The following is a 140527-nucleotide window of genomic DNA, read 5'->3' on the forward strand; positions in this document are numbered from 1 at the left end:
TGTCCAGATTTTTATACAATGTTCACAGATTTAAGTTTTTTTTTTTTTTTTTTTTTTGCTATTTAGCATTATTTTTCTCTATTCTTCACTTACTTTTTGTGCTTTATTTGCTTGTTGGTGCTTTTTGCTTCTACATCTTTCAAGACATTCAGCTCGTTTTAACAGTTTTGCTTTGTTTCAGCTTCAGTTAACCCCGGGTTTCCACGGGAGCCGTCAGCAGCACGTTACTGCAGCAGCACGTCTTGCTCGCGTAAACTGCTGCTTGGCCCTTCCCACGAGACGCGAAGCAGCAGGAGAGCAGCTGTCACCGACCGAGCACGAAGTCACACGAGTGACTTCGTCAGTAAACACAACAACAAGCAGGAGAAAATTACAACATGGTTTGTGTTTTATGTTCTGTCCGTTTTATAATCGCCAATACGGACCTGAAAAACAACGGAGACCGCTAGCTAGGTGATAACTTCTCACGGGGACGCGCAGTTAGTAACCTTTTTTAAAAGTAAAGCAACCAGAAAGCAGTACGTTCTTTATTCTGAAAATCTCAGTAGCTTCTCTCCTTTTCCGCGTCCGATTTCCTGTCTTTCCTTCCCCAAAAATGTCGAACTTGACCCGTTTCAGAGGCGTCGCGCGTAGAAAATAGAACCGGCGCGTAAAGGCCGCGACATGCTGCTTCTGAGACGCGGCCGACTCGCGCTGCTGACGGCTGCTGACGGCTCCAATGGAAAAGGTTCTGTTGACCACAGCGGTTCCTATCAGCAGCTATGACGTGCTGCTGCAGTAACGTGCTGCTGACGGCTCCCGTGGAAAGCCGGGGTAAGCTGTTCAGCAGCTTCAGCAGCTTCAGCTTACAGTTTCAGCTATCCAGCATTCAAACAGCATTTGTGCAATAAATGCAATTTTTCTAGTTATTATTCTGCTTCCGTACACTTTTTGAACCTCTTCTTCTCCTTCAAATTTTTAGCTATTTCAACAATTTTATATCAAGACGTTCAGCTCGTTAAGCTCTTTCCGGCTATTGCTTTTGGCATTGATATCTTTAAAATTTTTCGAGTTATTAAGCTTTTTCTGTGAAAAAATTCCCATTGAAATGAATGGGATTGGTCAATTTTCAGCAAATTCCTATCACCTTTTTGACCTCAAACTCTATAGGGTTCCTTTTAACTTAGAGACTTCATTCAAAGTTTAACAAACTCACAAGACTTTCCATTTACGATATTAAAGAGGCTTTTTGATATCTTTTATGGTTTTTCTAAAACCGCAGGTAGAAGTTGAGGTACGACTTGAAAATTTCAGAAAAAAATCACAAAAGTTATAATGGGGAAAGATAGGAGCAGTGACCCTCCCTTGCTCCATTTCCGGCGTTGTCCCGAGAGAACCGTAGGTCCGATTGAAATGAGACACACGCTGGCTTACAGCTAACAATTATACCTTCGTTTTGAGCTATAATTCATGACTGTACTCCAAACATTGTGGCCGTACGGTTCATTTGTTTGAGAAAATTCAAATTTAAAAAAATGTCTCTCACCACTCTACCCGCACTCTGTTTTGAACTTCACATCTTCTGTGAACAGCTCTTTACTAACCCCAGACCGTTTGGACCACCAAAACAAATTATAACTCAAAAAGTAGAAATTTTTGTCAGCTTTTCAGAATGGGTTTCATTTTCTCTGTAAGTGTTACCGTTCTTTCGCTACAAGCCTCAGAAGGACGAGAGACCCAGATTCTCGCTCATTGAAACCCATGTTAAAGGAACAGAGATTTTCTCCTCAGTTCGGCTTCAGACAGTTCATGGTAGGCACATAAAAATCGGCACAGATGATCATCAAAGTCTTATGCCACTCATGCTTTTTGAAATTTTCAAATCAGTGCAGTACTTTTCGAATGGTGATGAGAGGTCTGACAGGTCCAATTTCACTTCTGAGGGACAGATTTAAAGGCTTCTCTCGTTAACAGGAGCATAGGCGGAGATCCCGGGGGGACGGGGGGGAAGCGCCCCCCCCCTCACACAAAGTTGTCCCCCCCCCACAAAAGTTATTATAAATGTATAAATGCTATCAGTAAACCTGTATTGTCTTCTAAAACCACAACATAAAAGTTAGTCTGCAAAACAATGTGTTTTTAATTGTTGAGAAATTATAGTCCACCCCTACCCCCCCCAATTCCTCAAGTTGGTACGGTCGTTCCACACGCGCCGTTTCCAACGGGCGGGGCTGCCGGCTTTGCCTCGCTCACAGCTTCACAGCACCCCTCAGGCTCACAGGAAGCGGGAATCAAAAAGCCAGCGGTTTCCAGCAGTAAGTCAATTATCTCAAGCTTGTTCTACAAACTTAAATATGTATGTCAAATGTGTTCATAAATGATGCAGGAAGATGGTTTTTAAGTGTCTTAATGGTCTTGGGCCTTCTTATCTATCAGAACTGCTTTTACAATATGAACCCTCGAGGACTCTGCGCTCCTCTGGCAGGCGTCTCCTGGTCATCCCTAAAGTCAGGACACAAACTCACGGCGAGGCGTCCTTCCAGTGTTATGGCCCTCGCCTCTGGAACGAGCTGCCAGAGGACCTCAGGGCCGCAGAGAACGTTCATGTTTTTAAGTCAAGACTCAAGACCCATCTTTTTAGGTTAGCTTTTATCTAAATATTTACTACAGTTTTATTTCTCGTTTTACATGATTATATTTTATTACTTGCTTTGCATGTTCTATATGATTATATTTTAGCACAGTTGTATTATTTAAATTATTATTTTACTGTCTATGATTTTATTTATTACTTATTTTCTAATTGTTGTCATTTATATTAGCTCTTTTATTACATTTTTACTCATTTTAATCCAGTGTTTCCTCTGTGGGGGCCCTCTGCCCCGGGAGCGGTGGTCGACTGTAGCTTCCTGGGTGCTCTATAGGTGGGGGTCTATGCTACCCCTCCACTGAGCGCCCTGACTTAGTGTGGAAGACCTGATGCTGCCGGGACAGACGGCTCCTCTGATGGCGTTTCCTTGCGTTACCATACTTGGCTCATCTGGACTCAGCCTAATATAATTTTTACCCGTGTGTGTGTGTGTGTGAGTCTGTGTGTGTGTGCATGTGATTGCATGTTTGTTAATGTTTTTAACCTGTTATGGGAATCTGGGGTCATTTTGTAAAGCACTTTGAATAACACTTTGTTTGTGTCATGGTGTGGTCGAGTCTTTTGACCCACGACATGCAGAATCACGAAAGAGACAAGGTGAGTAAAAATAATATATAATTTATTGAGGTTGATGAGGCTGGGGAGACGTCGGAGGGGGACGGTTCTGGCAGCGTTCTGAGATAGAGAACAAGAATGAGAAATGTAATGCAAACGGGGAAGGTGCGATCGAATAGAGGCTTACAGATTCCAGGAAGGTAGTGGAGCGCGGAGAGGAGGGCGTGTCAGGTCTGAGTGGTAGCTGGTGGAGGAGGCTGGGAGCTGAGCACCGGTTCCAAGAGCGGGCAGGTGAGCGCAGGAGAGCAGGCGGCCAAGAGAAGCGGTGTGGCTGGTGGACAGGAGATCCAGAGGCTCCGTGTAGTAACTGGTGAGAGTGCAGGTTGAAGAGCTGGTAACAGGCAGATGATGAGAGTACCTGGGCGGGAGAATGGAGGAACGGGACAGATGATGACGAGGCTTAAAACAGGCAGAACAGGATGCAGAATAATCCGAAACAGGTCTAGAGCTGTAGTAAACTACCCAATGTGAGTACCCAATGTGAGTAATCATCCAGCACTGGTGAATTGTCACACCGCTCCTTAAATCCCCTGCGAGCTGATGAGGGAATTTGCAGCAGCTGCTCTCCGGGCGCACCCACCTGCAAACAGGAAAACTCAGAGCGTTTAGCTACACCCATTGTGACAGTACCCCCCCCTCAAAGGCCGCCACCCGGCGGCCAGGCAGAGGAGGAGGAGGAGGAGGACCGCGCTGCATCAAAGTCCCGGATGAGGGACGGGTCGTTGATCCAAGATGCTGGAATCCATTGCCGATGTTCCGGACCATAGCCCACCCAATCGACCAAGAACTGGCGGCCCTGACCGCGGGGTCTGGCCTCAAGGAGGCGCCGGACACGATAACCGAGATCGCCGTTAGACAGACGAACAGGAGGAGGAGCAGGGGCTGGGGAAGGACACAATGGACTCGATGAGACGGGCTTAAGGAGGGAGACGTGAAAAACAGGGTGGACCTTCAGGGAGGAGGGCAGCGAGAGACGAACTGACCAAGGGTTGATGACTTTGCTGATGGAGTAGGGACCGATAAACCAGGGAGAGAGCTTCTTGCTTGTGTCCTTCAATTTAATGTCTCTGGTTGACAGCCAGACCTGTTGCCCAACAGTGTAAGGAGGAGCGGGACGACGGTGGCGGTCTGCCAACCGTCGGTTGCGATCAGCAGTTCGCTGGAGGGCCGCACGGGTCTGGGTCCACGTCCTTTTTGCTCTGCGAATGAACTGGGGTACTGTGATAGTGGGGGGAAGATCTGAAGGGAAAAGTGGAGGTTGGTAGCCCAGAGATGATTCGAAAGGTGACTGACCTGCCGCTGAGGAAACGTGGGTGTTGTGAGCATACTCAATCCAGGGCAGTTGGGTACTCCAGCTGGAAGGGCTGGCGGAGCACACACAACGGAGCATGGCTTCGAGCTCCTGGTTGAGCTGCTCACACTGGCCGTTAGTTTGGGGGTGGTAACCGGAGCTCAGAGAAACCGTGGCTCCCAGGGAGGCAGCAAACTCCTTCCAGACTCTCGAGAGGAACTGGGGGCCACGGTCGGACAAGATCTCGTCCGGGATGCCGTGAAGTCGGAAGACGTGCTTGACCAGAAGTTCAGCGGTTACTGAGGAGGAAGGCAGAGATTTTAGTGGGACGAAATGACAAGCCTTAGAGAATCTGTCAATGATGGTAAGTATGACTGAGAATCCCTTTGAGGGGGGTAGACCGGTGACAAAATCGAGGGCGATGTGAGACCAGGGACGAGAGGGAATGGAAAGGGGACGGAGTAGTCCGGCGGGAGGCTGGTTCTCTGATTTATTGCGGGCACAGACCTGACAAGCCTTGACGTACTCCTTGATGTCCTTGAACATGGATGGCCACCAGAAGGACCGGCGGATCAGAGCGAGGGTGCGGGCCACTCCCGGGTGGACAGAGAATCTAGCTGTGTGGGCCCAGTGGATTACAGCGCTTCGGACCTGCTGGGGCACGTATAGCTTGTGGGGCGGTCCTTTACCTGGGCCGGGGTCCGTTCCTTGGGCATCCAGGACCTTCTGTGTGATCTCCCAGGTGATTGCCCCGAGCACACAGGATGAAGGAAGGATGGTTGCAGGTTCTTGATCCTTGTCGGATGCATATTGTCGGGACAGGGCGTCGGGTTTGACGTTCTTTGTGCCTGGACGAAAGGAGATGACAAAATTGAACCGGGTGAAGAACAGAGACCAGCGAGATTGCCTGGGGTTTAGTCTTTTAGCCTCCTTGAGATAGGCAAGGTTCTTATGGTCAGTCCAGATCACTATGGGGTGCTCAGCTCCCTCCAGCCAATGGCGCCACTCCTCAAGGGCCAATTTCACCGCTAGCAGTTCCCGGTCCCCCACATCATAGTTTTTCTCCGCCGGGGTCAGTTTTCCAGAGAAAAAGGCACAGGGATGAAGTTGGTTATCAGAGGGGGAGATTTGAGAGAGAACGGCACCTACACCCGAATCGGAAGCGTCCACTTCAAGGGTAAACTGGCGAGCAGGGTCGGGGCGAGAGAGGACGGGGGCTTGAGTGAAACGGTCCTTCAACTCAAGAAAGGCGTTGTTTGCAGCCTCGGACCAGACAAAAGGGTGTTTAGTGGAGGTCAACTGGGTGAGTGGTGAGGCCACTTGACTGTAGCCACGAATAAAACGTCGGTAGAAATTGGCGAAGCCGAGGAAACGCTGCAATTGCTTGCGGGTGGTAGGGGTCGGCCATTCTCGGACCGCTTCCACCTTCTCGGGATCTGTCCGTAAGCGCCCACTCTCCAGAATGAAACCCAGGAACTTGACTGAAGGGGCATGGAACACACATTTCTCCGCTTTAACAAAAAGGCGGTTTTCAAGGAGGCGTTGCAGGACTGCTCGGACATGTTGGTAGTGTTCAGATGGGGTGTTGGAGAAGATCAATATGTCATCCAGGTATACGGTAACAAATTTATTTATGTAGTCACTTAAAACGGAGTTTACCAGGGATTGAAAAACGGTGGGTGCGTTGGTAACGCCGAAGGGCATGACGAGATACTCGAAATGACCCAGGGGAGACTTGAAGGCCGTCTTCCACTCGTCTCCCTCCCGGATCCTGACGAGGTGGTAGGCATTTCGTAGGTCCAGTTTAGTGAAAATGGTTGCATTCTGGACTGGGTCAAAAGTTGAAGACAGCAGGGGTAATGGATATTTGTTTTTTACCGTGATTTGGTTGAGCCCTCTGTAATCAATGCAGGGGCGCAGGGATCCATCCTTCTTAGACACAAAGAAGAAGCCGGCTCCAAGTGGAGAAGTGGATGGGCGAATGATGCCTGCAGCCAAGGACTCAGAGATATACAGGTGCTGGCCAGTAAATTAGAATATCATCAAAAGGTTGAAAATATTTCAGTAATTCCATTCAAAACGTGAAACTTGTACATTATATTCATGCAATGCACACAGACCAATGTATTTCCAATGTTCATTACATTTAAATTTGATATTCATAAGTGACAACTAATGAAAACTCCAAATTTGGTATCTCAAAAAATTAGAATATTCTGAAAAGGCTGAATATAGAAGACACCTGCTGCCACTCTAATCAGCTGATTTACTCAAAACACCTGCAAAGGCCTTTAAAAGGTCCCTCAGTCTTGTTTTGAAGGCACCACAATCATGGGGAAGACTTCTGACTTAACAGCTGTCCAAAAGACAATCATTGACACCTTGCACAAGGAGGGCAAGACACAAAAGGTGATTGCTAAAGAAGCTGGCTGTTCGCAGAGCTCTGTGTCCAAGCACATTAACAGACAGGCGAAGGGACGGAAAAAATGTGGTAGAAAAAAGTGTACAAGCTCTAGGGATAACCGCACCCTGCAGAGAATTGTGACGACAAACCCATTCAAAAATGTGGGGGAGATCCACAAAGAGTGGACTGCAGCTGGAGTCAGCGCTTCAAGAACCACCACGAGGAGACTCATGAAAGACATGGGATTCAGGTGTCGCATTCTGTGTGTCAAGCCACTCTTGAACAAGAAACAGCGCAAGAAGCGTCTCGCCTGGGCCAAGGACAAAAAGGACTGGACTGATGCTGAGTGGTCCAAAGTTATGTTTTCTGATGAAAGCAAGTTCTGCATTTCCTTTGGAAATCAAGGACCCAGAGTCTGGAGGAAGAGCAGAGAAGCACAGAATCCACGTTGCATGAGGTCCAGTGTAAAGTTTCCACCGTCAGTGATGGTGTGGGGTGCCATGTCATCTGCCGGTGTTGGCCCACTCTGTTTCCTGAGGTCCAGGGTCAATGCAGCCGTCTACCAGGAAGTTTTAGAGCACTTCATGCTTCCTGCTGCTGACCAACTTTATGGGGATGCAGACTTCACCTTTCAACAGGACTTGGCACCTGCACACAGTGCCAAAACCACCAGCACCTGGTTCAAGGACCATGGTATCCCTGTCCTTGATTGGCCAGCAAACTCGCCTGACCTTAACCCCATAGAAAATCTATGGGGTATTGTGAAGCGGAGGATGCAATACGCTAGACCCAACAATGCAGAGGAGCTGAAGACGACTATCAGAGCAACCTGGGCTCTCATAACACCTGAGCAGTGCCACAGACTGATCGAGTCCATGCCACGCCGCATTACTGCAGTTATTGAGGCAAAAGGAGCCCCGACTAAGTATTGAGTGCTATACATGCACATTATTTTCATGTTCATTCTTTTCAGTTGGCCAACATTAGAGAAACAAACATTTTTTCATTGGCCTTTAGAATATTCTAATTTTCTGAGATACCAGATTTGATGTTTTCATTGGTTGTCACCTATAAATATCAAAATTAAACGTAATAAACATCGGAAATACATTGGTCTGTGTGCATTGCATGAATATAATGTACAAGTTTCACGTTTTGAATGGAATTACTGAAATATTTTCAACCTTTTGATGATATTCTAATTTACTGGCCAGCACCTGTAGGTGGCCATACACTCTCGTTCAGGCTTGGACAGGTTGTACAGTCTGCTGGAAGGTAGAGTGGCTCCTTGGAGGAGATCGATGCAGCAGTCGTACGGTCGATGAGGAGGTAGTGAGGCTGCTCGGTCCTTACAGAAAACTGCTTGCAGGTCGTGGTATTCAGGGGGTATTAGAGACAGGTCAGGAGGAGTGGGGGGTACGGGTGCCGGAGCCTGGGAGGACAGATTAGCAGATAAGAGACAGTGAGAGAGACAAAACGGACTCCAAGAAAGTATCTGGCTGGTCCTCCAATCAATGTGAGGGTTGTGGGTAGTGAGCCAGTCATGTCCCAGGACAATAGGTGACTGGGGTGAGGGAAAAACAAAAAATGACAATGTTTCATGGTGGTTACCCGAAACCTGCAGCTTGATGGGTACTGTTTGGTGAGTAATAGTGGTTAGGGAGCTGCCCTCCAGTGATGAGACTCTGATGGGGTTGGACAGGGGCGTCGTGGGTATTTTAAGTTGATCCACGATGTTCAGGTCAAGCAGGTTCCTCTCGCACCCGGAGTCCACTAGGGCTTTAGCGGGAATACTCTGCTGGTTAAAAAGGATGGAACAGGTTAACAGGCACCGAGATATCTTAGAATCAAGATTTCCACCCACCAATAATCTCGGTCCTACTGGTGGGCTCTCCCTTTTGGACGAACGGGGCAGTTGATCAGGAAATGTCCGGACAGCCCACAATAAAGACACAGCCGAGAGGTGATCCGACGCTGCTTCTCCTCCGGAGTCAGACCGGCCCGGCCTATCTGCATGGGCTCCTCGTGGTTGGTTGGGGCCGAGGCTGGGCTGACTGGTGGCGATGAGTGGGTCGGCCGGTTGGGATGAAGTGGCTGGAAACACTGTTGGGAACGTGGTTGATGAGTCTTAAGCCTCTTCTCTATCCGTACTGCAAGACTGATTAGGTCCTCCAGGTTCTCTGGTTCAGGACAGTACGCGAGCTGATCCTGAATTCTCTCACTGAGAGCCTGGGTGAATGCTCCCTTCAATGAGTCGGCATCCATACTGGAAGTAGTGGCCAGCGTCCTGAAACTTATGGCAAAATCCTGAACTGTTTGTTTACCTTGTTTAAGGTTCCAGATGGTCCTCGATATTTCTGCTGGGGTTTCTGTGTGGTCAAAATTTAGTTTAAATTCTGACAGGAATTCGCGCAGTGTACCTTTAATGAATGACGGGTCTCTGCGTCTAGCCTCCGCCCATTGTAATGCACGGCCCCGAAGCAGACCAATTATGTGCGAAATTTTTATCTGATCAGTGCAAAACACTTCAGGGTAGGTTTCAAAATGTAACGTGCACTGAAACAGAAAACCCCGTACCTGCTCAGGCTCACCGCTGTAGGTGACAGATGGGGAGGATTCTGGGACCCGGAAGTGCAGACGAGACGTTGGAAGCGTTTGAACGGGGGTTTCTTGGGCAGCCGATGAAGGCGCAGGAGGAGAGATCTTTTCGTGGAGTTGCCGGATAAGACTCTCCAGTTGGAACAAATGCTGATTGGTGTTAGCTTGCTCATCATGGAGGGACCGAATGGAGCTCTCGTGTTGGGACAGAGTTGTGGCGAGATCAGGCGGATGTGATTCAGCGAGTGGGTCTGTGTTTTGGCTGGATGATTCTGTCATGGTGTGGTCGAGTCTTTTGACCCACGACATGCAGAATCACGAAAGAGACAAGGTGAGTAAAAATAATATATAATTTATTGAGGTTGATGAGGCTGGGGAGACGTCGGAGGGGGACGGTTCTGGCAGCGTTCTGAGATAGAGAACAAGAATGAGAAATGTAATGCAAACGGGGAAGGTGCGATCGAATAGAGGCTTACGGATTCCAGGAAGGTAGTGGAGCGCGGAGAGGAGGGCGTGTCAGGTCTGAGTGGTAGCTGGTGGAGGAGGCTGGGAGCTGAGCACCGGTTCCAAGAGCGGGCAGGTGAGCGCAGGAGAGCAGGCGGCCAAGAGAAGCGGTGTGGCTGGTGGACAGGAGATCCAGAGGCTCCGTGTAGTAACTGGTGAGAGTGCAGGTTGAAGAGCTGGTAACAGGCAGATGATGAGAGTACCTGGGCGGGAGAATGGAGGAACGGGACAGATGATGACGAGGCTTAAAACAGGCAGAACAGGATGCAGAATAATCCGAAACAGGTCTAGAGCTGTAGTAAACTACCCAATGTGAGTACCCAATGTGAGTAATCATCCAGCACTGGTGAATTGTCACACCGCTCCTTAAATCCCCTGCGAGCTGATGAGGGAATTTGCAGCAGCTGCTCTCCGGGCACACCCACCTGCAAACAGGAAAACTCAGAGCGGTTAGCTACACCCATTGTGACAGTTTGAAAAGCGCTTTAGAAATAAAATTTCATTGATTGATTGATTGAGAGACACAGGACAGGAAAATAGTTCAATAAAAACAAGAAAACAAAACATAGTGTTGAAAAGTAAAATGTAGGTAGATTTATCTCCACTACACACATGTAATATTTATACATTTGATACAATTCAGATCACCTTCAAAACTCAGTCACACACCCAGGGCCGTTTCAAGACATTTTGGAGGCCAAGGCAAAATGACCCCCCCCCCCCACACACACACACACACACACACACTAAATATCATACAAGAGAATTAAAGAGAATTTAAGGTGAAGCGCTTGCACATACTGTGTTGTGTGGTTTGTTCTGTGTGTAGAAACACGTTCAATTTGATTGACCGTCAGAAGGTGGGAAAGTGCCCCGCTCCCACCCAGCCCCCTGATTGGTTGAGAGAGGTCAATCATCTTCTGGCTAAATGGAATTACACACCCACACATGTGAGACATCAAATCGATCGGCTAGGCCTAAGGAAACCATCCATCCGTCCAACCAACCAACACACCAAACAACCATCCATCCATCCATCCATCCAACCAACCAACCAACCAACCAACCAACACACCAACCAACCAACCAACCAACCAGCCAACACACCAACCAACCAACCAACCAACCAACCAACCAGCTCTATACACTTAAAACTCTATACACTTACAACTAGCAGCATTGCTGACATTTTAACACTAATCAGAAGGCAGGAACCGCCCCCTCCTCCTTCATTGCTCTCTCATTGGCTGAGAGTTTTCAATCGTCTTCTGCCTAAAAGGAAATGTGCACCCACACGTATGGTTCATCAATTCAACCTGCTTGGTCCCAGGAGTCTTGTATTAACTTGATATTGTGCTCTGCATTTCCATGGCAACGTGCTTAGCAACAACATTTAACAACATTTTAGACACAACTGTATCAACATACTTTAATATAGAAATGTTATTCAAAGTTTAAATGACTCATGTGTTATTGTACATAGCTTTATTAATGCAGACTTCTGTCATCTGTTACCATGGCAACACAAGGAACTACAAATCACTTTAACCAAGTCTCATAGGAATGAATATAAAAAGAAGAATATTGAGCCATTAACAGACTCCTGTTTTTGAATTGTTTGTACTTAAAACTAGAAATAAGTTCAATTTCATTGACCGTCAGAAGGTGGGAAAGTGCCCCGCTCCCTCCCAGCTCCCTTATTGGTTGAGAGAGGTCAATCATCTTCTGGCTAGATGGAATTACACACCCACGCATGTGAGGCATCAAATTGATCGGCTTGGCCTAAGGAATCCATCCATCTACATATAAATCCATGCATGCTTCTATCTATCCATCCATCCATCCAATAAACCATCTAACATCCATCCAACAATCCATCCGTTATTTCATTCATCCAACTCTTCATCCATCCCATATCAAATCTGAACTTATGTTCATCTATCAGTTTCAGATATCAGCAAATATTTCTAAATTCACAGTCCAGCCAATTGTAAAAATGTACCCGTTAAACTATTCTCATTCAAATGCCAGCTGTTTAATGTTTCAAATTTCGAGTTTTTGATAAATGTTCAAAGGTTACATTTGTCTGCTGTTTAGCATTTTGATCCATTCTTCGCCTATATTCTGAGCTACATTACGCTTGTTGGTGATTTTTGCTTCTACATCTTTAAATACATTCAGCTCATTTTGACAGTTCTGCTTTGTTTCAGCTTCGGCTCAGCTGTTCGGCGGCTTCAGCTTACAGTTTCAGCTATCCAGCATTCAAACAGCATTTGTGCAACAAATGCAATTTTTCTAGTTAGAAAATAGGTTTGTCTAGTTTTTCATATTAAATGTCAGTTACATAGCCTATAAGCCACATAGGCTATTTAATAATGATATAAATCATGTCCATAGTTAACTCATGATTAATCACAAACAGCCGCTTATTAAAAAAAAATTCTTACTTTACATTGACGGTGTTTTTGTCCTTCCTGTTTTTGTGATATTTAAAGGAGCATGGGGCAGGAATTGTCCAAAAACAAGAAGTAAATAGGATACATGTTCATTCTTGTGAAGCTTATGGGTGATGACGCATTTTAAACTAAAAAGAATGATGAAACCAGTTCATCATTCCATTTTGTTAAACAGGCTGTGTGCTGCAAAATGCAAAACATTCCTGATCCGAATTTCCCGCGCTGTTTTACGGATGTGACGTTAATTGACACTTCAAGTGCGTTCTCGACAAGGTTCAAACCCGGAAAAACATTTAGAAGCTTGCTAGGTGGCGGTAATGCATCTTTCACTACTAGCCACGTTAAAACCCCAAACAGAAGAGGAAGAACCCTGGAAATGGATTCTACAACTAGCAAAAGACCAAGCGCAACTCAAAGCCCACTAAAGAGTGGCACTAGCGGCATCTTGAGAGTCAAAAAGAAAATATAAAAGTCGGTCAGGGACCCGAATATGTATTGGGTACGCTCTGGAAGAATGAGGCTGGTTCAACTCAATTTGGGCCTGAAAAGGATGCTAGTCACTAGAAGTGTTAGCTGGTCTCCTTATGTCTGCTGTAGGTTTCAGTAACGAGTAGGTAAACATATCAGAGCTGTATCTGCACAATTTAAGAAAAGAAAATAAAACCTATGGATTTAGATAATGCTGATTTAGGTAATCTAACAAATCTTTGTGCAGATGAACAAGAAACTTATCTAAGCTAACGGTGTTTAGCATATGGCGTCCTGATCAGTTTGAAAAAGCTAAAAGCAACTAATGGGCTCGACACACGGGAGGCGACATCGCCTCTCCTCCATTCATTTTCAATGAGACATGCGCGACAAAGCGATAATCGCGGGGCTCTCTCCTACCAAGCGAAACGCGAAAAACGTGCGTGTGAAAGTTTGCACTCATGCACGTGTCGTGCACGTACGACCCAGCAACGCGATCCCAGAAAGTTGAAACATTTTCAACTTTTCATCGCTGTCGCTCGGACGAGGACCAATCAACGGAGGTTTCATTCACTGACCAATGAGCGGACAGGATGCTCCGCACATCTCCGAGCAAACATGAAGGAGAAGTTGATTATTATTATGTTTTATATAGTAAAATCAGAAGTAAGATTTCACATAATTCTAGCAGCACCTTGTGAAACATCATATCTACCACTTTTTTAACTCTGAACCGCTTAAACAACCTTAATTCCCTCCAACCTGACACAGCCAAACAAAACTACGGAAGTTTCCATTTCGCCATGGAACAGAACGCGTAGACGGCTTTGCCGCTGGCCGCTGCCGCGGATCGCCTCCCGTGTGACAGGTAATAAAAGCGACGGCGACAAACTTCGCTGATCGCGGTCGTTTGTCGCCTCCCGTGTGTCGAGCCCATAAGGAGTAATCGGATCACTTCTACGTTTTGTGGACGACACACCGCATGTGTTTGGAGATAAATCATACCCGCATTACACAGTATGCCTGTCTGACAGACTTAGTCAGTCAGACAGTAGTGCTGGGTATCAATTCAAATTTCCAGAATCTATTCGATTCCGATTCTTGAGATTTAGAATCGATTATCACTATCTAATACGATCGATTCCGATCCGATATCGATTCAATTCAGGTCATCAATTTAAAAACATTTTTGCAGTTACCTTAATTCCATGACTGCATAGTTGTGCAGTATATTGATAATATTGACATTCAATGATAAATTAATGTAATATTGGCCATTAAAAACAGTTGTAAGCACCAGTTCCTCTCCAAGAATGTCAAGTGTTTCCAGTGTTTTCTAGGACATCATTAAATTCAGATGTTAGGAATTCAGCCAAATGCTATTGCTGTTGAAAGCAAATGCCATTTTTATTCAAATAAGTTTAACCATATGAAAAAAGATATTATTTGCCAGTGCAAATGTAAACAGAAACAGAAAGCTTAAAATTAACTGCTTTCATTTTACTTTGTGCAAATAGAAATTAAAAGGTACAGAACCTTAAACAACTGTTTCACAGTCTTGTGCAAAAACTTAAATACTTCAAGTATCCAGAAACATTCAAATGCCGTTAAAAGTACAAAAATGTAAACTTGTGAAAAGTGAAAACTGAAAGGCATTCCATATTAATGTACAAACAAAATTGAACAGGAAATTAAACTTGACTAAAGACAGACTGTGTAAACTGTCCTCTTATGAACATCACTTGGGAATGGTAAGATTCTTCTGCAGGAAAAGTAGCTGATTCACATGACCAGGGGTGACAGCTTCTTTTTGCAGTGATTATATCACCTGCAGTTGAAAAAACCCTCTCAGATGCGACACTGGTCCCAACGCGCTGTGCCGCTCCCTGTGCTCTCTGCTCAAAAGAGTCCATAAATGATGTCATATAGGTAGAAAACTTTTTTCCGGCTCCCCTGCGCCTCTCGATGGGGGCGGGGGGCCTTTCTGGTTGCAGACCCCTTGGGGTTCCTGTGTTCTGGGGCAGCGCCTGGATCTCTGGGACTTGGAGCTCCCCCCGTCTCCTGCGCATCTTAGAGGGGCGGATCTGTGGTCCCTCACACTCTCTGTTGGATGCTCCTATAGAGAAACCTTACATAAACAAGCGCGTGTACACACACAGGTGCTCACATGGTGCTCTCAAAAGTATGGGCTTGGGAACGTTAAACACAGGTCTTAAGACTATGGTGAGCACTTAATGCACTGTGATTTATTATCGTGATTCTTCAGTTAAGCAATGTTGATTATTTATTTCTTCATCAAGTTGACGCAGTGATAGCTAGATCTTGTTGTATTGTTGTTGTGTCCCTTTTTTCTTTTTTTTTTGTCTTTTTCTGCAGGTCTAGAAGCAGACTCTTGTTCATTGTTTATTTTTGTGGAACCCCCCCCCCTCCCCACCTTTTCTTTTCCTTTCTCTTTCACCTCTGTCTCCGTGTCTGGTCGGAATTACAATGCATTCAACAACAATAACAATAAAGTTTTAAGTATCAGGCGTGACATTAAAAGCAAACACTTTGATGCTCCACCTGAGAGTAAATCTGTAAGGCTTGTCACCAGCATTCAGATATCAATTCTGCTTGCTTCACAGCCAGACAGGACACGGTAAAAAAAAAAAAAAAAAAAAAAAAAAAAAAAAAGGCTTTACTGAGTGTCCCGTTATTTCTAAAACTCTGATTTTTCTCTGATAGAGTGATTGGAACAGATACTTCTTTGTCACAAAAAACATTCATGAAGTTTGGTTCTTTAATGTCTTTATTATGGGTTAACAGAGAAAAGTGATCACATTTGCTGGGTCACAAATATACATACAGCAAAATGATCTAGCAATTTTGGTGACTTAGAAACGTGTCAGTGAACTGAGCTTCATAGCATGGCCTCTTAACTTCTTGTGAGTGATTATGAGTGACTACAGCTGGTGACTTCTCTTAGGCCAGGTAAATAGGGCTCATTGGATACAAACGCCCACAAACGCTAAAATGGGAAAGTCAAAGGAGCTCAGCATGGATCTGAAAAAGCGAATTATTGACTTGAATAAGTCAGGAAAGTCACTTGGGGCCATTTCAAAGCAGCTGCAGGTCCCAAGAGCAACAGTGCAAACAATTGTTTTTAAGTATAAGGTGCATGGCACTGTTTCATCACTGCCAAGATCAAGAAGAAAACGCAAGCTATCACCTGCTGCTGAGAGAAAATTGGTCAGGAGGGTAAAGAGTGAACCAAGAATCACCAAAAAGCAGATCTGCCAAGAATTAGTAGCTGCTGGAACACAGGTGTCATTGTCCACAGTCAAACTTGTTTTGCATCTCCATGGACTGAGAGGCTGCCGTGCAAGAAGGAAGCTCTTGCTCCAAAAGCGGCACCTTGAGGCTCGACTGAAGTTTGCTGCTGATCACAAGGACAAAGATAAGACCTTCTGGAGGAAAGTTCTGTGGTCAGACGAAACGAAAATCGAGCTTTTTGGCCACAATGCCCAGCAATATGTTTGGAGGAGAAAAGGTGAGGCCTTTAACCCCAAGAACACCATGCCTACAGTCAAGCATGGTGGTGGGAATATTATGCTGTGGGGCTTTTTTGCTGCCAATGGAACTGGTGCTTTACAGAGAGTAAATGGGATAATGAAGAAGGAGGATTACCTTCACATTCTTCAACATAACCTAAAATCATCAGCACGAAGGTTGGGTCTTGGGCGCAGTTGGGTGTTCCAACAGGACAATGACCCCAAACACACATCAAAAGTGGTAAAGGAATGGCTAAATCAGGCTAGAATAAGGGTTTTAGAATGGCCTTCCCAAAGTCCTGACTTAAACCCCATTGAAAACATGTGGACAGTGCTGAAGAAACAAGTCCATGTCAGAAAGCCATCAAATTTAACTGAACTTCACCAATTCTGTCAAGAGGAGTGGTCAAAGATTCAACCAGAAGCTTGTGGATGGCTACCAAAAGCGCCTAATTGAAGTGAAAATGGCTAAGGGGCATGTAACCAAATATTAGCACTGCTGTACGTATATTTGTGACCCAGCAAATGTGATCACTTTTCTCTGTTAACCCATAATAAAGACATTAAAGAACCAAACTTCATGAATGTTTTTGTGACAAAGAAGTATCTGTTCCAATCACTCTATCAGAGAAAAATTAGAGTTTTAGAAATAACGGGACACTCAGTAGAGCCATTATATTATATTTTTTACAAGTGTATGTAAACTTCTGACCACAACTGTAGCTAAATCACCCAAGAAAAGATTCCCATCTGAACATCTGAGCTGGACACTGCTCAGCACAGCTCGCTCTCAGCGCATATGTGCACAGCGAGCTGAAGTTGTGGAGAGGAGCTTGGAGCGCGTCTCAGAACCAGAGCGCATGCGGGAAGGTTCCTCCCACTGAAGCGAGTGTTTTCCAAACCCGGTCTCTCAGAGAGACTTGTCACTTAGAAAATGTTCCCTGATTATGAAACTTTGGCTGAATAGTGCTTGTTCCTGTCTCCAATGTGGCAACGCATCCAGGAGCCATCTGAGGAGAAGCCCAGAATCTCTTATCCTCTCTAGCTCAGAAAGTGCATATGATTACGCACAAGCGTGACCCGTCAACGCGGTCTCACAGTAACGGGTTGGGCCTGTTCAGGTTTACGCAGACAATCTTTACATAGAATTGACTTACAGATATAAAATTAATTCAGTAAAATATAAAGCATTTTATTTAAATATCCATTCATTATTTTACAAGCACAGAGAGCCGCGTCAGATCCAGATCAGCGGGAAGATTCCTCTGAATGAATTCAGTCGGAGGAATCTTCCCGCATGCGCTCTGGTTCTGCGACGCGCTCCAAGCCCCTCTGCACATCTTCAGCTCGCTGTGTACCTTATGTAGTACACGCTGACAGTGAGCTGCGCTGAGCAGTGTCCAGCTCAGATGTTCAGATGGGAATCTTTTCTTGGGTGATTTAGCTACATCTGCGATGTGCGTAGAATAAAATGTCAGTTCGTCTGCATGCGTCGGGGCAATTCTTTCTATTCTTTCTCCTTCAAAATAAACGGTCAAATACGGGAACTGTCCGGTCAACACAACACAAGCCCTGCTTTTAACTGTTCTGTTTTCTTGTGAAAATTGTTGCAAAGAGATATAATTTAACTTGATTAACACCAGAGCCAGGCGCACTGCGCCGTTATCTCCGTCACTGTAAATGAGGGAAAAACAAATTGGTCGGATCCTTTTCTGAACTTCCCCACTTACAAAGTTTAATTACAACAATCAAACATGACAGAGCCTGGATTTTTATTCTGAACAGTCTAAACGTGTTTTAAAAAGAAACATATGACAAAAGTGGCACCTGCTCAGTAAAACCACCAACAGGGTGAAAAATATCAAAATGCTGTAGGCAGAGACGGGCTACAACTTCTGGATCCATTTTATATAAATCGTTTTATTGATTATCGTCTTATGAAAGATAACTTTGACGTACACGAGCGACCGGTACTGGCTGCTGTCACCTGTTGTGAGCAGCTCTCTGCTGTCTGAGGGTAGGCCCCGCCCACAAAGCCCGGCTGCTGTGGCTCCCAGTGTTTTCTTTACTGTGGGAAACAGGTAATAATGGCTCTTTGATGGGAACAGGTTGCTGACCTCTGGTTTAGGTGTTTCAATTTTTTTTAATGAATTCGATTAAAAATAAAGGAGCCCGGCCCGTGTCCGAGGTAATTACACAGTCATTGGCCCGAGGGCCGTCGGGCCGGGCCGACCTGAGGGCCTAGGGCTTCAGTGCAAGGCTCTACTACAAGTTATGGCATGTGTCAATTCAGATACCATAAAATATTCAACAAAAAATCAAGATGCTGGAGGCTGTATTCTGAGAAGGTGGCAAAAGTCTACTACATCCCAGAGATCCAAACCATGATCGTCAACCAACGTTTGACAAGCAAGAAAGGTCTTCCTCGACGCTACAAGCTAAGGCCTGAGGATCCAAGGCGTTACGGTTTGCTGTCCGGAGTCCCTGCACCATCAACAGAGGAACTTCTACAACACCTAAGGACTCGTGGTGATGGTAAAATAAAACATTATCTGCCTTACATCTTCCACACAATAGTCTATTGCTGATTGAGTTTATTTTTTATTTACAGGTAAAACTTTGCCACAGACATAGGTGATGGGGGAGGCAAGAGAAAACCCAAAACCTTCTTTATTTGTGTTTCCTGTTTTTTTTTTTTGTTTGAAAATAAAGATATATTTTGGGGAAATAAGGACTAATAATTTAAAAATGTATGTAAAAGGCTGGAGGTAGACTTAAGTTTTTGTTGTTGTGCAGGAGTTTTAACATTTATGGTATTTTTACAAATGCAACAGAGAGTTATGCTTTAGAACACTTTATTAGAGCATCAAACAAAAATATATAAAAAACAAACTTATGTAAAATATCAAATATATACATTTATTTACAATCGTCTTGGAATAAAACCAGTGTAGTTACCATTGGGGTCAGGGAATTTTTCCCTTATCCTCCAGACCACAGCTTGGGAATACTACTCTGCACCCTCCACCAAGTTTTCCATGCTGCCATGCTACAAACTGTCTGTAAGCTGCATGGCGGAACTGTCTGTTGTCCTCACTAGGGTCCGGGTCATCATAAACTGCTCGAAACTCATTCCACAATGTTCTGGCCAGGCGAAGAACACCATTTTGCAGAATAAACTCCTCCATGTGTGGTACAGTTGAAATACATGTCTGGGGAGGCTGTTGGCAGCATTTCTTTTCCAAATCAGTTGGCATATCTCTGCAGTGGGAGCATACACACTATGAAGGTTGATTGGATGTTGGAGGTGTTGTGGCAGGTGGACCAGAGAGGGCAAGTACATCAAAGAGAACACCAGGGTCTCTGTCCAGCACCATGGTAAGGATGTCAATAGCCTGCTGAGGGTTCAGGTTCTGTATGTGTTGCTACAAAAGTGGAAAGAGATGCTACAGCAACAGTTTTTAGGATAATTTAGTGTAATTTTGTTATGCTTACACGTTCAAAGTCTTCGCTCGGAACAAAGATTCCGAACTCGAGAGAGATCTTCATCTCCAGGGTCCACAGCTGAGTGTCTCACACTTCTTCGGCCTCTGGATGCACCGCGGCCTCTAGACACACCACGGCCTCTGGATGCACCGCGGCTTTGAGATGATGGTGGGCATCTCCTTTTTGCACCACGTCTTGAGGATGCAATAGAAGGTTCAAACTCTTCCTCAGAGGATTCCTCTATCACTGAACTCTAAAGTGTATTAGAATAAAAAAAATTATACTAATATAAAAAGTACTCTTGCATATTAATCAATTTTGACACAGATCAGGTTTACATCAAGTCAAAATTTGGGCTAAACCAACAATAAACAGAAATTATGAAAACAACCATGATTATAGGAGGACTACACAGAATGCAGTGTTTATTCATGATTTCCACATAAATTATTTATATGCTTTGATATATTCATCCCATCTTGAATGGCAAAGCAATTAAAAATAAGCTAGTTACTTGTAATAAAATGCTAACAATTTGATAGGATTAATTTTATTTACAATATAGATTGCCAACTGTTACTGGTATTTTAAAATATATTTATAGATATTCTTTATAAAATGCCTTTTGTAAACAGTAAGTGTTTAATGTGCTGGTTAAATACAACTTTCTTACCTCAGATAACTCCATTGCTAACACTAGCTCAGCTCTATTACAAGAAGCAATGCTCCGATGTTGACTCTGCTTTTCCTGCACGTGCACATTGGGAGGCGTGGCTTTCGGCTCTTTCAGGAAGGGCGGGGGAGTGAGCAACAGCCGTTCGAATTTAAAAATCTCCTCCTCCTCACCCTGACGGCGTCATCCTGCGGACTGTGCCTTTGAGGTAACTGTCGTTTTGTAAGACGCCTGGCTGAGAAGACTCGTCCCTCTTTTCGAACTTAAACAAAGAAAAAATGGTGAGAATTTATAAATAGCTTTGCTTATAGAGTGGCATATTTAAAGAGCAAGTCACCCCTTACAAGAAGCATATCACTCCCAATTCATGTTTGAAAAATGCAACAAATGCTGTTGCCTAGCAGACCGAGAGGGTGGAGCCACTAACAAATACACACACTCACGACATTGTGACATCATAATGTACCAGTTTACATCACAGCATACCTCTTAGCCAATAGCGGTGGCAGATTTAAATTCAAATGCAGTGAAGAGTTTTTACCTGACAACGGCACAACTCTGACAGTTTCAGGCAGAAAATTAAAATTTTAACTAACATGCACTAAAGTGCAAAACTATTGACTACACGTGTCTGTAGCATGATTAGACACACATTTATATAGTTTATCAGAAAAAAATTATTGATTTGGGGGTGACTTGCTCTTTAAGGTTTGACCTCCACTTAGAGCTAATGAAGCATCGTTATCGTGAATGTTAAAATAAAAAGGTAACTGCTTTAGCCCAACTAAACTTACATCTAATATAAAGTCAAATGTTGGTTCTCGTGGAAGGGGTTTTGGTTCATTTAGGTGGTGGCGCACTAGCTAAACAAAAGAGCATTTCAAAAGTGACAATGTGCGTCACTTTTCGGCGCTTCTGCCCATCCATCACCCGCGGACTGCAGTACTTTTTCTGCTCGGCATGGCTAACTTACATAGCAACTGTTGACTCTTGTAGAAAACAATGGCTGTTATAGATCAAAACGACCCACATCCTTAAAGAAACCTTATCCGCTGGGGAAATGGTTGAAACGGGCTACCAGAAAGGCACTGCTCATTAACCCTTACCCAACATTTAAATTTTCTAACGTTAGTCATTCGAGCACAAAAAAATGCTCTTATGTGAGGTAAGGGTGAAAAATGCACACGAGTAATGGCTGACTCCGTAACAGTCAGGACTGGGTTGTTTCTGGTTTTTCTTCATGGGTCACTTGAATAGAGTTTTCAATCAGTTTTTCTGGGTTCAAACTGACGTTAGCACTCTCCTGCGTGGAGGGAGCGTTGCCTAGCAATGAGTCTCTAAAGCGCGCCATAGAAGGCTTTTTTGCCCTCAGACGGTTTTGATGCTGCTGCTGATATTTATTCGTTTTTATCAATACTTAAACATGCTCAAATACATTTGTTAAACATAATATGTATATTTTGACATCATTAGAATTTAATGCGTGAAACTGAAGTTATTGTATTTTTTCCAGATCCAGCGTGAGTGCATCGCCATCCATGTAGGTCAGGCTGGTGTCCAGATTGGCAACGCCTGCTGGGAGCTCTTCTGTCTGGAGCATGGAATCCAGCCGGACGGGCAGATGCTCAGTGACAAGAGCATTGGAGGTGTAGATGATTCCTTCAACACATTCTTCAGTGAGATTGGAGCTGGGAAGCACATCCCCAGAGCAGTTTTCGTAGACTTGGAGCCTACTGTCATTGGTAAGGGTTAGGGTTGGGGTTAGCGCTAATCCTTGTAACCTTAAGTGGCTTAACATGAGATTTTGTCAATTATACGCAAGTATTTTAAAATGAAAACTAAAAGTTTCCCTTTGTCTCCAGATGAGGTGCGTACTGGAACCTACCGCCAGCTGTTCCACCCTGAGCAGCTGATCACGGGTAAGGAGGATGCTGCCAATAACTGCGCTCGTGGATACTACACCATTGGCAAAGAGATCATCGACCTGGTCTTGGACAGGATCCGCAAACTGGTGAGTAAAGACATATTTTTACCTTTAGTCTGTAATAAATCTGATAAATGACTCATTTGTTTTCTGTGTCCTCAGGCGGACCAGTGCACCGGTCTTCAGGGCTTCCTGCTCTTCCACAGCTTTGGTGGAGGTACCGGCTCTGGTTTCACCTCCCTGCTGATGGAGCATCTGTCTGTGGACTATGGCAAGAAGTCCAATCTGGAGTTCTCCATCTACCCAGGTCCCCAGATGTCCACTGCTGTGGTGGAGCCCTACAACTCCATCCTGACCACCCATGCCACTTTGGAGCACACTGACTGTGCCTTCATGTTGGACAATGAGGCCCTCTACGACATCTGCTGTAGAAACCTAGACATTGAGCATCCCACCTACACCAACCTGAACAGGTTGATCGGTCAGATTGTGTCCTCCATCACTGCGTCTCTCCGCTTTGACGGAGCTCTGAATGTTGACCTGAAAGATTTCCAGACCAACTTGGAGCCTTATCCTCGTATCCACTTCCCTCTGACCACCTATGCTCCAGTCATCTCAGCTGAGAAGGCCTACCACTCGCAGCTGTCTGTGGCTGAGATCACCAACGCTTGCTTTGAACCAGGTAATCAGATGGTCAAGTGTGATCCTCGCCATGGTAAATACATGGCCTGCTGTATCGTGGTGATGTCGTTCCCAAAGATGTCAACTCTGCTATTTCTGCCATCAAGACCAAACGCAGCATCCAGTTTGTGGACTGGTGTCCCACAGGCTTCAAGGTGGGCATCAACTATCAGCCTCCAACTGTGGTTCCTGGTGGAGATCTGGCCAAAGTACAGAGAGCTGTGTGCATGTTGAGCAACACAACAGCCATTGCTGAGGCCTGGGCCCGCCTCAACCATAAGTTTGATCTGATGTATGCTAAGAGGGCCTTTGTCCACAGGTATGTTGGAGAGGGAATGGAAGAAGGAGAGTTCTCAGAGGCCAGAGAAGATATGGCTGCCCTTGAGAAAGATTATGAGGAAGTTGGCACTGACAGCATTGGAGGGGAGGATGAAGAGGGAGAAGAATTTTAAGCAGTTAAGCAATGCCACAATTCCAAAGCTCTACTTAACATGTTCTCAACTGTTCGTGAAGTCAGTTTTATGTAGCATTAAGTTCAGTTCCGTAACTTCACTTGTTCAGATCCTTGTTCAGATCATCAGAAAGTTGCTTTGCTTCATAATTCTCATGTGTGTTTTAGACTCTTATTGTGAAAATCTAAAGGAATCCTTCTGCAAATGCTGCATCAGAAGGAGTCTGAAAAAGATGCCTGATTATTATTTTGTTGTGACTTTGTTCTCAACATTTTGATTTTATTCTCACAGCATCATTATTTTGTTGTTGTTGTTGTTGTTGTTGAAAAGGTTAAAAACAATATTTACACCACAGAAGCAGCTAACAACCCTAACCTTTCTGTCCAGCTGCTGGTTCTGATCTGGTTTCATCTGATGATGAATGAATGAATAAATAAATAATAAACATCACATTATTTAAATTATTTAGTTGTGACTTTGTTCTCAACATTTTGATTTTATTCTCACAGCATCATTATTTTGTTGTTGTTGTTTTTGCTGAAAAGGTTAAAAACATTTACACCACAGAAGCAGCTAACAACCCTAACCTTTCTGTCCAGCTGCTGGTTCTGATCTGGTTTCATCTGATGATGAATGAATGAATAAATAAATAATAAACATCACATTATTTAAAAGACATAAACTTGAAAAGGTCAAACCTGGTTTAGTTGAGGGTCTGGCGGGTTTTTCTTTCTCCTGCTGAGACGTGGCGTTCGCTGTTCTGTGGCTCTGCAGTCGTGTTCTCAGTCTAATGGGATGCAGATGTGGTCCTGATGCTGTGGAAAGGGCATCTTAAACAGAAAATCACCTAACAATAAAACGAGAGCAGAATCCTACCTTTCTTATTGGCTTTGCTCCTGAAGGCTGAAGCTGCAGAGAGATGAAAACAATTATTCTCCAATCAGCTGTGAGCAGTTCTCATTTACTTTTCTATGGCGATGCCTCGGTAACGAAGCATAGTGCTCAAATGTTCATCGCTGTTTAGCAATGTCATGTTCTGAGGGCAGAATAAAGTTCTTAAGGTGCTTTGTTTGATCTTTAATGCTCACGTGCATTTACACCAGGGAAATATTTGGTTTTATGCTACACTGTAGATGGTCAACCTCTAAGCACGTCTTTGAGCTTCCCTCTGTCCTGCAACTTCTTGAATTTCGTATGGCACCCCCAAGTCTGTTCCTCTTTCCTTCTGACCAGCTCCACCGTCTGTGAGCTTCTGATTGTCCTTTATACTGGCCCCTCCTTTTATAGGCTCAATTCACCGTATACCGGTTTTTCTCTTTTTTAGCTTAGTTTTAGCTCTAATTGGCTTTTAAAATTTAGTTTGGGCTCAGGAAAATTTAGAATTAGTTTTAGGGTGTCCGAATGATTGTTAGGATCAGGTAGGGTTCAAAGGTCAGGGTAGGGTAGGGCATGGTTAGGGTTAGGATGGGTTAGTGGGTAGGGACTATTTGTTTTAGGTAGGGCTGTAGAAACCAACAATGAGGCGGTTCAGAACAAACCGCCAGCTGGTCGACCCCAAGGGCACGGGCTAGTTAGCAGGGCAACTGCAGGTTTAAGGGAGCCAAATTTAAGACTTTTTAAGACCTCTTTTGCTGCCATCTTCCGTGGCCGCATGTCCATGAAGGAGGTAGATGAGCAGATGCTGAACATGCAGGACAAGAACAGCAGCCATTTTGTTGAATGGATCCCAAACAACGTCAAGACCGCCATCTGCGACATCCCTCCCAGAGGTCTCAAGATGGCCGCCACATTCATCTGCAACAGCACCGCCATTCAAGAGCTGTTCAAGCGCATCTCTGAGCAGTTCACTGCCATGTTCAGGCGCAAGGCTTTCCTCTACTGGTACACAGGAGAAGGTATGGATGAGATGGAGTTCACAGAGGCTGAGAGCAACATGAATGATCTCGTGTCTGAGTACCAGCAGTACCAGGATGCTACTGCTGAAGAGGAGGGAGAGTTTGAAGAGGAGGGAGAGGAGGACCTGGCCTAAATTTGCTGTTATGAAGTTTAAATGTTTGTCGTACATTTCTGTTTTTCCAAGTTCTGATGTACGTGTTCCAGTTCTCATTTACTTTTCTATGGCGATGCCTCGGTAACGAAGCATAGTGCTCAAATGTTCATCGCTGTTTAGCAATGTCATGTTCTGAGGGCAGAATAAAGTTCTTAAGGTGCTTTGTTTGATCTTTAATGCTCACGTGCATTTACACCAGGGAAATATTTGGTTTTATGCTACACTGTAGATGGTCAACCTCTAAGCACGTCTTTGAGCTTCCCTCTTTCCTGCAACTTCTTGAATTTCGTATGGCACCCCCAAGTCTGTTCCTCTTTCCTTCTGACCAGCTCCACCGTCTGTGAGCTTCTGATTGTCCTTTATACTGGCCCCTCCTTTTATAGGCTCAATTCACCGTATACCGGTTTTTCTCTTTTTTAGCTTAGTTTTAGCTCTAATTGGCTTTTAAAATTTAGTTTGGGCTCAGGAAAATTTAGAATTAGTTTTAGGGTGTCCGAATGATTGTTAGGTTCAGGTAGGGTTCAAAGGTCAGGGTAGGGTAGGGCATGGTTAGGGTTAGGATGGGTTAGTGGGTAGGGACTATTTGTTTTAGGTAGGGCTGTAGAAACCAACAATGAGGCGGTTCAGAACAAACCGCCAGCTGGTCGACCCCAAGGGCACGGGCTAGTTAGCAGGGCAACTGCAGGTTTAAGGGAGCCAAATTTAAGACTTTTTAAGACCTCTTTTGCTGCCATCTTCCGTGGCCGCATGTCCATGAAGGAGGTAGATGAACAGATGCTGAACATGCAGGACAAGAACAGCAGCCATTTTGTTGAATGGATCCCAAACAACGTCAAGACCGCCATCTGCGACATCCCTCCCAGAGGTCTCAAGATGGCCGCCACATTCATCTGCAACAGCACCGCCATTCAAGAGCTGTTCAAGCGCATCTCTGAGCAGTTCACTGCCATGTTCAGGCGCAAGGCTTTCCTCTACTGGTACACAGGAGAAGGTATGGATGAGATGGAGTTCACAGAGGCTGAGAGCAACATGAATGATCTCGTGTCTGAGTACCAGCAGTACCAGGATGCTACTGCTGAAGAGGAGGGAGAGTTTGAAGAGGAGGGAGAGGAGGACCTGGCCTAAATTTGCTGTTATGAAGTTTAAATGTTTGTCGTACATTTCTGTTTTTCCAAGTTCTGATGTACGTGTTCCAGTTCTCATTTACTTTTCTATGGCGATGCCTCGGTAACGAAGCATAGTGCTCAAATGTTCATCGCTGTTTAGCAATGTCATGTTCTGAGGGCAGAATAAAGTTCTTAAGGTGCTTTGTTTGATCTTTAATGCTCACGTGCATTTACACCAGGGAAATATTTGGTTTTATGCTACACTGTAGATGGTCAACCTCTAAGCACGTCTTTGAGCTTCCCTCTGTCCTGCAACTTCTTGAATTTCGTATGGCACCCCCAAGTCTGTTCCTCTTTCCTTCTGACCAGCTCCACCGTCTGTGAGCTTCTGATTGTCCTTTATACTGGCCCCTCCTTTTATAGGCTCAATTCACCGTATACCGGTTTTTCTCTTTTTTAGCTTAGTTTTAGCTCTAATTGGCTTTTAAAATTTAGTTTGGGCTCAGGAAAATTTAGAATTAGTTTTAGGGTGTCCGAATGATTGTTAGGATCAGGTAGGGTTCAAAGGTCAGGGTAGGGTAGGGCATGGTTAGGGTTAGGATGGGTTAGTGGGTAGGGACTATTTGTTTTAGGTAGGGCTGTAGAAACCAACAATGAGGCGGTTCAGAACAAACCGCCAGCTGGTCGACCCCAAGGGCACGGGCTAGTTAGCAGGGCAACTGCAGGTTTAAGGGAGCCAAATTTAAGACTTTTTAAGACCTCTTTTGCTGCCATCTTCCGTGGCCGCATGTCCATGAAGGAGGTAGATGAGCAGATGCTGAACATGCAGGACAAGAACAGCAGCCATTTTGTTGAATGGATCCCAAACAACGTCAAGACCGCCATCTGCGACATCCCTCCCAGAGGTCTCAAGATGGCCGCCACATTCATCTGCAACAGCACCGCCATTCAAGAGCTGTTCAAGCGCATCTCTGAGCAGTTCACTGCCATGTTCAGGCGCAAGGCTTTCCTCTACTGGTACACAGGAGAAGGTATGGATGAGATGGAGTTCACAGAGGCTGAGAGCAACATGAATGATCTCGTGTCTGAGTACCAGCAGTACCAGGATGCTACTGCTGAAGAGGAGGGAGAGTTTGAAGAGGAGGGAGAGGAGGACCTGGCCTAAATTTGCTGTTATGAAGTTTAAATGTTTGTCGTACATTTCTGTTTTTCCAAGTTCTGATGTACGTGTTCCAGTTCTCATTTACTTTTCTATGGCGATGCCTCGGTAACGAAGCATAGTGCTCAAATGTTCATCGCTGTTTAGCAATGTCATGTTCTGAGGGCAGAATAAAGTTCTTAAGGTGCTTTGTTTGATCTTTAATGCTCACGTGCATTTACACCAGGGAAATATTTGGTTTTATGCTACACTGTAGATGGTCAACCTCTAAGCACGTCTTTGAGCTTCCCTCTTTCCTGCAACTTCTTGAATTTCGTATGGCACCCCCAAGTCTGTTCCTCTTTCCTTCTGACCAGCTCCACCGTCTGTGAGCTTCTGATTGTCCTTTATACTGGCCCCTCCTTTTATAGGCTCAATTCACCGTATACCGGTTTTTCTCTTTTTTAGCTTAGTTTTAGCTCTAATTGGCTTTTAAAATTTAGTTTGGGCTCAGGAAAATTTAGAATTAGTTTTAGGGTGTCCGAATGATTGTTAGGTTCAGGTAGGGTTCAAAGGTCAGGGTAGGGTAGGGCATGGTTAGGGTTAGGATGGGTTAGTGGGTAGGGACTATTTGTTTTAGGTAGGGCTGTAGAAACCAACAATGAGGCGGTTCAGAACAAACCGCCAGCTGGTCGACCCCAAGGGCACGGGCTAGTTAGCAGGGCAACTGCAGGTTTAAGGGAGCCAAATTTAAGACTTTTTAAGACCTCTTTTGCTGCCATCTTCCGTGGCCGCATGTCCATGAAGGAGGTAGATGAACAGATGCTGAACATGCAGGACAAGAACAGCAGCCATTTTGTTGAATGGATCCCAAACAACGTCAAGACCGCCATCTGCGACATCCCTCCCAGAGGTCTCAAGATGGCCGCCACATTCATCTGCAACAGCACCGCCATTCAAGAGCTGTTCAAGCGCATCTCTGAGCAGTTCACTGCCATGTTCAGGCGCAAGGCTTTCCTCTACTGGTACACAGGAGAAGGTATGGATGAGATGGAGTTCACAGAGGCTGAGAGCAACATGAATGATCTCGTGTCTGAGTACCAGCAGTACCAGGATGCTACTGCTGAAGAGGAGGGAGAGTTTGAAGAGGAGGGAGAGGAGGACCTGGCCTAAATTTGCTGTTATGAAGTTTAAATGTTTGTCGTACATTTCTGTTTTTCCAAGTTCTGATGTACGTGTTCCAGTTCTCATTTACTTTTCTATGGCGATGCCTCGGTAACGAAGCATAGTGCTCAAATGTTCATCGCTGTTTAGCAATGTCATGTTCTGAGGGCAGAATAAAGTTCTTAAGGTGCTTTGTTTGATCTTTAATGCTCACGTGCATTTACACCAGGGAAATATTTGGTTTTATGCTACACTGTAGATGGTCAACCTCTAAGCACGTCTTTGAGCTTCCCTCTGTCCTGCAACTTCTTGAATTTCGTATGGCACCCCCAAGTCTGTTCCTCTTTCCTTCTGACCAGCTCCACCGTCTGTGAGCTTCTGATTGTCCTTTATACTGGCCCCTCCTTTTATAGGCTCAATTCACCGTATACCGGTTTTTCTCTTTTTTAGCTTAGTTTTAGCTCTAATTGGCTTTTAAAATTTAGTTTGGGCTCAGGAAAATTTAGAATTAGTTTTAGGGTGTCCGAATGATTGTTAGGTTCAGGTAGGGTTCAAAGGTCAGGGTAGGGTAGGGCATGGTTAGGGTTAGGATGGGTTAGTGGGTAGGGACTATTTGTTTTAGGTAGGGCTGTAGAAACCAACAATGAGGCGGTTCAGAACAAACCGCCAGCTGGTCGACCCCAAGGGCACGGGCTAGTTAGCAGGGCAACTGCAGGTTTAAGGGAGCCAAATTTAAGACTTTTTAAGACCTCTTTTGCTGCCATCTTCCGTGGCCGCATGTCCATGAAGGAGGTAGATGAGCAGATGCTGAACATGCAGGACAAGAACAGCAGCCATTTTGTTGAATGGATCCCAAACAACGTCAAGACCGCCATCTGCGACATCCCTCCCAGAGGTCTCAAGATGGCCGCCACATTCATCTGCAACAGCACCGCCATTCAAGAGCTGTTCAAGCGCATCTCTGAGCAGTTCACTGCCATGTTCAGGCGCAAGGCTTTCCTCTACTGGTACACAGGAGAAGGTATGGATGAGATGGAGTTCACAGAGGCTGAGAGCAACATGAATGATCTCGTGTCTGAGTACCAGCAGTACCAGGATGCTACTGCTGAAGAGGAGGGAGAGTTTGAAGAGGAGGGAGAGGAGGACCTGGCCTAAATTTGCTGTTATGAAGTTTAAATGTTTGTCGTACATTTCTGTTTTTCCAAGTTCTGATGTACGTGTTCCAGTTCTCATTTACTTTTCTATGGCGATGCCTCGGTAACGAAGCATAGTGCTCAAATGTTCATCGCTGTTTAGCAATGTCATGTTCTGAGGGCAGAATAAAGTTCTTAAGGTGCTTTGTTTGATCTTTAATGCTCATGTGCATTTACACCAGGGAAATATTTGGTTTTATGCTACACTGTAGATGGTCAACCTCTAAGCACGTCTTTGAGCTTCCCTCTTTCCTGCAACTTCTTGAATTTCGTATGGCACCCCCAAGTCTGTTCCTCTTTCCTTCTGACCAGCTTCACCGTCTGTGAGCTTCTGATTGTCCTTTATACTGGCCCCTCCTTTTATAGGCTCAATTCACCGTATACCGGTTTTTCTCTTTTTTAGCTTAGTTTTAGCTCTAATTGGCTTTTAAAATTTAGTTTGGGCTCAGGAAAATTTAGAATTAGTTTTAGGGTGTCCGAATGATTGTTAGGTTCAGGTAGGGTTCAAAGGTCAGGGTAGGGTAGGGCATGGTTAGGGTTAGGATGGGTTAGTGGGTAGGGACTATTTGTTTTAGGTAGGGCTGTAGAAACCAACAATGAGGCGGTTCAGAACAAACCGCCAGCTGGTCGACCCCAAGGGCACGGGCTAGTTAGCAGGGCAACTGCAGGTTTAAGGGAGCCAAATTTAAGACTTTTTAAGACCTCTTTTGCTGCCATCTTCCGTGGCCGCATGTCCATGAAGGAGGTAGATGAACAGATGCTGAACATGCAGGACAAGAACAGCAGCCATTTTGTTGAATGGATCCCAAACAACGTCAAGACCGCCATCTGCGACATCCCTCCCAGAGGTCTCAAGATGGCCGCCACATTCATCTGCAACAGCACCGCCATTCAAGAGCTGTTCAAGCGCATCTCTGAGCAGTTCACTGCCATGTTCAGGCGCAAGGCTTTCCTCTACTGGTACACAGGAGAAGGTATGGATGAGATGGAGTTCACAGAGGCTGAGAGCAACATGAATGATCTCGTGTCTGAGTACCAGCAGTACCAGGATGCTACTGCTGAAGAGGAGGGAGAGTTTGAAGAGGAGGGAGAGGAGGACCTGGCCTAAATTTGCTGTTATGAAGTTTAAATGTTTGTCGTACATTTCTGTTTTTCCAAGTTCTGATGTACGTGTTCCAGTTCTCATTTACTTTTCTATGGCGATGCCTCGGTAACGAAGCATAGTGCTCAAATGTTCATCGCTGTTTAGCAATGTCATGTTCTGAGGGCAGAATAAAGTTCTTAAGGTGCTTTGTTTGATCTTTAATGCTCACGTGCATTTACACCAGGGAAATATTTGGTTTTATGCTACACTGTAGATGGTCAACCTCTAAGCACGTCTTTGAGCTTCCCTCTGTCCTGCAACTTCTTGAATTTCGTATGGCACCCCCAAGTCTGTTCCTCTTTCCTTCTGACCAGCTCCACCGTCTGTGAGCTTCTGATTGTCCTTTATACTGGCCCCTCCTTTTATAGGCTCAATTCACCGTATACCGGTTTTTCTCTTTTTTAGCTTAGTTTTAGCTCTAATTGGCTTTTAAAATTTAGTTTGGGCTCAGGAAAATTTAGAATTAGTTTTAGGGTGTCCGAATGATTGTTAGGTTCAGGTAGGGTTCAAAGGTCAGGGTAGGGTAGGGCATGGTTAGGGTTAGGATGGGTTAGTGGGTAGGGACTATTTGTTTTAGGTAGGGCTGTAGAAACCAACAATGAGGCGGTTCAGAACAAACCGCCAGCTGGTCGACCCCAAGGGCACGGGCTAGTTAGCAGGGCAACTGCAGGTTTAAGGGAGCCAAATTTAAGACTTTTTAAGACCTCTTTTGCTGCCATCTTCCGTGGCCGCATGTCCATGAAGGAGGTAGATGAGCAGATGCTGAACATGCAGGACAAGAACAGCAGCCATTTTGTTGAATGGATCCCAAACAACGTCAAGACCGCCATCTGCGACATCCCTCCCAGAGGTCTCAAGATGGCCGCCACATTCATCTGCAACAGCACCGCCATTCAAGAGCTGTTCAAGCGCATCTCTGAGCAGTTCACTGCCATGTTCAGGCGCAAGGCTTTCCTCTACTGGTACACAGGAGAAGGTATGGATGAGATGGAGTTCACAGAGGCTGAGAGCAACATGAATGATCTCGTGTCTGAGTACCAGCAGTACCAGGATGCTACTGCTGAAGAGGAGGGAGAGTTTGAAGAGGAGGGAGAGGAGGACCTGGCCTAAATTTGCTGTTATGAAGTTTAAATGTTTGTCGTACATTTCTGTTTTTCCAAGTTCTGATGTACGTGTTCCAGTTCTCATTTACTTTTCTATGGCGATGCCTCGGTAACGAAGCATAGTGCTCAAATGTTCATCGCTGTTTAGCAATGTCATGTTCTGAGGGCAGAATAAAGTTCTTAAGGTGCTTTGTTTGATCTTTAATGCTCACGTGCATTTACACCAGGGAAATATTTGGTTTTATGCTACACTGTAGATGGTCAACCTCTAAGCACGTCTTTGAGCTTCCCTCTGTCCTGCAACTTCTTGAATTTCGTATGGCACCCCCAAGTCTGTTCCTCTTTCCTTCTGACCAGCTCCACCGTCTGTGAGCTTCTGATTGTCCTTTATACTGGCCCCTCCTTTTATAGGCTCAATTCACCGTATACCGGTTTTTCTCTTTTTTAGCTTAGTTTTAGCTCTAATTGGCTTTTAAAATTTAGTTTGGGCTCAGGAAAATTTAGAATTAGTTTTAGGGTGTCCGAATGATTGTTAGGTTCAGGTAGGGTTCAAAGGTCAGGGTAGGGTAGGGCATGGTTAGGGTTAGGATGGGTTAGTGGGTAGGGACTATTTGTTTTAGGTAGGGCTGTAGAAACCAACAATGAGGCGGTTCAGAACAAACCGCCAGCTGGTCGACCCCAAGGGCACGGGCTAGTTAGCAGGGCAACTGCAGGTTTAAGGGAGCCAAATTTAAGACTTTTTAAGACCTCTTTTGCTGCCATCTTCCGTGGCCGCATGTCCATGAAGGAGGTAGATGAGCAGATGCTGAACATGCAGGACAAGAACAGCAGCCATTTTGTTGAATGGATCCCAAACAACGTCAAGACCGCCATCTGCGACATCCCTCCCAGAGGTCTCAAGATGGCCGCCACATTCATCTGCAACAGCACCGCCATTCAAGAGCTGTTCAAGCGCATCTCTGAGCAGTTCACTGCCATGTTCAGGCGCAAGGCTTTCCTCTACTGGTACACAGGAGAAGGTATGGATGAGATGGAGTTCACAGAGGCTGAGAGCAACATGAATGATCTCGTGTCTGAGTACCAGCAGTACCAGGATGCTACTGCTGAAGAGGAGGGAGAGTTTGAAGAGGAGGGAGAGGAGGACCTGGCCTAAATTTGCTGTTATGAAGTTTAAATGTTTGTCGTACATTTCTGTTTTTCCAAGTTCTGATGTACGTGTTCCAGTTCTCATTTACTTTTCTATGGCGATGCCTCGGTAACGAAGCATAGTGCTCAAATGTTCATCGCTGTTTAGCAATGTCATGTTCTGAGGGCAGAATAAAGTTCTTAAGGTGCTTTGTTTGATCTTTAATGCTCATGTGCATTTACACCAGGGAAATATTTGGTTTTATGCTACACTGTAGATGGTCAACCTCTAAGCACGTCTTTGAGCTTCCCTCTTTCCTGCAACTTCTTGAATTTCGTATGGCACCCCCAAGTCTGTTCCTCTTTCCTTCTGACCAGCTCCACCGTCTGTGAGCTTCTGATTGTCCTTTATACTGGCCCCTCCTTTTATAGGCTCAATTCACCGTATACCGGTTTTTCTCTTTTTTAGCTTAGTTTTAGCTCTAATTGGCTTTTAAAATTTAGTTTGGGCTCAGGAAAATTTAGAATTAGTTTTAGGGTGTCCGAATGATTGTTAGGTTCAGGTAGGGTTCAAAGGTCAGGGTAGGGTAGGGCATGGTTAGGGTTAGGATGGGTTAGTGGGTAGGGACTATTTGTTTTAGGTAGGGCTGTAGAAACCAACAATGAGGCGGTTCAGAACAAACCGCCAGCTGGTCGACCCCAAGGGCACGGGCTAGTTAGCAGGGCAACTGCAGGTTTAAGGGAGCCAAATTTAAGACTTTTTAAGACCTCTTTTGCTGCCATCTTCCGTGGCCGCATGTCCATGAAGGAGGTAGATGAACAGATGCTGAACATGCAGGACAAGAACAGCAGCCATTTTGTTGAATGGATCCCAAACAACGTCAAGACCGCCATCTGCGACATCCCTCCCAGAGGTCTCAAGATGGCCGCCACATTCATCTGCAACAGCACCGCCATTCAAGAGCTGCTCAAGCGCATCTCTGAGCAGTTCACTGCCATGTTCAGGCGCAAGGCTTTCCTCTACTGGTACACAGGAGAAGGTATGGATGAGATGGAGTTCACAGAGGCTGAGAGCAACATGAATGATCTCGTGTCTGAGTACCAGCAGTACCAGGATGCTACTGCTGAAGAGGAGGGAGAGTTTGAAGAGGAGGGAGAGGAGGACCTGGCCTAAATTTGCTGTTATGAAGTTTAAATGTTTGTCGTACATTTCTGTTTTTCCAAGTTCTGATGTACGTGTTCCAGTTCTCATTTACTTTTCTATGGCGATGCCTCGGTAACGAAGCATAGTGCTCAAATGTTCATCGCTGTTTAGCAATGTCATGTTCTGAGGGCAGAATAAAGTTCTTAAGGTGCTTTGTTTGATCTTTAATGCTCACGTGCATTTACACCAGGGAAATATTTGGTTTTATGCTACACTGTAGATGGTCAACCTCTAAGCACGTCTTTGAGCTTCCCTCTGTCCTGCAACTTCTTGAATTTCGTATGGCACCCCCAAGTCTGTTCCTCTTTCCTTCTGACCAGCTCCACCGTCTGTGAGCTTCTGATTGTCCTTTATACTGGCCCCTCCTTTTATAGGCTCAATTCACCGTATACCGGTTTTTCTCTTTTTTAGCTTAGTTTTAGCTCTAATTGGCTTTTAAAATTTAGTTTGGGCTCAGGAAAATTTAGAATTAGTTTTAGGGTGTCCGAATGATTGTTAGGTTCAGGTAGGGTTCAAAGGTCAGGGTAGGGTAGGGCATGGTTAGGGTTAGGATGGGTTAGTGGGTAGGGACTATTTGTTTTAGGTAGGGCTGTAGAAACCAACAATGAGGCGGTTCAGAACAAACCGCCAGCTGGTCGACCCCAAGGGCACGGGCTAGTTAGCAGGGCAACTGCAGGTTTAAGGGAGCCAAATTTAAGACTTTTTAAGACCTCTTTTGCTGCCATCTTCCGTGGCCGCATGTCCATGAAGGAGGTAGATGAGCAGATGCTGAACATGCAGGACAAGAACAGCAGCCATTTTGTTGAATGGATCCCAAACAACGTCAAGACCGCCATCTGCGACATCCCTCCCAGAGGTCTCAAGATGGCCGCCACATTCATCTGCAACAGCACCGCTATTCAAGAGCTGTTCAAGCGCATCTCTGAGCAGTTCACTGCCATGTTCAGGCGCAAGGCTTTCCTCTACTGGTACACAGGAGAAGGTATGGATGAGATGGAGTTCACAGAGGCTGAGAGCAACATGAATGATCTCGTGTCTGAGTACCAGCAGTACCAGGATGCTACTGCTGAAGAGGAGGGAGAGTTTGAAGAGGAGGGAGAGGAGGACCTGGCCTAAATTTGCTGTTATGAAGTTTAAATGTTTGTCGTACATTTCTGTTTTTCCAAGTTCTGATGTACGTGTTCCAGTTCTCATTTACTTTTCTATGGCGATGCCTCGGTAACGAAGCATAGTGCTCAAATGTTCATCGCTGTTTAGCAATGTCATGTTCTGAGGGCAGAATAAAGTTCTTAAGGTGCTTTGTTTGATCTTTAATGCTCACGTGCATTTACACCAGGGAAATATTTGGTTTTATGCTACACTGTAGATGGTCAACCTCTAAGCACGTCTTTGAGCTTCCCTCTGTCCTGCAACTTCTTGAATTTCGTATGGCACCCCCAAGTCTGTTCCTCTTTCCTTCTGACCAGCTCCACCGTCTGTGAGCTTCTGATTGTCCTTTATACTGGCCCCTCCTTTTATAGGCTCAATTCACCGTATACCGGTTTTTCTCTTTTTTAGCTTAGTTTTAGCTCTAATTGGCTTTTAAAATTTAGTTTGGGCTCAGGAAAATTTAGAATTAGTTTTAGGGTGTCCGAATGATTGTTAGGTTCAGGTAGGGTTCAAAGGTCAGGGTAGGGTAGGGCATGGTTAGGGTTAGGATGGGTTAGTGGGTAGGGACTATTTGTTTTAGGTAGGGCTGTAGAAACCAACAATGAGGCGGTTCAGAACAAACCGCCAGCTGGTCGACCCCAAGGGCACGGGCTAGTTAGCAGGGCAACTGCAGGTTTAAGGGAGCCAAATTTAAGACTTTTTAAGACCTCTTTTGCTGCCATCTTCCGTGGCCGCATGTCCATGAAGGAGGTAGATGAGCAGATGCTGAACATGCAGGACAAGAACAGCAGCCATTTTGTTGAATGGATCCCAAACAACGTCAAGACCGCCATCTGCGACATCCCTCCCAGAGGTCTCAAGATGGCCGCCACATTCATCTGCAACAGCACCGCCATTCAAGAGCTGTTCAAGCGCATCTCTGAGCAGTTCACTGCCATGTTCAGGCGCAAGGCTTTCCTCTACTGGTACACAGGAGAAGGTATGGATGAGATGGAGTTCACAGAGGCTGAGAGCAACATGAATGATCTCGTGTCTGAGTACCAGCAGTACCAGGATGCTACTGCTGAAGAGGAGGGAGAGTTTGAAGAGGAGGGAGAGGAGGACCTGGCCTAAATTTGCTGTTATGAAGTTTAAATGTTTGTCGTACATTTCTGTTTTTCCAAGTTCTGATGTACGTGTTCCAGTTCTCATTTACTTTTCTATGGCGATGCCTCGGTAACGAAGCATAGTGCTCAAATGTTCATCGCTGTTTAGCAATGTCATGTTCTGAGGGCAGAATAAAGTTCTTAAGGTGCTTTGTTTGATCTTTAATGCTCACGTGCATTTACACCAGGGAAATATTTGGTTTTATGCTACACTGTAGATGGTCAACCTCTAAGCACGTCTTTGAGCTTCCCTCTTTCCTGCAACTTCTTGAATTTCGTATGGCACCCCCAAGTCTGTTCCTCTTTCCTTCTGACCAGCTCCACCGTCTGTGAGCTTCTGATTGTCCTTTATACTGGCCCCTCCTTTTATAGGCTCAATTCACCGTATACCGGTTTTTCTCTTTTTTAGCTTAGTTTTAGCTCTAATTGGCTTTTAAAATTTAGTTTGGGCTCAGGAAAATTTAGAATTAGTTTTAGGGTGTCCGAATGATTGTTAGGTTCAGGTAGGGTTCAAAGGTCAGGGTAGGGTAGGGCATGGTTAGGGTTAGGATGGGTTAGTGGGTAGGGACTATTTGTTTTAGGTAGGGCTGTAGAAACCAACAATGAGGCGGTTCAGAACAAACCGCCAGCTGGTCGACCCCAAGGGCACGGGCTAGTTAGCAGGGCAACTGCAGGTTTAAGGGAGCCAAATTTAAGACTTTTTAAGACCTCTTTTGCTGCCATCTTCCGTGGCCGCATGTCCATGAAGGAGGTAGATGAGCAGATGCTGAACATGCAGGACAAGAACAGCAGCCATTTTGTTGAATGGATCCCAAACAACGTCAAGACCGCCATCTGCGACATCCCTCCCAGAGGTCTCAAGATGGCCGCCACATTCATCTGCAACAGCACCGCCATTCAAGAGCTGTTCAAGCGCATCTCTGAGCAGTTCACTGCCATGTTCAGGCGCAAGGCTTTCCTCTACTGGTACACAGGAGAAGGTATGGATGAGATGGAGTTCACAGAGGCTGAGAGCAACATGAATGATCTCGTGTCTGAGTACCAGCAGTACCAGGATGCTACTGCTGAAGAGGAGGGAGAGTTTGAAGAGGAGGGAGAGGAGGACCTGGCCTAAATTTGCTGTTATGAAGTTTAAATGTTTGTCGTACATTTCTGTTTTTCCAAGTTCTGATGTACGTGTTCCAGTTCTCATTTACTTTTCTATGGCGATGCCTCGGTAACGAAGCATAGTGCTCAAATGTTCATCGCTGTTTAGCAATGTCATGTTCTGAGGGCAGAATAAAGTTCTTAAGGTGCTTTGTTTGATCTTTAATGCTCACGTGCATTTACACCAGGGAAATATTTGGTTTTATGCTACACTGTAGATGGTCAACCTCTAAGCACGTCTTTGAGCTTCCCTCTGTCCTGCAACTTCTTGAATTTCGTATGGCACCCCCAAGTCTGTTCCTCTTTCCTTCTGACCAGCTCCACCGTCTGTGAGCTTCTGATTGTCCTTTATACTGGCCCCTCCTTTTATAGGCTCAATTCACCGTATACCGGTTTTTCTCTTTTTTAGCTTAGTTTTAGCTCTAATTGGCTTTTAAAATTTAGTTTGGGCTCAGGAAAATTTAGAATTAGTTTTAGGGTGTCCGAATGATTGTTAGGTTCAGGTAGGGTTCAAAGGTCAGGGTAGGGTAGGGCATGGTTAGGGTTAGGATGGGTTAGTGGGTAGGGACTATTTGTTTTAGGTAGGGCTGTAGAAACCAACAATGAGGCGGTTCAGAACAAACCGCCAGCTGGTCGACCCCAAGGGCACGGGCTAGTTAGCAGGGCAACTGCAGGTTTAAGGGAGCCAAATTTAAGACTTTTTAAGACCTCTTTTGCTGCCATCTTCCGTGGCCGCATGTCCATGAAGGAGGTAGATGAGCAGATGCTGAACATGCAGGACAAGAACAGCAGCCATTTTGTTGAATGGATCCCAAACAACGTCAAGACCGCCATCTGCGACATCCCTCCCAGAGGTCTCAAGATGGCCGCCACATTCATCTGCAACAGCACCGCCATTCAAGAGCTGTTCAAGCGCATCTCTGAGCAGTTCACTGCCATGTTCAGGCGCAAGGCTTTCCTCTACTGGTACACAGGAGAAGGTATGGATGAGATGGAGTTCACAGAGGCTGAGAGCAACATGAATGATCTCGTGTCTGAGTACCAGCAGTACCAGGATGCTACTGCTGAAGAGGAGGGAGAGTTTGAAGAGGAGGGAGAGGAGGACCTGGCCTAAATTTGCTGTTATGAAGTTTAAATGTTTGTCGTACATTTCTGTTTTTCCAAGTTCTGATGTACGTGTTCCAGTTCTCATTTACTTTTCTATGGCGATGCCTCGGTAACGAAGCATAGTGCTCAAATGTTCATCGCTGTTTAGCAATGTCATGTTCTGAGGGCAGAATAAAGTTCTTAAGGTGCTTTGTTTGATCTTTAATGCTCACGTGCATTTACACCAGGGAAATATTTGGTTTTATGCTACACTGTAGATGGTCAACCTCTAAGCACGTCTTTGAGCTTCCCTCTTTCCTGCAACTTCTTGAATTTCGTATGGCACCCCCAAGTCTGTTCCTCTTTCCTTCTGACCAGCTCCACCGTCTGTGAGCTTCTGATTGTCCTTTATACTGGCCCCTCCTTTTATAGGCTCAATTCACCGTATACCGGTTTTTCTCTTTTTTAGCTTAGTTTTAGCTCTAATTGGCTTTTAAAATTTAGTTTGGGCTCAGGAAAATTTAGAATTAGTTTTAGGGTGTCCGAATGATTGTTAGGTTCAGGTAGGGTTCAAAGGTCAGGGTAGGGTAGGGCATGGTTAGGGTTAGGATGGGTTAGTGGGTAGGGACTATTTGTTTTAGGTAGGGCTGTAGAAACCAACAATGAGGCGGTTCAGAACAAACCGCCAGCTGGTCGACCCCAAGGGCACGGGCTAGTTAGCAGGGCAACTGCAGGTTTAAGGGAGCCAAATTTAAGACTTTTTAAGACCTCTTTTGCTGCCATCTTCCGTGGCCGCATGTCCATGAAGGAGGTAGATGAGCAGATGCTGAACATGCAGGACAAGAACAGCAGCCATTTTGTTGAATGGATCCCAAACAACGTCAAGACCGCCATCTGCGACATCCCTCCCAGAGGTCTCAAGATGGCCGCCACATTCATCTGCAACAGCACCGCCATTCAAGAGCTGTTCAAGCGCATCTCTGAGCAGTTCACTGCCATGTTCAGGCGCAAGGCTTTCCTCTACTGGTACACAGGAGAAGGTATGGATGAGATGGAGTTCACAGAGGCTGAGAGCAACATGAATGATCTCGTGTCTGAGTACCAGCAGTACCAGGATGCTACTGCTGAAGAGGAGGGAGAGTTTGAAGAGGAGGGAGAGGAGGACCTGGCCTAAATTTGCTGTTATGAAGTTTAAATGTTTGTCGTACATTTCTGTTTTTCCAAGTTCTGATGTACGTGTTCCAGTTCTCATTTACTTTTCTATGGCGATGCCTCGGTAACGAAGCATAGTGCTCAAATGTTCATCGCTGTTTAGCAATGTCATGTTCTGAGGGCAGAATAAAGTTCTTAAGGTGCTTTGTTTGATCTTTAATGCTCACGTGCATTTACACCAGGGAAATATTTGGTTTTATGCTACACTGTAGATGGTCAACCTCTAAGCACGTCTTTGAGCTTCCCTCTGTCCTGCAACTTCTTGAATTTCGTATGGCACCCCCAAGTCTGTTCCTCTTTCCTTCTGACCAGCTCCACCGTCTGTGAGCTTCTGATTGTCCTTTATACTGGCCCCTCCTTTTATAGGCTCAATTCACCGTATACCGGTTTTTCTCTTTTTTAGCTTAGTTTTAGCTCTAATTGGCTTTTAAAATTTAGTTTGGGCTCAGGAAAATTTAGAATTAGTTTTAGGGTGTCCGAATGATTGTTAGGTTCAGGTAGGGTTCAAAGGTCAGGGTAGGGTAGGGCATGGTTAGGGTTAGGATGGGTTAGTGGGTAGGGACTATTTGTTTTAGGTAGGGCTGTAGAAACCAACAATGAGGCGGTTCAGAACAAACCGCCAGCTGGTCGACCCCAAGGGCACGGGCTAGTTAGCAGGGCAACTGCAGGTTTAAGGGAGCCAAATTTAAGACTTTTTAAGACCTCTTTTGCTGCCATCTTCCGTGGCCGCATGTCCATGAAGGAGGTAGATGAGCAGATGCTGAACATGCAGGACAAGAACAGCAGCCATTTTGTTGAATGGATCCCAAACAACGTCAAGACCGCCGTCTGCGTCATCCCTCCCAGAGGTCTCAAGATGGCCGCCACATTAATCTGCAACAGCACCGCCATTCAAGAGCTGTTCAAGCGCATCTCTGAGCAGTTCACTGCCATGTTCAGGCGCAAGGCTTTCCTCTATTGGTACACAGGAGAAGGTATGGATGAGATGGAGTTCACAGAGGCTGAGAGCAACATGAATGATCTCGTGTCTGAGTACCAGCAGTACCAGGATGCTACTGCTGAAGAGGAGGGAGAGTTTGAAGAGGAGGGAGAGGAGGACCTGGCCTAAATTTGCTGTTATGAAGTTTAAATGTTTGTCGTACATTTCTGTTTTTCCAAGTTCTGATGTACGTGTTCCAGTTCTCATTTACTTTTCTATGGCGATGCCTCGGTAACGAAGCATAGTGCTCAAATGTTCATCGCTGTTTAGCAATGTCATGTTCTGAGGGCAGAATAAAGTTCTTAAGGTGCTTTGTTTGATCTTTAATGCTCACGTGCATTTACACCAGGGAAATATTTGGTTTTATGCTACACTGTAGATGGTCAACCTCTAAGCACATCTTTGAGCTTCCCTCTGTCCTGCAACTTCTTGAATTTCGTATGGCACCCCCAAGTCTGTTCCTCTTTCCTTCTGACCAGCTCCACCGTCTGTGAGCTTCTGATTGTCCTTTATACTGGCCCCTCCTTTTATAGGCTCAATTCACCGTATACCGGTTTTTCTCTTTTTTAGCTTAGTTTTAGCTCTAATTGGCTTTTAAAATTTAGTTTGGGCTCAGGAAAATTTAGAATTAGTTTTAGGGTGTCCGAATGATTGTTAGGTTCAGGTAGGGTTCAAAGGTCAGGGTAGGGTAGGGCATGGTTAGGGTTAGGATGGGTTAGTGGGTAGGGACTATTTGTTTTAGGTAGGGCTGTAGAAACCAACAATGAGGCGGTTCAGAACAAACCGCCAGCTGGTCGACCCCAAGGGCACGGGCTAGTTAGCAGGGCAACTGCAGGTTTAAGGGAGCCAAATTTAAGACTTTTTAAGACCTCTTTTGCTGCCATCTTCCGTGGCCGCATGTCCATGAAGGAGGTAGATGAGCAGATGCTGAACATGCAGGACAAGAACAGCAGCCATTTTGTTGAATGGATCCCAAACAACGTCAAGACCGCCATCTGCGACATCCCTCCCAGAGGTCTCAAGATGGCCGCCACATTCATCTGCAACAGCACCGCCATTCAAGAGCTGTTCAAGCGCATCTCTGAGCAGTTCACTGCCATGTTCAGGCGCAAGGCTTTCCTCTACTGGTACACAGGAGAAGGTATGGATGAGATGGAGTTCACAGAGGCTGAGAGCAACATGAATGATCTCGTGTCTGAGTACCAGCAGTACCAGGATGCTACTGCTGAAGAGGAGGGAGAGTTTGAAGAGGAGGGAGAGGAGGACCTGGCCTAAATTTGCTGTTATGAAGTTTAAATGTTTGTCGTACATTTCTGTTTTTCCAAGTTCTGATGTACGTGTTCCAGTTCTCATTTACTTTTCTATGGCGATGCCTCGGTAACGAAGCATAGTGCTCAAATGTTCATCGCTGTTTAGCAATGTCATGTTCTGAGGGCAGAATAAAGTTCTTAAGGTGCTTTGTTTGATCTTTAATGCTCACGTGCATTTACACCAGGGAAATATTTGGTTTTATGCTACACTGTAGATGGTCAACCTCTAAGCACGTCTTTGAGCTTCCCTCTTTCCTGCAACTTCTTGAATTTCGTATGGCACCCCCAAGTCTGTTCCTCTTTCCTTCTGACCAGCTCCACCGTCTGTGAGCTTCTGATTGTCCTTTATACTGGCCCCTCCTTTTATAGGCTCAATTTACCGTATACCGGTTTTTCTCTTTTTTAGCTTAGTTTTAGCTCTAATTGGCTTTTAAAATTTAGTTTGGGCTCAGGAAAATTTAGAATTAGTTTTAGGGTGTCCGAATGATTGTTAGGTTCAGGTAGGGTTCAAAGGTCAGGGTAGGGTAGGGCATGGTTAGGGTTAGGATGGGTTAGTGGGTAGGGACTATTTGTTTTAGGTAGGGCTGTAGAAACCAACAATGAGGCGGTTCAGAACAAACCGCCAGCTGGTCGACCCCAAGGGCACGGGCTAGTTAGCAGGGCAACTGCAGGTTTAAGGGAGCCAAATTTAAGACTTTTTAAGACCTCTTTTGCTGCCATCTTCCGTGGCCGCATGTCCATGAAGGAGGTAGATGAACAGATGCTGAACATGCAGGACAAGAACAGCAGCCATTTTGTTGAATGGATCCCAAACAACGTCAAGACCGCCATCTGCGACATCCCTCCCAGAGGTCTCAAGATGGCCGCCACATTCATCTGCAACAGCACCGCCATTCAAGAGCTGTTCAAGCGCATCTCTGAGCAGTTCACTGCCATGTTCAGGCGCAAGGCTTTCCTCTACTGGTACACAGGAGAAGGTATGGATGAGATGGAGTTCACAGAGGCTGAGAGCAACATGAATGATCTCGTGTCTGAGTACCAGCAGTACCAGGATGCTACTGCTGAAGAGGAGGGAGAGTTTGAAGAGGAGGGAGAGGAGGACCTGGCCTAAATTTGCTGTTATGAAGTTTAAATGTTTGTCGTACATTTCTGTTTTTCCAAGTTCTGATGTACGTGTTCCAGTTCTCATTTACTTTTCTATGGCGATGCCTCGGTAACGAAGCATAGTGCTCAAATGTTCATCGCTGTTTAGCAATGTCATGTTCTGAGGGCAGAATAAAGTTCTTAAGGTGCTTTGTTTGATCTTTAATGCTCACGTGCATTTACACCAGGGAAATATTTGGTTTTATGCTACACTGTAGATGGTCAACCTCTAAGCACGTCTTTGAGCTTCCCTCTGTCCTGCAACTTCTTGAATTTCGTATGGCACCCCCAAGTCTGTTCCTCTTTCCTTCTGACCAGCTCCACCGTCTGTGAGCTTCTGATTGTCCTTTATACTGGCCCCTCCTTTTATAGGCTCAATTCACCGTATACCGGTTTTTCTCTTTTTTAGCTTAGTTTTAGCTCTAATTGGCTTTTAAAATTTAGTTTGGGCTCAGGAAAATTTAGAATTAGTTTTAGGGTGTCCGAATGATTGTTAGGATCAGGTAGGGTTCAAAGGTCAGGGTACGGTAGGGCATGGTTAGGGTTAGGATGGGTTAGTGGGTAGGGACTATTTGTTTTAGGTAGGGCTGTAGAAACCAACAATGAGGCGGTTCAGAACAAACCGCCAGCTGGTCGACCCCAAGGGCACGGGCTAGTTAGCAGGGCAACTGCAGGTTTAAGGGAGCCAAATTTAAGACTTTTTAAGACCTCTTTTGCTGCCATCTTCCGTGGCCGCATGTCCATGAAGGAGGTAGATGAGCAGATGCTGAACATGCAGGACAAGAACAGCAGCCATTTTGTTGAATGGATCCCAAACAACGTCAAGACCGCCGTCTGCGTCATCCCTCCCAGAGGTCTCAAGATGGCCGCCACATTAATCTGCAACAGCACCGCCATTCAAGAGCTGTTCAAGCGCATCTCTGAGCAGTTCACTGCCATGTTCAGGCGCAAGGCTTTCCTCTATTGGTACACAGGAGAAGGTATGGATGAGATGGAGTTCACAGAGGCTGAGAGCAACATGAATGATCTCGTGTCTGAGTACCAGCAGTACCAGGATGCTACTGCTGAAGAGGAGGGAGAGTTTGAAGAGGAGGGAGAGGAGGACCTGGCCTAAATTTGCTGTTATGAAGTTTAAATGTTTGTCGTACATTTCTGTTTTTCCAAGTTCTGATGTACGTGTTCCAGTTCTCATTTACTTTTCTATGGCGATGCCTGGGTAATGAAGCATAGTGCTCAAATGTTCATCGCTGTTTAGCAATGTCATGTTCTGAGGGCAGAATAAAGTTCTTAAGGTGCTTTGTTTGATCTTTAATGCTCACGTGCATTTACACCAGGGAAATATTTGGTTTTATGCTACACTGTAGATGGTCAACCTCTAAGCACGTCTTTGAGCTTCCCATTGTCCTGCAACTTCTTGAATTTCGTATGGCACCCCCAAGTCTGTTCCTCTTTCCTTCTGACCAGCTCCACCGTCTGTGAGCTTCTGATTGTCCTTTATACTGGCCCCTCCTTTTATAGGCTCAATTCACCGTATACCGGTTTTTCTCTTTTTTAGCTTAGTTTTAGCTCTAATTGGCTTTTAAAATTTAGTTTGGGCTCAGGAAAATTTAGAATTAGTTTTAGGGTGTCCGAATGATTGTTAGGATCAGGTAGGGTTCAAAGGTCAGGGTAGGGTAGGGCATGGTTAGGGTTAGGATGGGTTAGTGGGTAGGGACTATTTGTTTTAGGTAGGGCTGTAGAAACCAACAATGAGGCGGTTCAGAACAAACCGCCAGCTGGTCGACCCCAAGGGCACGGGCTAGTTAGCAGGGCAACTGCAGGTTTAAGGGAGCCAAATTTAAGACTTTTTAAGACCTCTTTTGCTGCCATCTTCCGTGGCCGCATGTCCATGAAGGAGGTAGATGAGCAGATGCTGAACATGCAGGACAAGAACAGCAGCCATTTTGTTGAATGGATCCCAAACAACGTCAAGACCGCCGTCTGCGTCATCCCTCCCAGAGGTCTCAAGATGGCCGCCACATTAATCTGCAACAGCACCGCCATTCAAGAGCTGTTCAAGCGCATCTCTGAGCAGTTCACTGCCATGTTCAGGCGCAAGGCTTTCCTCTATTGGTACACAGGAGAAGGTATGGATGAGATGGAGTTCACAGAGGCTGAGAGCAACATGAATGATCTCGTGTCTGAGTACCAGCAGTACCAGGATGCTACTGCTGAAGAGGAGGGAGAGTTTGAAGAGGAGGGAGAGGAGGACCTGGCCTAAATTTGCTGTTATGAAGTTTAAATGTTTGTCGTACATTTCTGTTTTTCCAAGTTCTGATGTACGTGTTCCAGTTCTCATTTACTTTTCTATGGCGATGCCTGGGTAATGAAGCATAGTGCTCAAATGTTCATCGCTGTTTAGCAATGTCATGTTCTGAGGGCAGAATAAAGTTCTTAAGGTGCTTTGTTTGATCTTTAATGCTCACGTGCATTTACACCAGGGAAATATTTGGTTTTATGCTACACTGTAGATGGTCAACCTCTAAGCACGTCTTTGAGCTTCCCATTGTCCTGCAACTTCTTGAATTTCGTATGGCACCCCCAAGTCTGTTCCTCTTTCCTTCTGACCAGCTCCACCGTCTGTGAGCTTCTGATTGTCCTTTATACTGGCCCCTCCTTTTATAGGCTCAATTCACCGTATACCGGTTTTTCTCTTTTTTAGCTTAGTTTTAGCTCTAATTGGCTTTTAAAATTTAGTTTGGGCTCAGGAAAATTTAGAATTAGTTTTAGGGTGTCCGAATGATTGTTAGGATCAGGTAGGGTTCAAAGGTCAGGGTAGGGTAGGGCATGGTTAGGGTTAGGATGGGTTAGTGGGTAGGGACTATTTGTTTTAGGTAGGGCTGTAGAAACCAACAATGAGGCGGTTCAGAACAAACCGCCAGCTAGTCGACCCCAAGGGCACGGGCTAGTTAGCAGGGCAACGGCAGGTTTAAGGGAGCCAAATTTAAGACTTTTTAAGACCTTTTTTAAGGCCACTTTGACCAAATTTAAGCTATTTTTAAAAATTTCATTTCTGCTATAATTTTCAGCTATTGCCTGGAACCGGTGCTAACCACGTCGCGAACGTGGGATTAACCATCCATTTACCATTAAACTTGCACTTCCCCATGGCGCAAGCTTCCACTAGCTTATGTTCTAGTGGGTTTTTGTGCTCATCTAAAAATAGCCCCCTTCACAACCAACTGAATGTGAACGGTTCCGCTTACGCCAACATCATACACAAAAAATGCTGAACACTAACTAGAAATTCACGAAAATGTCATAGATATAAAATAATCTAGTTTATTGGGTCTTTGGTGATTTAAGACCTCTGGAAACCGTATTTAAGGATTATTTGTCACTTTGAAGGATTTTCAAGGCCTTAAATTTGGAAAAGCAAATTTAAGACTTTTTGAGACTTTTTAAGGACCCGCGGATACCCTGATTGAAATCGTGTCAAGGTGCTGTAGGAGAGTGTACTAGCACCGTGTCCTCAGAGAGATTAGTTATTAGTTATCAGCGTGAGGAACTTATTTCTACCTTATTTATAAACTATGTATTTACAAGTCCATCAGTTAATGTAATAATTGTCCCAACCACAGCTGCACCCCCCACCCCCCGACCTGCTCTCACAGCAAACGGGGCAAGCTGCACGTGTGTTTAGCATGCGCACATTTAGCCGTTTTTAGCGGCTCAGAAGTTCACAGGTGCGGTGTGTGTGTGTCACTCACTCTGGTTAATCCAACATGGAGCATTTAGCGACTGACACATCACTACATCATTCCCTTTCCTAATGTCCTGAAGAACGGTCCGGAGCGCAGGCGGAGTGTTTAGCTAACCTGCAGGAAACGTCGACGACAGTTATCCAGAAAGTAGCTAAGGGTTACCAGAGATGTTTCTGAGGTGTTTGCTAGGTACTTTTAAGATTTAAAAAGTCAAGAAGGCCTGAAAAGCTGTTGGAAATAGTGAGTTGGCAACACTGTAAGGAGCGCTTCATTTGCAACTCAGGGCAGCGCAAGTGGGAGGAGCAAATATTCGGCTTGTTTTGTTTTTTATAATTGTTCAAAACTCAGATCGTAATCGTGATTAAAATTTGATTAATTGAGCAGCCCTATATGTATTTACATTATATATGTATTTTATTTTTTACATCTTTTCCCCTTCATATCATGGATGGTGGAGCCCAAGCTTCTATGGATAAGCTGCAGTGTTGCCTTGCAGCAAGAAGGTCCAAATCCCAAATCTGGGTTTTTTCTGCATGAAATTTGCATGTTTTCCCCATTTATGGGTTCCTTCTAGGTACTCCAGCTTCCTCCCACAGTCAAAATATTATGGTCAAGTTATTTGGTGTCTCTAAATTATCCTTAGATGTGAGTGTGTGTGCATGGTTGTTTGTCCTTGTGTCTGTGTTGCCCTGCAATGGACTAGTGACCTGTCTAGCGTGTACCCTGCCTGCTGGAGCTAGGCATCAGCCCCCAGCCAAAAAGCGAGTATAGATGATAGATGGATGAAGAAAAGGCTTTTCAAAAAAGTTATAATATTTAATTTTTTTGTGTTATAGGTGGTGAACAGAAGGAGTCATTGAGGAGCTTTCTGGGTAGAGGTGCTGCCACAAGGTGGATCTGGAACTACAAAGAAGGCATTTGGGAAGCAAGAGTTGTTTGCAGAAAGTGGCCTTATTCTTTCTTCAACATGTCTGGCTGCAATCCACTCTGAGGCAAGGAAGGACTGCCTCCGCTTATTCCATCTTCTTTTTGATGAGTTCTTCAGTCCAGAAGATTGCCAACATGCAGTGGTGTTTGGAAAACATGGAAAAGTGCCGGAAGGGAAGAGGGTCCTGGACAGTCCAGAGTCAATGGGATTTTGTGAGTGCTGCATTTTTTCCTTAGTGTGATTACTGATTGACCTTTCTAAAGTTTAGATTTGTAGCGTTTTGTTATCAAATTTCCATACTCAGATGTGTAATGAATGGAATCAATAGTCATTAAAACATGATATTTTAGGTAGTTAAAATGTGTCATTCAGAAAACTATGCCTACTAAATCACACTAGGCCATAACTCAGGGCAACTAATTTCAAATGAAAAATCAAATCTTTAAGTGTATGTGTGGAAAGTGGATTTATTATTTATGCTTTACTTTTTTCTTTTAGCTTACGTCATGCGATGTGGGACTCTGGATGGATGGACACCGGTTGAGAAAACCAAGGTTAAAAAGGCACTGATAAACAAATGTTGCATGAGAGCCAAAAATACTTAAACGTGGCACAATGGACTCATAAGGGCTGAAAATCTGTAAGTTGTTCAATGTTTTTCATTCTCGTGCAGCTGTGCTGAGAGCTGTTCAATGACTGTTGGTAAAGTTGCACTTATACGAGGCATATGTGCTCAGATGTTCAGGTTCTGTAAATGTTCTATGCACAGGAATATATTCAAGCCATTTTGAGAGCTTATAGAAATGCTATGTAACACAACAATTATTAGAAAAATAACATTTGATTGTCAGTTTTGTTAGGCTGCCTTTGCAGTCTTTTGCTTTTTGAGAGCTCACCTCTGGGAAGTTTTTTTGTTTTTTGAAAACTGCAGTTAAGCGTCTGGCATTTCTAATAAATGAAGTTTGTTTTTTGGAATTTTGTTTTATTCTTTGCGTTTCAGACAGATGGACGGACGGACGGATGGAATAATTGAGCCACAAATGAGACGTATATGTATATCTCTTCTGAAGCTCTATCATTGCTCCTTGGCCTCAGGGATGCAATTAAGGAGCCATAACAAGGTTCAAGAGAAGTTCTCTAAGATGTCTTTATAATGTCTCAAATATGACTCCTATACCTTACTTTATGTCTCACTCTATTTCTCTTAGTGAATTTTAGGAGAAATAGAAGAGAAAATAACAAAACTGAAATAAGACTGGCGTGAGAGTCAAATCTTTGTCTCCTGAGCTTAAGAAAAGACAGTGTAACACTCTGGATGAGCTGAATGTTACTCTACTCGAGGGTCATGGGTGGAGAGAGAGAGAGAAAGAGAGAGAGAGAGAGAGAGAGAGAGAGAGAGAGAGAGAGAGAGAGATCGAAGAAACAACACGGGGAAACGTCTTCTTCAGAGCTGCAGCCATAACTTTATTAACTGTTATTTCTTTTCTCCCCGCTAACTCTCCACTGACCGAACAGCACCCTCTCTCGGGTGTATCACTCCGCCAGAGACACTCACCAGACACAAACAATATCAAACAATAAATTTCATCCTACACTCTTCCCTCTCTTTAAATGAAATTTCCTCATTTCAGTCCTTTCCAAACAAGGCATGCAACCGTGACATCAGAACTTTTTTATTTTTTCAACTCAATACCAGGGTTTCACAGCATCAAACGCTTTGGCCTGCAAACCACACGACCTGAACGAGTCGCGCATGACCCTTGCTGTGCCTGCACCACAGGAGCGGACTGTGCCTCCGAGGGTCCGCATTGTACAGATGGGTGAGGAGGAGCCACACCCTGCCCCAGGTCAGGATGTCCAAAGTGTAGGGGAAGGGAACCTGACAATGCAGTATACCGTGGAACACTGTACACAGGTTGTAAACCTTCAGGCCGATCGATGTATGTGTCTGATCCCTTCCAAGTAGATCGGTATGGTTTTAGGCGATCATAGTGAATGACTTTAAGGTCAGGCCCAGGTCGCCTCAAATCCAGTAGCCTGTCCATCATTGTCTGAGGAAATGACCTGATGAGGCCCCATCCAGTTTGGTTCCAGTTTCTTTCTCTGTGCTGTAGGATCGCCCATCCACACGAGATCACCACATTCATATGGCTTGAATCTCGTATGTCTGTCATAATAATACTCATGCCTGAGCCTCTGGTCCTCTCCATGAAAATGAAGGGCCTTGAATGCCACATCCAGACGACTCACCAGCTCTGCACCGTAGTTCTGAGGAATCAGTTGTAAACCCGGTGTAGACAGAGACACAGCGGCCGGTAGACGGGGTTCCCGACCGTGGACAAGAAAGTAAGGGGAATAACCAGTGCTTGAATGAGGGGTGGAATTAAAGGAGAGAACCACAGCTGGCAAGAAGTGATCCCATTCACCACCAAACTGGTGAATGAGTTTCGCTAGCTGTTCCTATAATGTCCTATTAAACCGCTCAACCATCCCATTTCCATGAGGATGATATGGTGAGGTTCTTTTCTTGATCTGAAGCCTTTTGCAGACTGCCTGCATAGTTTCAGATTCAAACTGCCATCCCTGATATGAAAACAGCTCTTCCGGAACCCCATGCTCAGGAATGAAACGGTCACACAGGAGCTCTGCAACGGCCTGTGCTCTCTGATCCTGCATTGGAAACGCATTCAGATATTTTGTAAAATGATCCTGCACTACCAGTATATATCTGTTCCCCTTCGAGGTGAGGGGCAGTTCAGTGATGTCTGTGCATACAAACTGGAAAGGCCTGTGTGCCTGTATGGACTGTAGGGGGGCCCTGTTCTGTGGAACTGGTTTCCTATAAGCTTCACATGTGGGGGCATACAGAGCAAAACTGGTCAATATCAGATCTCATACTTGTTTATGTTTATGTTTGTTTATGTATTTAGCAGACGCTTTTGTCCAAAGCGACTTACAAGTGATAATTGGCATATTGCCCTTGAGGCCAACAACAACAATAACAACAACAACTTGACATCAGTCATAGAGAGTAGGGAACAAGGAGTGGACAGTAGAGAGGGGGGAAGGGTGCAGGGAGGGTGCTAGTTAAGAAGATGCTCTCTGAAGAGCAGGCTCTTCAGGAGTTTCTTGAAAATTGAAAAGGAAGCCCCTGTTCTGGTAGTGCTTGGAAGGTCATTCCACATTTGTGGAACGATGCATGAGAAGAGTCTGGATTGTCCTGAGCGTGGTGTAGGCACTGTTGGGTATTTTTATAAATGTACCTTTTTGAGACCTAAAAGATGCCCATTACACATCATGAATCTCTGTGTTGGCTGTTCATAAAAAGGTTGAGCAAGGATGTTAATTGAGAAACCCCTGTACCTCTGTAACTTGAGAAGGTCCGCCTTCTCCCCCATCCATTTGGTGAATAAAGCCCCTGAAGAACTGGGAGCACACAGGAGTGACGTGGGGAAGCCTTGGAGGAGGTTTCTCTGCGTTAACTCTCCGTGTTCTGGAGACTCAGGGTAAAATGTCTTCCTTGTTGTCATGTGTGTTATTACAGGTTCCAGGGTTATGGAGATTAAATATTACCTAACATTCTAGTCTCCTGATGGAGACCACGGGTATGCAGAGCTGGTGAGGTAAAGGCTGAGGCTGGAGCAGAGTGGGGGCTGGTTGAGCCACACACATGGACATGGGGGCTGGTGGAGTCATGCACATGGACATTACAAATAATCAATTTACTCTCTCTCTCTCTATCAAAGGGTGTGTCGTCCTTTAAGGTAATATGGGATAAAATCAAATTACCTAACAAATGGTGGAGAATGCGGGCAGCGCAGAGCCTAGTGATGGAAGATCGTCTCCAGGGAGCCGTGCGGCGCCATCTCTTCTTTGAAAGTCCGGGGGGCTAAAATTGCCCCATCGGCCGGCTAAATATAGCTCTGCAGACGAACTTTTATCAACAGGCTCTCGCGCTCGGACCCCAGGACGGAATTACCATGCGGAGGGGAGTAAGTTAATTCATTAATTCATTAAGTTAATTCATTAATTCATTTTGCGTCTGTTTCTTTAACCACTGGCAGTGTGGTTTGAGTTGATTGAGGTGGGCCAGTTGCGGCCGTGTGTGTGTGAACCTCTTGAGTGTATGAGAAAGTTGATGACCGGAAAAAGACGTGTGAGATTGTTTGGCTAAAATTGTTTTGAGCCTGTTTTTGGTAAGGGGAGACTGTGGATCAGCTCTGGTGAGCTCTGGAGAGCAGATTTCCGGTGGGAGATCACTTCGCAGTCTGACAGCTGAATAGCACGCTGAGTGAGTACCTAAATTAAATTGCACCCTTTTCCTAATAACTGGACGACAGTGATTTTACGCTGGTAGTGATTTTTTTGCCATTCACGCACGAAAGACGTTTCGTGCCCTAGCAGAGGACTGGGCTGAGAGTCACTGGACTTTGTCCTGGACTCCGTTTGTCTCTGAGGGAACAGAGTAAATGCGAGGGAGGTTGTAATTTGCCCATGTCAGCGAACATGGACCCCCCACGACGGACTGTGGGTTGTAATAGAGTTGAATGTGCAGACTCACTATGTAAGCTCACTGTTGCTGGAATTGTTAAAATATTTTATGGTGCGTACACTAAAATTAATCACCGTTATTTGGCTTAAAGATCTCAAATCGGTCTAAATTTCCGGTCTATGTTATGTGTGTTGTGATTTTTCTGGCGTCATGGGCTGCGTTCCATTTTGCCGGTTTCTGTGTTGTGTATTGTTGAAAGTTGACGCTGAGGACTGGCATGTTAATTTCTGACAGAGTTTTGCTCCGTCTGTGTATGAGTAAAGGTTTTTGGGCCTAACCGGATCTGGTCTGATCTGGGGGGGTTGTGTCCAAGTTCTGAATGTGTGTGAGTGAAAGCCTGCAGGTCTGTTTCTGTGTGTGTGTGTGTGTGTGTGTGTGTGTGTGTGTGTGTGTGTGTGTGTCTGTGTGTGAGAAGTTTTGGGCCGAAGTTCTGAAGCCTGAATGTGCCGAGATCTTTGAATTGGTGGAAGGTCCGGATGCATGATAATGTGTGTGACTGAGGCTTTGAGCCTAGTTTGTTCTGTGTGAAACCTGCAGATTCTAGATAGTCTATGTTCTATGTTTCTGTTTTGTTCTGTGTTGTCTTGTTCTTTATTCTGTACATGTATGAATAAGACTAATATCCTGTGGTGTGTAAGTGTGGGTCAGAAGGCTCAGGTGTGTGTGTGTATGTGTTTCCTAAGAGATGCTGGAGAAATAGAAGAAAGGAAAAGGAGGGGTGAAGGTTTGAGGGGGTGTATGAAGAGACAACGAAGTGTTATGGGGGATGGTTTTGATAAGGCTGCAGGCCACTAAATGTCTGATGGTTTGGTTAGGAAGAAATGAGAGGTTAGCAGAGAAGGTTGAGGAAAAGGAGACAGGTGGAGAAAAGAGAGAATTAAAGAAATGGTTGAAGAAACAGAGAAAGCAAATAGAACGTTTAAAGAAATGTTTGAGGAAGTGAGAAGGTTTATTTTTCAAAATTCTAATTAGAAATGAGCAAAAGTTCGTGAGTGAGTGTGTGACAGACAGAAAGGAGGTGTGATGATTAGTTAAATACTATCTGAAAAAGTCATTGCTCTTATCTGCATGATAACTCTTACTAAACTAGTAAACAAAATGACTTACATAGATAGAATGTTAAGGAAATACAGTTAAGCAGGGATAAAGACATCCATCCTCTAACTCCTTCAGCTTCACAGGCTGAATGGTTGCCCAAATATGATGGAGATGATTCACGCGATTGCCTCAAGTTAAATTAGATATTCTGGTCTACAGGCCTTTTATTATTTTATTAAAATAAATAAATACTCTTTCTAAAAGATCATGTAGTTAGACCTAAGTAGTTCCCCTAATCTTTTATTGATGGATTTGACTGACCCCAAATTACAGAATTAAAAGGGAAAATTCATGATTTTGTGTTTTAAGAGGCACATAACCTTATAACTAGCTTATGCCATTTTAAAATGACAGACTCTTTGCTTATAGCTCTGGTTTCGCCACACGGAAACAGATTAGCTGTGCAGCAGCTACTCTGGATCCGAAGATACCTTTTGCTCATGAACCAAGATTAAAAATACAACTTTGACTCAAGATGGTCTCATTTCACACGTGGTAGGCTGTTCCTTTACTGGAATGCAAACTTTAGACAGTTCCATATAGATAGTTTAAACAGCCCCAAACTAAATATTTCAGCCTGGTGTACGTGGTTTAATTTGAACATTCTGATTTTATGAGACCTATTGTTTAAATTTTCTAATCTGATAGATGTAAGCTAGTGTTACCATGTTCGGTATTATTGTTTAGATTATGCAGTTTTACTTTAGTGGGTTATGTTCTTAGGTAAATAGAATTCTACACTATGCAGTACAGTTTTTTATCTCAGCATTTTATCATATGACTAAATCATGTTAAACTTGGTGTTCCTGCCGTTGACTGGTTTTACAGGAGGGTGTTCAGATCTTTTATGAACCTTAAAAACTTCCCGTTAAATGTGTCTTATCGACCATTGATAGATTAAGTAACTGGTGTTAATTTAATAACATGACTGAATCAACACAGTGCTAGATTTTTCCTGTATGCTATTTCTATGCAAATCTTGTTTGAAATGTAAACATCAACTCAGCCCCTGCAGACCATAAATGCTAATCGTAGTATTTTATTTTACTCAACAGTAAGGCTGTTTTGTAACTATTTCAACATTTGAGCTATTACCATCATTTATTTTCTGTTTGGGTTATGTTGGTCTTTCTTCTGTTAGACCAAGCACAGGTACGGAGAAGATGGAGATAAACACCTTTCGTTGGCAGAATGTGGAGTCAAATGATCAGAAGTCCAGTCACTGTTTTCACCGCTCATGAGGGGGAGAGCGTGCAACTCCAGCAGAGCCCGCGTTCTGCTCCTGTCTGTTGCTTCAGACACTCTTCCCGTTCTGCTGAAACGGCTGATTTTTATTGAGGATTACAGGAATGTAACATACGCAGTTTGCCATGTACATACGTCATTGGTCATGACAGGTGAAAATAACAGCCTTGTTCGGGGACAGTTAATACATCACGAGAACATGCATCCGTGAGATAACTAGGAACATCCTGGTACGTCCTTGACAGGAAAAGATACATATTCACCGGTACCGAGAGGAACTTGAGAAGAGCTGGAGTGTGCTCACTCCTTTCTTTGGTACAGGAGAAGATATACAGCTATTAATCTTTGTGCAGAAGAACACTGAGAGGCCTTGAGTATTTGAGCAGGATTCTTTCCATAGCATATGATAATATATAATAGCATTGAATAATACAAAAGAGTTTACCAGGTGGATACATAATAAAAGAGCTTTATAAGGTAGATGCATATATTGCCTTGTTAGGCAGGAACTCACATATCACAAGAACATGTACCGTAAATCCTCTAATACAGGCCGGTATTCAATTAAAGGCCGGGTCTCCAATTTTGGCCGGTGTCGGAGTCAGCGGAGGTAAATAATGGCCGGTCTCTTATTGTGGCCGGATGGAATGTGGTAACAAGCAAGTACGAGACTCCCAGCGGCAGGGTTATAGTCTCCAAATCAACCAGCAGGAGGCAGTAGGGGTTCGCGCAGACCTTTATTAGGCTTTTTCTTCTAGCTTTGTAACGCTTCAGACACGATCCTCTATCACGCTCCTACCACACAGAGTCACGGTGTCAGTTAACCATGCTAATTCAACCCACTCCACAGAACACACATCACCTTCCCTGTGGCTTACATAACACTCACACAACACGCAAATCAGCACATAGGAACTAGCAGAACGATAGGAAACACATATAACACAATACCCAGAATGCACCTGGCTTACAACCCCAGCCAGGTCATTACACTATCAAGTTCAAAGAGAACGTGCTGATTATGCTGCAGAACACTCTGGAGAGCAGCAGTATGGGGTGTATGAACTACAGTAATCCCTCGTTTATCGCGGTAGATGCGTTCCAGACCTGGCCGCGATAGGTGAAAATCCGCGAAGTAGGGACTCCCAGCATGCCCCTCGCGGGGATTCCCTCCACGTCGCACCTACGTCACAAACCGCGGCTATAAACGGAAGTCGCCTTTACAGCTCAGTCATCGTTTCTTCAGATTCACGATCAGAGTTTCCAACCTACCACTCAATCCAACGAACTATCAGCTCATAGTAAGTTATCTTACTTACTTCTGGAAAGCCCGGCATTTCCGTGTCACTTCGTTGACGCTCGAACGCTCGGGGGTTTCCTAGAGCAGCCGGCGTTTCACCGACGCTATCACTTCCGCGTCTGTGAAACCACGCTCCCGTAGGTACTGACACGCGATCGTTCATGTCGGTTCATTTCCTCTAATGTTTTCTGTCTTTTATTTGCGCCTGATGCGTTTCGCTGCATGCTGTGGAGCGGGGCGCTGCGGGCATCACCTTGTTCTCCGACGCACTGATCACTGATACGGCCGCCAAACAGCAAGCGCTCCGCTGTTTTTGCGGTCGGTAGATCTTTTAGAACTGCAGTTCAAAGGTAACTCATGAGGTGAATATATATGAACCCAGGTAACAGTTTTTCTTTAGGATTGAGAGGAGATGCAGGAAGATAATAAACAGACAGGACAGAAAAATAGTCAAATAAAAACAAGTTAGTTTTTGTACCTTGTGGTTGCAACAAACAGACACCATTGAAGGTAATCAGAAGTGAGGAACAGAAAATGAAATAATTATTTTAATGTTTAGAGCAGCAGGAACTCCGAGAGGCTGCAGGCGCATCAGTGAGTTTGCGGCTGCTGCGCAGGGGGAGGGGGGAGAGGGTTGAAGCAGAAACTACCGTTGTTAAAAGAAATGTGTTTAACTTTGAAAATGTGGGCGCAATTTTAATTGTCAAAAACTCCAGCGAACCATTAGTTCATTTTGCTCAAATAGAAATAGAGGCCTGCCTCTAATACTGGCCCTCCTTCCAATAAAGGCCTGGAGCTTGATGAGCTTGAGTCAAATACAGGCCCGGGCCTGTATTAGAGGATTTACGGTAATTCTAAGATAAGCAGAAGCATCCGTGGTAACCGGTACAAAGAGAGACTGCAATGTCTCACTCCCTTTTGGAGTTCCTGCAGCTGTTTAGAGCTTGTGGAGAGAAGCACAGAGAGGCCTTTGATATTATAACATGATTCCATAATGAAAAAAGTAGCATATAACAATGATTAATAAAAGAGCTTATATGAGAGTTACATATATTTTCAATCCCCCTTTTGAACTCTTTTAAGAGTTCAACAAAGATATAAGAAATCAAAACAACAACACCAAATTTCATCAAAAAGAATATAATAATCAAAGATTTAAAATACCAATACAAACAATCAATCAGATAACAGCTCCTCAGCTTCTCATATTCCCATTTGAAACTACTACATAAAACATGATTATATTTTCAACTGAACATGTTATTTCATGAATGTATCGCATGCACACTCCGTATGAGGGCGAAAAACCCCATTTTACTGTACGTTAATAGGGAAAATTCCCCCATGTCCTCCCTTTTTTTTTCTTGGGACGAACGCCGTTGGCACAGAGCGGGCATGCCTAGCTCATTAATGATCAAAAAAGTAAAAACAACACAATCAAAAACTCATGGAAATAAACAGGTGAAGGGATTGTTACATAAATCACTGAACATTCTCACACTCTAACATCATCTTCTTCATCATGAGAGTCATCACTACCACTAGAGGGTTCCCCTCCCAAATAGATGTTAGGATTGGCTAGTAACAAGGGCATCTGGAAAATTGGGTCAGCAGGTGGAGGAGAGATGGCAGTGGTGATCAATATGTACATTCAGAATTGAGTTTGGAAATGCAATGAGTGTAAAACTATTTCTAATACTAAACAGGCAAATGAATAATAATATAAAATGAGTAGAGGGTGTAAAATATAACCCTTGTAAAATAAATGAGGGTGTTAAATAGAACCCTAGTAAAATGTTCGAAGGGTGGTTACTTCTTCCCCCTGTTGAGGTCCTTTCACTGGCTCCAGGCAGCTGGAGGGGGTGATGACGTCACGATTCTCGTCCCGCTGGATGTGGTGGTAGCTTGGCACGCTACCTCGTCCTGCAGAATTGGTAGCTTGGCACGCTACTGCAGTCAGCTACTTCTCTTCCTGGTTTTTGGATCCTTTTTTCTGGTCAGGCAAATGTCAGCTGCTTCTCGTCCTGGTCAGGATCTTCCCTCTGTGACAGGTTCTCGTGGACCTCGGTCAGGGTGCGGTGGGGCTCTTCCGCTGCAGCACACTGGGTCCAATGGTACCAGGAGTCTCCTTTACCGTCCAGCCGGACAGCGTGTGACGTCCTCTCCGTGACCCTGTATGGCCCGGTCCACCTTGGTTCCGTCCACTTTCTTTTGGTGACCTTCAGCAGGACCCAGTCGACGCCTGGCACCGAAGGCGAAGTATCGTCGTGTGTGTAGTTTTGGTCCAATGAAGGCTTTCTCGGCTTGTGCAGTCCAATTGATCTTGGCAGATAGTTGGTAGGAAGATTCACACTCCGGCCGGACCAGAAGTTCCCCGAACCGATCACCTAGGGATTAATGGTTAAGCATAAAAATGTCCTAACTCTTACTGACCCTAGCCTCTGATACCTTCAACATCAGACACATACAGTTACAAACAGCAAGCGCAATTAAAGGTACAGTGAAATCATGACATGGACACACACGGACACACAAACACATACACATGCACATACACAGAGAGAGAGAGAGAGTAAGAATGTGTGTGGGAGGAAGAAATGAGTGGGGTCCATTTTGCCACCAGCATCTCCACCTATGTCACAGAGAAAAAATTACAAAGAAATTAAAACATAAAGTAAACGACAATAATTCAATGAGTATAAATGATTTAACTAAAATACCAACCATGCATGGGTTTTATAACAGTTCCAGCAACACTGGAGATGATGCCTTGTACAATGAATTCTTAAGATGTCCTTCATCAATTAGAGGTTATAGCCAAATTGTTTCAGGATCCTGAATTTGAATTGGTTAATTTACTCAGAATAGTCCAATGGCTTTGTTGATGTTTCTCAAGGCTCGGTCACGCCCATATAGATAAATAAACAAACAAACAAGACAAACACAGTCAAACACACGGTCCATACACGTCTCTGTGCCCTCACACACCAAGCAAATGTCAGACTGAAGCAAAAGTGTGAAATACTTGACCCAACGCTAAATCAGTGGAAAGAAAAAATAAGACCTAAAGCGTGTGATCAAATTAATCCAACAAAACTTCCCATAACTGCTGTTCTAAACTCACGTTGCGATGTGATCTCTTCAATTAGAAATTAGGACAACCACTTTACTATCAATTCAACAAAATAGTTTCAGGTTTTCCAATGTCCCTTACCTAAACTACCTGTCTTTCTTACCTTCTTTCTTTTTTTTTTTAAGAAACTCACTAGCACAAGAAATCCTAAGAATTAATTCACTACTTAAGGTTAATCCATAAATAACGAAACTGCAGTTACAGGTTTGTTTGTGCATAGTATTGGTAATCAGCAGTCTTTCCTTATCTCCTCATTTTAGAAGTGTGTTTCTGTGCTACTCCTCCATCTATAACACAAATTAGTATCATCCTTAAAGCGTCTGAAATTAAGCTGCATTGCTAAATCAATAACGTGATTTGTGCTAAGAAATACTCCCCTATCCTCTTCCTTTTTTCAATGGCACTGATTCCATGACAGATTTAGATCAATTTAACGTTTTATTACTATTACGTTTCATTTAATTAATTTTTTTCTCTCTTATTTTTATTTATTTATGTTATTTACTTATTTATCATTGCCATCCTGTGATGATAATCTTAGACTTTTTAGCCAATTGTCATCAAAAAAGCCAATTAAAAATGTTATGTTAAAGATTTCACAAGATGAAAAATGTGAACATAATTTTTATCGAATGAGGGGTACCATTTATTCAATATCTTGTTACATTATTTTCTACCACACTATTGTCTCGGATGAGATGTTCCATGAATCATTTAGTCAGCTGAATGCCAAATTATTCATTTAATTGTTATTTTTATGCAATGAATGGAATGGGATGGAACTGTTCAAAAATTTGCGCATGTTTGCTCGAAGGAGAAAACTGTTGAAGCCTAAAGCGTTCTCCTAGACTTATAAATAGACACCGTTTCCTTAACCAATGAAAATAAGTGATGACGCTGATGAATTCCTTTTTGAAAAGAAAATGAGGCTTTACTGCATGTCCGCTGCAGCTGAGTATCCTAAGACAATAAAGATTATATTGACGTCCAATGGTGAGTTGGGCTGAAATCCAGGTTACTATTCCTATTATTTATTTATTTATTGTTATTATTATTATATTTTTTAGGCTAACTTTCTCAGTTAACTATGTTCTACAGTAGTTTAGTAAATTTTCCACAGTTCTGACATTTCATCAATTCAACTAGTTGTTGCCAAAAAGCCTTGTTCATTACCTGACTGCAGCAAGCACTCTTTTACTGGGTGTAACCATAGGAAACGGTCTCTTTTGAGCCTTTCTTTGTAAGTCCAGGATGACCACCGTCATTGATTAAAGTTCACATGTTAGCACACGTGCTCCTCCCCTTTGTACTTTGTTTCATCAGCAGCAGGGCAAATAAGTTTCTGCCTCTTTGTCCATCTTGTAGTGCTCCCCCGTCTCGATGTTATAAGTCACAGCTTTTGGTGAGGGCTTCCAGGTTCTCTTTGTATAGAAGTCAGACCCAAACATTCTTTGCAGCTGGTTGTGACAGGCCCACCCAGTAAAGTTCATGCCGCCACAATGCACAGCAAACGTTTTCCTTAAATATGTTGATTGAATTGAAATGACAGAACTTTCTCTTATACAAATCAAAATCAACGATGGTTTCTAATAATTAGTCGACTTTATTGACTCAAAGGTAAATCTGGACTACTTCCTATGCACAATTTGTTCTGAATCATCAAATCAGTTCTACACAGGTTTTAAACATTAGGCACAATCTATCCCAAATGCAAGATCCCTCCTTTCATTTTTTATTTATCTATTTTATTTTGGGAAAATAACTACCAGTTTTTAACTCAAAACAGCCTGGTACAGTTTCTAGCCAGGTTACGGGAAATAATACTTAGTTTATCTGTTTTTTCATTATTCAGCGTCTCAAAATCCAGCCATTAACGTTAATGGTTCTTAAAGTTGAGGCAAGACAATTATTGGATTTTGTTTTATAGCAAGATTTAACAAATATTTTATTTCCTGACTGATTATTTGTTAATTTTATGGTTTTCATAAAGATGATCCTGAGAAGTTCAGAGCTGCTTTTCGCAGCACCCTGTGCTATTTTTAGACTACGGGATTCTTGTGTGTAAAAGTGGGTGGAGTCAGGTCCCCAGGCTGAAACTCCAGTCATTCTCACCCCTGACTGTCGAGAGGAAGGATCTCCTGAAGACCCTAACCACAAGCCTAAGGTACGCCCGAGACACCAAAAAATATCTTTTCTAAAGTCACAAATTGCTTAAAACTGCATGTTACACAGAAAAACAGAGAGAGCGAGAGAGTCCAGCTGACTTCACGGCCCATAATCAGGCAAAATACTTACTTTATAACCACAACCATACAACTTTTTGTATTTTAAAGGATTTTCTTGTCATCACACTAACTATAAATTCTTTTTCTATTGTTTCCACAGTCTCTTGAACTAAATAACCGTCTAGCAAAAACATGGACCGCACCCTGTTTCTCAAGCAGCTGCTCCCTCTATTAATAACTGAGTCATTCAGGAGAATATCCAGCGAAAGCAGCATTTACTTCTCATGCAAGAAGACACACCTCCACTCACTCACAAGGCACAGACGACATTCTTTCTGTTTGTCACAGTCTTTTTTTTTTTTTTTTAAATAAGTCAGTCCGTCACTTATTTATTCTCTTTATATATTTATATATAATATTTTAAGCACAGAAATTATGTAACACTACACTGATTATTCTCAGAATTTAATGCTTACTATGCTTTTAAGCAGGCCTTATGTAACATTAGAGCAAATCCAATTGTAATTTTTGAGAGCGCTCTGAGAAACAGTTTATATATTTATTTTCTGCAGATCTGTTTCGATTTTACTGTTTAGCAGCTATCTGACTTTATGTATATGTATGTCTATATATTTCTAAAATAAAGTTGTCATTTACATCCTTACTTGCTTTTCTTATTGGTTTTTTCCCTTTTTCATCTCCAGGCCACTTAACCCCCAGATCGGGGTCACTCACATGCTGCCCCGCACACAAATGATTATCACGCTTGTACACTACATATGTATATATATGTATACACATATACATACATACACACATACATATACATATGTTACTTTAAAAACCTTTTATTTCTTAACTTATGGTGTTCTGTTCAAAGACTGATCAGAACAGGGTTGCAGAATTTGAATTTTGCGTAGCTTCAAACATTAATTTTAGCACTGCAGTGTAATTTACATATACGAGTTGCAACTTTTTAAAGCTCTTATTTATCTTATTTATTTATTTTCTGGTACCGCATCAGGCCTTCACACACACATCATCCAGCGCTGTCCACCCACACACACGGAGCTCCCAAAACTCGGCTCTGCATTCTGCTCTTTCCTACTGCTCACACTTTCAATCCAGAGCCGTAGGCTGAACTCAGCTTACACACACAGCGAAGCTTCTCTACAGCTGTGCTTTTTGTACTTTTATCAGTTACTTGGTACCTTTAAAGGCCCAAAAATTTTGTTAGAATTTTAGGAGTTCTCTTTTTACCTCCTAGGGCCTCAAACCCAACGTTTCTTGTCTCATAAAAGGTCCCAGACCTTGTAGTAGAATTTTAGGAGTTTTCTTTTACCTCCTATGGCCTCTAACCTTTATTATAACCTTGAACAGGTCCCTGACCTGTGGAATTTTAGGCTTCCCACACCTATGAACTCCAACCAAGCGTTATATAACCTCGTTATATTTTCTATTCACTCGTCAGTAAATAGTGTGGTCAGCCACGACCTGGAAAATGGCTTTTTATTTGTCCTAGGCCTCCAACCTCAAGTCCTAGGCCTCCAACCTCAAATGGAATTTAGGGCTTTTTATTACCCTGGGCCTCCAACCCCTTGTTCTGTTCTATTTCCTTATCTCATTTATCATTAAACCATTGTAAAAATCCTTATCTTATTTTACCATTAAACCATTACAAAAAATCTCTTATTTTTTCTGCACTTGTCTCCACTTTCTTCTCCAACAATTATTTTTAGGACCACAGCTACTATGATTCAAGACACAAAGGCTTTGGATAAATCCAATGAGCAGATTTTAGAAAAAAGGCCTGCTTACCTTGATTTTCACCGCAGTGTTTTGTGCCAAGATCGTTCACTGGGTCGGTTGGTCAAATCGTCCTCCAAAAACTCCTTTTTCTTCAAAAAGAAAAAATCCTGTTCGTGACGCCAAATTTGTTGGTCTTTCTTCTGTTAGACCAAGCACAGGTACGGAGAAGATGGAGATAAACACCTTTCGTTGGCAGAATGTGGAGTCAAATGATCAGAAGTCCAGTCACTGTTTTCACCGCTCATGAGGGGTAGAGCGTGCAACTCCAGCAGAGCCCGCGTTCTGCTCCTGTCTTTTGCTTCAGACACTCTTCCCGTTCTGCTGAAACGGCTGATTTTTATTGAGGATTACAGGAATGTAACATACACAGTTTGCCATGTACATACGTCATTGGTCATGACAGGTGAAAATAACAGCCTTGTTAGTGGACAGTTAATACATCACGAGAACATGCATCCGTGAGATAACTAGGAACATCCTGGTACGTCCTTGACAGGAAAAGATACATATTCACCGGTACCGAGAGGAACTTGAGAAGAGCTGGAGTGTGCTCACTCCTTTCTTTGGTACAAGAGAAGATATACAGCTATTAATCTTTGTGCAGAAGAACACTGAGAGGCCTTGAGTATTTGAGCAGGATTCTTTCCATAGCATATGATAATATATAATAGCATTGAATAATACAAAAGAGTTTACCAGGTGGATACATAATAAAAGAGCTTTATAAGGTAGATGCATATATTGCCTTGTTAGGCAGGAACTCACATTTCACAAGAACATGTAATTCTAAGATAAGCAGAAGCATCCGTGGTAACCGGTACAAAGAGAGACTGCAATGTCTCACTCCCTTTTGGAGTTCCTGCAGCTGTTTAGAGCTTGTGCAGGAGAGAAGCACAGAGAGGCCTTTGATATTATAACATGATTTCATAATGAAAAAAGTAGCATATAACAATGATTAATAAAAGAGCTTATATGAGAGTTACATATATTTTCAGTTATAAGGTTTAATAAATCTGAGTAACTTCCCTTTGATTAACTTAGATCCTGTAAATGTGTGAGAAGCCTACCTCCACAGGAGGGGGTGGTGTAACTGATAAAGTTTTGATTACCTTACAAGTTGGAGACGGGCTGGTTCATTTAAATTAGAATGCCTCTTGCCTGAATGCAAATGTTTCCTAAGCAGCTAAATCAAGCTAGACTGGAAGTCTCTTGTGGCACCCTTTTGTGAAAAACCTCTTTGAAGCCTCTGTGACGTGAGTGTGTTAACTCCGCCTTAGTGTGATAGAATCTCTGATTAACTCCTTTTGAGACAAGCTAGTTTTAAAGAATTTGGATGTGTTTTATTTTGTTTGTGATAATTTGGGACAGACCATATCTGACTAGTTTCATGCTAAACCAGACATCAATGTTTATTAATTTAAACAATTAGGCAGCACAACTTCTGGGTACACTGTTTTCCTAAATGCAAATTGTTCCCTATGCAAAGACAGGCTGGGAGACTCCTTGATTTGTGTCCTGCTGTGATGTGATGGTGGGAACTCGATTAACAGGTGATAAAGATCAGTGGCTGGCTGCATTGGTTCCTGCAGAAAACATCAAAGGACACAGATCGGACACAAGAAACTTTGTGCCCCATTGACCCTCAACAACCAGGAAGGTATTGTAATTGCAACACAAGATGGTTTGCTATGTCATGTCCTGATACTCTCCGAATGCAGGAATGGCAGACTCAGGAGAAGACTTCAGAGGATCTGAGTTCCTTTGGGCAAGCAGCTGTGGAAGTTGAACGCATATCTAACTGAATGCAAATTGGTCTGTGTCTGTGGCATCCTGCTGTGGATCTTTGACTTGTAGGTGTGTTCAGAAGGTGGTGGATACCTACAATCCAAGATGGAGGAAGCACGAAAGACATGGCTAACATGACTACTGACTTGCAGTCCAAGACGGAAGTGACACAAACCACTGTCACCGGCTGAGCTAATGTTAAACCACAAACCAAGTGGATCAGTTAGCTGAAACCGGTACCAACCTGTGAGCTGATGTAAAACCACGAAACCCGCTGTGGGCCAGTCAGCTCTCACAGGAAGTGACCTGCGTCGACACGTCAGCGGGACGACGCAAAGCTGAGAGCACAGTGTGACCGAGATATCACACCTGAACTGGAGATGAGGTGCAGAGGTCAAACACCAACTTCAGGAGGGAACCAGAACCGCAGGTCAGCCAGCCACAGAAAACTCAAAACCTGTGACACCTGTTCAGTCCTACAAGTGATCGATTGCAGCACAGGAGGTAACGACGGATGTGGAGCAGAAGATCCACAAGTGTTTGATGACAAATGATATGGGTTACTTTAATAAAGCTAGGAACTCAAGATTATTATGTAGGTTTTTGTTGTCTAGTTTATTCATTCCTAATTCCAGGTTTTAACTCTTGCTCTGGGTTTTGTTGACAGTATAATCATTGCTCAAAGGTAGCATTCAGGGGGGATACATTAATAAAGCTAGAAATACAGGATAAAATTGGGTTTGATGTCTGGTTTAATGTTGAACTAAAATCCGATTGATTAATTGGTCATTTCAAATTCCAGGTTAGGTGTGTCCTAATTTCATGTTAATGTTGTTTTATTGGTTTAATCTTTTATTGCTCAAAAAGTCACATCAGGAGGGAATGTTGGGTATTTTTATAAATGTACCTTTTTGAGACCTAAAAGATGCCCATTACACATCATGAATCTCTGTGTTGGCTGTTCATAAAAAGGTTGAGCAAGGATGTTAATTGAGAAACCCCTGTACCTCTGTAACTTGAGAAGGTCTGCCTTCTCCCCCATCCATTTGGTGAATAAAGCCCCTGAAGAACTGGGAGCACACGGGAGTGACGTGGGGAAGCCTCGGAGGAGGTTTCTCTGCGTTAACTCTCCGTGTTCTGGAGACTCAGGGTAAAATGTCTTCCTTGTTGTCATGTGTGTTATTACAGGTTCCAGGGTTATGGAGATTAAATATTACCTAACATTCTAGTCTCCTGATGGAGACCACGGGTATGCAGAGCTGGTGAGGTAAAGGCTGAGGCTGGAGCAGAGTGGGGGCTGGTTGAGCCACACACATGGACATGGGGGCTGGTGGAGTCATGCACATGGACATTACAAATAATCAATTTACTCTCTCTCTCTCTATCAAAGGGTGTGTCGTCCTTTAAGGTAATATGGGATGAAATCAAATTACCTAACAGGCACTGCTAGCCGGCGATCCTGTGATGACCGGAGCGGCCGGGCCGAGACGTAAGCCTTTGCAAGAGGATTCAGGTAGATGGGAGCCGTACCATCTCGGACTTTGTATGCTAGTGTTAGCAATTTGAATTTGATGCATGCTGCTAGCGGTAGCCAGTGGAGCTCAATGAACAGAGGGGTGACATGTGCTCTTTTTGGCTGGTTGAAGACCAGATGCACCGCTGCGTTCTGGACCATTTGAAGAGGTCTCACAGTACAGGCTGGAAGACCAGTTAGAAGGGCATTGCAGTAATCGAGGCAGGAGATGACAGTAGATTGCACCAGGAGCTGGGTGGCATGTTGTGTTAGGTATGGTCTGATCTTTTGTATGTTATGGAAGCATCAGTACTGAGGATGAATGGCTGATGAAAGTTGGGAAAAGCCATAATAGGAGCACTGGTTCGTGCAGCTTTCAATGTTTGGAACGCAGCCGAACATTCATCAGTCCAGTCGAATGCCACACACGGGCCACAGAGACCTTATCACTAGCCACGTTTACATGCACCAAATTCCCCCAATATGATGCAAATCCTGGTTGATCGGAAGTCCAGAATCTTTCCATGGAAACCAACTGAAACGATCCAATCATGCCATGAGTTTATATGCACCAAGTATCCAATCAGATTAAACAGGATGAGCAAGCGCAGAGTTTTCCTTCCCCAAAAAAATGTAAACAAACGGTATGAAACTAAAAGAAAAATGTAAAAACAGAAAAAAACAACAATTCTTCCTGCTTTCTTGATTCATTTCATCTATTTAATGATTTTATTTTGCTCCAAGAAGTTATGTTTTCTTCTGTGAATACCTGCAGATTTATGCTTTTCTGCATTTTATTATTGACAATATTAAAATAAGGGAGGGTTATATATTTTTTTTTTACTTCCACAAAACGCAAGTTCTGGATTAGATATGACAGAAACGGGACGCTCGCCATCGTATTTAAGAGCCGGCGCTCGTTAATGAGGCGTCATTTATTTAGTCAGGCATCTAAATGAGACGGGGAGGCTCGCTGGCTGCTGCTCACACGTGCAGCGGGCGTTATTTTACTCCTGTGTTGTGTACATGCACATCCATCGGAATGATGATCGGACTAAACCACCTTTCTCAATCAGATTGAAATTTCCTTCAGGTCGGATCAGAATATTCCGACTGACGTGTTTACATGCAGAATTTTGATCTTACTGGGCATTCAACCTGATTAATTGTGCCCATGTAAACGTGGCTAGTGCCTGAAGCTGTGGGACATGAAAGGTTCTGGTACCATCCGGCTGGTTCTGACAGGCGGGTCGGATCTGAGGGCTTCAGACTTACTTCTCAATCGGACCAGGGAAGGGGGGCTGGAGGTCCGTCATGTTCTCGTCCTCTTCCTCAAGGTAGGAGTTGGTCCTCTGGCGGATTGCCATCTGCGTGCAGACGGTCTGACTGGCCGCGGGAGCCGGAGACACCTTGGTGATGCTGGAGGGGATCGGAGCGGGCTTCACCTGCACAGGACCCACAACGTTAGAATAAATCTGTCTGGCAAACAACAGACAAACAAACAAACAGGGGGGGGGGGGGGGGGTTAAAAAATTATATGTGGGTTTCTGGAGCTCAGATCACCATCAGAACCAGGTCAGAACCGACCACCAGAAGAGAGCGGCTCAGCGGGCCAGCTGGTTTCTGGGCCGGAACCAGATCAGAACCGCCGCCTGAACCTTCAGGAGAGGATGCGTGGCTTTAAAAAATCCCAGCTGGACTGGCTCGCTGGTGTCTGGGTCGGATCAAGCTCACAGAAGACCGCACAAGCTCCAGAACCGGATGACAGGCATCTCTCTCCCTCTTTCCAAGCTAAACTAGGTTAGGTGAGGGGATATTAAAGAGTATGAGACCGTTGACAGATGCTCATTAGTATTAGCCCAGCTAACAAAAATTTGTTGTAAGAACGTTATGGGAATGTTTATTTTGAATGTTGTAAAAACGTAGAAATGTCCAGTTTTTTTAATGTTACTGGAACGGTGTGTTAACGTTACAAAAACATTGCTGGAATGTTTGCTTAAAGTTGTTTGAATGTTATTTTACGGTTAGCATGACGTTAACAGAACATTATGGGAATGTTTACTTTGAAAGTTTTAAAAACGTAGAAATGTCCAGTTTTTTTAACGTTACTGGAATGGTGTGTTAACGTTACAAAAACATTGCTGGAATGTTTGCTTAAAGTTGTTTGAATGTTATTTTACGGTTAGCATGACGTTAACAGAACGTTATGGGAATGTTTATTTTGAATGTTGTAAAAACGTAGAAATGTCCAGTTTTTTTAATGTTACTGGAACGTTGTGTTAACGTTACAAAAACATTGCTGGAATGTTTGCTTAAAGTTGTTTGAATGTTATTTTACGGTTAGCATGACGTTAACAGAACGTTATGGGAATGTTTATTTTGAATGTTGTAAAAACGTAGAAATGTCCAGTTTTTTTAATGTTACTGGAACGGTGTGTTAACGTTACAAAAACATTGCTGGAATGTTTGCTTAAAGTTGTTTGAATGTCATTTTACGGTTAGCATGACGTTAACAGAACGTTATGGGAATGTTTACTTTGAATGTTTTAAAAACGTAGAAATGTCCAGTTTTTTTAACGTTACTGGAATGGTGTGTTAACGTTACAAAAACATTGCTGGAATGTTTGCTTAAAGTTGTTTGAATGTTATTTTACGGTTAGCATGACGTTAACAGAACGTTATGGGAATGTTTATTTTGAATGTTGTAAAAACGTAGAAATGTCCAGTTTTTTTAATGTTACTGGAACGGTGTGTTAACGTTACAAAAACATTGCTGGAATGTTTGCTTAAAGTTGTTTGAATGTTATTTTACGGTTAGCATGACATTAACAGAACGTTATGGGAATGTTTACTTTGAATGTTGTAAAAACGTAGAAATGTCCAGTTTTTTTAATGTTACTGGAACGGTGTGTTAACGTTACAAAAACATTGCTGGAATGTTTGCTTAAAGTTGTTTGAATGTTATTTTACGGTTAGCATGACATTAACGGAACGTTTACTTTGAATGTTGTAAAAACGTAGAAATGTCCAGTTTTTTTAACGTTACTGGAATGGTGTGTTAACGTTACAAAAACATTGCTAGAATGTTTGCTTAAAGTTGTTTGAATGTTATTTTACGGTTAGCATGACGTTAACAGAACGTTATGGGAATGTTTACTTTGAATGTTTTAAAAACGTAGAAATGTCCAGTTTTTTTAATGTTACTGGAATGGTGTGTTAACGTTACAAAAACATTGCTGGAATGTTTGCTTAAAGTTGTTTGGATGTTATTTTACGGTTAGCATGATGTTAACAGAACGTTATGGGAATGTTTACTTTGAATGTTGTAAAAACGTAGAAATGTCCAGTTTTTTTAACGTTACTGGAATGGTGTGTTAACGATACAAAAACATTGCTGGAATGTTTGCTTAAAGGTGTTTGAACGTTATTTTACGGTTAGCGTGATGTTAACAGAACATTAGCATAACATTACTGGAACGGTTACTGAAACGTTATTTGATTATTAGCATAACGTTCCCGGAATATTTTCATAACATGGCTGCAATACTGCTACAATGTTACCGGAACATTTTGTTAATGTTTGGAACAACATTGTTGCAACATTAGCAAAACATTGCTAAAACGTTAGCCTGACATTACCAGAACGTTATCTAAAGGCTAGAAAAATGTTTCTGCAACGTTATGTTAAGGTTAGCAAAACATTGCTGGAATATCAGCATGTTTCTGGAATGTTATCTTAAGGTTAGCATAACATTGCTGGAACATTGGCATAATGTTTCTGGAATGTTAGGGTTAGGGTTAGCAAAACATTGCTGGAACATCAGCATAATGTATCTGGAACGTTATCTTAAGGTTAGCAAAACATTGCTGGAACATCAGCATAATGTTTCTGGAACATTATCTTAAGGTTAGCAAAACATTGCTGGAACATCGGCATAATGTATCTGGAACGTTATCTTAAGGTTAGCAAAACATTGCTGGAACATCGGCATAATGTATCTGGAACATTATCTTAAGGTTAGCAAAACAACGCTGGAACATCAGTATTGTCACGATCTGGGGATGTTTAGGACCCAAATATGCTGAAACCCAGGATGACACGAGGCTGGGGAAGATGTAAAGTGAAATCCTTTATTTTAGGAGTAACCAAAAAACAAAAGTAATCCAAAAGGCTGGGAGCCAACAGTCCAAAAATCCAGATAGAGATCTGGAGATCCAAAAATACAAGAGGCACGAGAAGACTAGATCCAAGCACTAGAGGCACGAGAAGAACTTGACAGAATTACAACAATGGACCGACAAGACACAGAGACAAGACAGGGCTTAAATACACTGGGGCATAATGGGAGGCAGATGAGCTGCAGGTGTGTGGAGTGTGGGGCGAGGACCAGGTGAAAGCAATGACTAATCAGGGAAGAAACTAACATGACCTAAGAGTGAACCTAAAAACACAAAAGCAACCATATAACTAAAATTCTAAAGGGAAGGAGAACTACAAAAACCGGTGGGACAAAACATATTAAAGAGACTAATAAAAATGAAAAGCTGAAACTATAAACACTGCAGAGGGACGACTGGCTGCAGAGGGGTGACTGGAGAAGACTAAAGGAACACAGGAGACACATAAATGAGATGCAGACAAAGGACATATGAGGGCGATATGAAACACAAAAGGAGAACCTGGAGTGGGAATTGGAGGGGATGGGGAACAAAGGGACACAGAACATGACAAGTATAATGTATTTGGAACGTTATCTTAAGGTTAGCAAAACAACGCTTGAACATCAGCATAATGATTCTGGAACGTTATCTTAAGGTTAGCAAAACAATAATGGAACAGAAGATTAATGTTTCTGAAATGTTATCTTAAGGTTAATATTACTTTGCAGTAACATTAGTATAACATTGCAAAAACTTTAGTTTCTGAAACCCTTACGAAAAAGAAGTATACTTTAAGTATCTAATTTCAAGTATACTTAAGTGTACATAAGTTTATTTGCATACTTGTTCTTAAAGTTTACTTAGAATTATACTCCTTGGGTCTAAATTGGGCCACTAAAAGTATACTTGAAGTATACTACAAGTATACTTCAAAGTAATAATTTAAGTTTATTTGTAGTGTACTTCTGATATAATTGAGTACACTTTTCTCTTTGAAAGTATACTTAAAGTAACATCACAAGTGTACTTGGAGTGTACTTCTGATATAATTAAGTATACTTTTGTCCTTGAAAGTATACTTAAAGTAACAATATAAGTTTACTTTTCATACAATTGAGTATACTTTTCTTCTTGAATGTATACTTAAAATATACTTTAAGTAATAATATAAGTTTACTTATAGAGTACTTCAGATATAATTGAGTATACTTTTCTCCTTGAAAGTATACTTAAAAGTAACAGTATAAGTTTACTTCTAATAAAATTGAGTACTTTTGCCCTTGAAAGTATACTTAAAAATAAACTTTAACATTATACGTTTACTTGCAGTGTACTTTTGAAATAATTGAGTATACTTTTCTCTTTGAATGTATACTTAAAATTATACTTAAAGTAATAATATATGTTTACTTGTAGTGTACTTCTTATATAATTGAGTATACTTACAGTTTTGAAAGTACACTTTACAGTAAACTTGACGTAATATTCTTTTAGTACATTTAAGTATCTCTATTTTCTCTATAAACACATACTGCAAGTAACATTTAACATCTGCTATTTGCTTACTACCAATACATTTAATTTCCACTATTTACTGATACTTCGTCTTTATGCAGAGAAAAAAGTTAATAAAGTAGCTAAGTAATTTTGTTTAAATGTATTAAACAGAGAGAATTAGAACAGAACAAAAACAGACCTGTTTACCAGGATTAATCAAAGATGAGAACGCAAACTGTTCTGAACATGTTTAACACATTAATTCTGTCCATTTTGAAAGACTTTTTAAAAAATGCCTTTAAAAAAATCAGTCCATTTTATGGATCCACTTGCTTGGTTGTTGATGCCTTTTTGAAGTTTTCATTGTTGCATTTCTTTCGTATTATTTTTCTTACATCTTGAACGCGCAGAGAGGGAAACTTCAACTGAGCATGCCCTGTGAACACACAAAGCAAATAAATGAACACTTGAACTGTTAGGTGAACTCTAACACAACAAAATCTTTACAGTTCGTACACTGTAAACCCGAATAAGTAGGAAGAACTCAAAAAATGTAAGGCAATCAGTTGCCTCATATTTTCTGAGTTTATAAACTCAGATATTTGAGGATGTAACCCAGAAGCTAGAACCTTAATGAGGTATTAACTAATTGGCTTACTAATATGATCCATCCTCAATTTAGATAAAATATAAAATATAAATTAAAGAAATTAACAATACTAATTAATAGATATCTAATTAACTAATAGATAATTTCATAATGAATTATTGGAAGGGTGAATAACTAAAATAACGAGTTTAATATTAAACATCGGTTAAAACAAGAATCTTGAACATCCCCAACAGAAACAGAAGAGGAAAGCTGTATACTATTGGTCCAGGTGGGAATCTGAAATTTCATTGGCTGAGAGAAATAAGTCCCGCCTCCGCGAAATAAAACCGTGCGACGCAGCTGAGCGAGAGGAGAGACAAACGGCTGTGCAGCACGCAGATACAGAAAGCAAAGACTGAGCGGTTAGAGAGAGAGAGAGAGAGAAAAAAAAAAAACAACGGTCGAGGCCGTGAAGAACCCTGATTTGGGTGCCGCATAGATAGAGGGAGAGGCGGACTTGACTCCTTCTAATAAGAGCTAGGAACTTGGAACCAACGCGGTGAGTAAAGAAAAAAGAAGAGAAAAAGCTAACGATGCAACTTAAAAAAAAAAAAGGAAACTTAAATAGCTTATCAAATTAATTCCATTCTTATAGATTTGTGTGGAGACGACAGAGTGAACCAATCCTCTGTAGGAGGGAACCGTTGGAGCGCGTTGGTGAGTGAATGAGATTAAATTCAGTAAATTATTAAATTCAAAAAGCTAATTACAGCAACCGAGGTGACAGCAGTGGGCTGCTAGACGTTAGATCCCAGGAGTTAACATCTCAAACTACCAGTTAACGGTGGTAGGGCATATAGGAGTTAACGGCTCAAACCGCCAGTTAACGGCGGTAGGGCATATGGGATTCCCAGGAGTTAACGGCTCAAACCGCCAGTTAATGGTGGTACGGCCTAGATGTACAAGGTCCTCAGGGGCGTTATAGCTAACGCCATAGAATTAGCAATGCGTCCCTTAACCAAACATTTAATAATAAAAAAAAATAGATAAGTAAAAATAAATAAAAGCTAACTGATTAGGGAGGAATTATTTTACAAAGGTGGACCAAAGGACCAGAATTTATATTTTGTTTAATTTTGTTATAGAAAATTTTATTTATTTATTTATTTATTTGTTTGTTTATTTATTTATTTATTTATTGTGTTACAGATATACAAGGTGTCACAATGCTGTATAGAAACACAACTAAATGTATCCTTGTTGTCATGAATGTATTTCTTGTCGAATGGTGTAGAGTAATAGAATCTAACTGAGCCTATTGAGCTGAACAATTGTTGTCATATGTAATTATATTTCCAGAGCTACTGAGAATTATTTTAATAGACAATCAAATTGATGTTATGTTAGTTGAACTGTGAACCCAAACATGATTGGCTATGCCAATAGAGTGAAGCATTTGTTTAAGTCTGTAAGACTTTATGCTGTGATGTGACGAGAAGGGTCGATGCCAACTTGCTAACAGTCCTGTTGTTTACAGGCTGGGTTTTTTTTTTCCTTGGGTTTGATCCCGACTCCTATGATCACTCACTTGGAACGAGAACTGGATTTCTTCCTGACGAGGGAGATGGCGAGCCTTAACCACTGAACGAACCAGGACATCTCAAGTAACTGAAGAGCAGACTGCTCTCTTCTGTGAACAATCTCAACGGTGCGGTAGGAAAAAATCGCACCACCGGACTCTGACTTTCACCCCAAGCGTGGGGATTTGACTTGACGCCGGCTGACTTGTGACTCATATGATCAAATCTCATACCGAGCATTTTACTATTGTCGATTGTTTTCATCTGTTTTTGTGTGTTATCTTTATGTGTTATATTTCCCATTATTATTAAAATTTAGTATATAAACCGTTTCATGCTATACCCGTGACTCCAGTCATTCTTAAACAACCTCCAATTCTCCCCGAACCTAATTATTGGCCCATTTGTTTATTTTTTCTTTTAATTATCTTATTGTATCCTGTAATCCGGTTACAAGTATATCAGAACATAAATAAACTTAAATATTTGGAGTTTATATTAAATAAATTTTCAAATTATAATCAAATTAAAGTTACCGATTAAGCCAACTCAAACAGAAAATAAAACAAAATTTGAAAGAAACAATTACAAACGAACACTTTTGAAAACTGGACAACAGCAGTGTGTAGTCTTTCTTTGAGTAGGTGGTTTAAAGCAGTGGTTCCCAAACTTATTTAGCCGCGCACCCCCTTCTATGTCCCGACCATGTCGACGCCCCCCCCCCCCATCGGGGCATGGCTCTATATATCCATACATATATATATGTATGTATATATATATCAGATGTCAAGCTAAACAGACAGGGTTAAAAAAATTCCCCATCACTTTCATTTTTTAAATAGTAATTAATAAACATTCAATACCATTACAATTTCCTTTGATTTCATTTTAAATAAATATTTAAGAGTGCCCAGGTAGCACATAAAGAATGCAATTTAACGGTTTTCTTAAAATAGGAACGTTTAACCTGTGCGGCCAGAGCGCTCTCCTTCCTTCTGCTCTGCGTAAACCTGAGCTGATCACCTACTTGTGCGTATTAATCACATGTCTATAGGGGACAAGATATAGCCATGATGTTCACTTTTGCCTCAGACCGACTTATTGCTGTTTTATGGTGTGGCTGAATCTGCGATCCGCTGCCACGCGGACTGGAATAACAAATGCTGCAGTAACAGGCGTTGTGGTCAGGTTCGGAGTCACTGGCTGGAACGGACCCGACTCATCCCAGAAGCTAAGATCTTAATTTGACCTTGAATGAAAAATAACCTCTTAAAAGTTTTTATCACGGTGGAGGCAGCGTTCATTTCTGCCTTCAGTCTGACGGCGCGCCGGAGTTAAATCAGCGTGCGTGCTTATTGCATCTGTGTGCGCGCGCGTGCGGCACAGCCGCTCAAGTCACCGCGTCTCGCGCTATTTAAACCAATGTTGTAAAATGACTTCTGCCCAGCCCAGATGTGCTCACTTGTGCACCCGTGAGCCGTGGTTCAGCCGGAACGCGTCTGACCTCTGACAGACGCACTCTGAACTTCAGATCTTCAGCGCGCTGTTAATAGCCTGAATGGGAATCATTTCTTGTTATTTTGTTACATCCACAATGTTCTGTGTGTGAGGTTTACAATGTCAGAACACCTGCATGAGACAGGTGTTAATTACAATCTGCCAGAATGACTCACCACCTTCAGATTCCTCCAACACCGTTAAAAATGATCAAATACGGAACATATCGGCGTGCGCAGGCCAGAGTGCTGAAGCTCGGCGCATTGTTATTATGAAGCTAGGGCACATGTGGAGGACACGCGCGCGCGCAAAAATATACTTATTTTCAATTACATTTATTGTGCCCACTTACTTTTTCTTTGGCCCACCCACAAATGAGTTTCTACGCTAATGGTGACATATGACAGACTTCTCTGAGCTCCGCAGCCATTACACTTTTCACCTCGCGCACCCCCTAGCGGCAGCTCGCGCAACAGGGTATCTGCAGGTTTAAGGGAGCCAAATTTAAGACTTTTTAAGACCTTTTTTAAGGCCACTTAGACCAAATTTAAGCTATTTTTATAATTAAATTTAAGCTTTATTTTCCAGCTATTGCCTGGAACCGGTGCTAACCGCGTTGCGAACATGGCATTAGCCACCCAGTTACCATCGAACTTGCACTTCCCCATGGCGCAAGCTCCCACTAGTTTAACCAGCTAATGTGCTCATCTAAAAATAGCCCCCTTTCACAAGCAACTGAATGTGTACGGTTCCACTTACGCCAATATCACACACAAAAAATGCTGAAGACTAACTAGGAATTCATGAAAATTTCATAGAAATAAAATAATCTTGTTTATTGGGTCTAAACAGGTTTAAGACCTTTGGAAACTGTATTTAAGGATTATTTGTCATTTTTAAGGATTTTTAAGGCCTTAAATTTGGAAAAGCTAATTTAAGACATTTTAAGACTTTTTAAGGACCCGCGGTTACCCTGGCGCACCACACTTTGGGAATCCCTGGTTTAAAGCAACATCAGGATGCACATCAATTCAACATTAACAAAATATGAATTACACTAACCACTATCAAGTAAGTCAGTGAGTACTTTATGCCATTTGGCATAAAACCAGTTGAGTATTGAATCAGATTAGCCTATTAGCATTAGATGCTAATGGGCTAATCCGATTCAATTATTCATGCTAAACTAAAGACACAAATGGAATTGCCAGACTCAGAACGGCTGGACGAACAGAGAAAAGGTAAAACTCAACTGTTCCTCCCACTGCCTTTATGGGTGACCCCGCGAGGAAAGTTGACCATTGAGCAGGGTTGATGGTTTATCCCTTGAGGTCCACGTGACAGGGGTGAGGTGGTGCTCACTCCTCACCTCTGCCATATGGACCCAAGGGATGAACCATCAACCCTGCTCAATGGTCAACTTTCCTCGTGGGGTCCTACCCATTAGGACAGTGGGAGGGTTAACTCAATGAGAAGTGGAAAATGAACATATTTGCCCAAATGGTGGTGTGTTACTTTAACATCAACAATTAAAGAGCAGACAAATAGTAAATTACATTGTGGATGTGGACAATGCTCTAACAGAGTGAGCCATCTGAATCCATCACTCTTTCAGATTTTGAGTTACACATGTAACATCAGGTCATTTTTGACTCTGCAGCTTGGGTGATAGTTTAGACTCATCAAGACCAAGTAAGATTTTCTGCATGGACTCAAATGTGTTGGTCAGTCCCTTCGGATAATCTAAATGTAGGCATAGATGAGGCCGAACATTACCAGGACATGGTCGGGACATAGAAGGGGGTGCGCGGTTAAATAAGTTTGGGAACCACTGCTCTAGGATAACAGATTCTCACTGGGTCGTACGTAACTGGACTCTCGGCATCATCGGTGATGGTTGTCAGGAGGACAACTGCTGCATCCGAGGTCCGGCTCATTGGTATCATCCTTACAAAAATGAAAGGGAGATCATACACTAATCACATCTGAACTGAAACTCTGACTGTGGCCATTTTTATTTCAGTAGATTTTCATGTAAATAACAATAAATGCAGTCTGATAGACTCCTGTTTAGGGCTGGGCAACATGTCAAAGATTTATCGTTATCCAAGTTCTTGTCTCTCATCCAGATAATTTTTCCCATGTCAATAAATTTGATAATAAAAAAATGAAAAGATGTGTAAGTTGGCCACATTTATGTCCCTTTAAGAAGCTGTAGCACCTTGAGTCATGTAAAATTTTAGTCAATGTAATACATGAGACAGCCCCATCTAGTGGACAAATATTGTTGCTACGCATTCCTGTAGTTATCGCCTACTTATCGTTATCGAGGTGAGATCTTCAATATAAGTTGATATTGATTTTAGGCCGTATCGCCCAGCCCTACTCCTGTTCATTATGTTGCTTTGTGCTCTCATTTATGAATAAAGTGAGATGGCTTCCGTGTGTGCCAGCGTTATGCTAATGAAAGCTGCTTGAATTCTTTGCAGTGATTGTTGATTTTTCTCAGTGCCTTCAAGCCTGCCACACACGAGTGCCATCTGCTGAGCAAACAGCCTCGAATGACCGCTTGCTCAGCAGATACCTCGCCATGTGCGCCTGATTTTCACTGAGTTTTCTGCCTCATGAGACGCTGAGGTGAATATCTGACCAGTTAAGATATTTTCCGCCTCAAAGGGGTAAAAACTTGCCGTGTGCGCATTACCGAGCTGCTGGTTGAGCTGAAATATTCTAGTGGCCAACCAAAGCACGTTCTCCGCTCACATGACCCCAAGATGGCAGCCCCCTGTCTGCATGTCAGAAAAGAAACAAAACAGACAAGAGCTGGAAACAGAGGAAATGCCTATCCTTTTTTTGTTGACGAAACGTCGCTGCCACCGGCATTTCAAGGTTAGGAAAATATGGGTACAGTAGCTGGAAAGATGGACCAGGCAAGGAGTTTATGCCAATTTACTCCAAGACACACCTGGAAGACCCAGAATCCTTCCGAAAGGGTAATGGAAACAGTGGGCCCATCGATCCGCAAGGTACCGTTTTGTTTATTTTTCAGACACGCAGACAGGGTAAGGGGCTGTATCTGAATACATCTTGGGGTCATGTGAGTGGAAAACGTGCTTTGGTTGGCCACTAGAATATTTCAGCTCAACCAGCAGCTCAGTAGTGCGCACACAGCGAGTTTTTACCCCTGTGAGGCGGAAAATATCTAACTGGTCAGATATTCACCTCAACGTCTCGTGAGGCAGAAAACTCAGTGAAAATCAGGCGCACACAGCGAGCAATCTGCTGAGCAAACAGTCCTTCGAGGCCGTTTGCTCAGCTGATTGCTCTCGTGTGTGGCAGGCTTAAACATATTGTCAAAGGTTTGTAGTTGAAACAATGGCACATTTTCCAAAATGTTCATGTGCGTTGTCCTTGTGTTGTCCTTATGCATAAATAAATAGAATGAATTGTTCAAATTTACAATACTGGGACTTACCACACATGTCCTCAAAAATCCAGAGGATTCCTCACGTAGATAGACAGGAAGGGCATGGAGAACAGTGGTACGCCTTGTGTGGACATCATGTAATTCCTAAGAAGATTATTAAGAGTGTAAATACTGTCAAGTTTACTAATCAAACTCAATGCCAAACTGCTCTGACCAATTTTCCAAGACAGTATTATCTGCATCTAAATCCAATGATAAACTGCTGAATTCAAAAGTTAACTTGAATTGTTTAACATTACATAATACGGAGGGGTATTAGGGCCACTGAAGAAGAAAAAATTCTGAAAATAAATAAAATTAATAAAGTCAGAATTCTGACATTTATCTCAGTATTCAATTGTTTCCTTCAGTGGCCCTAATACTGCCTTATTGCCTAAGAGTATTAGAGTCACTGAAGAAGAAAAAAAGAATTGAGAAAAAGATTCAGATATTTTCAAAATTCTGGGATTTAAGTCAGAATTCTGACTTTTTTCATAAACCTAAAACAAAACAAACAAAAAACTATTTAGGAATTTTTTGTTAAAAAAAACCCAAATCAAAACAAACAAAAAAATAAAAGCCTGAATTTTAAGATTTAAGTCAGAATTCTGATCCCCCCTCATAATCTTCCCCAATTTCCTTTTTTTTTTTTTTTTTGTTTTAGGTACCAGTCAGAACTCTGAGATTAAACTCAGATTTATGACTTATTTTCTCAGAATTCTATTTTTTTTCTTCAGTGGCTCCAATACTCATAGCATAAAGACATTGCCTGTAAATTGTATATTCACCTGTGCATCATGGGCTTTGACAATGTCAGCCAAAGCATTTGCAGTCTTTCCAGTTTTGGAAGCTTTCTGTATGAATAAGGCCATCAAATGAGGAGTGTGTTGATCTAGCTGCGCATAAAAGGTGTTAGGACGGTTCTGGTTTGTGATTCGTTGAAACTCTGCATACACCTGCATTAATGAAAGAACAGTACAATAAAAACAATTATTAATTTATGATGAATGAAATACAGCAACGCTACACGCAATGTGAAATAGCATGGTCAAAGATAAAACCAGATGAAAGAGCTGATCCACATTACCTCAGCTGGCATATGAAGAGCAGGCCAGAGGTCCATCAGCTCTTTCACAGGAGGGCAGGACATGACTCGTCTGTCGTCTCAAGGCAAATGTTGTCTGCATCATCCGGCTAATAACACATATGTTTCTCTCAGTCTTCTTTACTTCCTCAACAACAGCCTGCCTCATACAGCCCAGACTAGAGGGGTCTTCTCCTTGAGGAAAGTTAGGCAGGAAGTTCTGCACGCTTGGATGTTTGAATGGGAAGGTTCATTCTCTGGGTTTCTTTGGCTTCTTTTCCCAGCATTTATGGAGACCTCCTGACATCCAGCTCTTCTCTTCTTAGTCCTGTAATTTTCCTTTTTGAACTTGATGCTGTTTTTCCATCCATTCCAACCACTGTCAGATCCTGCTTCTTTTAAACATGATGTTTGCTCACAAGACCATTGCTATTTCTTTGTCACTAGGGTAAGCCTTGAACCTACTGTATATATGGTAGATGCCAGATTCTCTAAAATACAATGTTTTTGGTCTCTTGACAACTGAAGTCTTTCATTCTTTTCAAATTCAGTATTCCCATCTCTAAGTGTCAGCTCAATGTCAAATGGAAATTTGGGAATCTGAAAAGGACCTGGGGGCCATCTGCTTAGACGCTCTGGGGATGACACATCTGAAAAGGTATCAGTTGATGCAACAGAACGGGAATCCTGTGTAAGGGAAATATGAACACAGGATTTTTGTGGTAACTCCTCTATGTCAACAAGGCAAGTGAGCCTTCCATCAAAGTCTGGATCTTCGTATTTCAAATTGAAATCACAGTCAAGTTCCAGTTTTTCTTTTAAAATCTTAATCAGTTCATCAAAAGAGGCCGGACGGGAGTCAAGTTTTAATTTAATTACATTCGACAGCAAGTAGGATCATGTTTCGTGGGGCTTCAGCCGCCATCACTGTAATAAAGAAATGAAGAGATATTTAAGTTAAAAGCACCTTAATACAGAAAACATAGGGCTTTCATAAGTTTTTTGAATGTTAACAATCATGAATAACAACCTCTGTGCCAAAGCGACAGTTTTAAAAGACAAATCTGTATACATATATACATACATACATATATAGTCATGTTATTTAGAATGTGCCATCAAAAATACAGATTGTGAGAATTACTCACCAGTGTTCTTACTTCTGTCTCACTTGTATGAACCTCTTGGGGGTCAACAGCAGCATGCCATCAATCTTGTGTGCAGAGAGTGGGGTTGGATCATTGAAGTCTGACTGCAGATTCATAGACAGGCTTCCCGGTGTGGCCGACAGCTCATAGGAACGCAGATACTCTACATTTACACATCTACACCAGGAAGCATAATCAGTAGAGAAAAAAAACTTTGGTAATCACAAGGTAGATCTGTGTTAGTCAGCAAAATTTAGGCAGTCCTCCACTATATATGAAGCTATGTGAGGAGATTCAAGTGTAATTTGACTTATCCACACAAAGCTAAAACATAACATTTAAAGAAAAGAATCTGGAGCAACAGCATACAGTAAGGACAAAATTACAACACAAAAATACTGTGAAATTAACAGAAACAGCGTTCTGCGGTTCAAGATATGTGCAACTGAGCACTAGTTAATTTGATGATAAAAACATTAACAAAATTTCGATGTATATGTGTGTATTAAATAAAACTTTTCACAAAAACTGACAAACTCCCGCGAGCGAACTGAACTTCCAGTTTTTTTTTTTGTCCTCAGAACATCACGTTTTAAAAAAACTATGGAGGGGACAAAAATGGAGGGAAGGAGGGAACATATAGCATCGAGATACAGCACCGCTTCGTCTCTTGCGGTCTCAATCCTCTTCTACGGTTAAAAAAGCAGGCTGCTTGCAAAGCTATGGCACAGGTGCTACGGGGAAAATAGTTTACAACACAGACTGATTTTTCATCGCTGAACAAGAGACCACTGCTCATTTACTTTTAATAAATGGACGTTTAAGTTTGACTTGGTGGTGCTGAGCTCCCGCTTTCATTTTTTTCTCAGAACGTCACGTTTAAAAAAAAATACAATGGAGGGGACAAAAATGGAGGGAATAAGTCTCTAGAAGTCTAATAAAAAAGTATCTAAAGTAATGCTAACCTTCAATAATGAGAAAGCGCTGCTCGTTTCATTTAATAAACGGACTTTAGTCGCACACAACGTTAATAACACAGCTAACTTACACGATGACTTAGCATATTAGCTTGCTACGTGGCCAACATTACTCACCATGTCCGTCTTAAAAACATTTAAGCAACTTTTATGGTGGCTACTTACATTTAGCTCAGTGGTGCAGAACCAGAGACTGTCAAGTGCAGAACAGAAGCGTGACCTCCGACGGTTAATGCACCTCCGACCCTGCTCTTCTTCTCGGTCTGCCCAGAAGCTTCGAGAGCCGACTGAGCAAATGCTACAAAATAAAAGCACTTCCTGTGCGTGTAATTTCACAATAATTCGTAATTTCATGCTTAATATGTTATTTAGGACAGACAGACAGAGTACTTTCTTCATCCCTATGAAAATTATTTTTACAGAAGTCCAGTACCACTCAATACTCACACTTAATTGACTAGTTATTTCGAAATAAGGCAAAGATTCAAGCAAGGATAAACTTAATATGGAGGAAGTGAATATGTTAAACAGAAAGGACATGTCAAAAAAAAGGACTGATTTCAAAATATATAAAGCTTTACAACAGGATTTGACTGTTAAGAATACAGATATTAAAGAAAAATGGGAACTGGAAGTGAACATAATGATGACAGACGAGGAATGGGAGGAAACACTTGAAGCAGGCCATAAACTAACTAATAGTCTGTCTTGGAGGGAATTTGAATGGAAGGTGAAGGCGCATACTTTAAAACTCCACTTATCATGTCACGAATGTGAGAATGCTGTTTGTAGATTACAGCTCAGCATTCAACACCATTGTTCCCTTTAAGCTGGACAGGAAACTGCAGGATCTAGGACTGAGCAGCTCCCTCTGCAGCTGGATCCTTAACTTTCTGTCTGACAGATGCCAGGTGGTCAGACTGGACGGCACCACCTCATCCCCCGTCACACTGAACACTGGTGCTCCGCAGGGGTGTGTGCTGAGCCCTCTCCTGTACTCACTCTACACCTACGACTGCACGGCCACGAGAAACTCCAACATCATTGTGAAGTATGCGGACGACACCACAGTGGTAGGTCTCATCACCAACGACGATGAGACGGCCTACAGGGAGGAGATCAGCGCCCTGACCCACTGGTGTCAGGACAACCGTCTCACCCTCAACGTCACAAAGACAAAGGAGTTGATAATGGACTTCCGGAGGAGCAGAGGAGTACACACCCCCATCACCATCAACGGCGACGCTGTGGAGAGGGTGAGCAGCTTCCGTTTCATTGGAGTGCATCTGGCAGAGGATCTTACGTGGTCAGTGCACATGGAAAATACGGTGAAGAGTGCACAGCAGTGCCTCTTCTTTCTCAGGAGACTGAAAAGATTTGACATGAGCCGCCGCATCCTCAGGACCTTCTATCGCTGTGCCATTGAGAGCATCCTCACTGGATGCATCTCCACCTGGTATGGCAACAGCACCGCTTACAACCGCAAAGCTCTCCAGAGAGTAGTGCGGTGTGCAGAAAGGATTATTGGAGGTGAGCTTCCCTCCCTCCAGGACATCTACAGGAAGCGGTGCCTGAGGAAAGCGGGGAGGATCATCAAGGACTCAAGTCACCCCAGCCATAAACTGTTCAGACTACTTCCATCAGGAAGGAGGTTCTGCAGCATCCGGTCCAGAACCAGCAGACTGAGAGACAGCTTTTTCCATCAGGCCATCAGACTGCTGAACACGGCGCAGACACCTCACCCTCACTACTGAAACTCCAACATTACACACTCCATACTGTACATTAATGCCACTGTTTTGCACATACCAACCTCTGTATATTTTATATCTCTTATCTTATTGTTTACTTTATTCGTTTGTAAAACACGTATATACACACTATACACACACTCACACGCACACACGTAGAACAATATATTAAAAAAATAATAATAATATACTTGCATAAACATTTAGTAATGTATATACATTACAACTTATACATATTATTACTTAGATTAGCCATTTTTATATTTTACTTGTTTTTACATTACTGTATTTTTGCATAACTCTGTTGCTGTGAAGCACATGTACTGTACCAGTGTACCTGCACATGTGACGTGACAAAAAAAGTGATTTGATTTAAATAGTAACGTTTAAAATTTAAGGCGAGGCCTGGGGATGGACTGTCCGATCTCGGGGGCAGAAGTTGCTGAGGTAGTCAAACAACTACACAGCGGCGGAGCCCCGGGGGCGGATGAGGTTCGTCCTGGGTATCTCAAGGCTATGGATGTTGTAGGGCTGTCATGGTTGACACGTCTCTACAACATTTCGTGGTCATCGGGGGCAGTTCCTAGGGAGTGGCAGACCGGGGTGGTGGTCCCCATCTTTAAGAAGGGTGACCTGAGGGTGTGTTCCAACTATAGGGGGATCACACTCCTCAGCCTCCCTGGAAAAGTCTACTCCAAGGTACTGGAGAGGAGGGTCCGATCGATAGTTGAATCTCAGATAGAGGACGAGCAATGTGGTTTTCGTCCTGGCCGTGGAACTGTGGACCAGCTCTATACCCTTGCAAGGGTGATGGAGGGGGCATGGGAGTTTGCCCAAACAATCGACATGTGTTTTGTGGATTTGGAGAAGGCTCATGACCGTGTCCCCAGGGGCACCCTGTGGGGGACGCTCCAGGAGTATGGGGTGGGTGGCTTTCTGTTAAGGGCCATTCAGTCCCTTTACCAGAGGAGCGTGAGTTTGGTCCGCATAGCCGGTAGTAAGTCGGACCTGTTCCCAGTGAGGGTTGGACTCCGCCAGGGCTGCCCTTTGTCACCGGTTCTGTTCATCACTTTTATGGACAGAATTTCTAGACGCAGCCGTGGTGTGGAGTGTGTCGAGTTTGGTGGCAGGAGAATCTCGTCTCTGCTTTTTGCGGATGATGTGGTCCTCCTAGCTTCATCCAGCTCTGACCTTCAGCTCTTGCTGGGTAGGTTCGCGGCCGAGTGTGAAGCGGCTGGGATGAGGATCAGCACCTCCAAATCTGAGACCATGGTTCTCGACCGGGAAAGGGTGGCTTGCCAACTCCGGGTCGGGGGAGAGGTCCTACCTCAAGTGGAGGAGTTTAAGTATCTCGGGGTCTTGTTCACGAGTGAGGGTAGGAGGGATCGGGAGATCGACAGGCGGATTGGTTCGGCGTCTGCAGTGATGCGGACGCTGAGCCGATCTGTCGTGGGGAAGAGGTAGCTGAGCCAGAAAGCCAGGCTCTCGATTTACCGGTCGATCTACGTCCCAATCCTCACCTATGGTCATGAGCTTTGGGTAATGACCGAAAGAACAAGATCGCGGATACAAGCGGCCGAAATGAGTTTCCTCCGTAGGGTGGCCGGGCTCAGCCTTAGAGATAGGGTGAGGAGCTCGGACATTCGGGAGGGACTTGGAGTAGAACCGCTGCTCCTCCGGATCGAAAGGAGCCAGTTGAGGTGGTTTGGGCATCTGGTCAGGATGCCTCCTGGACGCCTCCCCGGGGAGGTGTTTCGGGCATGTCCTGCCGGCAGAAGGCCCCCGGGTCGACCCAGGACACGTTGGAGAGGTTACATCTCCAATCTGGTCCGGGAACGCCTTGGGGTCCTGCCGGAGGAGCTGGTGGACAAGGCCGGGGAGAGGACGGCCTGGAGCTCCCTAGTTGGGATGCTGCCCCCGCGACCCGGACCCGGATAAGCGGAGGAAGACGACGACGACGACGTTTAAAATTTATGCTGGAGAAAATGCGGGCTAGTGGGAGACTTTTCACATATACTTTTGTTCTGCCCTAAATTCATACCATTCTGGGAAGGTGTTAGGGAGAAATTGAAAGAACCTTGAAGGTGAAATTACAATTTAAGTTAAAATGGTTTGTACTGGGAATGCTATACCAAAATTCTTACACACATAATGGAGACATACATAATCAGAATTCTGCTTATGACTGCCAAGAAGTAAACTAAGGTTTTATGGCTGGACACAGAACCCCCAAGGGTGGCACAGTGGAGAGAGAGAGTTAGACAGGTCTACAAAATGGAACAAATTAATGCAAGACTATGACTGGGACTAGTGAAATTAGAAAAAATGTGGGAACCAATAAAACAAATGTTAGAAAGATAGTACTCTCATGTGAAAATTATTATTATAAATTTTTTAATGTATTTTTGTCTTTTGGGTGAGTTATTTAGCTAGATCAAAGTAAAATGTAGAATGTATTAGAGAGCAGATAAGATGAATACAGAGAAAGCTTGTCAGAACTATATGTACTGATTGGTGATTTGGTTAAGTTGGATAGATCTTATGGCCACAAGGAAATTCGAACTTTGTTCAGGGAAACACTGCCCTGGAGAGGGGAAGAAGAAACTCAAATGCATCTCCATGTAAATGTTGTCGTTCTAATTCAAAAATAAAAAGTTCCAAATATATATATATATATATATATATATATATATATATATATATATATATATATATATATATATATATATATATATATATATATATATATCTATATATAGATATATATAGATATATATATATAATATATTATATATATATATATATATATATATATATATATATATATATATATATATATATATATAACAACACTAAGAGAACTTTAATCAATCATAAATAACGTTGTTACCATGTTCCGAGAATGTGGTTCTAAAAATGTTCTCTAACAACGTTATGAGAACTTTCATCAATCATGATTAACGTTGTACAGACATTATAAGAAAGTGGTTCTAAGAATGTTTTCTAACAACACTAAGAGAACTTTAATCTATCATAAATAACGTTGTTACCATGTTCCGAGAATGTGGTTCTAAAAATGTTCTCTATCAACATTATTAGAACTTTTGTCAATCATGAATAACGTTGTAAATACATTATAAGAACGTGGTTCTAAGAATGTTTTCTAACAACACTAAGAGAACTTTCATCAATCATAAATAACGTTGTTACCATGTTCCGAGAATCTGGTTCTTAAAATGTTCTCTAACAACGTTATGAGAACTTTCATCAATCATGAATGATGTTGTACAGACATTATAAGAACGTGGTTCTAAGAATGTTTTCTAACAACACTAAGAGAACTTTAATCAATCATAAATAACGTTGTTACCATGTTCCGAGGATCTGGTTCTAAAAATGTTCTCTAACAACGTTATGAGAACTTTCGTCAATCATGAATAACGTTGTACAGACATTATAAGAACGTGGTTCTAAGAATGTTTTCTAACAACACTAAGAGAACTTTAATCATTCATAAATAACGTTGTTACCATGTTCCGAGAGTCTGGTTGTAAAAATGTTCTCTTACAACGTTATGAGAACTTTCATCAGTCATGAATAACGTTGTACAGACATTATAAGAACGTGGTTCTAAGAATGTTTTCTAACAACACTAAGAGAACTTTAATCAATCATAAATAACGTTGTTACCATGTTCCGAGAATGTGGTTCTAAAAATGTTCTCTATCAACATTATTAGAACTTTCGTCAATCATGAATAACGTTGTAAAGACATTATAAGAACGTGGTTCTAAGAATGTTTTCTAACAACACTAAGAGAACTTTAATCAGTCATAAATAACGTTGTTACCATGTTCCGAAAATGTGGTTCTAAAAATGTTCTCTATCAACATTATGAGAACTTTCATCAATCATGAATAACGTTGTACAGATATTATAAGAACGTGGTTCTAAGAATGTTTTCTAACAACACTAAGAGAACTTTTAGCAATCATAAATAACGTTGTTACCATGTTCCGAGAATCTTGTTCTAAAAATGTTCTCTAAAAACGTTATGAGAACTTTCATCAATCATGAATAACGTTGTACAGACATTATAAGAATGTGGTTCTAAGAATGTTTTCTAACAACACTAAGAGAACTTTAATCAATCATAAATAACGTTGTTACCATGTTCCGAGAATGTGGTTCTAAAAATGTTCTCTATCAACATTATTAGAACTTTCGTCAATCATGAATAACGTTGAAAATACATTATAAGAACGTGGTTCTAAGAATGTTTTCTAACAACACTAAGAGAACTTTCATCAATCATAAATAACGTTGTTACCATGTTCCGAGAATCTTGTTCTAAAAATGTTCTCTAACAACGTTATGAGAACTTTCATCAATCATGAATAACGTTGTACAGACATTATAAGAACGTGGTTCTAAGAATGTTTTCTAACAACACTAAGAGAACTTTAATCAATCATAAATAACGTTTTTACCATGTTCCGAGAATGTGGTTCTAAAAATGTTCTCTATCAACATTATGAGAACTTTCATCAATCATGAATAACGTTGTACAGACATTATAAGAACGTGGTTCTAAGAATGTTTTCTAACAACACTAAGAGAACTTTAATCAATCATAAATAACGTTGTTACCATGTTCCGAGAATGTGGTTCTAAAATTGTTCTCTATCAACATTATTATAACTTTCGTCAATCATGAATAACGTTGTAAATACATTATAAGAACGTGGTTCTAAGAATGTTTTCTAACAACACTAAGAGAACTTTCATCAATCATAAATAACGTTGTTACCATGTTCCGAGAATCTTGTTCTAAAAATGTTCTCTAACAACGTTATGAGAACTTTCATCAATCATGAATAACGTTGTACAGACATTATAAGAACATGGTTCTAAGAATGTTTTCTAACAACACTAAGAGAACTTTAATCAATCATAAATAACGTTTTTACCATGTTCCGAGAATGTGGTTCTAAAAATGTTCTCTATCAACATTATGAGAACTTTCATCAATCATGAATAACGTTGTACAGACATTATAAGAACGTGGTTCTAAGAATGTTTTCTAACAACACTAAGAGAACTTTAATCAATCATAAATAACGTTGTTACCATGTCCCGAGAATGTGGTTCTAAAATTGTTCTCTATCAACATTATTAGAACTTTCGTCAATGATGAATAATGTTGTAAATACATTATAAGAACGTGGTTCTAAGAATGTTTTCTAACAACACTAAGAGAACTTTCATCAATCATAAATAACGTTGTTACCATGTTCCGAGAATCTTGTTCTAAAAATGTTCTCTAACAACGTTATGAGAACTTTCATCAATCATGAATAACGTTGTACAGACATTATAAGAACGTGGTTCTAAGAATGTTTTCTAACAACACTAAGAGAACTTTAATCAATCATAAATAACGTTGTTACCATGTTCCGAGAATGTGGTTCTAAAAATGTTCTCTATCAACATTATTAGAACTTTCGTCAATCATGAATAACGTTGTAAATACATTATAAGAACGTGGTTCTAAGAATGTTTTCTAACAACACTAAGAGAACTTTCATCAATCATAAATAACGTTGTTACCATGTTCCGAGAATCTTGTTCTAAAAATGTTCTCTAACAACGTTATGAGAACTTTCATCAATCATGAATAACGTTGTACAGACATTATAAGAACGTGGTTCTAAGAATGTTTTCTAACAACACTAAGAGAACTTTAATCAATCATAAATAACGTTTTTACCATGTTCCGAGAATGTGGTTCTAAAAATGTTCTCTATCAACATTATGAGAACTTTCATCAATCTTGAATAACGTTGTACAGACATTATAAGAACGTGGTTCTAAGAATGTTTTCTAACAACACTAAGAGAACTTTAATCAATCATAAATAACGTTGTTACCATGTTCCGAGAATGTGGTTCTAAAAATGTTCTCTATCAACATTATTAGAACTTTCGTCAATCATGAATAACGTTGTAAATACATTATAAGAACGTGGTTCTAAGAATGTTTTCTAACAACACTAAGAGAACTTTCATCAATCATAAATAACGTTGTTACCATGTTCCGAGAATCTTGTTCTAAAAATGTTCTCTAACAAAGTTATGAGAACTTTCATCAATCATGAATAACATTGTACAGACATTATAAGAACGTGGTTCTAAGAATGTTTTCTAACAACACTAAGAGAACTTTAATCAATCATAAATAACGTTTTTACCATGTTCCGAGAACCTGGTTCTAAAAATGTTCTCTATCAACATTATTAGAACTTTCGTCAATCATGAATAACGTTGTAAAGACATTATAAGAACGTGGTTCTAAGAATGTTTTCTAACAACACTAAGAGAACTTTAATCAGTCATAAATAACGTTGTTACCATGTTCCGAGAATGTGGTTCTAAAAATGTTCTCTATCAACATTATGAGAACTTTCATCAATCATGAATAACGTTGTAAATACATTATAAGAACGTGGTTCTAAGAATGTTTTCCAGCAACATTGTGAGAACTTTCATCTATCACAGATAATGTTGTGAAAACGTTCCGAGTATAAGGTTCTATGAATGTTTTCAAACAACATAATGAGAACTTTCATCAGTCATGAATAACGTTGTTACGACGTTCCAATAATGTGGTTCAAAGAATGTTTTCTTACAAACATTGTTAGAACTTTCATCAGTCATGAATAACGTTGTTACGACGTTCCAATAATGTGGTTCAAAGAATGTTGTCTTACAAACATTGTTAGAACTTTCATCAACCATAAATAACATTGTAAAGACGTTACAAGAACATGGTTCTAGGAATGTTTTCTTTCAGCATTTTGAGAACTTTGATCAATCACAAAAACATTATATACACGTTCAAAGAACGTTGTTATAAAAACGTTTCCTATCACCGTTATGAGAACTTTCATCATGCAGAAATAATGTTGTTACAACGTTCTTATAACAATCTTCTAAGAACATTTTCTGTCAACGTTACAGCAACATTAATAACGTTCAAAGAACATTTTGAAAACATTACTTTAACAACGTTATGTACTAACATTAAAAAAACTTTTAAAGAATGTTAGCGAAAGTTATGGGAACGTTCCCTGTTAGCTGGGAGTATTTTATTAATTGAGCGATAGTACTTCAACTGTCTGGTACATGATAGTAATCTGTACTATACTGCGATGCTAGCACAGGAGTTTAAGCTAGCATGGTTAACTCAAGCTGCCCCCCCCCCCCCCCCCCCCCCGGCTGCTTCTCCTCACATGGCAGCACAATCTCTGCTTTGGCCGATGGTTTCTCCCTCTGGTTTGTCTCTGCTCTCTGGGGCGTGCAGCAAACTCAGAACTTTATGGTTCTGGTCCATCAAAAGTGGAATTATAAATGTTTCCTCTGTGTCAGAGCCGCATTACAGTCCATTTTTCTCTGGATTAAGCCAACAGGACTCCCTCAGCTGACCTCACTTGGTTTGGTAAATAAAAAAAATTAAAAAAAAACTTTCTCACAACAATGACTCTAAAAGCCTAAATTATTTATGTTTGTATAGAAAATGTTTAAAACGAAGTTTCTCTAAAAATGGGTTCATGGGAGTCTGACCTGCAGTTTGCTCTTTAACATTTTCTTAAATTGTCTTGATCAGCTGTAACAGCTGCTGCATGGTCAGGGACCTGTGAGCCTACCTTCTCCCACTTCTGATTGGATGCCTTGTTGTAGTTGACCAGTCGGACGTTGGCCTCCTCAAAGGTCAGCTTGGATGGAAACTTGCTGACCTTGTTGCTCCAACCGACGAATTGCAGGATATCCTCCAGGATCATCTGCTCCTTCATCACCAGACCATTCTCAAAGATCAGAACGATGTACTTCTCATCCATCCCTGCAGCCACCAAACCAGACACAAGTCACCACATAAAGTTCAAAGGTTATACCAGAGGAAAGGTGGCCTGGTTTAGGCCTCGCCCACTCCTACTTTGTGCAGGGGCCGGTTTCCATCTGGAGAGCTATGGGGTAGAAACCTCAGAGCAGAACCACAGGTCTGGTCCAGTTCTGGTCAGAGCTGAAGAGGCTGAAATCCTGATTCAAAAACTGTAAACTTTAATCCTGATTCCCACGTGTCCCCGATATTTTATTCACCAAAAGTGTTCTGGTATTTAGTTCTCGGGAACCCTCCTCCCTCACGGAGAGCGGTGGGACGGTTCGCTCCAGCAGCACCCCCCACTCCCGTTCTCAGGCTCCTCCTAAACTCAATGGGAAGTCCAGACAAACTCCTGAACCCTTCTGTCAGCGCTTCTCCTCAGGAACATCAGCACACAACGCTCTCCTCCACTGACTCAGAGATGTGGGAGACGGACTTAATGCGACATGACCGTTCAGACTGCAGTCGCTTTCAAACACATCAGAAATGTGTCAGAATCACGTATTAGAGAAGAAATCTGATGTGTGCTGGTCAGACAGACAGACAGACAGACAGACAGACAGGAAGGAAGGAAGAAGACTTTGCCGAGCACATTAATGCTGTGGGCAAGAACACCAAGTTCACCAGGGAGGATGTCCACAACCACCAACGGCCCTTCTTGGACTGTGCTGTGCTAACTGAACAGGATGGAAGTCTCAGCATTGAAGTCTACAGGAAACCAACTCACACAGACCAGTATCTGTTTTTTTCCCCAGAAGAAGCTACAATGATGTTCTGCTGAGCTGTAGTAGCCTCATGGATGGGGCCATCATCTAGTACACTGCTGCTAACCATTTAAACATTCTCCCTCTCCTGATAATAATTTCTTGCTTTCCTTGACGTTGGATGTGCTACTACTAGTTTACCCGTTTAATTATTTATCCGTCTTCGTCTTCGTCTTCCTCCGCTTATCCGGGTCCGGGTCGCGGGGGCAGCATCCCAATTAGGGAGCTCCAGGCCGTCCTCTCCCCGGCCTTGTCCACCAGCTCCTCCGGCAGGACCCCAAGGCGTTCCCGGACCAGATTGGAGATGTAACCTCTCCAACGTGTCCTGGGTCAACCCGGGGGCCTTCTGCCGGCAGGACATGCCCGAAACACCTCCCCGGGGAGGCGTCCAGGAGGCATCCTGACCAGATGCCCAAACCACCTCAACTGGCTCCTTTCGATCCGGAGGAGCAGCGGTTCTACTCCGAGTCCCTCCCGAATGTCCGAGCTCCTCACCCTATCTCTAAGGCTGAGCTCGGCCACCCTACGGAGGAAACTCATTTCGGCCGTTTGTATCCGCGATCTCGTTCTTTCGGTCATTACCCAAAGCTCATGACCATAGGTGAGGATTGGGACGTAGATAGACCGGTAAATCGAGAGCCTGGCTTTCTGGCTCAGCTCCCTCTTCCCCACGACAGATCGGCTCAGCGTCCGCATCACTGCAGACGCCGAACCAATCCGCCTGTCGATCTCCCGATCCCTCCTACCCTCACTCGTGAACAAGACCCCGAGATACTTAAACTCCTCCACTTGAGGTAGGACCTCTCCCCCGACCCGGAGGTGGCAAGCCACCCTTTTCCGGTCGAGAACCATGGTCTCAGATTTGGAGGTGCTGATCCTCATCCCAGCCGCTTCACATTCGGCCGCGAACCTACCCAGCAAGAGCTGAAGGTCAGAGCTGGATGAAGCTAGGAGGACCACATCATCCGCAAAAAGCAGAGACGAGATTCTCCTGCCACCAAACTCGACACACTCCACACCACGGCTGCGTCTAGAAATTCTGTCCATAAAAGTGATGAACAGAACCGGTGACAAAGGGCAGCCCTGGCGGAGTCCAACCCTCACTGGGAACAGGTCCGACTTACTACCGGCTATGCGGACCAAACTCACGCTCCTCTGGTAAAGGGACTGAATGGCCCTTAACAGAAAGCCACCCACCCCATACTCCTGGAGCGTCCCCCACAGGGTGCCCCTGGGGACACGGTCATAAGCCTTCTCCAAATCCACAAAGCACATGTGGATTGGTTGGGCAAACTCCCATGCCCCCTCCATCACCCTTGCAAGAGTATAGAGCTGGTCCACAGTTCCACGGCCAGGACGAAAACCACATTGCTCCTCCTCTATCTGAGATTCAACTATCGATCGGACCCTCCTCTCCAGTACCTTGGCGTAGACCTTTCCAGGGAGGCTGAGGAGTGTGATCCCCCTATAGTTGGAACACACCCTCAGGTCACCCTTCTTAAAGATGGGGACCACCACACCGGTCTGCCACTCCCTAGGAACTGCCCCCGATGACCACGCAATGTTGTAGAGACGTGTCAACCATGACAGCCCTACAACATCCATAGCCTTGAGATACCCAGGACGAACCTCATCCGCCCCCGGGGCTCCGCCGCTGTGTAGTTGTTTGACTACCTCAGCAACTTCTGCCCCTGAGATTGGACAGTCCATCCCCAGGCCTCCCAGCTCTGGTTCCTCCTCGGAATGCGCATTGGTGGGATTGAGGAGCTCCTCAAAGTATTCCTTCCACCGTCCGACTATAGCCTCAGTTGACGTAGGCAGCTCCCCATCCCCACTGTGAACAGTGTGAGCGAGTTGCTGTCTTCCTCTCCTGAGGCGCCGGACAGTTTGCCAGAACCTCTTTGGAGCCGATCGATAGTCTTTCTCCATGGCCTCACCAAACTCCTCCCACGCCCGAGATTTTGCCTCGGCAACTGCCACTGCTGCACCCCGCTTGGCTATCCGGTACCTGTCTGCTGCCTCCGGAGACCCACAGACCAGCCACGCCCTGTAGGCCTCCTTCTTCAGCCTGACGGCTCCCCGAACCTCTGGTGTCCACCAGCGGGTACGGGGGTTGCCACCACGACTGGCACCGGCCACCTTACGACCACAGCTAGCAACAGCCGCCTCGACAATCGCAGAGTGGAACAAGGCCCACTCGGACTCAATGTCCCCCACTGCTCTCGGGACGTGGTCAAAGCTCTGCCAGAGGAGGGAGTTGAAGACCGTCTTGACAGGTTCTTCTGCCAGGCGTTCCCAGCAGACCCTCACTATGCGTTTGGGTCTGCCAGGTCTACGCGGCATGTTCCCTTGCCATCTGATCCAACTCACCACCAGGTGGTGATCAGTTGACAGCTCCGCCCCTCTCTTCACTCGGGTGTCCAAAACATACGGCCGCAGGTCAGATGATACGACTACAAAATCTATCATCGACCTGTGACCTAGGCTGCCCTGGTACCAAGTGTACCGGTGGGCATCCTTATGTTCAAACATGGTGTTCGTTATGGCCAAACTGCGGCTTGCACAGAAGTCCAATAACTAAACACCGCTCGAGTTCAGATTAGGTGGGCCGTTCCTCCCAATCACACCCCTCCAGGTCAAGCTGTCATTGCCCACGTGAGCATTGAAGTCCCCCAGCAGGACAATGGAGTCCCCTGATGGAGCACTATCTAGCACTCGTCCCAGGGACTCCAAAAAGGGTGGGTACTCTGAACTGATATTTGGCCCATAAGCACAAACAACAGTCAGGACCCGTTCCCCGACCCGAAGGCGCAAGGAAGCTACCCTCTTGTCCCCCGGGGTAAACCCCAACACACAGGCAGAGAGTCTCGGGGCTAACAAAAAGCCAACCCCAGCCCTCCGCCTCTCACCCGGAGCAACTCCAGCAAAGTAGAGTGTCCAACCCCTCTCCAGGTCTCGGGTTCCAGAGCCAATGCAATGTGTCGAGGTGAGTCCGACTATATCTAGCCGGTACCGCTCAACCTCTGCAACAAGCTCCGGCTCCTTCCCCGCCAGCGAGGTGACGTTCCATGTCCCAAAAACTAATTATAGATCCACTAGGATGAATACAATAAAGTTTATCTCTCACCAAATAGAATATTTACTAAGACATCACAATAGAACCATAGAAACACTACCTGGTGTGTGTGTGTGTGTGTGTGTGTGTGTGTGTGTGTGTGTGTGTGTGTGCTCTGTCTTCTCCATCCCCAGTGAGTCGTGGAGGATGGCTGCTTATACTGAGCCAGGATCCTCTGGAGGTTTCTTCTTGTTAAAAGGGAGTTTTCCTCTCCACTGTCGCTAAATGCTTGCTTAGTATGAGGATTGCTGTAAAGTCACTGACACTAGTCAGTGACTCGATGCATTTTGCTGGGTTCCTTATATAGGAAACATTTTTTATGATTGGCTCAATGAACTGACTGGACCACTTTGAGAATGGACCTTCCAGCGCATGGTCCATTCTCAAAGTGGCGCAACCAAAAAACTATAATTAGCACACGATCGTTCATGTCCGCACATGTTCTCTAGTTTCTGTCTTATTTGTGCCTGAAGCGCTCTGCTACTGCGGAGCTCATCACCTGTGCTGCGGTGATTTCACCTCACTGACGCAGCATCGAAACGCGCTCTCCGCTTTGCGGTCAGGAGATCCCTTTGGTCTGCTCAAAAGTAACTGATGACATGAAGAAGTAAGAATCCAGGCAGCAGTTTTTCTGGAGAGTTTAGAGGAGATGCAGGAAGGTGAGAGACAGACAGGACAGGAAAATAGTTAAATAAAAGCAAAAAAACAAAAAAAAAATGTTGAAAAGTAAAATGTAGGCAGATCTATCTCCACGACACGTTTTTACCTGTATAAAGCAATAAGTTACACACATGTAATAATTATACATCTGATACAATTCAGATCACCTTCAAAACTCAGCCACACACCCAGGGCTGTTTCAAGACATTTTGGGGGCCAAGGCAAAATGCCCCCCCCATAACTGGGCTCCCCAGAAGCCTCTGTGAAATCTAAACCCTGTCCAGGAGTGTTAGTTATACAGTGTTTATAAAAGCCCCTCGGACATTACTGAGATGTTCTAATATTATCAGATGAAAAACTAATGCTGTAGTAAAACAAAAGGTATAATAATTTCTTATTAATAAAACCTTGTTGCAGCACTGATGCATAAAAATGAGATTTTGCAATAAATATGATAAATATTTACATATGAATTGTTTTAGAGCCCTTTTATTGGCAGAATCTGATATTAATTTAGTTCTTACGAAAAATGGGTCCCAACGTGGTTTGTGTGGCGTTGCCATAGTGTGACATCATAGGCACAGATCCCCTGTCCTCTTGTTTGGAAATGGAAATATGATCACCCTATATTAAACAAACTGTCCACCCGGGCTTTTGCGCTGCACAGAGACGCTTCGCTGCCTATGACACTGAACGTCAGTTGAGAGTCAGTCTCATGCAGACTGACCAATGAAGAGAGGGCCTCAAGTTAAGACCCTCTCCTCATTGGTCAGTCCACACGAGGTGGGTCAAAGGTAACCCTGAGCGGGTTACGTGATGTCAGGCATTCAAGCATTGAGTATATTTACTGCATATTACAGTAAAATATTCTGTATGCGACCATATTATGGTGATCCTTGGGTCGTGATGATAGGGCCCTTGAATATTGTTGCCCAGGGTACAACAAAGTGTTAATCTGGCCCTGTCTGAGAGGAACAGCAGAGCTGGGGGGCACCAGCAGGCAGCGTGGTTGGAGCTACCCTCAGAATGACAACACCAGTTAAATTTAACGCAGAGTCATTGCTGAAGACCGCTGACAGGCTGAGTTGAAACCCAGTCTACTCACCAACAGAACGGGGTCTGGAGCCTTCAGACGCTCTGCTGGGTCTCCTCAGTGTTGGACAAAGACAAGAAGAAGAAGAAGGTTTGTGCTGCTGTGAGAGGAGCCCTGAGATCTGGACTGGACCAGGTGAGTCGCTCTGGGCCCAGAACCAGGAGCTTCCAGCTTTAACCCTGATCCAGCCCAGGGCAGCTGTGGCTCATCGGCGTGTAACTCTTGTGTTATAAAGTGCCTTGGGGGGTTAGGCTGGATAAAAACTGCTTATTTGACGTTTAATGACATTCATTTTTAACTGAAGCTTTTAAAACAAACTTTTTCCCGAACGAGTTTTTTAAACAAACAGATTGAAAAGAATTTAAAAATCAATAAAATATTTACATTTACTGACATCCTCCGGTTACCTGGGTCATCACCTTCACCTGGTCTCCTTCACCAACATGGTCTCCTGGACCTGGTCTCCTTCTCTTCCTGGTGTTCTGAGGTATTCTGCTCCACCAGGAGAAAAGTTTAGTCTCCATCCAGCTGGAACCTCTCACATGCCGGATGAAGGAGCTATGGTGACCTGCAGCTCCTGAACAGGTCACCTCCACCATTTTTGCTGTGAATAGAGTCTGAGGAAGACCAACGAGTTAAAGTTGCAGTCGTGAACCATGAGGTCATCTCCAACACCATGTCACAGATCTGGTTCCCCAGCAGCCTGCTGATCCCCTAACATCATTTGTTTATCTTCTCAAACAGCTGATCACACAGTCACACTGCAGTCACGTGAAGTTTAAACATCCCACGTTGTTTTGGTGCTCGCGAAAGTTCTGGAATCACCCAGTCTGCAGGAGCTCCACAGAAACTGCTGGTCTGATGGGTCTGCTGCACTTCTGGACTTCAACCAGGCTGCAAAAGTAAATAAACAACAATATTTTCAACAACCTCAGCGGTCACATGGGACTCGAACGTCATCATCGTCTTCTTTTCTGGCTGACTTCTGTGGAGGAACACGGAGATGTTTGAGTTTATGACGTTGAGCAGGATTAACAAACTTCGGGTTTTACAGCTGAATTTGAATGAAACCTTTGAGTCCATCACAACCGGGTTTTATCTGCTGCTCTTGGTTCTGGGATATTTTCCTAGCAGAGCCAGAACATCAGGTTCTGGTCAAACTGGATCTTCTAGTGAACACAAGAGGTCCAAGACCTGCTCCTCAGGCTTCATTAGGTAATACATCAAAGCTGATGGAGTGGTCTGAAGCAGCAAACATCTACAGCCCGCATGATATGGAGCTCCAGGACCAGGCCTGGTCCGCTGGTCTAACATGAAGAGGAGTCTGCTGATCTTCATGGACCTCTGAAACCTGCCAAAGTCCAGCAGCTGCTCGTATTTTTGGATCTTCCTTCTCGTGGGAAACCCACCAGCTGTCCCTCGTGTTTATTCTTCAGCTGCACCTTCTACACCAGACCTGAAGGTTCTGATGTCCAGCGTATGATCTTCTAGATCAGGTGTCACCAACTCCAGTCCTCGAGGACTACCATCCTGCTAGTTTTCTGAGTTTCCTGCTCTGCCACACCTGAATGGAGTTATTCAGCTCTGCACAGGCCCAGTAACGACCTTCGTATAGGGTAGCCCTCGAGTTGGTGACCCGTTCTAGATCATGTGATCCCTAGAGGCTTACGTAGAGGTGAAGAAGGTGACGCTTGTCCTACAACAGCTTCTAAATGTTTATTATTCAAGAATATAAGAAATAAATTATGCTTTAATATCAGAAGAATGTTCCAGATTTAGACGCATCCCGGTTCTCCGGGTCACCAGAATCTCCTGTTATTATTGTCCTGATATTTACAGACGGTATAAATAGGTCATCAGCTCAGAGCAGCTGCTCCGAGGGAGGAGTCCAGGCTTCAGCTGCAGGAGGAGAACCAGAGGCGCTCCTCAGGAGTCACCAAGAAAATAAAGTTCTTTATGCTGCAAACTGGGAGGAGCCAAGATCAGGCACCCTGGTTCTGGTCTGGTGTGTCAGAAGCAGCAGAACCAGATGAGATGTTTAGTTTGGGTTCTCGGGTAATGCTGAGATGTTTTCCTGGGGCTTTGTCTAACTTACTGCTTAAAATGTGTTTTACTGATGTTCTGTCATAAAAAATCACTTCTGAATCAAAACCTCATCCACACTATGTGTTAAGGAGGGTTTGGTTCTTTCCAGGTGAGGTGGCAATCAATATGGTGTATCGGTTAGAATACAGAAAGAGGCTAAGATGCGTCCTTTGATGTAGGTCCAAATCTTTAATCTTGGTTGATGATCATCGTTAACAGCACTGACAACAGTCTGAAACAGTAAACATAAATAATCATGATAAGAAAGCAGTGGCGGCTGGTGAAAAATATTTTTGGTGGGGCATGGAGGAGTCATCAGGCGTGCCTGCATCCTACAACCCCACTCGCTTCTACTTCCACCAACCACAGAGTACTGCTGGAGCTTCCACTTCATCTGCAAGACCATCTCCTAGACGTGACTGTTGCAAAAACATTCCAAAGGTAACCAGATTTATGAAACTCAACACACTGGATTAAGGGCATTAGGATGTGAATAATTGTATTGATGGTGGATTGATAGCCTTATGATTTGTGCATTTTTGGATTGCTGAACTACATTAGTATATTTTTACAAATGTGACTGCTGCATGTGACACTGAAAACTAATTTGTAGAATGTTTTGTAAATGTAGTTACAGAGGTGTAAGCATTCAAACCAACTGCCGTGTATTATTACTACTTAAGTCTCTCTCTCTCACACACACACACACACACACACACACACACACACACACACACACACACACACACACACACACACACACACACACACACACACACACACACACACACACACAATATGTTCTCCACATCACTCCCTCTGTGCCCCCCTCTGCCACCACCTCCTGCTCCCCCTCTGCCACCACCTCCTGCCCTGAGGAGATCGGGGCGTGGATGAATCAAAATTTTCTGCAGCTGAATGGCTCTAAAACAGAAGCCATTCAAATCGGAACACCCCACCAACTCCGCTCGTCTCCTGTTACATCTGTTTCGTTCATTGGTAATACTATTCTCCTCTCTCCCTCTGTTACTAACCTTGGGGTCAAGTTTGACCCAGAACTCTCTTTTGACAAACATGTCACCTCAATTTGCAAAACCTAATTTTTCCATCACCGTAACATTTCCAAACTGCGTTGCTCTCTTTCCCTTTCAGCCGCAGAGATGATTGTCCACGCCTTTGTCTCCTCCAGGGTGAACTATTGTAACGCACTTCTGTTGGGAATACCTGGCAGGAGCCTCCAAAAGCTCCAGTTTGTCCAGAATAGTGCTGCCAGGGTCCTAATGGGGGTGCGGAAACATAAGCATATTACCCCCATCCTCCAATCCCTTCACTGGCCCCATTTACACCTTTGTATAGAATACAAGATCCTCCTGCACACCCATCACTGTCTTCATAGTGCGGCCCCCATATACCTCACTCATCTTCTTTCCCCACACACCACTACCCGGACCAGAGAAGGCCAACGGCACCTCTCGGTTGCGCCCAGGACACGGCTTAAGACCATGGGCGACAGAACTTTTACAGCATCTGCTCCGTGTCTGTAGAACACTCTTCCTGAACACCTCAGAGCCCCCCAGACCGTCGATGTTTTTAAAAGGGAACTGAAAACCTTCCTTTTTAGAAAAAGTGTCTGTGAACTTTTTTTTAAATTAGTTTTTATCTGTTACTTGTTTGATCTTTGTAGCACTGTGAGATTTGATGTCCAATGTATAGACCCTTTTACTGTTTGTAAACAACATGACGTCATCGAGAATGTGCGCGCAGCTTGGCAACAGAGAATGGCGTTGTTTCAGGCTTTATCAAGCTACGCTGCGGGGTTATCACCGGCAAATCTTGAATGTTATATTAGTAAACTCACTTTAACGAATGGCAACAGACTCCCGGATCCCTGTGGCATTACGGAATGGGTGGAAGATGTAGGTGCGTGGCCAGATATCCAGTGGCCCGATATATATACGTTTTTAGTGGAGAGGCCCAGTAAGTACCGATGTGTGAAGCTACGGGCATACAAATCGTTAGATGCATACAACTATGTTGTCTGTGGCCACGTACAGAAAGTAAAATATCACGACATAGACTCTGAGTTTTGCGTCTTGAAGGCAGAAGTCCTTCCTAGCCAAAGACAAGGACACAAGACTGCTATGTACGAGGCTTGGGTCATAGTAAACAGACCAGAGAACTACGTCTTCACAGCCAACTGTACCTGCATGGCAGGGTGAGTATAGCATAGGTTTCTTTTTTTAGCGTGCTCAGAGTACAATCGTGTTAATTTTAGAGAAATACAGTTTATACTAATATGCAGTGGGAAAATAAATACAGATGAATTAGAATGAAATGTTAATTTGAAGCATGAAATAAAGCGTATACATTTGTTTAATTCTGTCATTTTGATGTTCCAGACTTGGGTCATGCTGCAGCCACGCAGCAGCAATTTTATTCAAAGTTGAGCTTTGTGTTAGTAAATAAATAGACTGCTTAAAAGCAAACCAGCAAACGCAACTTACTTTATTTAATAGAACAGACGTTAACCAGCTTTCTGGTGTAATCTTAGTACATAATTACCTTACCTGATATAAAATGGGCGCTACAAACTCGAGCATTTCGGATCGTGTTTTCAGTCCAGTTTTCATGAACCCTTTTGATGGCCTGCAGCCACAGACGCCTCCGATTTTGTTGAAATGGATGTGCTCCCTTCGGAATTCTGTAAAGTTTCAGTCCACTGCTTGAAGAGAAGCGATTCTGGCATCCATACACGCAACAACCCGACATTTTTATGTGCTCAGAACTTAAAAAAAAAGGGTTTAAAACGCTGTTTTAGTATCGAGTGTGAACGAGGAAGCCTTCACTCTCGTTGCCAGGCTGCGCGCGCAACTTTTGAAGACGTAGGTAGTAAAAGGGTCTATAAAAAAGAGTGCACTGTTCTCGATCTTTCGCCTTAATGTTGGTACAACTAGTCTTAAGTGTGATTTTTACTAGAAGGTCTTGAAACAAGTTTTCAATGCAAAAAATGTTATCATGCAAGCTCAGATATGACTCTGTAATATAATTTTACTTAAAATGTACTAAAAATAACTATTTTTAGGAATTAGCAATTAAGTAAGAAATAAAAGGCACATATTCTTATAACAAGATTAATATTCTTACACATTCTGCTCTCGTTTAGTATGTATGTCTCAATACAAGATAAAAAAATACTGTTTTGCTGGATATAAGATTGTAATACTTAGTTAGATGGACCATTTTTGCGCAGAAGGTGTTCTGTCATGTTGTGGAGTTGCTACTGCTAATGCTTAGCTTCTACTAGCCAAGATGTGCTAAGCTCTCTCCTGTCTTCCCCGTCCCAAGTCAAGATGGGTGAGTCCATGAGCGTAAATGTACAGTGTGACATAGAGCGGTGTGGCTTTTTCTGACCAGAGCGTCTTGCTGTTTGTTTTCTATCACCGGTCAAAGCAGGAAATAGGAGCTGAAGACAGTTGTCATGTTCTGCATGCATAGGGAACTCCGAGAGACTGAGAACAAGTATCATCCGTCTCTCAGTGAACCTCTCCTTTAAAAGCAAAAGTCTCTCTCTCCCTCCGCTCCCTCCTTCCCCTCCTCCATTAGATGTCTGACCCTCCAGAGCTTCTTGGCCCGACACGTAGCCCAGCCAGCAGCTGCTGCTGTCAGACAATTAAACAGTGATTATCCAACTCCAGCACACCTCTCACATTTATTCTGGAAAGCTTTAATGTTGTACACAAGCAAATGTGGGGGAAATTTAGAAAAATAAGAGTCATTCTGCTGCATGGCTCAAATACAAAGCTGCTGTTGATGCTCGAGGACTAAACGCCGCTGGCAAAGATAAATGTCTGGCCTGAGGAGAAAGGAGAGCTCTGTCTTCTTTCACACATTGATGGATGTCTAGATAAAATTTTACAGTAAAGGTTGCAGGTTCTGGACTTAAACAGAACTTATTCTGTTTTTGCAACCAAGCAAAGAGACACCCAGCAGTTTTATATAAGATCTCTGTGTTTGGTTGTATTTGGTATCATTTGAATTAATGTAGAAAATGCTTCCATTACAGTAATTGCTTGAAACGCATGGCTGCATTCTCATTTTCCTGCTGGATGGTGTGAGATTTCTTTTAGATCTGCTCCAAATCATAGCGGAGTAGAACGGTTTTGGCAGCTTGAATGGTTTTGGTGCTTTCTCTGTTTTAGCTTTAAACTTTACTGGTCACATTGTTTTTCTTTCCTCTGCAACAACAAAGTGTTTGTGATGGTTTTTAATTCAACTCAAAGAAGAAAAACTATCAGTTTGTCTCCATAAGGATGGAAACCAAATCAAAATCATTTTCAAGAGGAACAAAATCAGTGATTTGTTGATTTCTTGCTTCAAATATCAAGTTAGTGTTACATAAATGTTGTTTATAGTTGCAAAACTATCTTTTTTTGATGGTTTTCAGCAAATTTCCACCTCAGAAATCCTGCTGACAATAAAGAACAATTAATCTCTAAAACATTAGCTGAAGTGCTTCCTGAGCGTCTGGCCGAGCTTAGCCTGATTCTCCAATGGATCAGTTCAGTCCCGGCATTCCAGCCCTCTGCAGGAATTCTCGCTCTGGCTGGCCACTCAGGAATGTCTCAGGACATTTTATCTGATGGGCATGGGGTCTATAGCTCTGCTACATGGTTACCGTACCTTAGCTGCTTGCTTGGAGGAACAGTTTGTCTCTGTTTGTTGAAAATGTTGTAGCATCTATAGCTAGTTTCAGCTAGTTTAGCGCCGGATCAGAAAAAGCCCTTTTAGGGTCTTAATGATGCAGCCCATTAATCCAAGAGCTGGGGATCACAGACAAATCTCACTAAAAACTTAGGAAACACTGGAACATTCATACTGGAAGAGGTTACTCGTGACCGAATGCAGCTGTCTGGAAGCTGGGAAGAAGTGGCGACAAGCAAAAGGCGACGGAGGACCCCTACAGACAGTGATAGAGATATAAAAGGAGCAAAATAGGATTGTTTCTGCAGGAAAAAAGGAACCAGGAATAATTTCTCACAAAAATGTAAAATGGATTTTTAGACTTTTAGTTTTTGATCTGTTTTTATTGTATATGTCTCATCATTTCAGTCACTTTTTTATGTAGGTTTTAATCTCTTATTGGCTTTCTTTTCTTTCATTGCTTTTTTTGTCAGGTTCAGCACCTTCTGTAAAGGCAGTGGAAGGCACTATGCAAATAAAATTTGATTGAATGATTGATTAAAATGCTATATGTTACCAACAGCCATTCTCTCGCTGCAAGTGATTTTGTATTGATCAGGGACTGAAAACCTTCTATGCATTTTCTCTTCAGCTTTTCTGTTGGTTTCCACACACATTTGAATTTACATCTATTAAGTACAGGTATTCTGCTTAATTGATGTCCACTGTTTTTTTCCACCTCTCACATTGCTGATGCTTGAATCATTAAGTCAGATAATCACCTTCTAACCAGCATTTTAATGCCTTTTGGCCAATTTTCGACCAAGAAAAATCTTCTGAGAGTTCTGTGGTTTGGACTTTGTACACAGCTTTTTGTGTGTTATTACTGGGATAAATCTGGGAAAAAAATGAAAATAAAATGTATGCTTTCCTACCTGTCTGCACAATAATTGAGCCCGGTTTTAAGAAAAGGTATTTGGAAGGATTTCATCATAGGTTTTTTTGGGAGTAATTATGGTGATTTTGGGATTTTGGTTCTAATAATTAGTTTAGTTGTTGCCTTGGCATTCTCTGCAGTTTTCTAAGTTTCTAGACGTCTTAGGAAAGACATCTTTCTGTTGACATTCTTCCATTTTTCCATTTCTGACCAACCTTTCACTTCTTCACCTGTTACTTACGTAACACGTGAATGTTGGGCCTGTAAGAAGAAACCTCTCTTAGTAAGCGCCAAAGCAAATCACGAGTAAGCAGGCAAGGCATGAGGAACTGGTGGATTTGAGTGATTTAAAAACAGATTTCCTAAAGGTTTCAGACAAACAAAAACGGGTATGATTATCCTTTGGATTTGGGGGCCCTGTGCAGGTAAGAGCCTTTCCTCTAAAGCAGGGTTGTGCTTGACAAGTCTGCCAAGAGGCCAGGAAGGTGCACTGAGTGCTGACCTCTCTCACAAAGACACCGTTCTGCAGACGCTCAGAGACAAACAGCAACACCCAAGGAAAGTATGACACTGGATTTTCGGGCCAACATTTCCAAGGTGGCTAAGTTTACAGTAAGATGTGGACCTCTCTGACCTCTCCCTTGCCTCTCGTCTTCACCCCTGATGCCTTCGACCACACTCTAATTGGTGGAGCTTTGGAGCGTTGGTTCATGGTGTTATATTCTCCCACCATGTAAAAACATTCCAGGTGAGGGCGAAGCCAGGCAAAAGATTTGGTATGAGGCTGAATCAAAAAGATTAGCTGTGTGGGGAAGCATGAAAGGGAAAAAGAGGGGAAGTTAGTGGAAAGGGAGTTAGTGGTGTGTAGGAGAGTTTGCAAAGGAGGAGTGCAAAGGACCCAGAGCAGCCTGCCAGGATGGTTCAGCCCACGAGCAAACAGATAGATGTGTGTTTTACATGCAGCGGGGCCTCTCCACTCATGAAAGCTGCTTCATAAATCTGGTAAGCCGAGAAGGGCGGACACTTTTACCCCCATGGCACTTATTTTCTCATCCCACTTCATTAATGACAAAACGGGCAGAGGGCAAACATGATGTAGAAAGATATCTCTTTATGAGGCCGATGCACACCTGCAGAGGAGACTCAGTCTATATGTGAGGATGTGGGAGGAGCCTGGGGTCAGTATCCTGCCATACTGGACCTGTACTCCCCATAATGCTCCATCCAGAGACATCTGCTACACACGATGTTCAATACAAGATGCTCCACAGACTGTTAATAAAAAAATAACTACTGTTTTGTAGTGCGGTTGTGAAGGGTAGTACCTCTACGGGTACAAAGGCTTGTCACAAGTGTGGTACTGTTCAGCTGTGGGTACTTGTTTGAAATGTGTACTTTTAGAGATCCGTGTGGTTGTCCTGTACCCTAGTAGCCTGGTAGGCCATAGTCATGAAGTGCAATCTATGGTTGTCTTCCAAACTGTCTCCACACACACAGCTGGACAGAGCTTGGACCAATCAGAGCAACAAACATGACATACTCACCGCTACAGATGTCAGTCAACAGGGCAGGCCACCATATACAGTTAAAAAAGAAGCAAATACATCCTTTTTCAAAATAAAGCACTTAAATACCTCTATCTGCTGATAGAGGTATTTAAGTGGTGAAGGGATCACAGCCAGAACAGCTGAACAGTTTAACATACCACACAGCTGACAAGTAATTGGGTAATTATTTGCAGTTAAGACTGTTCATCAATTCTTTGTTGTGGCCTGAGGTAATTTTGGTTTGCACAACATCACAGGTTGTCAATTCCTTGGCTTGGATGTGCAGTTTCCCATCGGGGATTAGATGCCTTCCACTGGAAGCCTCCTTCTGGCTGGACCATTCCTCTCCTGCTTGTCTAGTCATAGAAGAGGAAAATTATTTGATGTGAAGATGGGATTTCAGATGGAGAATGAGATCGACAGCTGACCAGAAGACAAAGCTCTCGGTTTACCGGTCGATTTACATTCCTACCCTCACCTAATGTCATGAGCTTTGGGTAGTGACCGAAAGAACGAGATCGTGGATACAAGCAGCTGAAACGAGTTTTCTCCGCATGGTAGCTGGACTCTTCCTTAGAGATAGAGTGAGAAGCTCAGTAATCTTGGAGGGGCTCGCAGTAGATTTGCTGCTCCTCCACATGGAGAGGAGCCATTTGAGGTGGCTCGGGCATCTGGTCAGAATGCCTCCTGGACGCCTCCCTGGTGAAGTTTTCTGGGCACGTCCAACCGGGAGGAGTCCCAAAGGAAGACCGGGTTAGGGTATCATCAGAGTTGCACCAAGCTGCAGAATCAAACACTTGCATCACTCAGCCTACTAATGTACTGATTCAACAGCGAGGGCATCTCTTCGGATAATGCTGGTCTTTGACCTCCCTGTGGTAATAAATCATGAAACCTATGAGATATGAAAAAAGAAATAAATAAATAATATTAACAGTTTTACAAACAAAACAGACGCTGAGTCACACCCTAGCTTTTTAGATGGGGAGCAAGAGGAGATGAAGGTCAGCCGTATATACTCAGAAAGTGACAATTAACATGACAACACCAGATTAAATTCATCCTCTGTGTTTGAAAATGCCTAAGACCTCCCACAAGTATAGATTTCCATGGTGTTCTGATTCAAACTGGGAAAGGCTGGGTTGGAAACGCTGCCAGTGCAGGATTCACACACAGAGGGGTTTTCAGGTCCAGGCTGGAGGTCCGGAGCTACAGAGCTGGCAGATCGTACAGGAAGTGCTGCTGGATGTGGGCGCAGATTTGATGCAGAGAAGCCAAAAAACCTGAACACAGACAGGTTGTGTTTTATTTCCAGCACTCTAGCAGAGAAGCTTTCCTTTTACAGAACCAGCTCACATGTATCATAACAGCTGAGAGGAAGAGATGGAAGGATTTATTAGCTGTGAATTCAAACACAGTTTGGCTGAATCAGAGTTATCTAAAAGCTGCACTGACCGTGTTTTACTACCATTCTGTCTTCATCGTGCCTTCATGAATCTTTTTCTGGCTTCTCTTCTGTTTTCTTTCCATTTGGACTTCCATAACTCGTGTTTATTTTTCCTCCAAAAATCTTGAGTGCAGTGTTTGATGAATGCTGCCTTTTCTCAATCCCAACTTTTTGTAACATTCCAGGAAACGTCCACTATTTATTGCCCAAAGAACCCATTAGTAGAACAAAAATGAGCAGAAAACGCACACTAAATCAGCTAAAAAATACCTTAACGTACTGCTAACTGAAATGCTAGAGCATGCTAAAGCTAGCATCCACAAATTGTGATTGTCAGAACTGCTGAAAATGCAGAAACTACTTTCGTTTATTCCCTTCTTATAATTCACCAGTGTTGGGCAAGTTACTTCAAAACTGTAATGCATTATTTATTACTTGTTACCCTCATTTTAAAGTAATTCATTACATTACAATATTACTGATTTTAAAATGTAAGGCATTACACTACTTTTGCATTACTTTAAGTTACTTTCACCAAAACAACTTCAAATCTGGTAATCTGATGCTCAGTGTGCTCATGACATATATGTGGAAGGTGATGTGGTATCTGAGCTAGGATTGCTGTTAAAAACAGTCAGATATAATAAAAGTGCTTTAAAATGATTGTTTATTAAATAAAAGCAACAACAATCTGTACTCTCAGTGCGCTGCCATCTTATATTAACTGATCAGGGAGGGAGGTGGTGGGGGCTCCAAGCCTATATTTGCCTTGGTCCCCAAATGCCTTGATACGGCCCTGGATGTGGGACTGACTTCTGGGGTGATCTGATTCTATCACATGTATAAATATTAAATGCTTATATATTATTGCTTTTCACTGGTAAAAATGTGTATTGGGGATAAATCTACCTACTTATTTCTTTTTTTCTTGATTTTATTTGAATTATTTCCTGCCCTTTCTCTCTCTAACCTTCCTGCATGCTGCATGTTTTCTCGGTCTTCCAGAAAAAACTGTTTCCTAGACTTCCTACTTTCTAACTATCAGCCAAAGGGATCTTCACATGCACGGCGCACCAGCAGCAATGAGTTGAAATCACCGGGGCACAGATTATGAACTCAGCTGAGGCAAAGCACGTCAGAAAAGCACAAAATACCAGAGAATATGCGCTGATATGAACGATCGCAAGTGAATTATTTTGTTTTAGTGGAGCGATTTTGTGAATGTTGCAGCAGCCGCGTGCAGGACGCAGCTGGAGTAGTTGAGCCGTTACCGCTGCGTCCTCTCTGCCTGCAAAGCTGAGTCCATAAATGACGTAATATATGCAGATACTGGATCTTTCTTCGGGTTTCCCGCAATTTGAATTTTTAAGGAACACATCTTGATTCTGGGTTTAAAAATGCATTGTAATTACAGCGTTACTGACAATTGTACCGAGTAAATATTACCATTTTCTTTCCCTGTAATGCCTTACATTACCACATTACAGCAAAAAGCAATGCATTGCAGTAATTAATTACTTTTGTACCGCATTACTCCCAACACTGTAATTTACCAGTACTATTATGCTAGTTTTCGATGTAGTTATGGCTGCATGCTTGTGGAAGTAATGTAAATAAGGGTATAAAGTATTGATTTGTATATTTAAAATAGGTCTCCGGGTTATGGAAACAAATGATGCTAATTACAGTTTGTCAGACTGGTTACCAGCAGGAGACACTAGCCTGGCCTGCCAGACTTGTCCTCTAATTCTGCACAGAGAAAGAGTCTGGTGACTCACAGGCAGAGAGGCACATGAGGGGCGGGACTAGGCAGCTCAAAAATAACCAGTCAGAAAAAAAGACGGAAATGCCGACTGTACCGCGCGACGCTGTAGTTTTTTAGCTATAGTAATAAAAGACGTCTGGAAACGGTGCAAACATCTTTTTTTCCTTTTTTAGAAGAAATGCTTTTGGCACTTCTACTTGTGGTTTTAAAGACAGTCAAGTCATGGAGAAAAGAGGAAAAAGCCTTGGCGAACTCCACCGCTGTCTTCGTTGTTAATGTGAAACTGAGCGTCGCTGTGTGTGACGTCAGCGACGCTGTAGTTTTTTAACTGTAGTCAAAAATGGCGACTGGCGACAGCACAAACATCTCTCTTTAGAAGAAAGGCTTTTAGCGCTTCTACTTGCTGTGGTTTTAAAAACATTCAAGTCATTTAGAACAGAGGAAAGAGCTGCAGAGAACTCCGCTTCCGTTGCCATGTTTGTCACAAACTCTGCATTATGGTGTGTAACCATCGACATATAAATATTGGACAATGGGTTTCCATAGACTCCACTAACACGTTTTGGAAGAAAACTGGGAGGTGGCCACCACCGCCATTTTGACTGTGTCACAGGTTCCTTCAAGCCCAGACAATTCCACAAAAGGGAAGAGAGGTGGAGCTGAGGGTGGGGCTGTAAGGCTGGGATCAACTGACGACACCCGGTCGAACTAGCTACAAGCTAACCTGAAGCTAACCCAAAGCTAACGCGGAGGTGGGAGCTAAGCTAACGGAGGTAGCAACCTAGCTACAACCGGAGTTAACTGTGCACAACACCAGAGCTTCTGAGTCAGAGATACGCCGGGCTGACCGCTGGGTAAAACCGGGTGGAACACAGAGGTCTCCGAGACCTCTGTGGCGCTCTCCGCCACAAGCCGGCAGCCGCACAGCAGACAAGCGCCACTGCGATCTGAGATGCGCAGAGCTGCCGCTGGGGAGAACCAGGTGGAACGGTTTCCATCCCAGAGCTCCACAAGCCGACAGCCCGCGCAGCAGTCAGGAGCCGCGATCAGACAGAGATGCGCCGAGCTGCGGGGAGGGGAGAACCGGGTGGAAAACAGAGGTCTCCCGAGAGCTCCACAAGCCGATAGTCGGAACCCAGCTCTACCAACATGTTATATTTCAACCCATTTTCTAAAGTGCAGCATTATGTTAAATGCACTGGGTTTTACCCTATTACATTTAAATTTCATGGTTAAACAGTACATGTTAAAATCTAAGCTCAGCTCGGCAGTGACCTAAAATACATAAATATAATATTACTTACCGAAAAAAATGAAGTGGAGACTCCTTGGACGCTCTATTAGTGCAATTAATGCCACAGCAAGTCATTTTGTCCAACAATTGCACAAATAATATCCAAAAAAGAATACACAAACACAGAGACTCAAAATCCCGAAACAGTTTCCAGGCCAGACAGAGGCTCTACTGAGGCCATTCCCCGGAGCTAGCTCTGCGGTCACGTGGGTCGGATGCTCATTAATTATACAGAATTTTAGGCTTTTAATACACTTAAACAGAAGAGAGAAAAAAATTCACCCCCCCTCAGAGTTTTCACGAGTGTAAACTAGATCATTTAAACAAAAAACATGTTTTGGAACCAGGTTGTAAACATGTTTATTTCTGCTGTGAAATTGGTATTTTTAACATGGGATTCAATGAAGATTTGCTCGCTTCTGACACCAGCCCCTAGTGGATGAGAGTGGAACTGCAATTTTTATCACTTCCGCATTGGCCTCAATTTTTCACCCGCATTATGGGGGCTTGTGTGTGACCAGTGTTGGGAGTAACGCCGTTTAAGTATAACGGCGTTTCTAACGGCGTTCTTTTATATGTAACGGAATAATCTAATTAATTACTTTTCCCGCCGTTGCAACGCCGTTACCGTTACTGGGGACGGAACGCTGTGCGTTACTATGTGCTTGTCGAACGTTGAGCAACAGTGTGAGGCTTTCCGACCGCCACACTTCAGCTGCAGCCAGGGAGAGAGAGGTGTTGGTAACGCACTTACAAACACGATGATGATTGGCCGGGTGGGCGGAGACCCTCACGGTCTCAGTCACTGCATTCTGTAGACACAACGGGAATAACTCCGTTTAAAATAACCGCATTAATAAAAAATATGTCTTTCTGTAACAAGCAAACTAATTAATTACGTCTTCTTTTATCAAAACGTTGTTCCTGTTACTGGTAAGGAAATGCGTGCGTTAAGCAGCGCGGTGTGTTGAAGCTGTCATAAGCTGATAAGGAGCTAAAGAGGTAGATGTTTAAGAGCATCACGGCCCGCGAAGAACGAGGAAGACGTGATGAAAATCTACGGCTGCAGACCCGCAGATTCGCTGCTGCAGCAGCGAATCTGCGGGTCTGCAGCCGTGCCCTTAGCGTGACAGCGGGACGTCCCGAAGGTCCGCTCACCTGTTCACCGCTCAGACGTCCTGATCTTCTGCCTTCCTAGATCATCCAGCTGTAACCTGTTTCTGATCATGTCTTTAGTCCCGCTGTAACACTGATGCATCAGTCTCAGACGGCATGGAGCTCAGGTGTTATTAGAACTACCTGTGTGTGTTTACCACCCAGCTTCAGCTCTTCTGTGTTTGGGTCTGACCCAAGTTAGTAAATGTAAGTCCTCCATCAGATCTGTGCCTCTTCTAGTGTCATTTTAAAGGATATTTATTTATTTATTTAACCGTTACTAGATTAGTTGCAACAGAAATGCTACTAAAAATACACAATTATGTGAAGCTGTAAAAATTAGAATGCTGTGCAAAATTACATTTATTTCTGTAATTTAACTAGACTGAGAGACCATTTAAAGGCTCGGGAACCTTTACAGGTTTTTCTATTTGCAATTTTAAATTTTAGCTGATTGGGTTTTTGTTAAATATCACACAGTGACCTTTTAATAGTCTAGATTAGTTTAATGTTCCTATTAGTAGTTCCTCCTGTTAAGTGCTTATTTGTTTAAATTATTCAGGTTTATATAAAACATTTGGACATACATTTTATTATGTTCAGTCATTAGTCATTTATATTTTACTATTGTAGTAATTCTTGCATGCTTTAATGAAAAAGTAACTAAGTAGTTACTTTTGTTGGTAATTAGTTACTTTTATGATCTTGTAACTCAGTTAGTAACTGAGTTACTTTTTTGAAAAAGTAATCAGTAACTATAACTAATTACTTTTTTAAAGTAACGTTCCCAACACTGTGTGTGACATACGTTACTCAGCGCTGATTGGCTCGGTTAGGATTCTCAGGGGGTGGGGTTATTTGAACAGGAGAGTTGCCAGACCCTTTCTCTGTGCAGAATTAAACAGGATGAGTCTGGCAGGCCAGGCTAATGAGGAGGACGACTAGGTGCCTAGGTGTTGTGGATGTGTATGGATGCTATTGAGATCCCTCACAAAATTAATAAAGTGTAAAAAATGCCGTTTTTTGTATTATTTCAGAGAAATGCAATCCTTTAACTCACCAAGCAACTCAAAACAGTGAAAGCCACCACCGTTTGGGGGGCAAAGTGAAGCCAACACGAAAGTAACCTAAATTGCAGTTCCCCCTTCATCCACTAGGGGCTGGATCCAGAAGGGAGCAAGGTCCCATTGACTTCCATGTTAAAAATGCCAATTTCACAGCAGAAATAAACATGGTTACAGCCTGGTAAAAAAAAATTTTTTAGGTTTAATAGGTCAAGTTTACCATTATGACAACTCTGAGGGAGTGAATTTTTGTAACTTTTTCATTTAGATGTAATTGACTCATTCACTGCCAGCCGTTTCCTGATCAGAAAAGCCATTCGCAGCCAGTTTTTCAGTGTTTTCACTGTTTTTTTAAGAGTCACAAAACATTGCACTCTATGATGAAGACAACGCCAAAACCATAAAAACAAAGCGGAGACTCACCTCTTACATCAGGAAGAATCTGTGTGTTTCAAGCGTTATCCGTTCTTTCATAATCCGTTGTCGAATTGTGATCGGCAGAAGCTTTTCTGGTTCGCACCTCACTTTTTTTTTACAGCAGCAGCCCAAAACGATCTCCTAACTCATGGACTTTCTGCTTCCTGATCACTTGACGTGTGATGCACGCGGATGAAGATCGGCTTTAGAGCTGGGATGTTTGTTCTCACTGTGTGGGGGCTCGTCCGACGCCTGCACAGTAAAAAAAATGCATGAATGAGTTAAAGCTTCTTTGGCTTCATTTAGCTTATGTAGCTCATAGCTACATCGGCTCAGAGTTTAATGGATGTTAATCATCTGCCTCCACTCTCATAGACTCGCTCTCAGCTCCATTTTTTGTATCTTCCGGTAGTGACGAGACGCGTAACACGGCCAAGATGGTGTGGTTGGCTTTAATTCAGCTCTTCAGAAACCTACGGGTGGCAACGCAGAGACTCCATCCATCTTATATATAAAGTCAATGGATACAACCCACATATTTAGCTGTCTTCCCCATTCCGCGGCTCCTTACAAGTTACACCTCACTAGAAAGATGAGATAATCTGGCTTCCAACAACATGAAATAAAATACCAATTTGTATCAAGTGGAGAAATGATTGACTACAGTAAAGTTTAAATTTTGTTTTGAGGAGTTTGTATTTCCCTGAAATAATTAGCACATGCAGAGATGTGTATAAATGGATCTTTATTCATTAAGATCTATGCAGATGTCATCTCTGTCCAGGTTATTATGGAACAGGTAAATCCTCTCACAGAGTCAGGAACCTTCCACGTTGGACTCAAAGACATTCCTCTTCAGAGGAAATGAGTTTAGCCAACCTTCTGCTGCTTTAAGTCAACATTTATTTTCAGTCGGGGATATAAAACAGGATTTCATGTCTTACAGTGATATTCTGTTTTTATCAGCTGGAAGCTAAATACTCTTGAGAGCTGAGTAGGTTTGACGCTTGTGGTTGGCTCAGTAAACTCTAAATGAATGAGTCAGCTGAGCAGATACATACACATATGAGGCGTTTGCTGTAAAGAGGCCATTTCATCCACAGACTACTGTAAATACACGTATGAAACGGTAATCCAGGTCAGCGGTTATAAACGTGCTCTAGGAAATTTAGTGATGCTTGACAAAGATCATGTTCACTACTGGAGAGCCGGAACAGTAATTTCTTCTATTACCTAACCAACAGCAGATTTAGCAGCATTGTTTGAAGAACCCTTTTACAAAATTATTGAAGTACGTCTGATGTCTACATTAGACAACTAGAATACGGGACAAAAGTGATGTTCTTTAAAGCGAAGGTTCACTGAGAAACCGTGTAACTTGTTCTTTTTGAAATACATGCAAATGCACGCTAAACGTGAAAACAATCTGTATTATAATGGACGGGAAAACAGTTGTGTCCGAAAAAGCCAGTCACTTCTACGTCACAGTAAAAAATATGCACTCGTAGCCCTGACCACTTTGGCTTGCGACCGGGAAAGGCTGTGATGATTTAATGTCCAGGAGAGAGCAGAGCGTGTCTAGGCTAGTAGAAGCTAAATGTTAGCAACTGCACATCATAGTGGAACACGTTCAGGCCGGAGTTATTTGTGTAATGCTGCATTTTCTACCCAAAAAACAAATAGAGATCGGAGGCAGCAAAAGAGTTACATTCACGTTGGCCAGTCAGAGAGAGGCAAGATGTTTGCATATTATGAATATTCATGACTCCTAATCCAGCTGCCCCCCCCCCCCCACACACACACACACACACACCCACCCATCCCCAAGTCCAGCTGGATTCTACTTCCTGAAACAGGAGCACAGAAAATGTCTCACAAGGCATTAATTCATACTGGAGACCACGCTGGATTTGTTGAAATAACGAGTGAACGACAGCTTTAATGGTTCACCGTAAAATTAAACGTAGCCACCAATGTGGTGAAAACTAAATATACGGTTGTGGACTTCAGAAAGAGAGCTTTATCCCTGGAGAAGAAGCATCAGCTAAATATGCAGGGCTGAACATGACCTCTGACCATACATGGGTTAATGGATGGAGTTATTTTGGGGGGGGGGGGGGGTCCCCCTCACATTTTCCAAAGTGAATTCTTGTCCCCTACACTTTTTACCATCCAAAAACAATATTACGCTATAATATATAAACTCTGGTTGAGCGCTAGGACCAAGCAGAAAGCGATCATTTGCGTTTAAGCCATTAGAACCGTCCATAAGCGTATTGGCTATGCCGATACTTGCCAACAAGTGATTGGCCAATGCTGCCACCTGTGCACTTGACAGTTCTGCATTCCTGACATTGCATAAAAGAGCCTCTAGGCTGTAGTTTTATACGTCCAGTGATTATGCTGGTTGCCCCCCCCCCCCCCTACTTCTGAAGTAGAAAAACTACGTCCATGCATGGGTTACTACCACAGCCAGCATTAGGGGCTCATGAATGGGTTTATTTCACAAGGAGGTTGGAGGAAGCCTGTCTTGGTGTTGATGTAGTTTTTATCAGAATGTGCTAGAGATTGTCTGATGACTTTAATTCCAGTCTGGTCTAGGAACTGGTCTGAAGCTGATAACAAGGTGCTTCCAAATGTGGTTAGAGCTGGCCAAAAACAGCAGCTTCCCTTCAGGGTACCTCTACATCAGCAGAACCAGGATCAAAGAACATAAAGATGGACCCAACCCAGGAAATATTCACCCTCCTACCTTCAGGCAGAAGATTGAGCAGCCTCAAAGCTTAGACGGTAAGACTAAGTGACGGCTTCTTTCTGACGCCACGAGACTCGTGACCTCTGACCCTGGAACAGTCCTCAGAAATTTGTTCACTAAGGTATGATTTTAGATGTTTATTAATGGGCTATCTATCTATCTATCTATCTATCTATCTATCTATCTATCTATCTATCTATCTATCTATCTATCTATCTATCTATCTATCTATCTATCTATCTATCTATCTATCTATCTATCTATCTATCTATCTATCTATCTATCTATCTATCTATCTATCTATCTATCATCTATCTATCTATCTATTGTAGCGTTATGGATTTATGCTCTTTTATGAAAGAGGAACCATGCTACGTATTAATTCGGAATATTAATTTTAATAAATCAATAACCAAATTTTATATTGTTCAGAAGACTCAAAGGTTGTTTTCATCCATAAACTGCCGATAATATCTGAGTGTCTGTGTTTCAGTTCAATGAGGAAACCAGTTTGACGTTTAAAAGTTTTAATTCTTCAAATTAAACTAATGATTTTGAAATTGACAAACAGGAAATACAATCAACATTAGTAACTTTGTGGGACAATCTCTTTAACAGTTGATATGCTGTTCTGGCTCAAATAGACCTTCTGATGAATTTATGAAGATTGAGAATGTTGTGATGGTGAGAGTGATATGAGCTGGGATGGGTGCGTGAGTGCATCTGATTTTTGCTTCAGGAAGAACCAGGTGTCTGAGTGAAAAGTGATGGTTTGAATAAACTTAGGTTTAGTGGAAAAGATGCATCAAAACGCTATCTGTCGTGTTTTGCCTCACCGAAAATCGGACCCTCTGTTGGACCCGGGACGTCACCTTAGGATGTTTCATCCAGGTCACCTTGGCTGGCAAAGAAGACAAAGATGCGCTGCGACCCGGTCCAGAGTTGCCCCTCGGTACACGTTGATGGTAAAGCGTTTTGTCGACGCGCTTTCTTAAGTTAATTCACTCAGAAATCAAAAGACTCGGTAATGAGTCTGCGTTAGAAGTTGCGGTTCAGCTATTCTGCCTGGCGTGGCAGAAACAGCGTGAGAGAAGGGGGGAAGAACGAGCCAACAGGCTCTGCCCCCCCTTTGGTTTTCAGGTCTGTTCTCTCTCGTTGTCCAACACGAACTGAATCAAAAGACTGAAAACTTACCAAAAACCTTTCTCTTCTCAAAGCAAAAACATGTGCGTCATCAAATGTGTCTGGATTTTACTGTGGGAAGGTGTGTGTGAATGTTTGTGTGCTTGAGTGTGAAGGTCAGTACCAAACATTCAACATTATCTACTTAAGTGTGGATTCATTAATCCATTATAATTACCCCAAAGCATAAGAACCATTCATTTGATTAAACACATTTATAATGAGCAAAATGATAATGGTTATTTTAACATTAAAATCAAGAAAAAGAAGTTTAAACTTTATGTTTTGACTTGGTCTGGGTACAACTCATGTAAACACATCTTCTGGTAGACTGCAGGTGGTTGATGTTATGGTTTCCTCCCAGACTCGCTGGCGTTCAGGTCTTAATCTGTGGGTGAAAGTTCTCAGCGACCCAGCTTTGACACAGCTGAGTCCAACACCACCTTTGTGATAGAAAACCCATATTTCCTCACGTTACACTATCTATCTATCATCCATCCATTTTATTCTTTATTTATTTGTTAAGCTCAGTAATTTCATTCTCCCAGGTTTCAAGCATGTTTTTAAATGAAAGAAATGAATCTGAATCAGAAAACACTGCCTCGCTAATTAGGATAAACTTATTTCTTCTATTGGGTTTAAGTTTAGTTTAATTACGGTAAAAACACTAAACTGGTCAGTTCAAGTTGTATTTCATTCAATCGTATCACCATTTATATCTTAAATTAAATCAGTTCTACTCTTATTTTGAAAAATGTCTAAATCTTTATTAGAAAATTCACTTTAGGAAAAAAAGTCTCTGGAAGATTTTTATAAAATACATAATTAAAGTTTTTCTTTTTCAATTTATTCATGTAAGAAGACCAGAGAAGGTAAAAATCACTTTTTGTTTGTTTTATTCACTAAAGCTAAAAAAACGTGATTAGTTTTCTAAAATGTAAATAAAGTAACAAAAATTAGATAAATTTCCGAAGAAACCGTGTCTCTTAAACAGTTAGAAATGATGAAACTTGTCTTGACACGGTGACCCCTACAACGTGTTTGGAACAAGATTTATTCTGAGAACTCCAAAACTACTTTGTGTTCGACGTCGACCCTCTTCTGCAACAGTAAACATCTTCTAACAGCAGCCCAGGACATTGGATGTGGCAGCATGATGATGTTTAACAAGGACAATCTGATATTCCTCACATGCACTTTGCTGTCAGACATAATAACACAGAGGATGACAAACAGAAAGAGATCAACAATCTCCCAAAGCAGCAAAAAAAATAAATAAATAAATAAATAAATAACCAAGTTTTCATATCACCTGTTTTCAAACTCGTCTACTGTGGCAAAACATGAGCATCAGGGCGGAGACGGTGAACATAGAGGTCGCTGAACAGCACATCTCTGCAAAAATAAGCCCGGGAATGTTTAAATCAACATCTGGAGACTATTGATCAGTTTCTTACGGATGGTAACGATCATTGCGAGAGGAAGATTGTTTCATGTGCAGCCAGCTCTCACCAGTTCACACTCTAAAGTGTTTGTGGGTTCTGGAGGCTATTTCTCTTCTGCATTTTAACTTGGGACATTTCGCACATGAAGAGTTGACCACAGAAGGTCCAACAAGTAGGAAAAATTACTCTGATCCGTCCTGCAGGGTTTCCACTTCAGAAATCTGGATAAAGATATTAAATGCATGTTGCAGGAAGGGCAAGGTCATATAAAGAATAAACAAACCAAACTTACTTTTATTTTTTGTCAGTTATGACAGAACTGATACACACTTGCTAACATGTAGCATCCAGATTTACGTGACGAGATGCCTCCATCAGTGCTTCGGTGCTGCAGAACGTTAACACAAGTCTGATGGCGGTCCTGTTTAACTGTAGCTGTCGATAGTCTGCAACAAACTCATCGTCCTCTTCCCCACATGTTGTGATTTAAACCTCTTCAGCTTTAAGGGATCTTCTACATCTGTTTTATTTCTGCCTCCCCTAAATAATCCCATGCCATTCTTTCTTCTCATCTTAAAACAATAGGATGAGAAGTGAACCTCATAAAGTTTAAGGGCACATCGCCTGCAGTCGTTTCCTCTCAAGTCTTCCTAATGTAAACCCGCTGCGTGTTCAAAGACGCGGATACAGCGCTCCGTCTGGACAGATTCCTCAGGAAAGCTCTGATTTTACAATCAAAGACCAGCAGCAGGAGGAGCGGGCGTCATCAGCGCCGACTCATCAACAGCGGATCAGGCTGCTGCCACTGGAAACAAGGAGGGCCGTTCCTACTGACACAGCTTCCTCTCAGATACGGTTTGATTTAAGATTGTGTTCATTCAACTCTTCCAGATGCTGCAACATAGAACTAGTTTTAAAAAGGAGCTCTAAAGGGACAAACACAGGAGGCCATGGAGGCATGAAGGAAAAACGCTGTCAAAATGAAGCTGGGTGGAGGCCAAGCGGGCAAGCACACACAGTGGCACAAGAGTTGCCGTTAACTCATAAAGTTGGCCTCAAAAACATTTGATGGTTCTTCACGGTATTTGTCAAATAAAACAGCCTGGATGGCGGATGTTTTTTGTGAGTTTTTCTTATAAACCTCCTTTTTTTTGCACAAGTAGGCCACAGAGAGAAGATGGCATTAGCACACGAACATAATAACGTACAACGTGTCCTCTATCATTGTCATGTGACATATGTGAGCAGCACCTAGCAACAGCGTAATCTTCACTATAAAAGGTGTTTTTATCTGATCTGGTTTGCAGAAGGAAGTCTGTGTGGAAACTTCCTGTTTAACGATTTTTGTGATTTAGCCACGTTAATTATTTCAATTCCTGTAACTAACCAGCTTCTGAAGGAACTCTGGGTGGATAAATGAGGCTGCTGTTCAAATGAAAGATAGATAATTAGTCAATCTGGTGCATTTAGAAAGTAGTGAAGACTTGCTACTTGAAGTGACTGAATGTTGTTGGTACCAGACAGCCTGGTCTACTAGGACTTCCATCCACAACCATCTCCAGGGTTTACCACTGGTGAGACTGGGGGCGTTTCTCAATGCCAAGGAACCTTGCCTTGATGTCTGGCCACGCCCCGGTTGCCTAGGAGATACGTAAACGGGAGCCGCCAAGACGTGTTCCAGTGTTCATGTTCTACCGAGGCGTGTGTTCTCCATTTGTTAGCGGTTTAGCTAGCTGAGCAAGGATACATGGGAGGTGTCTTGTAGCCTAGCCTTGGTCAAAATTACCCACAATACACCGCAGTATTTTCAAAAGGATGGTGGACCAGAAGCCGGCAGCTACTTCGGGGACAATTTTCAAGTTTAAAAGTAAGTCAACTAATTTAAAATGTTATTTTTAGATCCATAGAAGTTATCTATGGTTGGTTAGTAGCTTAGTGGTTGCAGCTTTGGTGGCTAGCGGGTAGTAACTCACTTATATTTTTTAATTTAATAAACATATACACAATTTAAAAAGGAAAAGCTTGTTATATATTTATATTGAAACTAATATGTATAAAATATAACGTTATCTCCCGTGTCACGTGACGTTACGTGACCGCCTTGGAAGCCGCGGCCACGCAATGTAAGTCTGTTCCATTTAATCGTTTTCTTTGACCAAGGAAGGACAGTGTCCTTGTAAGCAAGGCGCCTGGCCTCGCAAGACATCGCCTCACGAGGCCAGGCGCCTTGACATTGAGAAATACCCTGGTTCTAAGTGACAAAAAGGCAACAGCAGCTCTAATGACCACTGGTTCCTACCAAGATCTGTAGACACACACCGGCAGCTCCAGGTGGACTCCAGCAGCAGACGACCACACCAGGTGTGGCTACATTTCACACAGGTTCACCAGAACTGGACCAGAAGAGATCGAAAACCCTTTCCTGGTCTGATGAGTCTGGATTTTAGCTGCCAGGTCAGAATTTGGTGTCACCAACATGAAAGCATGTATCCATCATGCCTTGTATCAACGCTAGGCTGCAACTGGTGGCGAGGGGTGCTCCTGTCTTACTTTGGTCTCCTCAGTCCCACCTGAGCCTGGTTTAACCACCACAGCCTACGTGACCATGTCCATCCCTTTATGACCACATGGACCATCTTCTGATGCTCCCAGCAGGATCATGCACCATATCCCAAAGCTCAGGTCATCTCTAACTGGTTTCTAGAACATGACCGTGAGCTCACTGGACTCCAACGGCCTCTACAGTCCCCAGATCTCAGTCCAGTCCAGAATCTTTCAGATGGAGTCGTGTGATGCTGTCATGTCAGTATGGACCAGAACCTCTAAAGGTTTCCAGCTTATTGTTGAAGAAGAAAGCAGTAAGAGGGTCTAACCTGGTAGGAACAGGCCTGGTCAGATTATTGCTGTTCATTGTTCTTTTTTTAGCAGATCCAGACTATTTCTCTGTTTATAATAACAATTAAAGAATAAGCTCCAACAACCGGAGCCGCTTCGAAACTGCAGCAGCGTCATTACTTAAATCTGACGGTTCTGTTAACTCCTCTGAGTTATCCAGTAATTAATTTGTTGATTTATTTATTTAGTCCAGGGTGACAAATGGGTGACGAGAAGCCTCTTCAAAGAAAGACATTAAAATTCCATTCTGGAAAATCAGTGAATTAACGGAGATTCCCCTCTGATCTTAGTTCAAACATCTGAACATCACAAGAAAAGAAAATTAATCGGGTAATTATTGGAGGTTTATAAGCAAGCTTTTGTAGATTTCTCTGGGATTTGCCAGCACATTGATGTATTTAAACAGACTGGGATTTCATCGACTTTGTGAGTCACTTGATTTATCGGCTTCCTGAGGCGAGTCATTGGTGTAATCATTTCCCAGGCGTACATACCTGAGGTGGCACAGGTTGACTGCTGTGTCACAGCAAGATGGAGACGGTTTATTTAAAAAAAAATTTTTTTCTGAATCATCAGTTGGGAATGTGATCCCCTGCCGGAGCAGAAACTGTGGCATTATGGGTAAACACTGTGTGGGGCTCACCTGCAGCCACAAGGTTTCCAATATTTTTGTTAAACTTTATCTCAGGCGTGCTTTCGCTCACAGTGAAACCGCGTGACCCCAGGGATATTTATGTTTTCATCTTGAACAAATACTGAAATTAGTGATAAAATCAGCCTTTTCTGCTCTTCATGCACATGCCAGACAGGACTGTAAACAAAAAAGTGCTCAGTGCTCTGACGTTTTGTGACAAAGGAGTTAAGAGCTTCTGGATAAACATCGTCTCAGCTGAGCGACCTTCATGAGAAAATGCATGATTCTCTTTTCTGCCCTTATAAAGACACAAGAGTTTTCCCTTACGTGGCAGCAAGAAAGCAGCGTCACTGCTGTCAAAACAGTGTTATGTCACATCTGTAAGAGCCAGAGAGTAGACGGATGCGCAGCGTCATCCTGATATTGTTCCTTTAAATAAAATACATCAGTTTCTCAAGTTTTCCTCCCTATATGATAGTTTCTTCCAGTCTAAAAACTCAACATGCATCAGAAGCACCACAAAAAATGTTGTAGCAGGTCCTAAGAAGCTTTGTAGTAATTTTGCTTTATAAATCCTATTCCAGAAAGCGACAGCTGAATTGGGGCCACTTAAAGACTTATTATGATTATTGTTGAAGATAAAATAGTCCTACGGTCTCTCATGTAAAGCAATCTCAGCAGTCTTATTCTTGACAGTTTCAGTACCTTCCAGAATGAGCCGTTTAAGGGCTCTGTCACTTTAAGAAAACAAGCTGTTGCTGCTGGCCACGCCCACCCATTCCCTGATTAGCCATAGGGAACCTAAGTCACGCGCACCTACTTCCGCACCATGGGTACCTGGAAGAACGAAAAAAATTAATGCAAGTCAACGGGGCTAAAAACGCTATTTTCTAATGCCGCTTGTTATGTGCCATGGATTTCACATATGATGTCCGTGAATTTTAAAGACACATTTTGATACCAAGAACGCACTTATTTTCTAACAGGGGGAAAAGCTATTTTGGTTTTTGTGTGAAAATAAGTCCAGGACTACAAATTCGCTTCACGAAAGTGACGTCATCGAACCGAACACGGAGCAAACTGAGGGAAAATGGCTGTAAATACACCAAACTTCCCACAGGAGGAAAGAACCACCATAAATCTAGTCATTTGGTAAGTAGCAACTACGCTGGGGGGGGGGGGGGGGGGGGGGGGGATTATGTGGCGATGTCACATATGCAACGTGCCGATTTCTAGCTTGTAGTCATGCTACTTACGAACTTTTACAATCTAATAAATTTCAAAGTAAATGACTGGCATGGTCGAAGCACCCATCATTACTTTTAATTTAAATTGCAGTACAACATATGTGCGATCCAGGGCGTAAGGCAAAGCGCATTAGAAATTTGCGTTTTTAGCCCCCTCGGCTTGCATTCATTTTTTTTCGTTCTTCCGGGGACCCATGATGTGAAAGTTGACTTAGGCTCCCTATAGACATGAATACATAGATGACCCATTGGACACTGGAGAGCGTAACAGCATTGCCGCCATATTGGGTGGGTCTCCCCACCCTCTAAAGTCAATGTAGAGCGGGCAACTTTGCCCTTTTCTGAGCAGCCTACAGTTGCAATAACCTGCATATATTGAAAACAGATGACGTGGGATTTCTATTTACTTTTCTACGCTACCTGATAGAATTTCATATTTAAATTAATTTAGTCTAATTATATGTCTGATTTTGTGAAAAACTTGATAAAGTGTGTTTTTTAGTCTTCTTCAGCAGAAATGAATGCACTGGGCGAGAATGGAGACCCAACTAAAATGGTGGCCGGCCACTATGGCAGCTCCAGTAGGTGGCACCAGTCCACGGGGTGTGTGTCTGTGTGATTAGCTATGACGTAAGGAGCTTGGACATCCAGGGGGGTACTTCGTACCTGAGGCCAAACACTTACAGATGGGGTTTTTTTGTGTTTGGAACATTTAGAGGCAATAGAGACCCACATGGCAGCACAAAAATCCAAATTTTACACGTTTTATTTTTGTCATTTTATTGATCAGAACTCCATAAGGGATCTCTCTCTTTGTTTAGTGCCAAACTGTTTGACTGTTGAGAAATGATGTCACTGTGGTGATAGTTTGATTTTTATTTCCTGCTTTTAAAGGGAGACCAAGCAGTTTGGGCTTGCTTTTAGCACCCCCTAGTGTCCATTTAGTAGAATCAAAATCAAAACTTATCTCCTCTCTGTGCGTTCATCTTTTTAACACCTTAATCTAACAGTCAAAATGTCTCCCCAGCATGCATTAGTGTCCACAAGAATGATTCAGAACTAAATCAAACAAATCAGCTGTGTTCATGACCTACAGCATGCAGGAAACATGGTGAAAACATACTGCATTGTCAGGTATGTCAGCTCAGTTTGCTTTAACTCCAACAGATAGGACCGGCACTCTGAAGTTGCAAAAGCGGCATTCTGGCCATAGAGGGCGGTGGGGGTCTGAGTGACATTTCATTAACCCTGTAGGGTCATTTTAGCACATACTGGCTCAACACAATGATTTATAAATATGAAAAAGTTGCACTGTATGCCTTTAAGTTTATGTGTTTTTATACCAAACTCTGGTTTCATCGTTGTTCAGCTCCTTATGCAATCTCTGGTTGTTGTAGTGCACTTTTATAAACAAAATTTTGATTGACTGAATAATTAGTTACTGCACTTAGATCCATTTTTTGTTAGTTTCAGTTTTTTAAATTTTATATTAAATATTTTATTTCTTGGGCTGCGTGGTGTCAACAGTGGTAGCACTGTTGCCTGATGGTGACAAAGTTGCAGGTTCGAATCCCGGCTGTGTGGAGTTACCATGTTCTCCCCATGTATGTTTTCACTGGATACTCCAGTTTCCTCCCAAAGTCCAAAAAACAAACATGCTAGGTTGATTGATGTCTCTAGCTCTCCCCTGGGTGTGAGTTAGGGTTTGACTGGTTTTTGTGATGAACTGGAGACCTGTCCAGAGTCTCCCCCACCTCTCACTCAAGGTGTCCATGAAGTCTCCGAGCGATCAAAATTTTATTTTTCTTTTCTTCCTCCAACTTCAACTGTTTGATCAGTAAATACAGAGTAGAAAAAGAGCCAAATAATGTGCTAAATTCTTTGTTTACTTGAAAACACACTGAGACTAAAGCTGTAAGCCTGAGCAAACTGTATTGGTCCTGTTTGGGTGGAGTGTTAGGTTTCGTCAACATAGACTAGTTTTCACTGGAAATCCAATCTTACCATATATATCTAAAATAATGCAATTATTTGGCACAATTTAGGAATATAATCTCAGGTAATATCAAACAAATTGTATTCTGGCATCAAAGAAAACAATCTTATCATAATATCAGATCAAATGTAGGTAATTATAGCCTATAGATTAGGTGTCCAGGTGTGTCTCAACCCTTAAATTGTTATAATTATATGTAGATGAAAACCATACATCCTTAAAATGGTATCTTCTGGTTCTGTACATGTGTTTAAACCTTTGTTTAGTAAAATGTTTAAAAAACATCTAAATTAACCTAAATTAAACTAAATCAATTTCACAAATGAATCCTGGTGGACTCGTCTGTTTGTTCTGCCCTTTAACGTCAATTTAACCAATTAGCCAGACGCTTGCATAATCCCAGTGTTCTACCACGTAGACTGGAGACCTGCAGAATGTGAGGAATGCCCACAGACAAGAGCTGCAGAAGGTGACCGCAGGAATACGGCGAAGCCGGCCAAACCGAGACAGAAACACAAAGCCGCTATTGTTCCCGCTAGCTGCCATCCGAGCTGCTGCCTTCCACACTCCCCGAGCTTGGGAACAGACTGTTTTTGTTCTGATGCAAGAGCGTCCTGCGTGATGATCCACATTATTATTAATCATTATGTCAGCACTAATTACCGACATGTCAGAGGACACTGAAGTTTACCAAACAAAACTTGACAGTTTGCATTAATCTTTGCAAGATGCTGAGTCACAATCGAACACAAACAATCCATCCAAGCCTCTTACTGCACTTCCTTCCCCTCGAATCTATCAGAATTATTAGCAATTTAATGACTTTAATAAAGGTTTAACCCTGAATCTTTATTTTTTCTGAAACAAAGAGAACTGTTGAATAGTTATCTTTTTCTAACAGCCGCACTCCACCAAAAATAAGAGTTTTATTTCACATTAAGTCAACAGAAAACCTCTGATTCACTGTGGGTGGGCAAAAGGATGACAGAAAACTGTGCAATTAAACTTTTGGAGCTGAACTCAGACCGTTCTGCTGGTGTTTGCTCAAGCTTGCATCAGCAGTTCTCTCATCTGAGAGCATTTAGACCGAAGGTGGTGGAAGTCTTCATTCCTTGCTGGTTGCTACGAGTTGGTCCTCCTGCTAGTGGTCCAGTTAGCGTGACACCTGACCTTTAACAGTGACAGGGTAAAAAAATGCTCCTGCACTTAGTTTACTGCTAATAAACTTGTTTGGTGGACATTTTATGGCTCTAAACACACACATGCTGTCTTCTTCAACAAAAACTCTGGATCAAGCCCAGAGTCACCTGGAAATGCTGACTTGTTAGAGTATTAGTAGGTGGGTTAAAGAAACTCAAACTTATTTTCAAAGTCATATATTAATTACTGTAATTAAAGATTATCTACAAACAAAAGCAAAGTGGTGAAACGAAGCCCCGGTGAGAGAACGCTGCTGCGTCTGCTGCCATCCAACTGTTTCACTCACAGCGGCCATCAGTGTTTAACGATGATTACTCAGTTCCTCTCAATATTTCTAAGAAACCACAAGCATGAATGGCCTCCTCATTCCCAGATTAGAACAAAACACTAAATATTGCTTCATTAATTAATCAAATATTGTGCTAAACTGTCGGCGCCACAATTTGAGCTTCATATGCTTTTCCCGTACTCATGCAGCAGATTGGTATTTTTAGCATCATACAGCCATGAAAGAGCAACATAAATATTTGTGCAGAGATGTTCAGAAAACAAACAAATGCAGAAGGTTTCAGCTTTTGCACAAAGTTTAAATTTGGTGTTTTATACAATTTCGACACCAAACAGTTTGCAGCTCCTGTCAGGACTGTGAGTGATGACTTCCTGTGCCAATCTTCTCCATGTGGCAGGAAACCAACGCTTCCTGTTTATAAAGTTTGACACTGAAATCTGCAACATGCACACACAAACATGTCAGACCTCCGAGCCGAGCATCAGCAGATAAACCTGGGATGATGACTGAGGGATCCTCAAAAGCACTTGTTTGTTTGGGCTGATCTGGTTTGCTGGGGCCAATTTAGTTCCTGGTTTTGACATCAAGCAACGCTCTTTGGTGTGTCACTTATGTTTTGTCAGCTGTAAAATATTGGCTGTTGAGACAGAGTATAAAAATTATATAATATAACGCCAAAGGTTAGAAGGTTTTTATTGGTTCCAGTGCTTTTGCTATTAAATGAGTTACAATGACTGGTATGAATCATTGTGTCTAAATATTTTTTGATCTCAGCAAATGCACCAACCCCAGGCGAACACACACACACACACACACACACACACACACACACACACACACACACACACACACACACACACACACACACACACACGCACGCACGCACGCACGCACGCACGCACACACGCACACACACACACACACACACACACACGTTTGTCCTTCTATCATAGTGGCATAATGGGGACCCTCCATTGACTTCCATTCATTTTTGAGATTCCACCATGCCTAACCCATACCCTAACCCTAACCATAACCAACGCTGATCTATTCCGAACCTTAACCTTAACTAAAACTTAATTCACACTATATCTCTAACTGGTATAGTAAGCTTCTGGTATGCTTCTAAAAAAGTAAGGACCAAAAAATGTCCTCACTTTGAAGGGAAAATGGTCAAAATGGTCCTCAGTATGTAGTATGTACAAGAACACACACACACACACACACACACACACACACACACACACACACACACACACACACACACACACACACACACACACACACACACACACACACAGAAAGCTAAGCAACAATTTTATTTAAAGGTATTTGATTCTTTAACTAGGAAACAACGGTTGCTGCAGACAATAAAAACTTCCTCATTTCAAAGACAGTAAACCTCTAAACCTAATCAACCAAAACCACATATTTTATTAAGTAAATTTCAGGAGGAAACGCTGAATATTCACCACGCAGGAACAGAAAATGTTTATTCTTTTTTTTTCAGTCTAGTGTAAACTTGTCCTACTATATGTGATTTAATGAAAGCATGAGCCATTAGACAAGCAAAAGAACAAACCAAGGCGAATGAAAAGGAACCAAAACAAAGAAGCAAACGACCAGAAAAAAGCTGAGCAAAAATAACAACAACTCTACCATATATCAAAGGGATACCAGAAAAGGCAGGAAAAGCTCTAAACCATAATATAAACACACCAACAAAACAGAAAGATGTTAGTGCACCCAAAAGACACAGTACCACCAGAACTAAATGTGGTGTTGTATACAAGAGCCCATGTAAACTCTGCATATATAGGAGAAACAGGACGGCTATTTAATACATGAATAACCGAACATAAGAAATAATGTGGGAAAATATAAAAACACTGCAAATAACACACCAGAGCCACAAAACAAGAATCAGAAAACACAATAAGAAATCAGCCAAAGCAGACCACTGTGCAAGAGAAAACCATAAAAAGGACTGGAGTGAATAATAACACAGAACAACAACAGTATCAAATATGGAGGAGCTCTAAGCTTTGGACCATGAATAGGGTCGAGAGAGTGTACGCGTTGGACTAGGAATGGGACAAGAAGGACACGGGCAGTAAAGGGTGACATCATCCAAACGCCAAATAAAAACGTCCTTGGATGGTTGAGAGCTCCTCAAGGAGGATGTTTCGGTCCCGTTCTGCATTCAAGGTTGTGTTACACGAACAGTCTCCAGATGCTTTACTGTTGGTTGGGCACAGAACTGATGGTACCTCTAACCGTTGTTTCTCCTGACAATGTTTTACTGTAATATCCCAAACACCACTAGTACCCAAGTCTGTCCAGTCTCTGGGCCCTTGGCAGAATGCAGAACGAGGGGTTTCTTGCTACCTTTCCTGACACCAAACATCCACTGAAGACCTTTTCCTCATAGTTCCTTCACCCACTCTTGAACAAGACTGACTTGGGTCGAACCCCGATCCCTGTCCTGGAGAATCCTTTGTTAATGCTATAGAGGTGTTTCTCTGGAGAACGTCCCTTGTCATGTCATCTGCTCAGCCTTCGTAACTTTCTAGAGTTTATGCCAACTTCTAAAACATAAAACTCTGTGACATTTAGGAATTTTCAAAACTCTTGATTTCAAAGGTCAAAGGACACACCTACACATTATAAAAACTTAGAGCTGATGAACATATACAAACACCCATGTTTAGAACCACAAACAGCTGTTTTTATTGTGCAATTATTTTCTATTAAGGTCTATTTATTAAAGAGGATTGGGCCTTGAGGTCTCATGGTTTCCTGTGTGCGCGTGTGTGTGTGGGTGTTATTCCCTTCCTCCCATTATTCTCCATCTGGTGGATTTCTGCTTCTGCAGAACAGCCTCAGGTAAAAATGACTCAGCCTGTGTGCCAGACCAGAATGGTACGGATTACAGGCAGCTGCTGAAGACGACTGAGACAGCAGCAAGAGACAAAAGGAAATGCTGAAAATATGAAAGTAAAAACAAGCCTCCTTGTGGAAATAGTGGGAGCCTTGAGACCAACTGAGACGATGTGTGACTGAGAAGCATTTAATGAAAGAGAATGTAGAAATTGTCTCATTGATGCAGTTTTGAGGTGAGACAGCCATGTCCAGATTTACATGTTAAAGCTCTTTTATTTGTTGTGTGCTGGTCGAGGAACCGACTCAAAAGCAAACAGGCAGAAAGCAAGATCAAGGCTAAAATGCCAAATAGCACCAAACAAGACTGTAAAAGAACTTTAGCTTTTCAGCCTTTAGGCCTTTCTAGTCATGCCATCATCAGTGGGATGTTAACAGCAAAGCCATCCTAACGCCATGCCTTCAGATCAGGACTTTAAAACTAATTATTAGCTGTAATTTGTGTTAAGAATGTGAAAACTGGTGGTGCTACAAAGCAGCAAATTAGCAGCAAATGGGCCAGAAAAGGAAAATCACTTCTAAGCGGAATGGGAAGTGGATTAAAAATGAAATGAAGCAAACTTGCCAGAACATTTTCCTCACTTTCAGATCCTCGCTTGTGCACTTGCAACCCAGTGAACAGAGAGAAAGTAACTGATTACTGAAAGCTGAAGTTTTATTATAATGAAAGGCAGATCATTTTTGGCCAGAACATCTTTTCCCCTCTAAAGCAAACTTTGTGGAATAAAGACACACTTGTCCAATCAGCACAGAAACAGTAATTATCTCCAGCGTCTGTGTTGCATTAGGATCATTATGTAAGTACTTGGGACTGGTAAAGAGAATTTCACCCAGTTTTCTGTCTGTCGAATTAAAAAAGAATATTTTTTCCTTTGGCTCTTAAATTTCTCACTTAGGATAGAAATGAAGTTTTATTTTTGCTGAAGTTAGTTACTGCTCCAGTTTAAAGGCTTTAGCTAACAAAACCAACCTCTTGACCGCTGTTAATTTCCCTCTGGGATTAATAAAGTATCTTTGATTTGATTGATTTTCAAAAACTGAACACAAAGTGGCTACACACACACACACACACACACACACACACACACACACACACACACACACACACACACCACATACTCACACATTCACGCTCACATTTATGTGTTTTTATTATCTTATTGATTAAAACTTCCCACCATTATGTTAAGGAGTGTTTTTAACACCACATGATTCTTATGTTCTGCTGCTCACCTGTGCCTTGAATTGCCCCTCGGGGGTAAATAAAGTTTTTTTTAAATCTGAATCTAAAGATCGACCAGTATGGGTTTTTATAATGCCAATATGTGAAGGTCATGATCAGCTGATTTTAAAACAGGGTGGTGCCGTCCGTCCAAACCAATAATGATATTATAATAATATTATCATCATTATTAGACACACATGTAACTCTGTTAGCTGAAGGTTTGCTGACATTTTAAATTTCTCTGATGAAGAAAGAAACTCTTTGATTAAGATTTTTGAAACTATTTCTCATTATAACAAGAAAAAAACTGCATAGGTAAAAATAAAAACAACAACTAGAAATATTACCTCATTATCTTTGAGAAACACATTCTATCTGAAACTAATAAAATAAGTGCTATTATGCTGTGATAAATCATAATCTTGAGATGATGTCAGTTTCATTCCAGGCATCTCTTGGCTTCCATAAATTCAGATAAAACAAGATGAACTCCTACAGTCATCTCTTCACATCCGTCTACTGAAAGAAGTCTAGACTACTGTTCTTAAGTCAGAACAGAGCTCATTTGATTCTTTCAAGGATTTCTCAGTAAAAACTGGGCAGGTACCAAATGAACCAAACAGGATAACAATAATTGTAATTATGTCACAATTTGAATGAATTGAACAGATTTATGAATCTGAAGACGGTCCTTTTGCAACAGCATCCCTGTTTGTCCACATAAGCATCACTTCTCAGGAAGAGCTTCTCCATGCAACACGTTTGTGTTTTAACACTTATGCATGTAAAGTAAAAGCTCAGAATATCCTAGTTTACATAACAGGTTAGTCTTCACCTGCCAAAATCTCAGTCATGCTTTTGCTTATTTACTGGCTCCAGCAGTGGGAACGAGTCTAGAGCTGGAAGTCAGCGCCTGGATTCCTGCAAATTTCACTTTGGTGAGTTCTGACAACCCGGTCCAACCCAAGCTCACAGCTCCAGACAGAAGCTTGGAGTGGGATTTTGGATCAGAGGGGGCTCGATGGCTGTGATGACAGTGAGTCAGAGGGACAAAGACAGAGCCAGCAGTCTGAACATGGCCAAGGGGGCACGATGTGTTTCATCTTCCCAAGATTCCCAGTTATTCCCATGAGTATCAGTGTCACAGGGGAAGAAACAGAAACTCAAACATTTCCCAAAGAAAGAGGACCTCAGAAAAGAGGAATACTGTACATGTGATGATTAGATTATCCATCAGTGGCTCAGATAAAGTTCTCGAGGGTTTTATGACAGAAGGCAGCAAAAGTCTGAGTTTTGTTTTAGTTTTTTATTGCTGATAAAAAAAAGAAGTGACATGGCATGTGTGTTTGTAGCTTGGCCTAAGAAAAAGAGATTTTACATCACTATAAATTTCATTAGCTTGTTGGACCGTCGACATTTATACTGGACAATTCGTGTCCATAGGCCTCAATTATAAGTTTTTAAGCCAAAATGGGAGGTGGCCACCACCGCCATTTTGACCGTGTCGCAGGTTCTGTCAAGCCCAGACAATTCATAAGAAGGGAAAAGAGGTGGAGCTGAGGGTGGGGCTGTAAGGCTGGGATCAAATGCCGACACCTGTCGAACTGAAGCGATGTAGCTGCAAGCTAATCCAAAGCTAACGCGGAGGTGGGAGCTAAGCTAACGGAGGTAGCTACCTAGCTACAACCGGAGTTAAATGTGCACAACACCAGAGCTTCTGAGTCAGAGATACGCCGGGCTGACCGCTGGGTAAAACCAGGTGGAACACCTGGTGGAACACGGAGGTCTCCCGAGAGCTCTTTTATCCTCATTCCTCGGTGGTTTCTCCTCCTGTTCCCTCCTTAAGTGGTTTTTATAAACACTGTGGATCTAACCCTGCTAATTTACATCCACTAACTAAAGCTGTTTCTGTAGTTTCTGATTCCTCCACCTCACTCAGCATGGCTCTATTAAATACCCGCTCTGTTAACAATAAGTCCTTCCTGCTCAATGATCTAATTCTCTCTAAAAACCTGGATTTTCTGTTTCTGACTGAAGTTTGGCAGCAAACATCTGATTATTCTGGTCTGACTGAACTCTGCCCGAGTGTTTATTCTTTTCTTAGCCTGCCCTGGGGTTCTGGTCGAGGTGGAGGCCTAGCTGTTGTTTTCAGAGACCATCTTCCATGTAGCTCTACAACCTATGGTCACTTTGCTTCCTCTGAACTGCAGCTGATTAAAGTCGGGCGTAAGGACCCGTTCTACTGTGCTGTGGTCTATCGTCCACCTGGTCCAAACAGTTCTTTCCTTCAGGAGTTTAGTGACTTTCTATCCTCCACTGTGAAGCTGTCCAGACTGGTGATTGTGGGTGATTTTAACATCCACGTTGATAATCCCTCTGACCACTTTGCCATGCATTTCTCCAGCCTTATGGACTCCTTCGGCTCTACCCAGCATGTTTCTGGCCCCACACACACCAGAAGGCACACTCTAGACCTTGTTTTTACCCTGACTCTAAATGCTGACTGTTTGTCCTGAGGATGTTTATATTTCAGATCACCATTGTATTTTCTTTAACTTGTCAGTTTCTGCGTTCCCACCTCCTGCTCGCCGTATGGTTAGTTCTCGTTTTCTTAATGAGAGCACAGCTAGCAATTTTTCTGCTGCTTTTGATCCACCCTGTTCTTCTGATAACGACCCAGATTCCTTAACTTCTCAGCTTAACGAGCACTGCCTCTCCATTCTGGACAACATCTGTCCTGCCAGAACCAGATCAGTTCCTGCAGTGAACCCTACTCCCTGGTTTAATGACAGCCTTCACAGCCTAAAGCACCAATGCAGAAAAATTGAGCGTTTGTGGAAGAAAACCCATCTCCACGTCCATCTGCTGCAGCTAAAGGATCTTCTGACATCCTTTAACTCTGCAGTCAGAGACGCTAGGGTTTCCTATTTTTTCAACCTGGTATCCCAGAGCAAAGGGAACCCCAAGGTGCTGTTTAACACCATCAGCAGCATTGTCTCTCCTGCCTCTCCTACAGCCTCCATCCACTCTGTTGCAGACTGTGAGAACTTTCAGTCTTTCTTTGTGGACAAAGTCAATAAGGTTAGATCTAGCATCTCTCCTTCAGCCTTTTCGCTGCCTCTCCCGACTCCAACCAGGCCCATCATCCTAGATAGCTTTGCTCCTGTTTCTTTGCCTGAGTTCACCAAACTAGTTAACTATATGAAGACCTCTGCATGCCCCCTCGACATCTTACCCTCATCTTTGTTTAAAAGTGCTTTTCAGTCCATCGGTCCCAGTGTGCTCTCTACAGTTAATGCTTCTCTGGTTTCTGGTCAGGTCCCTGCTTACTTTAAGAATCCTGTAATCCACCCGCTTCTTAAAAAACCGAGTCTTGACCCCTCTCTCCACAGCAGCTTCAGACCCATCTCTAAACTTCTGTTCATCTCCAAGATCTTGGAAATGGTTGTGGCTAAACAACTCACAGCTGCTCTTGATGAACATAACATCTATGATTGCTTACAGTCTGGTTTTCGTAGAGCTCATTCTACTGAAACAGCTCTTCTTAGGGTCTCTAATGACCTTCTGACTCACTGTGATGCAGGGGACTGTTCTGGTCCTGCTGGACCTGACTGCAGCCTTTGACACTGTTGACCATCACCTGCTACTGGAGAGGCTGAGAGACTGGGTAGGCCTATCAGGAACTGCTCTGGAGTGGTTCTCCTCTTATCTTTCTGAGCGCTCCTTTTCTGTGGCTGTCTCCAAGTTTAGGTCCTCCACCACCTCCCTTACCCATGGTGTCCCACAAGGTTCTGTGCTGGGGCCTCTGCTCTTTCTCCTCTATCTGCTTCCTCTTCAGCACATCCTCCTTCAAAGGAATCTCCTACCATCTTTATGCAGATGACATCCAACTGTACATCTCCTTTAAGCCCCATGAGATGTCTAAGCTGCAGCTGTTACACACCTGCTTAGACTCTATCAAAACCTGGATGGCTGGGAGCTTTCTTCAGCTGAATGAAGATAAGACTGAGATCCTCATCTGTGCCCCGGACAAACTGGTTCCCAAAATCAGAAACTCTCTTGGTCAGCTTGCTTCTCACACCAAACCTTCTGTCAGGAATCTTGGCATGACCTTTGACCCAGCTCTCACCCTGGATTCTCATGTCAGTTCTCTTGTTCGCTCTTTCTTCTTCCATCTCAGGAACATTGCTAAGCTGAGTCCCATTCTGCCCCGCTCTGAACTTGAGACTGTTATCCACACCTTCATCTCCTCACGCTTAGACTACTGTCACTCTCTTTTCACGTGTCTGAGCAGAACCTCCCTGAACCGTCTACAGGTGGTTCAGAATGCCTGTGCTCGGCTTCTGACCAAGTCCTCCAAACACACCCACATCACCCCGCTTCTCTCCCAGCTTCATTGGCTGCCAGTCAACTTCAGGGTTCATTTCAAGATCCTGGTTCTGGTCTATAGGGCCTTACATGGACAAGCTTCATCTTACATTGGTGGTCGTCTTAGTCCCTACACCCCCAGCAGGTCCCTGAGGTCCAGTGATCAAAGCCTACTGGTTGTGCAGCTCACCAGGCTAAAGACCAAAGGTCACGGATCATTTGCTGCTGTGGCCCCCAGACTCTGGAACTCTCTCCTCCGAGCCTGAGATCAGTGGACTCAGTGGTCTCCTTTAAAAAGCGGCTGAAGACTCACTTGTTCAAGCTTGCTTTTGTATGGCCTTCTTCACCACTCTCTCTTTATTCTGCTCTCCCCACCTATTCCACCTTCCTCAGGATCCACTGATTTCCCTCTTTCCTATTTACTCTCTTTCTTTCTTAACATTTTTTAATCACAATTGTCTATTTTTGCTCATTTTAAATATATTTTTAACCATTTTCTGTATTATTTTTTATATTTTTACATTTTTTGTTTTTGTGAAGCGCCTCATGATTTTTATCTTGAGAGGCGCTATAGAAATGATATTTTCTTCTTTTTCTTCTTCTTCTTCTTCTCCTTCTTTTTCTTCTTCTTCTTCTTCTTCTTCTTCTTCTTCTTCTTCTTCTTCTTCTTCTTCTTCTTCTTCTTCTTCTTCTTCTTCTTCTTCTTCTTCTTCTTCTTCCACAAGCCGGCAGCCACGCAGCAAACAGGCGCCGCTGTGATCAGAGGTGCGCCGAGCTGCCGCTGAGGGGAGGGGAGGGGACCATACCGATAGTCGGAACCCAGCTCCAACATGTCATATTTCAACCCATTTTCAAAAATGCAGCATTATGTTAAATGCACTGGGTTTTACCCTATTACATTTAAATTTCATGGTTAAACAGTACATGTTAAAATCTAAGCTCAGCTAGTACAAGAGCGGCAGTGACCTAAAATACATAAATATAAATTTACTTACTGAAAAAAATGAAGTGGAGACTTCTTGGATGCTCTATTAGTGCAATTAATACCACAGCAAGTCTTATTGTCCAGTAATTGCACAAATAATATCCAAAAAGAATGCACAAATGGCACAACTACGTAATGGTCTAAGTTGAGAGACTGAAAATGGCGGAACAGTTTTCAGGCGAGGCCGAGGCTCAGGCTGAGGCCTTTCCACTGAGCTAGCTCTGCGGTCACGTGGGTCTGATGCTCATTAATTATTCAGAATTGTAGGCATTTAATACACTTAAACAGAAGAGTGACAAAAAATTAACCCCCCTCAGATTTGTCATGAGTGTAAACTAGATCTATTAAACCTAAAACATGTTTTGGAACCAGGCTGTAAACATGTTTATTTCTGCTGTGAAATTGGTATTTTTAACACGGGAGTCTGTAGAAGTCTTTAATTGATGAAATGAAGACCACGGAGCCACTTGTTCATTTTCACAAGACTTCTGTCTTACTTACTTTATTCCTTTCCCACCTCGGCACACATTCCTTTTGCTCACTTCTGACACCAGCCCCTAGTGGATGAGGGTGGAATGGCAAGTTTTGTCACTTCCTGTTTTGCTTCATGTGCAGACCCGAATTATTGGGACTTGGTTGGTCCGCACTGCCGGCAGTAAGTCGAGCTCGTTCCCGGTGAGAGTTGGACTCCGCCAAGGCTGCCCTTTGTCTCCATTTCTATTCATAACTTTTATAAACAGGATTTCTAGGCGCAGTCAAGGTGGTGAGGGGATCTATTTATATGGCCTGAGGATCAGGTTTCTGCTTTTTGCAGATGATGTGGTCTTGTTGGCCACGAGCTTTGGGTAGTGACTGAAGGAACGAGATTGCAGATACAAGTGGCCGAAATGAGTTTTCTCCACAGGAGAATGGATTGATAGCTTGTTTTACAATAAAAATTCATATTTGAAATCTGTACAAATATTTTATAAGAGTCAAAAAAGAGAAAGGTGTTACACAACAAAGAGTGGGGTTTTTTTTGCGTGCAGAGACACTTCTTCATGATATTGAATTTTCTGCAGGCTGCCAAATATGTTCTAGCAATAAAAGTGAAGGGGGCCAGAAAAGCTCTTAAACTTCTAAGAAGTTCTGTCCAAACTCAGCGACAGCTGTTTAAAATCTGATCTTTAATGGTAAATGTTCTGTATTTGTTACAGCGGCTTCTAGAATTCTAGAACATGATCAGTCATTCATTCATTCACTCACACATTCACACCCTGATGGCTATGAGCTACATTTCAGCCACAGCTGCCCTGGGGCGCACTGACAGGTGAGGCTGCTGAGGACAGGCGCCACCGGCCCCTCCGACCACTACCAGCAGGAAGTGTGGATTAAATGTTTGGCCCAAGGCTTGTCAGTGGACTGTGTGTGTGTTTGTGTATATGTGTCGTTGGCAGGGGCGTAGCACCAAATTCTGGGCCCTAGGTACAAGTCTTCTAGGTGGGCCCCATGCTCAATTGTGTAATATCTCTCTTACACATTTTATGTCATGCTATAAGACAAGATAATAAATATGATCTCAGTTTAACCTCTATATTGAGCAAATACAAATGCCAGCATAATAAAAGTGAAATGCCCAGACTTCACATATAATTATTTTTATTTGCCAACAATGTGTTCAAACATTAATCCTGGAATTTATTTTCCAGTAAATGCCCACTGACGGGTCTTCATGTTAGCAAAATCCCTTATGAGATCTTTAAAGTCCAATCCTTTGGCTAATTGGTTTTCAATAGAAAGAAGAGCTAGGCTGTTCAGTCTATCCTGGGACATTGTTGATCTCAAATAATTTTTCACCAGTTTCAGTTTGCTAAAAGCCCGTTCACCCCCAGCAACAGTCACAGGTAGTGTGCAAAAAATCCTCAGTCCAATACAAACTTCTCCAAAAATGCTCTGTAATTGCATCCTGTAGATGGAATTAAGCAGCTCAAGAGGAGACATGGGATGCAGTACAGAGCCTTTGCACTTTCACTGTAAATAAGCCAGTCTCTTCTTATCTTCTCATGCCCATTGGCTGACTTAGCATATTGAAGATAATTTGGAAATGGCTTGCCCTCCATATCTTTGGGTGTTATTTTGTCGATTCCTGGTGTTTGATCACTTTTATTCGCCAGTCTTCTGACAACTGTATCTCCTTGTTGACCAGTGAGCTTCTCTGGCCATAGTCCTGGATC

The 140527-nt window shown here is 42.8% G+C and overlaps 21 protein-coding genes, 1 long non-coding RNA gene and 1 pseudogene across 22 annotated transcripts; 20 read left to right on the forward strand and 3 right to left on the reverse strand.

Annotated features, from left to right (window-relative positions):
• Positions 1 to 9798: 9798 nt before the first annotated feature.
• On the reverse strand, positions 9799 to 19683 carry LOC139061889 (uncharacterized). Its single transcript, XM_070541823.1, has 4 exons — positions 19510 to 19683; positions 18931 to 18979; positions 10014 to 10344; positions 9799 to 9946 (listed from the first exon to the last, which is right to left on the reverse strand). Exons 1-4 carry the CDS (start codon positions 19681 to 19683, stop codon positions 9853 to 9855), a joined length of 648 nt encoding a protein of 215 aa, XP_070397924.1. The 3' UTR covers positions 9799 to 9852.
• A 2476-nt stretch (positions 19684 to 22159) lies between these two features.
• LOC107372459 (tubulin alpha chain-like) lies at positions 22160 to 23781 on the forward strand (annotated as a pseudogene).
• A 630-nt stretch (positions 23782 to 24411) lies between these two features.
• LOC139062647 (uncharacterized) lies at positions 24412 to 64269 on the reverse strand. Its single transcript, XR_011516218.1, has 3 exons — positions 64151 to 64269; positions 24588 to 24620; positions 24412 to 24526 (listed from the first exon to the last, which is right to left on the reverse strand). It is a non-coding gene; the product is annotated as an uncharacterized lncRNA (long non-coding RNA).
• LOC139062645 (tubulin beta chain) lies at positions 25152 to 25963 on the forward strand. Its single transcript, XM_070544109.1, has one exon. It carries the CDS (start codon positions 25363 to 25365, stop codon positions 25738 to 25740), a length of 378 nt encoding a protein of 125 aa, XP_070400210.1. The 5' UTR covers positions 25152 to 25362; the 3' UTR covers positions 25741 to 25963.
• Positions 26276 to 27109, forward strand: LOC139062643 (tubulin beta chain). Its single transcript, XM_070544100.1, has one exon. The coding sequence runs from the start codon at positions 26509 to 26511 to the stop codon at positions 26884 to 26886; it is 378 nt and encodes a 125-aa protein (XP_070400201.1). The 5' UTR covers positions 26276 to 26508; the 3' UTR covers positions 26887 to 27109.
• On the forward strand, positions 27444 to 28255 carry LOC139062641 (tubulin beta chain). The gene has a single exon (XM_070544098.1). The coding sequence runs from the start codon at positions 27655 to 27657 to the stop codon at positions 28030 to 28032; it is 378 nt and encodes a 125-aa protein (XP_070400199.1). The 5' UTR covers positions 27444 to 27654; the 3' UTR covers positions 28033 to 28255.
• LOC129160853 (tubulin beta chain) lies at positions 28568 to 29401 on the forward strand. The gene has a single exon (XM_054737921.2). It carries the CDS (start codon positions 28801 to 28803, stop codon positions 29176 to 29178), a length of 378 nt encoding a protein of 125 aa, XP_054593896.2. The 5' UTR covers positions 28568 to 28800; the 3' UTR covers positions 29179 to 29401.
• Positions 29714 to 30538, forward strand: LOC129160855 (tubulin beta chain). Its single transcript, XM_054737924.2, has one exon. It carries the CDS (start codon positions 29947 to 29949, stop codon positions 30322 to 30324), a length of 378 nt encoding a protein of 125 aa, XP_054593899.2. The 5' UTR covers positions 29714 to 29946; the 3' UTR covers positions 30325 to 30538.
• On the forward strand, positions 30757 to 31470 carry LOC139066328 (tubulin beta chain). The gene has a single exon (XM_070548786.1). The coding sequence runs from the start codon at positions 31093 to 31095 to the stop codon at positions 31468 to 31470; it is 378 nt and encodes a 125-aa protein (XP_070404887.1). The 5' UTR covers positions 30757 to 31092.
• LOC139066327 (tubulin beta chain) lies at positions 32220 to 32616 on the forward strand. The gene has a single exon (XM_070548785.1). The coding sequence runs from the start codon at positions 32239 to 32241 to the stop codon at positions 32614 to 32616; it is 378 nt and encodes a 125-aa protein (XP_070404886.1). The 5' UTR covers positions 32220 to 32238.
• On the forward strand, positions 33366 to 33762 carry LOC139066330 (tubulin beta chain). The gene has a single exon (XM_070548788.1). It carries the CDS (start codon positions 33385 to 33387, stop codon positions 33760 to 33762), a length of 378 nt encoding a protein of 125 aa, XP_070404889.1. The 5' UTR covers positions 33366 to 33384.
• Positions 34510 to 34908, forward strand: LOC139066332 (tubulin beta chain-like). The gene has a single exon (XM_070548791.1). The coding sequence runs from the start codon at positions 34531 to 34533 to the stop codon at positions 34906 to 34908; it is 378 nt and encodes a 125-aa protein (XP_070404892.1). The 5' UTR covers positions 34510 to 34530.
• On the forward strand, positions 35658 to 36054 carry LOC139066331 (tubulin beta chain). The gene has a single exon (XM_070548790.1). The coding sequence runs from the start codon at positions 35677 to 35679 to the stop codon at positions 36052 to 36054; it is 378 nt and encodes a 125-aa protein (XP_070404891.1). The 5' UTR covers positions 35658 to 35676.
• On the forward strand, positions 36804 to 37200 carry LOC107372787 (tubulin beta chain). The gene has a single exon (XM_015940995.3). It carries the CDS (start codon positions 36823 to 36825, stop codon positions 37198 to 37200), a length of 378 nt encoding a protein of 125 aa, XP_015796481.3. The 5' UTR covers positions 36804 to 36822.
• Positions 37950 to 38346, forward strand: LOC129160856 (tubulin beta chain). The gene has a single exon (XM_070548783.1). The coding sequence runs from the start codon at positions 37969 to 37971 to the stop codon at positions 38344 to 38346; it is 378 nt and encodes a 125-aa protein (XP_070404884.1). The 5' UTR covers positions 37950 to 37968.
• Positions 39096 to 39492, forward strand: LOC139066326 (tubulin beta chain). Its single transcript, XM_070548784.1, has one exon. The coding sequence runs from the start codon at positions 39115 to 39117 to the stop codon at positions 39490 to 39492; it is 378 nt and encodes a 125-aa protein (XP_070404885.1). The 5' UTR covers positions 39096 to 39114.
• LOC139066329 (tubulin beta chain) lies at positions 40242 to 40638 on the forward strand. Its single transcript, XM_070548787.1, has one exon. It carries the CDS (start codon positions 40261 to 40263, stop codon positions 40636 to 40638), a length of 378 nt encoding a protein of 125 aa, XP_070404888.1. The 5' UTR covers positions 40242 to 40260.
• Positions 41388 to 42028, forward strand: LOC129160854 (tubulin beta chain-like). Its single transcript, XM_054737923.2, has one exon. The coding sequence runs from the start codon at positions 41407 to 41409 to the stop codon at positions 41782 to 41784; it is 378 nt and encodes a 125-aa protein (XP_054593898.1). The 5' UTR covers positions 41388 to 41406; the 3' UTR covers positions 41785 to 42028.
• Positions 42089 to 42930, forward strand: LOC129160852 (tubulin beta chain). Its single transcript, XM_070548789.1, has one exon. It carries the CDS (start codon positions 42553 to 42555, stop codon positions 42928 to 42930), a length of 378 nt encoding a protein of 125 aa, XP_070404890.1. The 5' UTR covers positions 42089 to 42552.
• On the forward strand, positions 43678 to 44569 carry LOC129160851 (tubulin beta chain). The gene has a single exon (XM_054737919.2). It carries the CDS (start codon positions 43699 to 43701, stop codon positions 44074 to 44076), a length of 378 nt encoding a protein of 125 aa, XP_054593894.2. The 5' UTR covers positions 43678 to 43698; the 3' UTR covers positions 44077 to 44569.
• Positions 44676 to 45287, forward strand: LOC129160849 (tubulin beta chain-like). Its single transcript, XM_054737918.2, has one exon. It carries the CDS (start codon positions 44845 to 44847, stop codon positions 45220 to 45222), a length of 378 nt encoding a protein of 125 aa, XP_054593893.1. The 5' UTR covers positions 44676 to 44844; the 3' UTR covers positions 45223 to 45287.
• LOC129160848 (tubulin beta chain-like) lies at positions 45972 to 47131 on the forward strand. The gene has a single exon (XM_054737916.2). It carries the CDS (start codon positions 45991 to 45993, stop codon positions 46366 to 46368), a length of 378 nt encoding a protein of 125 aa, XP_054593891.1. The 5' UTR covers positions 45972 to 45990; the 3' UTR covers positions 46369 to 47131.
• Positions 64270 to 68606: 4337 nt separating the features above from the next.
• Positions 68607 to 93237, reverse strand: LOC139062646 (sentrin-specific protease 6-like). Its single transcript, XM_070544113.1, has 2 exons — positions 92898 to 93237; positions 68607 to 68884 (listed from the first exon to the last, which is right to left on the reverse strand). The coding sequence occupies exons 1-2, from the start codon at positions 93087 to 93089 to the stop codon at positions 68711 to 68713; spliced, it is 366 nt and encodes a 121-aa protein (XP_070400214.1). The 5' UTR covers positions 93090 to 93237; the 3' UTR covers positions 68607 to 68710.
• Positions 93238 to 140527: the final 47290 nt, after the last annotated feature.

Source organism: Nothobranchius furzeri, chromosome 2 (assembly GCF_043380555.1).
Source record: "Nothobranchius furzeri strain GRZ-AD chromosome 2, NfurGRZ-RIMD1, whole genome shotgun sequence".
Classification (NCBI taxonomy): Eukaryota; Metazoa; Chordata; class Actinopteri; order Cyprinodontiformes; family Nothobranchiidae; genus Nothobranchius; species Nothobranchius furzeri.

Bases quoted from the DNA above. Each gene is read 5' to 3' on its own strand.
- LOC139066330 (XM_070548788.1), top strand. From the start codon at position 33,385: ATGTCCATGAAGGAGGTAGATGAGCAGATGCTGAACATGCAGGACAAG.
- LOC139066331 (XM_070548790.1), top strand. From the start codon at position 35,677: ATGTCCATGAAGGAGGTAGATGAGCAGATGCTGAACATGCAGGACAAG.
- LOC139066332 (XM_070548791.1), top strand. From the start codon at position 34,531: ATGTCCATGAAGGAGGTAGATGAACAGATGCTGAACATGCAGGACAAG.
- LOC129160855 (XM_054737924.2), top strand. From the start codon at position 29,947: ATGTCCATGAAGGAGGTAGATGAGCAGATGCTGAACATGCAGGACAAG.
- LOC129160856 (XM_070548783.1), top strand. From the start codon at position 37,969: ATGTCCATGAAGGAGGTAGATGAGCAGATGCTGAACATGCAGGACAAG.
- LOC129160852 (XM_070548789.1), top strand. From the start codon at position 42,553: ATGTCCATGAAGGAGGTAGATGAGCAGATGCTGAACATGCAGGACAAG.
- LOC107372787 (XM_015940995.3), top strand. From the start codon at position 36,823: ATGTCCATGAAGGAGGTAGATGAGCAGATGCTGAACATGCAGGACAAG.
- LOC139062646 (XM_070544113.1), bottom strand. From the start codon at position 93,089: ATGGATGAGAAGTACATCGTTCTGATCTTTGAGAATGGTCTGGTGATG. The intron at 68,885-92,897 runs GTAGGCTCACAG...GGTCCTGTGCAG, and splicing joins CCAATCAGAAGTGGGAGAAG to GTGAAGCCCGCTCCGATCCC.
- LOC129160851 (XM_054737919.2), top strand. From the start codon at position 43,699: ATGTCCATGAAGGAGGTAGATGAACAGATGCTGAACATGCAGGACAAG.
- LOC139062641 (XM_070544098.1), top strand. From the start codon at position 27,655: ATGTCCATGAAGGAGGTAGATGAGCAGATGCTGAACATGCAGGACAAG.
- LOC129160854 (XM_054737923.2), top strand. From the start codon at position 41,407: ATGTCCATGAAGGAGGTAGATGAGCAGATGCTGAACATGCAGGACAAG.
- LOC139062643 (XM_070544100.1), top strand. From the start codon at position 26,509: ATGTCCATGAAGGAGGTAGATGAACAGATGCTGAACATGCAGGACAAG.
- LOC139061889 (XM_070541823.1), bottom strand. From the start codon at position 19,683: ATGGAGGAGTTTATTCTGCAAAATGGTGTTCTTCGCCTGGCCAGAACA. The intron at 18,980-19,509 runs GTAGTATTCCCA...TTGATGGTGCAG, and splicing joins AACTTGGTGGAGGGTGCAGA to GGACTCCGGACAGCAAACCG. The intron at 10,345-18,930 runs GTAGCGTCGAGG...CACATTGGGTAG, and splicing joins GGATCCTCAGGCCTTAGCTT to TTTACTACAGCTCTAGACCT.
- LOC139066328 (XM_070548786.1), top strand. From the start codon at position 31,093: ATGTCCATGAAGGAGGTAGATGAACAGATGCTGAACATGCAGGACAAG.
- LOC139066329 (XM_070548787.1), top strand. From the start codon at position 40,261: ATGTCCATGAAGGAGGTAGATGAGCAGATGCTGAACATGCAGGACAAG.
- LOC129160848 (XM_054737916.2), top strand. From the start codon at position 45,991: ATGTCCATGAAGGAGGTAGATGAGCAGATGCTGAACATGCAGGACAAG.
- LOC129160853 (XM_054737921.2), top strand. From the start codon at position 28,801: ATGTCCATGAAGGAGGTAGATGAACAGATGCTGAACATGCAGGACAAG.
- LOC139066326 (XM_070548784.1), top strand. From the start codon at position 39,115: ATGTCCATGAAGGAGGTAGATGAGCAGATGCTGAACATGCAGGACAAG.
- LOC139062645 (XM_070544109.1), top strand. From the start codon at position 25,363: ATGTCCATGAAGGAGGTAGATGAGCAGATGCTGAACATGCAGGACAAG.
- LOC139066327 (XM_070548785.1), top strand. From the start codon at position 32,239: ATGTCCATGAAGGAGGTAGATGAGCAGATGCTGAACATGCAGGACAAG.
- LOC129160849 (XM_054737918.2), top strand. From the start codon at position 44,845: ATGTCCATGAAGGAGGTAGATGAGCAGATGCTGAACATGCAGGACAAG.